The sequence below is a fragment of the Littorina saxatilis genome, linkage group LG1 (genome assembly GCF_037325665.1).
Source record: "Littorina saxatilis isolate snail1 linkage group LG1, US_GU_Lsax_2.0, whole genome shotgun sequence".
Classification (NCBI taxonomy): domain Eukaryota; kingdom Metazoa; phylum Mollusca; class Gastropoda; order Littorinimorpha; family Littorinidae; genus Littorina; species Littorina saxatilis.
In genome coordinates, this window is record NC_090245.1 from 2798517 (window position 1) to 2912975 (window position 114459).

The following is a 114459-nucleotide window of genomic DNA, read 5'->3' on the forward strand; positions in this document are numbered from 1 at the left end:
ATTTGCTAATTAGCAAATGTTCAGCCATTTTAGGACTTAAAATATCTTTTTAAGCAGTAGGAAAATTACAGGAATAGAGTGAACCAATGTACAGATATACTTTCTGCAAAGAACCTATGCATTCTATTGAGTTTTGTTCATGATTTGTTTTGATTCAATACAATTTTGAACTCACCTGCCTCTTCTTGAGTTTATATTCTGTGTGTCTGTTCCTCCTGTCGTGTGATTGCCATCCTGACAAATGACTTTCAAACACATAACATCTAAGACACAGACACACATAGTTAAAGTTAAATGTGAAGCTAAGACCGCTCGGCTTTACTAGACATAATCAGTGGTGTGATACGTAGTATTCAGCTTTGGTTTCATAATGATCTGATAACTGATTTGATGATTATATTGATATCTTGATAATTGTAATTGTATTTATCAAATAACCAAAGGGAAGTAATCGCTCTTAATGCATACGACATGTGTAATAGAGTAAGCGAGAGTTGTACGGAACCTTTTCTCCTGGCACCTGAGAGAATAACAAGCATTGAAATGAACAAGCGACTTTCATCCATTGTGTCACCTGCGGTATTTAACATTGTAATTCAATCAAGTTGGCGTTTTAATGAAGCAGATCCTGTGATTGGTCAGAATGCCCCAACTCATTACAAATTACCGGTTTGTTTGTTTGTTTATTTGTTGCTTAACGTCCAGCCAACTACGCAGAGCCATATCAGGACGAGGAAGGGGGGGGGGGATGAAGGGGGCCACTTGTCAAGCGATTCCTGTTTACAAATGCACTAACCCATTACTTGTGTCCCAGCAGGCTTTAGTAAAACTAAATTAATACCTACTGGAAGATTACCAGTTTCCAGTATGTTAAAATAGGCTTAACCTATCTACTGCTGGACTTACATCAGAACACTAACAGATTAAACTATACATGAATCGCGAGACAAGCGGCAAGAGAAGAGATTTTTGGAAAAAATACAGGTGAATGAGCAAGAAGGCAGAAAAAAGAAAAGAATTCATGAAGAAAAAGAGAGCATGACAGGAAAGAGGAACCAAAAATCTACCTAACAGCAAACTAGAAAGCTCCTGCGGTTCCAAAAACAGGAGGGGCTTTTAATTTCATAACCGCAGTGCCCCACTGCGGGACAAATTACCGGTCATTAATTGTCGATAACCACTCGCTAAAAATAGAGAATACTACATGGCTTGCTGTGTCGTACCAGATTTACACGAGTTGTTCTTTTAAATATTGAACTGCGAGCGAAAGCGAGCTGTTCACTATTTGAAAAAGCAACGAGTGTAAATCTGGTACGACACAGCAAGCCATGTAGTATTTTGTTTATCCTACATACTGTACTTACGTGTATTTTACCTGAAAATGTCTTGCAGTCGAGGCAGCTAAATTGAAGACACTTGTTTTGGAACCTCGATCTCTTCTAAAGCCTCGTGCAATCTATTACGTCAAAGCAAATAAACGTCACTCTGAAAGTGTGGCGCCACATGTTAGTTCTAAAGATTCATCGAGGGTAATTAGCGAGCGCAATTTTTGTTTCTATAATCACGTTTGTCTCGGTGACTTTGGCATCATAAGCAGTGAAAAAACAGGTCCATGCCCGACTTGCTTGACATGACCTCATTTACATGATATACACACGTGTGATTTGAACGATTATTATCTCACGGGTGTCTCTCCCGTATGTAGGATAAAAGCCATTAACCACCTGCTGGCGAGGCGCATTGATACAACCTCAACTAGTCTCGGTTAGCTTTGAGGATCATTTTACAAGTAGGAAATATGAAGGCCAACGAAATACCGATACCATAAGGTATGCGAAGTGATGACGTGGAATACGTGAGGTAAGTTGATGCATGAATTCTTCCGGACTACGTCAGTCAATTCTAAAGATCGCCTTTGTAATGAAAAGAATTTGTTTTAGGGTTTGCTATCCAGAAACCCATCAAAAAAGAAGGGAAAATGTACGTGAAAGAAAACAAAACATGAGCAGAGTGATAAGATAGGAATACAGAGACATATATTTCTTGGGACTTGACCCTTGCAGGTAGGTGGACTGAAAGTAGTGTGTGAACAGAACCGAACCAATTCTGTCTGTTTTATACCATCGCATGAAAGCAGGAAAGAGATCGTCGTCAGATTGAATTACAATAACATTAACATGCTTCCATTTGAAACTTCTCGGTCTTCATCGTGGATTGACGCTCTTCCAAAGTCAAATTGAAGCCCTCCGTCGCTTCGCTCCGTCGGGCTTCAATTAGCTTTGGTCGGGCGTCAATCCACGATGACGACTTCGAAGTTTCTAATGGAAGCATGTTAATGTGTAATTGTATGACCCGTTGGATGATAAGTACTCAAACGGTTTAGTTTATTTCCAGGTGGTTATTAAATCTGATTATGCTTTTAAGATAAGCGTGTGTGTGTGTGTGTGTGGGAACACATGAATGAAATAGTGTTGGTATTTGCTTGAATGAATGCTCACTCCAATCAACAAACTTTCTGTAGTGTGCTGGCCAATTGTTGCAAATCAAGTCCAGTGTATTATTGTTCTTCAAAATGTGTTATCAGCATTACTGGACACTTCGAGAAAAGCAAGACATCCCTACCACCACAAACTCTCACACTCTCCCGTGTATAGTTAGGAAAAGTTACTGATCTGCCTTAAAGTGCTAATTCATGCAGGTGTCACACACCCCACGTCGTCACCACTCGAGTATAATCATTAATAACACAGATGACTTGGTGGTAAGGGTGCAAAAGACATGGTGCAACTTAGCTTTTTGCCACTGAGTGGGCGGCCCGTAATTAGTCTGTAGTCTCCACAACTGCTTCGTTGAATGTAGTGCCGGTTAGCGTGGCAACGAAGCAGGGAACAGTGGAGACATCAGGCGCCTCACTCAGTCGCTGAAGGTCCTCCCCGTAGTCTACCAGAAAGATGTAGAAGACGCGTAGATGGGCAGGACGGCGACAGCGACAGCAAATCACCAGTACAGCAGGTTAGCAGGTTACAACAATGCCGCGGACGACCTGGTTACAGCATCCCGGCGTAGCACGTAGTAGAATACGTAGGCAGTTGAAACAGCCAGCAACAGAAGAAGGCTGCAACAAAAAGCATCGGTGCACTAAACATGTCATGCTACCCCCCACACACCACCTTTAAACATGTCACCTTGACATATTTCATCGAGCACGTGGGCCTGCACAAACGGACTTTTACAACAACAAACCAGCTATTTTCCTTCCTTCACTCCATATCTGCAAAAACCATATACACATTAGTATTTTAGCGTCACAAGATACAAGATACAAGATACAAGATATTTATTCACCAATTTTGCAAAAGGATTTCATCTTGGCACGGCACGGTAAAAATAAAATAAAGACCAACCAGACACATATGCAGACACACATCACCATGCATGCATACATACGTACATTACACTGTCATGCACACACAGACACAACTCACACACACACACACACACACACACACACACAATTATTTACATACTCACACATAACCAGCCACATATCTACATCACAAATTCACATCGTCGCCTTGTAAAGGTAAAAACCATATCAGTTTAAAAGGGGTGCCAGTAATATCAGTACAACATCAGTGAATACTAGAACAATACCTAAAATTTATAGTCCATTTAAAAGTAAGTAGTACACGTAATTATTATCATTTAGTCAGATCATCACATAAAATTATATAATCATAGTCTAGACAGTTTAAAACAACAGTATTAACAGACTATCACAGATCTACTCAAGCACCTGAACCTTGAGTCGCATTGCACAAAACTACTACCATCACAGAACAAAGAGCAAATTATGCGCTAACCTGGAAAGAACAACAGAGTATTTCATTCCACAAACACAGACTCGTCAACAGCGTTAAATAATGATTTATTACCTCAACAGCCTTATGTAGGTAGCTCTCTTTTAAGCGAATCCGCTTCCTTTCGAATGACTTCTGTTCGTCACAGAAATACCGTCATCCTCCTCTCGCGCTGAATCCTTATGCGGTGAAAACGCACAGCGGAGAAACCTTGACGCCCCGACTGTCAGCCAGCATGTAAACAGGGAGAAGGTGGTCTGTCCTTGAAGTTCCTCTTTAGCCCTACTGGCAATAAGCAGCATGGCACGTTGATATACAATAAAGTATTTAAACGTGTTGAAGACCATCAAACTTGCAGGAGAATTCTGACACCACGCTTCTCTCTCGCTGCTGAGTTTCGAGTGTGCAGTTAACATGTCTCAACAGACAACCTTGACAAAATCACGTGACTAACCTTGTCACATTCCTAGTTCAGCCATCGCCAGGTTTGCCCCGACAGCAGAAATCACCCACGTGAAATCCGTGCGACACGAAATTCCCGTGTTCGCTATTGCTCGGTCAGTTAAATCCCAGCCGTTGACAGAAAGCACAGGCGCTTTCTATCGCAATTGACCAAGAGAAGGCACCCCACAGAGTGACACTTTCTCGATCCACGTCACTAAATCGTGACAAGCCTGCATGATCACCAAAAGCGCGTGCGCTTTAATCTTGGCTATTCTTGTGCAAAATGTTCGGCGGAGTCAAGTTCAAGTTTAGAACACAGCTGTCGCGTCATGCCAGAAAGTGCACGATCTAACTTTGTGCACTTTGATGCCGTGATTCTTAACTTGATTCGATTATTTGTACATGCAAATTTTGCCAGGAGAGTAAAAACAATTTCTACAATTCTTTGCGTTCTGTTTTTATGAAAGGGTAATGGGAAGGCTATAGGGTGCGCGTGTCTGTGTGTTTGTGTGTGTGCTTGTGTGTGTGTGTGTGTGTGTGTGTGTGTGTGTGTGTGTGTGTGTGTGTGTGTGTGTGTGTGTGTGTGTGTGTGTGTGTGTGTATGTGTGTGTGTGTGTGTGTGTGTGTGTATCAAAAATAAGTAAAGAATGTCACTGGATTCTGAGCTAAGAAGACACATTCGAACCGATCTTGTTGTGTGTTTTTATATTTAGTCAAGTTTTGACTAAATATATTAACATCGAGGGGGAATCGAAACGAGGGTCGTGGTGTATGTGTGTGCGTGCGTGCGTGTGTGTGTGTGTGTAGAGCGATTCAGACTAAACTACTGGACCGATCTTTATGAAATTTGACATGAGAGTTCCTGGGTATGAAATCCCCATACGTTTTTTCATTTTTTTTGATAAATGTCTTTGATGACGTCATATCCGGCTTTTCGTGAAAGTTGAGGCGGCACTGTCACGCCCTCATTTTTCAACCAAATTGGTTGAAATTTTGGTCAAGTAATCTTCGACGAAGCCCGGGGTTCGGTATTGCATTTCAGCTTGGTGGTTAAAAAATTAATTAATGACTTTGGTCATTAAAAATCTGAAAATTGAAAAAAAAATAAAAATTTATAAAACGATTCAAATTTACGTTTATCTTATTCTCCATCATTTGCTGATTCCAAAAACATATAAATATGTTATATTCGGATTAAAAACAAGCTCTGAAAATTAAATATATAAACATTATTATCAAAATTAAATTGTCCAAATCAATTTAAAAACACTTTCATCTTATTCCTTGTCGGTTCCTGATTCCAAAAACATATAGATATGATATGTTTGGATTAAAAACACGCTCAGAAAGTTAAAACAAAGAGAGGTACAGAAAAGCGTGCTATCCTTCTTAGCGCAACTACTACCCCGCTCTTCTTGTCAATTTCACTGCCTTTGCCATGAGCGGTGGACTGACGATGCTACGAGTATACGGTCTTGCTGAAAAATGGCAGCTACTTGACTAAATATTGTATTTTCGCCTTACGCGACTTGTTTGTTGTTGATATGAGGTAGATACCAACCACGATTTAAAGGCACAGTAAGCCTCCCGTAAACCATCACAGACACTGTCCGGCTTTTACACACAGTACAAACACACTTTCGTTCAAACACTCATCGCTTGAGAACATCCTAGGCGCCCTACGTAAAGAGTGAGCAATTTTCTAAGAATTTATTTTTGCGTGGCTAGCCGGATTGTTCAGTACCACAACCAGCCCATTGTTTTAGCGCTAGACCTAACTTTTAAAATCTAAATAATAAATTGACAGCTTGTTACACAAACATTCTTAAATTATAAAAGAAATATTTTTTCATCAAGACAAGATCAGTACAATTTGAAGTTTTGAAAGTTTGAAACAAGAAAAGCCCGGAAACGTGTTTCGCGCAGCAGACGATGGTTCGGCATAGCGCCAGTTCCTTTGAACGGGCAACCGCCACCGCTCAGTTTGTGAGACTCGCAGCCGCTTGTTGCGTTTTAGATTCAGAGGTACACAATAACGTGCTATTGCAGATAAGCTTACAGTGAGTCGCATTGAAATCACCAACTGACGACTAAATTGTGAAAAAAAGGAAACTGGATCACACGGGTTCACGATGGCTCAGGGGTAAGATAAACCACGCAAAAATAAATCTTTGAAAATTGCTCGCTCTTTACAGAGGGCACCTAGGATGTTCTCAAGCGGTGAGGGTTTAAATGAAAGGGTGTTTGTACTGTGTGTAAAAGCCTGACCGTATCTGTGATGGTTTACGGGAAGCTGACTGTGCCTTTAAAATAACTCGAATGAATCAATGTTAAATATACGATCTAATGGGAAAGGGCCGTTGGGTTGCCGGGGGGTCTTCACAATCAGAGATATACACAAAAAAGGCTGTCGCGAGACGAAAAGCACAAGGAGTGTCAGTTCTCGTACTGTATATTACCTTTTGTGTGGGACGGTAAAGGTTGTTGTAACCATTTGTTATACGAAAGGCTATAACAAATTCCAAACAAGCACGCAGACGGAAGAGAAAGAAAGTTATCAAGAAAGAGAGAGTTTTACGTTTACAGTAGGCGACATCACAATAAAAATAAAAACCCTTCCGAAATAGTACCCGCTGATGGGACAAAAAAGCCTGTTTAGGGCAGTAGTGGTTGCGCTGTGCTGCATAGCACGCTTTTCTGTACCTCTCTTATCTTATCTTTAACTTTCTGAGCGTGTTTTTAATCCAAACATATCATATCTATATGTTTTTTGAATCAGAAAACCGACAAGGAATAAGATGCAATTGTTTTTAAAGGCACAGTAAGCCTCCCGTAAACCATCACAGAACTCCCCGAGCGTCTACATACAGTACAAGCATACTTCCATTTGAACGCTCACCGAACGGGAACATCCTGGCTGCTTTCTGTCGAGCGTGAGAAATTTTCAACGAATTTATTTTCGTGGACTTGGCCCTTTACAACAATGGCGCCTCGTTTTGGTGCTGGACGGCTGTTATGAATATCCCGGAAATCACGCCCGGACAGTAAGCCTCCCGTAAACCATCACAGATACTGTCAGGCTTTTACACACAGTACAAACACCCTTCCATTTGAACGCTCACCAAACGGGAACATCCTAGGTGCGCTACGTAAAGAGCGAGCAATTTTTAAAGAATTAATTTTGCAGATTGTCTCGAACACTTTTTGGACCCATCCTGAACTCAGGTCAAAAATGAGTTACTTCTCTTAAACTGGCGATAGCCGTGGATCGATGATTATCAGAATGTTTTTGGACCGTGGTGCGTTTTTGCGCTAGACCTAACTTTTAACATCTAAATAATAAATTGACAGCTTGTTACACAAACATTCTTTAATCATAAAGGAATTCTTTTTTCATCAAGACAAGATCAGTGCAATTCGAAGTTGTGAAAGTTTGAAAAAGGAAAAGCCCGGAAGCAGGGTCACGCAAGGGTCGTAGCAGACGACGGTTTATGCGGCATATCGCCGTTCCTCTCGGCAACAGTCAAAAGCCATCGCTAGTGTTCTTGTGAACCACAGCCGTTTGTTTCGTGCATAAAAACGTGCTATTGTAAATAAGCTCACATCGAGTCGCATTCAAATTACTAACTGACGACTACATTGTGAAAAAGGGAAACTGGATCACACGGGTTCACGATGGCTCAGGGGTAAGATAAACCACGCAAAAATAAATTCTTTGAAAATTGTTCGCTCTTGACGGAGGGCACCTAGGATGTTCTCAATCGGTGAGTATTTAAATGAAAGGGTGTTTGTACTGTGTGTAAAAGCCTGACCGTATCTGTGATGGTTTACGGGAGGCTTACTGTGCCTTTAAATCGATTTCGGACATTTTATTTTAATCATAATTCTTATATTTTTAATTTTCAGAGCTTGTTTTTAATCCAAATATAACATATTTATATGTTTTTGGAATCATAAAATGATGAAAAATAAGATGCACTTAACTTTGGATCGTTTTAAAACAAAATAATCTTTATTACAATATTCCCATTCTTAATGACCAAAGTCATTAATTAATTTTTAAGTCTCCAAGCTGAAATGCAATACCAAAGTCCGGCCTTCGTCAAAGATTGCTTGGTCAAAATTTCCATTAATTTTATTAAATAAATGAGGGCGTGACAGTGCCGCCTCAACTTTTACAAAAAGCCGGATATGACGTCATCAAAGACATTTATCGAAAAAATGAAAATATTTCTGGGTATATCTTACCCAGGAACTCTCATGTAAAATTTCATAAAGATCGGTCCAGTAGTTTACTCTGAATCGCTCTACACACACACACACACACACACACACACACACACACACACACACACACACACACACACACACCACGACCCTCGTCTCGATTCCCCCTCTAAGTTAAAACATTTAGTCAAAACTTCCAAATGACAAATACGTGTTGCAGGTCTAAAGATGTTTAGCATTCCCTCACAACTGAACACATCCTCCCATTAGCGTAACTGGGGTCCTGATTTGGCCTATTATGGTTCGCTGGACCCGAAAACCAACAGCTAACTAACTAACTAACTAATTAGCGTAACTGGGACGACTAGACAGTCATTGTGACAATGTCATACAATGCGACCACTATTGCAAGGTAAATAACTTCGTAAAACGCATCTGTGTAGTCACAACGTATTGTCTCCCCTGGATGTGTGATAAACACTGAGTATTTATAGATCAGTGGTGGTAAGACGTAGCGGTCCACCGCTATATTTGTCACAGTAAATTCTCAAAACCAGGACATTTATGAAATTCCCTGAAAATGTCACGTTTTAGTGGGGTTTTTTCTTGACATATTTTATGTTGATTAGCCCCTTGCTAGTGACACGTGATCAGATCTGAGTTTCTCTTTGTGACTGAATGGCATCCAGCCCTGTGTACGTTCACTGCTTCCAGTGTGCTTGCGGAGCTAGTTCTGAGGCCACGAGACCTGTGTTTTCATTATCCCTTGAACCTTTTTGTATGCAAAATATACCTTGTGTTTTGTTTTTTGTTTTTTATTCTTTTTATATTTAGTCAAGTTTTGACTAAATATTTTAACGTAGAGGGGGGAATCGAGACGAGGGTCGTGGTGTATGTGCGTGTGTGCGTGTGTGCGTGTGTGTGTGTGTGTGTCTGTGTGTGTGTGTAGAGCGATTCAGACTAAACTACTGGACCGATCTTTCTGAAATTTGACATAAGAGTTCCTGGGTATGAAATCCCCATACGTTTTTTTCATTTTTTTGATACATGTCTTTGATGACGTCATATCCGGCTTTTCGTGAAAGTTGAGGCGGCACTGTCACGCCCTCATTTTTCAACCAAATTGGTTGAAATTTTGGTCAAGTAATCTTCGACGAAGCCCGGACTTCGGTATTGCATTTCAGCTTGGTGGCTTAAAAATTAATTAATGACTTTGGTCATTAAAAATCTGAAAATTGTAAAAACATTTTTTGTAATATAAAACGATCCAAATGTACGTTAATCTTATTCTTCATAATTTTCTGATTCCAAAAACATATAAATATGTTATATTCGGATTAAAAACAAGCTCTGAAAATTAAATATATAACAATTATTATCAAAATTAAATTGTCCAAATCAATTTAAAAACACTTTCATCTTATTCCTTGTCGGTTCCTGATTCCAAAAACATATAGATATGATATGTTTGGATTAAAAACACGCTCAGAAAGTTAAAACAAAGAGAGGTACAGAAAAGCGTGCTATCCTTCTTAGCGCAACTACTACGTACCCCGCTCTTCTTGTCAATTTCACTGCCTTTGCCATGAGCGGTGGACTGACGATGCTACGAGTATACGGTCTTGCTGAAAAATGGCAGCTACTTGACTAAATATTGTATTTTCGCCTTACGCGACTTGTTTCCTTTGTTCTCACTTCCATCTGTCATTTTTCAAGAAACCACAATCAAACCGTGATGCAAAGTTTACATTTTGTTCAATACGGTTTGCTTGTTGTTGACTGTTACTTAATAAAAACCTTAAAATATCTGCATACCATGAAGAGAAAAATAAATAAATTAATAATACTCTTAAGATCCCTATCGTTATGGTTCACAGGTGTTTGTTCTACACACACACACACACACACACACACACACACACACACACACACAAACCTACACAGACATAGACACAGGCACACCACACACACACACACACACACACATACACACACACACACACACACACACACACACATACACACACACACACACACACACACACACATACACACACACACACACACACACACACACACACACAAAGCAAATGTGTGTGATGCAGTGTGTGTTCTGACGTGCATTGACACACTTTGATTTAATTAGGCTAATTAATATGCTTCGTATGGTATTTTTATCTGTTGTCTTATTATTTGTTTTGTCTTTTAATGTGCAACACAATGAAATTTCTCTGTATGAGATAATAAAGTATTCGTATTCGTATTATTACCATACTTGTGTCCAGAGCGCTTCGTGCAAATCGTGCCTTGAGCGACAAGATTTAGGAACAGTGGATTTCTCAGATTCTTCACATTCGCCAGAAACTCACCCAAACGTTCTGATCAATAGTAATTTCAGTGTCTTTCAACACAATAATATTCATCAAGAATGTCCAATTCACCACAGTAAGTCAGGCTTTTGATTTCTGGTATGTGACCAAGCGGAGGGACGGTGTTATGCCGTGTGAAAGCCTGGCCAGATAGTGAGTTGCACTGGGTTTTTTTGCGAAAGGAGTGTGCCTGTCATCGTCCCACTCAGTACCCCACCCCGAGTGTCAGTCTGTATAATGCATTGTCCTGGAAAGCACATTAGAATGGTAGCTCAAAAGGATCTTCTCCTACGTATGCATTGACTCATGCTGATCAGGACATTAGCGCCAAGACACTTACGAATTCACGGCCCCCAATCAGACAATGCAGCACTCATAAAAAGAAGAATACAGAGGGGCACACAAGTATCACGCTGTTGCGTAAGAAAAAAACAATACCAAAAATCATTATGGGGGCCAGGAGGCCCCCATTTATACGGATAGTTTCGAGGTTGACCATGGGCAGCGCCATTTTGTTGTGAAATACGTCATCAGTTTGTGTACACAGGAAGTTGTGAAATCCGTCACCCTATGGGAGGGGTGAAGGCAACATTGTTCATCAGTAGAAAGTTGTGAAATCCGTCACCCTATGGGAAGGGTGCAGGCAAAATTGGTCATCACTGAGTTTGTGTTACACAGGAAGTTGTGAAATACGTCATCATAGGCCGAACTGTGCAGGGTTAACCGCAACTCAAACCATTCATACTGCTTTGCATTTGAGTGACTTATATACCAACATTTTTATGTCTTATTTTCAGCACAGGTGTAGGAAAAATCATGAACCAAAATGAAATTTATTTTCTAATTTAACATTTGTTTTACAAATGTGACCATGGTCTTTCAAACATACAGTGACATTAAACATTGTTATGTTAAAAAAAAATAAGAAAAACAAAAGCTTTTGTGCACAAATCAGAAAATACATTGTACATTGTACCTACAGGCCAAACAAGAGATCCAAGCAAGTTATTTTAGATCAGGCGCAAGTTGTCAAAAACAGGCGCTTGCATTTGGATGTGTCCAATGATAGTAGGTTTGGTTGTGATCAATCAGAATAATGTAGGAATACAAAAAATGTATGACAGTTTGGTATGATGACATGTAATTCACATAATGCTGAAATATAAAATTATACATCATATACTATTAATATGGCTGTTGCCATGACCATGAACCCCAAGAAAGGTTTAATGTTATGTAAATCAAAATACCAAAATCAAGCACCTATTAATCTGGTTTACGGCGCGGGAAGATTGAGGCCTTCGTAAACGTTCAACGTTGGCCAATAATGATTTTAACAATGTTGTGTCGTTTTGTATTATGTTGTATTTTTTTGATCAATTGATAAATATGTCTTCCCAACATATTACAAATCAAACAGAAATAAAGTCTTAGAGAACTACAATAATTATTGTTGCCGTCAAAACCTTGCAAGGCCTCAACCGTTCTCACGAGATCAGTTACATCTCTCTCTCTCTCTCTCTCTCTCTCTCTCTCTCTCTCTCTCTCTCTCTCTCTCTCTCTCTCTCTCTCTCTCTCTCTCTCTCTCTCTCTCTCTCTCTCTCTCTCTCTCTCTCTCTCTCTCTCTCTCTCTCTCTCTCTCTCTGTATGTTGTCTTTGTCTGTGTCTCCCTCTGAGTCTCTCCGCTTCTGTCTTTCTATGTCTGTCTCTGTCTATGTGTGTGTGTGTGTGTGTGTGTGTGTGTGTGTGTGTGTGTGTGTGTGTGTCTCTCTCGCTCTCGCTTTCTCTCTCTCTCTCTCATCTGACTCTTGGCACACAGGTCAAAGCAGAGGTTAACTTGAGTGCACGTGTACCTGTTGGGCGCAAAGTAAGAATCCGGGGCAGAGTTGGAATAATAGGGATTTCCCGAAACCTCATTTGATTTCCAACAAAGCGCCGCATTTCCGGAAACGAGCTGCCTCGTTCTAGAAATGGCAACCCTTCGACTGGCTCAAAAAAAGTATACCCTTTTCACAAGTCATGAATAAGGTATATGAAAAAGCAAGGTCTTATACAGGGGAAGTCTTGAATTGGGGGTGTGGGGGTACACTGTGTAACAATTATCTCAGTGACACTCAGCGCATGCAGCTAGCTTGTTGCTGCAGTGCTGTCTCGATCTATTTTGAACACAATGATTTTTTTTTCTTCTCAGAGTAGAGTATAAGTTTGTTACAACAGGCTGAAATCATCTTTAATTCGAATCAACATTTTGCAACAATCAATCACGTCAATATAGCGCACAGACTTGCACATTAGTCATTACGTTTCAAGAGCCTAGATTACCATGCATGCAGTGACAAGAGCCTACTCAATAAAAGGACGTAATGCTGTCTCTGCAGCCCAGAGAGTGAACGATTATTATCTCACGGGTGTCTCTCTCACGTATGTAGGATAAATACAATTACACAATGGATTCTTTCTTTCTTTATTTGGTGTTTAACGTCGTTTTCAACCACGAAGGTTATATCGCGACGGAACACAATGGATCTAAAAGTGTGGTTTATATGCTCTTAAAACACACCAAGCAACACTTGGCAACAACCCTTTACATAAAAACCATACAAACATACGAAGTAAGAACAGCCAAAGTACTCCAGACATGCGGTTAATGTTTGCATACATTTGCTGTTTTGTTTGCATGAAAACACGATCCCATCGATTGTTTAGTTTTAAGACAATGGTTTTGAGGCCTGGCTTTGAGGCCTGGCTTTGCACTTGCTTTCTATTTTTCCGAACCTTTCGATACTCGTACGTACACGGCGACACATGGAGAAATAGCAGTCAAGGTCCCAGCTAGTGAATAGGCAGGATGGCATTCACATGGCTCGAGTGAAGTATTGACAACTGAGAATACCGGTGTTACACCCCGTTGTGACCCCCATCTGGAAGTGGCCCCCATGGGGACCACCTGGGATGGCCCACCCATACTGTATTTGGCCCCCACCGCACTGTCCAACTCGCCCCCATCCCAACAGGGCCTCCACCTTGTTGTTTGCCTTTACGGACCCCCGCAACCCCCCGGACAGATGCTGATCAAACGAAGACGCTCGAAGCAAGAACATATTGCCTTTTTTATATCATCTATAATTATATAGATGCATAACAAATAACATAATTAGTAAATGTCATGTGTGTGCATGGGTATCTACATGTGTATATGTCTGTCTGTTTGTCTGTCTGTCTTTCTCTTTCTTTTAATCTTACTTTTTCTCTGTGTTCCTGTCTCTATTTCTCTTTCTCTTTTTCTGTCTCGCTGTCTCTTTGTCTCTGTCTGTCACGTTTCAATAGATCACAGAAGATGATTATGAACGGTTAGTTACTGCTAATTAACTAACCACACCACGATCCACTCTCGCAGTCATACAAATAGATAGAATCAACAAAAGTATAAGTTTCAGACGCCTGTTTATATACTATCTCGCCACCTCCCTCGAGACTTCACTCCAAAAGATGTTTTTACGTTCAACACGTAAAAAAAGGTCACTGACAAAAATGCCAGTTAAAGTTTAGAAAAAGATAATAACACGCTGATCTCGTGTAAAGACAGGAAAGATAGCTGTCTGTAAACAGCGCTGGTTAAATGCAGTTGTCACAACCCACGTCGTCACCACTCAAATATAATCACAAATAGTAAAAGATGACTTGGTGGTAAAAGGGCGCAATGGCACGGTACACTTAGCTTTTAGTTACGGAGTGGGCGACCCGTAAATAGTCCTTCCCCACTACTGCTTCGTTGATTGGAGTGCCGGCTGGCGTGGAACGAAGCAGGGAATCGTGGGGAAATCAGGCGCCTCACTCAGCTGCTGAAGACAACGGGTGGTCGTGTAGGTGACGTCACTGCCTGCCGGAAGACCCTTGCAGACGGTGACGGCCTCACCAGTTATCCCAGCAGCAGCAACAGCATACAGCACCGCGACACCAGGTTACAGCATACAGCTCTGCGACATCAGGTTACAGCATACAGCTCCGCGACACCATGTTATGTAGGTAGTAGATACCAAATAAAGATGTTCCGGTTACCGCTGAGTAGTAGATACAGCTGAATCCGATGAGTAGGAAAAAAGCTCAACAGCCTAATGTAAGTAGCTTTCCTTTAAGCGAATCCGCTTCCTTTGTATGGCTATCGTCCGTCGACGAATTTCCTGCCACACTCCCTCTCGTGCTGAATTTACTTCATGCGTGAGAATTTTTCCCCCGCTCAGCCAAGAAACAACTTGACAACCTCGTCGTCAGCAACATGTAAACAGCGAAAAGTGGTCCCTTCTTGACGTTCCTAAAAGCCCTACTGTACAAGCAGAACGGCACGTTGACATAAAATGATATAATGTCCCGTGTTGAATACCATCAAACTCTTAGGAAAAAGACACCAACACTTCTCTCTTGCTGCTCAATGCTCAAGTGTGTCGTTTCAAGTCATCCTCAAAACACCTTGAAAAACATCACGTGACTCTAGCGACCAATCACTATCGTCACACGTACAGCTCAGTTCCCAGTTGATTTTGTCCAGACAGCAAAATCACGCACGTGAAACCCCTGTACACAATGTCGTCCCTTGCATGCCAGCCAGGCGTGCAGAAAACGAAATCCCCATGCCAAGCTCGGTCAGCAGAAACCAGCCCGTCGCCAAAAGCACAGGCGCTTTTCGTTGCAATTCGAGAAAGGCACCCCACAGAGTGTTCCTTTTTCAATTCATGTCACTAAAACCGTGACACTGTCTCTGTCTCTGTCTCTGTCTCTGTCTCTCTCTCTCTCTCTCTCTCTCTCTCTCTCTCTCTCTATCTCTCTCTCAAAGCATTCTTTCTTTCTTTCTTTATTTGGTGTTTAACGTCGTTTTCAACCACGAAGGTTATATCGCGACGATCTCAAAGCATGATTATTATGTACAACAAGACAAAAACACCAGTCACGACCTCTTAATTTAAATCTTTCTCTGGAATCACAACCTGTTCAGCAGGTAACTGAACATCGTGTTTTGGGTGTGATAGTCGATCAAGAATTAGAATGGCAATCTCATGTACATTATATTTGTCAAAAAGTATCCAAGAATTTGTTTCTGCTATCAAAGTTAAAGCAATATGTCGATATCGCAACACTAAAACTATTTTATCATGCCCACATCTTATCCCATATTAATTACGCATCAACTCTTTGGGATGGCGTCTCTGATATTCACATGAAAAAATTAAACTCTCTACATCGTCGGGCAGCCAAAATCATGTTAAATGGTCCACAATTATCAGCTGATTTGAAGTTAAAGAATCTAAACCGCTAGTTAAACAGTTACAGTTTGATAAGACTGTAATGATGTACAAAGTATATCATGGCGAAGTGCCCAAGTTACTATATTCAGGACCTATTTCACAGAGTCACCGAAAGGTACGGGTCTATCAATTTTCTACCGCCAATACCCAGGATTGATTTGTTCAAAACTAGTCAAGCCTTCTCTGGCTCTATGGTGTGGAACTCCATTCCGTCTGTAATAAGATCATTAACCTCACTAAAGAGTTTTAAACAAGCTCTGCATAATCATTATATGTCTACCTAGATGGCTACTAGTCTTAACATGTGCAAGTAGCTGTCAACAATTGGCAAAGCTTTATGAATTACAAAAATATGTATTTATTGCATGTATTATGTGGAATTTATGTTGCGATTTTCCATCATCATCATCAACATCATCATCATCATTATCATCATCAAATCATCATCATCATCATCATCATCATCATCATCATCATCATCATCATCATCATCATCATTTACACCTTATAATCATTGTAAGCATTAGTGTAAACGTTGGTATTGTGTGAATTTTACTGTCGATCACTTTACATGTGTAACCTCAATTAACATGGTGCATGTTTCGCTTTTGATTTATATGTTGCTTACTTTGTCATTTTGTTGTTTGTGTTTATTTGCTTGTTTGCTTACTTGTCGATTGTTTGCTGGGTCGTTCGTTTAATTTGTTTATTTGTCATGTTGCTTTACTTGTTTATCATTTATTATACATTTGTATTAAAAGTAAGGACCGGTTGTTATAGAAGGCGTCGCCTTAAACCTCGATCCTGTTATCTGGTGTTTTTCCATCATTGTTCAAAACTGCACTTGTCAAACCATTTCTCAAAAAACCTAGTCTTGATGTCAATATTTTGAAGAATTATCGTCCTGTATCTAATTTATCATTCTTGTCCAAAGTTTTTGAAAAGGTAGTTTTGAAGCAGCTGTTGTCATATTTGAACACCCATGATTTGATCTCGCACTCTCAGTCCGCTTATCGCCCTTCTCACTGTACTGAAACAGCCCTACTTAAAGTAATCAGTGACATTCTGTCTGCTCTGGATGGTTGTGATGTGTCAGTGCTTACCCTACTTGACCTTTCTGCAGCGTTCGACACGATTGACCATGTCACGCTTCTCCATAGACTTCAGACTCTGTACTGCATATCCGGTCCACCGCTGGCATGGCTTGAGTCCTATCTCATTGGCAGGACTCAGGATGTGCTTGTCGATGGCCAGATGTCTGCTCCAGCCCCACTTTCTTTCGGCGTTCCTCAAGGTTCAGTACTCGGTCCCACCCTTTTCATCATGTACACTAAGCCCCTCTCCACACTGATTCAAAACCATTCTGTTTTAAATCAGTCTTTTGCTGATGACACCCAGCTGTATAAACCCAGTCCCCCTGCAGAGACACATTCCACCATCCAGACGATTCAGACATGCATCACTGATGTTAAATCTTGGATGGTCGATAACAAACTCAAGCTGAATGATGATAAGACTGAAGTCTTACTGTGCAAAAAGAAGAACACTACATTTCCCTCTCCCCAACCTGTTTCTGTTCAAATAGGCAATACCGACATTCTTTTCTCACCATCAGCTAGAAACCTTGGATTCACCCTTTCATCTGACATGACCCTTAACAAACATATATCTTTAGTCTGTAGAGCAGCTTATTTTGAGCTTCGTAAGATCAGCACCATTCGCCACACTCTCTCCTCTCTAACAACTAACACTCTTGTCTGTGCCTTTGTTCTTTCTAAACTTGACTACTGCAACTCTTTTCTCTCTGGCTGTCCTCTGTACCTCCTGCATAAACTACAAAAAGTCCAAAACTCGGCAGCACGCCTCATTCTCAAAGCACGAAAACGAGATCACGCAACACCACTTCTTCACACACTGCACAGGTTACCTAATCAAGCCCGCATTGACTACAAACTGTCCACCCTCTGCTTTAACTTCTTTTCTGGCTCGTCTCCTGCTTACTTCTCTGAACTCCTCATCGTCTATTCTCCAGCAAGACAACTCCGTGCCTCTTCTGACTGTCGCATCATTACCATTCCACACACCAAAACCAAAACATACGGACAACGCACTTTTACTTTCTGCGCACCCACACAATGGAATTCTCTCCCCTTTCACATCCGCCACTCTCAGTCACCCCAAGCATTCAAACGAGCACTTAAAACGCACCTCTTCAAGAATTACAACCCCTGATTTTGTTTTCTCAGTCCATCAGTAGGCTACATGTAGTGTATTTGTTGTTTTAGTGATAATGTATATAAACATCTAGGACTGTTTTCAGCATTGTTGATAACATGTTCTGTTTGATTAAGGGTATTCAGCTGGTATTTCCTTGTTTTTTTACTACCTATTTTATTCATGTTTTTATTACTTAGTTAGTGGAAGAATCTTTTGTAATGTATGTGTGATGGTGTATGCTTTTAATTAAGCGTTGTTGACTATGAATGTAGATGTAAATGCTTGTATAACTGTGTTTTAATTTTAAATGTGTCAAGCGCAAAGAGCATAATTGTAAAGTTATGATGTTGCGCTATATAAATGCTCATTTATTATTATTATTATTATTATTATTATTATTATTATTATTATTATTATTATTATTAATGCATTATTGTATGATGATTATGCAACTGGGAGGAAGAATCCGTGTGTGAGCGCGAGCGTACGTTTGTGTGTGTGGCAGAGAGAAAGAGAGAGAGAGAGAGAGAGAGAGAGAGAGAGAGAGAGAGAGAGAGAGAGAGAGAGAGAGAGAGAGAGAGAGAGAGAGAGAGAGAGAGAGGAGTGTGTGTGTGGATGTGTTTGCAGAGATGGTTATGTTTATTTCTTCTGTAAATTATATCCCCTTGCCTACAATAAACTCTCAAAGCGTCAAAGCGTCAAAAGCGTCTTTCTCTCTCTCTCTCTTTGTTCATAAAAAAAAATGTTGACATTTATTTTCTTGTGCAGGCATCGCGCATTCTATATTCAACAAAGCTTGAGAACTCTTTGCTGAAGAAAAAATATTGATTTGTGTTTATTCTTAAAAATGTCGTTATGTTTTCTTTTGTGTTCTCTTTATATGTTTACCATTTTAACATTTCAGCCGATCGAAATGAAAAAAGATGGATGCCATTTGAAAGGGGTTTTCGTCCTGTACCATATTGAAAATACACCTTTAATGTTTTTTCTATGCAAATCTTGAGAGGCTTTAAAAAAAAAGGCGACATAGCAGGTTGAATAAAAAAAACAAGTCGCGTAAGGCGAAATTACTACATTTAGTCAAGCTGTGGAACTCACAGAATGAAACTGAACGTAGTCCGCCGCTAGTGCAAAAGGCAGTGAAAGTGACGAGCCTGTTTGGCGCGGTAGCGGTTGCGCTGTGCTTCATAGCACGCTTTACTGTACCTCTCTTCGTTTTAACTTTCTGAGCGTGTTTTTAATCCAAACATATCATATCTATATGTTTTTGGAATCAGGAACCGACAAGGAATAAGATGAAATAGTTTTTAAAACGATTTTGGAAATTTAATTGTAATCATAATTTTTATATTTTTAATTTTTAGAGCTTGTTTTTAATCCGAATATAACATACTAGATGAATACCCGCTTCGCCGGGTACGGCTTCGCCGGGAAGAAGTAGAGCCGAATACCCGGCTTCGCCGGGGACCCGGCTTTGCCGGGTGTACGACGGCTTCGCCGGCGCACCGTACGAAGGAAGGGAGATAAACGCGCAAAACACTGGAGAAGATAAGGAAGAGTTACTGGGAATGAATGTACAGAAAAACCAAAATCGGTTCAGCGCTGCGCGCTGAGAGCACGCACGTGTTCAAAATTTTCCACGATTGTGTCCGGGGTCTACCTGAATATGCCCACCAAATTTGAAGCAGATCCATCGAGAACTTTGGCCGTGAATCGTGAACACACAGACAGACACACACACACACACAAGCCGTATATATCTAGATATAGATTTATATGTTTTTGGAATCAGAACATGATGAAGAATAAAATGAAAATAATTTTGGATCGTTTTATAAAAAAAAAATTTAATTACAATTTTCAGATTTTTAATGACCAAAGTCATCAATTAATTTTTAAGCCTCCATGCTGAAATGCAATACCGAAATCCGGCCTTCGTCGAAGATTGCTTGGGCAAAATTGCAATCAATTTGATTGAAAATTGAGGGTGTGACAGTGCCGCCTCAACTTTTACAAAAAGCCGGATATGACGTCATAAAAGACATTTATCGAAAAAATGAAAAAAAGGCTGGGGATATCATACCCAGTAACTCTCATGTAAAATTTCATAAAGATCGGTCCAGTAGTTTACTCTGAATCACTCTACACACACACAAGCACAGACACACACACACACACATACACAACGACCCTCGTCTCGATTCCCCCCTCTATGTTAAAACATTAAGTCAAAACTTGACTAAATGTAAAAAGGGCAATGAAAAGACTGGTAAGTTTATCTGGCTACCCTAACATGTGACGACATTGAAGAAGTATGCGCGTGTACTTTTGATTCCAATACCGCATAATGCAGTTGTGTGTGTGTGTGTGTGTGTGTGTGTGTGTGTGTGTGTGTGTGTGTGTGTTTGTGTGTGCTAGTGTGTGTGTGTGTGTGTGTGTGTGTGTGACTAACGGCGAGTCATAACTCACGAGAGGCGAAATAGTCACGTGATATCCACAAACCCTGATCCGCACACGATCGAGTCATGAGGTTAGACAGAACAGTCGTAGGGGAAGGGCCCCTAATATGGACCACTTTTTGTTTATTGCTGATAACTAGCTTGTTTTCTTGCGAAGAAGTTTCATTTTGTGGTTGGTAGTCCTTCTCTCTTATTTTAACCGTTAGGCCTAATTAGAGTGAAATAGCTTTGATAGACCTTCAGCAAAATTTAAATACAGAAAAAGTCACAAATGGTCCATATTATAGGAGCCTGGGCGCCCAATATGGACCAGTGAAGCGGCCTTCACGAATCACTGTAAAAAGACCCCTATACTTCAAAATAACATGATACAACTTAGTGTGCAAGTCAGACTAATTCAAATATGCTTTAGATTTAGCTGTTGATGAGAGCATTATTTGATGCACACCAGGAAACTGAAGAAGCTTATCAAAAACAGAGTGAAAATAAGTGAAAATAAGTGAAATTATCAACTTCCACAAAAAAAGACTATTTGTTACATTTTTTTGAAATCTCGAGGGCTAGTTATAGGTTATTTTCAGCAAGCTTCTTAATGAATGAATTACAATTGCCTTTATTTTTTATTTTCTTCGATTTGTTGAAGGTGGTCCATATTAGGGGACTCACACATACTTTGAGGTTTTGCTATTGTTTTTTGTTTGCAGTAGAAACTCGGGGTACACCCTGTTAAAATGTAACAAATACTGTCTTAGCTGTCATATATAGCCATATAGGTTTGTGTTTCTGCAACTGTTTTGACATGTGCAACTTATCCAGAGAGGGTGAATAAAGCGAATGAAATTGTTTTGAGCGCTCTAGCGCCGTTAGTTTGTCAGAACAGGAGGTGGTCCATATTTGGAGCAGGTCCATATTAGGAGCCTTTCCCCTACTTCGATCCGAAAGCAAGACTAGTCGGTTTATGTGGGTGTTACTTCCCGGTCTTATTTCCCACAGACCCCAGCACTTGAACACAACTCTGCCCTGACATTGACTCAAGACAGGCGCTATGAGGAGTGTGAAGAACTGATGGTTAATCCCCAGGAGACAATGGCCGCGCTGTTCGTGTTTAGACTGGTGTATATGGTGATGTGTGTTCTGTCCCAGGTGAACGGTGTCACCACACAGACTGAGCCGACTTTCACATCGTGTTCTAGCTACAGTCCTTCCATTGCTGAACACGCTGCTATCGGCACTTCTGTTCAAACGGTTTGAATGATTACTGTTTTGTGCAGACACATGCGCATGTTTGCATAAGCGCTCGCCTGTGTGTGTGTGTGTGTGTGTGTGTGTGTGTGTGTGTGTGTGTGTGTGTGTGTGTGTGTGTGTCTGTGTGTCTGTGTGTGTCTGTGTCTGTGTGTGTGTGTCTGTGTCTGTGTGTGTGTCTGTGTGTGAGTCTGAGTCTGCGTGTCTCTGTGTATGTTACCAAAACGTACAGTGAGCATTATGTGTATTGAATGGACAATGAATAATTTGATGTCCTATGTCCTACAGGTGTCCGCAACGGACAGTGACCGAGGTCCTGACGGCTTGGTGACGTACACCATCACAACGGAACCAGCAGGCATCTTCACCATCAACTCTACATCGGGGGACATCGTTGTGGGGGTTGACATCGACCGTGAGCAGTACCCTTTCAGTCAGGTGGGCATTCTTGTAATTACTTAAGTTTTTAAGATAGATCAGATGTTGCTACAATCAACGCAAAATAATCTTACACGCAACCTCCATTGTGCTGTTTTTTTTCTTTATTGATATTCATATTGATATTGTGGTGTTTACCAGGTGACGGTTAAAGGCAAGGATGGCGGCATCCCTTCGCTGGAAGGGTGGTGTACGTTCAATGTGACCATCAACGACATCAACGACCATGCGCCAGAGTTTGACAGGGCTAAGTACGTGGCTAACATCACCGTGGAACACCCGATCACCAGCAACTTTGTGGCCATCCGGGCCTCTGATGCTGATGTTGGGAACAACGGTATCATTACCTACAGTCTCCTCAGTGATGGCGATGGACAGTTCGGCATACTACTCGAGGACGGTTTCATCTTCCTCACAGAACTCTTCACTCAGGCAGTAAGAACGGTTTGTTTGGCTTGGAGCGCGGAGTGATAGTGGATGAAGGCGAAAGACAGGGTTTAGGGGTTTGGGAGGGCGCGAGGGGGAAGGAGGGTGAAAATAGTGGGGTATGATAATGGGAGAAAGGGTGAAAATAGTGGGGTATGATAATGGGAGAGAGGGTGGTAGCAGATTGTCACGATTAGGTGACATGGATCAAGAAAGTGTCACTCGGTGGGGTGCCTTCTCTTGGTCAATTGCGATAGAAAGCGCCTGTGCTTTCTGTCAACGGTTGTGAATTTTGCTGACAGCGCAGAACGAACACGGATATTTTGTGTTGCACGGATTTCACGGGGGGGATTTCTGCTGTCGAGCCAGAATTGTCGATAGCTGAACTGGGGTATGTGACAGGGTGAGTCACGTGATTTCGTCAAGGTTGTCTGTCTGAGACATGTTAACTGGACACTCGAAAACTCAGCGCTGGGGAGAACGGTCGGTGTCTTATATTTCCTGCTAGTTTGATGGATTTCATCGCTTTGAGTTCTGCATTGATATTCAACGCGCCGCTCTGCATATGTACAGGAGGGCTTCAGGAAACTTCAGTTTGAGACCACTTTCTCTCCGTTCACATGCGGTCTGACGTTGACGGGTCGTCAAATTCTCTGCGCCGTGCGAGAAAGTAATTTCACCGCATAAAGGACTCGGCAAGAGGGTGAATGGGGTATCGCTGTTGACGAACAGGTGCCATTCAAAGGAGGAAGCAGTTTTCGCTTCAATGAGAGAGCTACCTACATAGGCTTTTGAGGTAATAAATCATTATTTAACGCTGTTGACGGGTCTGTGTTTGTGGAATGAAATACTCTCTGTTGTCCTTTCCAGGTTAGCGCATAATTTGCTCTTTGTGACGCTAAAATACTAATCTGTATATGGTTTTTGCAGATATGGAGAGAAGAAAGGAAAATGGCTGATTTGTTGTTGTAAAAGTCCGTTTGTGCAGGCCCACGTGCTCGATGAAATATGTCAGGGTGACATGTTTAAAGGTGGGGTGTGAGGGGTAGCATGACATGTCTAGTGCACCGAGGCTTTTTGTTGCAGCCTTTCTTCATTTACCTGCTACTGTTGCTGGCTGTTACCTGCGGGACGCTGTTATCTGCGGGACACTGTTATCAGCGGGACGCTACATCAAGATCGTCCGCGGAGGGATGTAACCAGCTAACCGGCTAACCAGCTAACCGGCTAACCAGCTAACCAGCGACTGGGTGTGGCGCCTGATGTCTCCACAGTTCCCTGCTTCGTCACCACGCTAACCAGCACTTCATACCACCGTTGTCATCTTTTCTATTTATGATTACATTCGAGCGGTGACAACGTGGGGTGTGTGACACCTGCATAAGTTAGCACTTTTAGGCAGATCAGCTATATTTTCCTAGCTTTACACGGGATCAGCGTGTTACTATAATTTTCTATATTCTAACTGGCATTTTGTCAGTGACCATTGGTTTTACGTTTTGAACGTAAAAGAACATATTTTGAGTGAAGTCTCGAGGGAGGTGGCGGGTTATTACATAAACAGGCGTCTGAAACTTATACTTTTGTTGATTCTATTTAATTGTATGACTGCGAGAGTGGATCGTGGTGTGGTTAGTTAGTAGGGAGATTTAATAAACGAAACGTCGGGACGTTTCGTTTTGAAGTTGTGGTAAACGTCATCATTTTGGGGGTCTCTCGCTGGAAAGGTGAAGGTCAACTGAAACGGAACGTGGAACGTCAAAACGCAGTCACGTTTTCCACCCCCAAAAAACGAACAATATTTCGTCAACTTTTGTGAGTATTTTTGCACACTAACAGTTTTATTTGTTGGCCATTTTATGCATTGCTAGATTCATCAACCCTTTCACAGTCTTTCAGCGCTGAGAATGTGTTCATTGGAGGTAGACAACTGTTGTGAACTGAAATATTTTGAAGGGTGCTGATCCTGGTACATTTATCCAACTTCATGGTGAAGAAAGCAAATGGCGAAGCAGAAGTAGGTCATCGCATCGAATTTTTATTCTGGCTTCGTATGTGATTTTGTATAAACAAAGTCTGTGTGATTTATTTGGACTGAAAATAATCAAAGTATGCCCGATTCTGGACCACCTCCTAGGTTTTTTTTTCTCCATTCTGATCGAGGACAGACGTGATAATTTCACTTGAAGATTTATCGCCCTTCCTTCATTCCGAAACGAAACGTGAATACATCTAAATCTTGTCTGCGGCCTATGCCGTCTCGTTTCACGTTCCGTTTCGCGGGGTGACTCATTCACCAAACGAAACGAGCTGCAAAACGAAACGTGCTGTCCTTTGAATCTCCATAGATAGAAGTAACTAACCGTTTCATAATCACCTTATGTGATATAGTGAAACGTGACACAGATGGGCACGGCAGATGTGCTACATAGTCGTGTGCGCTCTGTAAGAATTTAGATTTTATTGTAATAATTATTGAGAACTTACGAACAAAGAATATTTAACTGTTTAACAGTTCCCTTAAGTTCTAACGTGCGCCATACGTTTGACATCAGCTTTGAAATATTTCAACTTGAATAAAAACAACTTACTACAGAATTGTTGTTTTTGAACCTGAAATCGACTGCACAGAAACTTTCGCTTTGACTACATAACACGCTCGAAGTTTCGAAAATTATCGTTGAAATTAGAAGAACTGAAAAAACGTCTGCAAATCAGCATTGTATACAGAGAGAGGTCATTCTCCTCATGAATTCCTTATCCTGCTTATGACAGAAAAGGACACGGAAGTATCTCAAACGGTACAAATGTTCTTACATTACGAGATAACCGTGCACTGTATTTAATAATTTTTCGCAGTGATACATTATTTATTCCCCCCTCTGCTTCTTTCTCTCTGTAAACTTGTAGGGCTAGTTATTTTTCGGTAACTTACCCAGCAACCAAAATTACTTACCCAACAACAGGCTGTTGACGCCATAGCAGAACCCCTGACATACTTGTTTAATAGAAGCCTTAGAGAAGGTATATATCCTGGTTTGTGGAAGACGGCTCATGTCACTCCTATTTACAAAGCCGGCCCAGCAACAATTATCGACCAATCTCATTACTAAGTTGTGTTGGTAGGTAATGGAGCGCTATGTCCACAGCCATGTTTACACCTGATATATTAACACCGGCACAGTCAGGATTTATTCCTGGTGACTCTACCATTTGTCAACTGGCTTCTATTTATGACGAGTTCTGTTTAAATTACGATATGGGAATTACCACTCAAAGGCATTTGAAAAAGTCTGGCACAAAGGGTTATTATATAAACTGGAACTAGTAGGAATTAGAGGACAATTGTTGAAATTTGTTTCACGATTATTTAACAAATTGCCACCTGGCGGTTGTTATTAAGGGTGCTAAGTCTGCATTAAAATGTATCCCGGCAGGTGTTCCACAAGGTTCTGTTCTAGGCCCTTTGTTATTCCTGATATATATTAACGACATTGTGAATGATACTGAATCTGTTATAAAGTTGTTTGCTGATGACACGAGCATGTCCATGTCCTTAGAAGAACCAACTAGACGAGCGCAGATTTTGAACGCAGACCTAAATAAAATTAATACCTGGGCAAAACAGTGGAAAGTTAAATTTAACGAAGCAAAAACGGAACTGTTAGACATAAAACGTGATAATATACCAACCGAACCAATCATTTTTAATAATATTGTTTTGGAAAACGTGAACCAACATAAACATCTTGGCGTAATCTTGCAGAATAATTGTATGTGGGTCCCGCAGTGGGGCACTGCGGTTATGAAATTAAAGGCCCCTCCTGTTTTTGGAACCGCAGGAGCTTTCTAGTTTGCTGTTAGGTAGATTTTTGGTTCCTCTTTCCTGTCATGCTCTCTTTTTCTTCATGAATTCTTTTCTTTTTTCTGCCTTCTTGCTCATTCACCTGTATTTTTTCCAAAAATCTCTTCTCTTGCCGCTTGTCTCGCGATTCATGTATAGTTTAATCTGTTAGTGTTCTGATGTAAGTCCAGCAGTAGATAGGTTAAGCCTATTTTAACATACTGGAAACTGGTAATCTTCCAGTAGGTATTAATTTAGTTTTACTAAAGCCTGCTGGGACACAAGTAATGGGTTAGTGCATTTGTAAACAGGAATCGCTTGACAAGTGGCCCCCTTCATCCCCCCTTCCTCGTCCTGATATGGCTCTGCGTAGTCGGCTGGACGTTAAGCAACAAATAAACAAACAAAATTGTATGTGGGACTTCCAAGTGAGAAGCATCGTAAAAAAGGTCACCTTATTAATTAATTGTTTAAGATATTATAAATATAGATTAAATCGTAAAAGTCTGGAAACTATGTATAAATCTTTCGTTCTTCCACATTTTGACTACGCATACATCCTATGGGACAACTGCATTGAGTACTGATCAACTGCACTGGAGAAATTACATTTGGAAGCCATTCGGACTATAATCGGTGGTGTGCGCGGCACCAGCCACGAAAAACTGTATAAAGAAAGCGGATTTTGTAACCTAAAAGAAAGACGGAGCAGACACAAACTGATTCTATATTACAAGATGGTATGGCAAATGCCCCCATTACTTATCACATCTTTTGCCACCTTTAACTTCTGATGTTAACCCCTATCATCATAGAAGACCATTAGAAAGAAGAGTCCCCATGTGCAAAACTGAATTATACCGTCGATCTTTTATATCATCTACTACTGCCCTGTGGAACACATTGCCAGACAACATCAAAACAACTAACTCAATCAGCGATTTCAAACGCTATTTATCTACTCCAGACCTGATTATAACGTACCTGCCTATTATTACTGTGGTAAAAGACTGGAAGAGATTCACCACTGCAGAATGCGCCTAAACATGAGTAATTTGAAATCTGACCTGTGTAAACGCCACTTACAGGAAAACCCACAGTGCGCTTGCGGCTACCTGAACGAAACAGCTGACCATTATTTGACACATTGTCCTTTGTACGTAGATGCTCGCCTGTCTACGATAAACGCACTTCCTGTTAATTACAGACATGTTTAAATATTGTTAAATGGTAGCGAAAACCTTTCTCTTTGCACCAACAAGCTTATTTTTGAAAGTGTCCAATCGTTTATCCATGAATCTGGTCGTTTTTGTTGATTTGACTCAGTACCCATTTTCATGCTTTCTTTCTTTCTTTCTTTATTTAGTGTTTAACGTCGTTTTCAACCATTCAAGGTTATATCGCGACGGATTTTCATGCCAACAACCCTTATTTTATATGCATTTTTCAAATATATATTTAGCGAGCTATTGCTTATTGTCATGAAGTGGATTGTAGTGTGAATAAGGATACTATTTTCTGTATACGTGTTCTGCCCTATCTTATTACCCTGACTCTTCAATCTTCACACTAAAACACTCCAAACACAGACTTTTGGGAGGATGCAGACTTATTATTTCCTCACACAAAATATAACACAACTCTTCACTTAAAACAAGACAACATCAATACCAATCAACTTCTCGTCCACACCGTTCATTCAACCTCCTTACAATCACTCCACACACGTGATTAATGATATAAAGAAAGTAATCAATAATTAATTACCGCACAAGGTAAAGTGTGACAGACACTCACGAGTTCGTAACACGGCTCACAATATGTCGTCATTTACACCCCCTTGTGCCGCTGAAACCACGCAGACGATGAATTCCCAGAAGCTCTTCTTATAGGTGCCAACACACACCTTTCACGTTTCTCCCCGAGAAACACTTCCGCCATTAGCGAAAATAACCGTCGTCTCTACGACCGTTAACGATGAAGACTCCGCCGTCTAGCCATCTGCGCCGATGTGGTCCATTGCTCTCCACCATCGCTCCGCGCTCTTCCGTGTGAGGACCGTCCCTCGTTCACGCATTATGAACCCTCGTCATGGAAACTTCTAAAGAATTAACCCAAGTCTTAATACACATTCTCTTAAACCACCTCCTCTTCCTAAACTAAAATCATGTAACATCTCTCTCGTTCATTCTACATTCACATTCCGTCCACAGTCAATATCCAAACTATACTTCATCCATGAATCACCTAATCCACCACTGACACTACCACACATAGTATCACTGTCTTAAACATAACATAAATGCGTAACAGCAATTATGTTCAAGAATTTACCAACAAAAACCATAACACAATCACAACAAGAATTCTCTCAAACTTCACACTAGAATTTAGTGCACTTTGTATACACTTTCATTGCATTCCAGCTATGTATTCAAGCTTCAATAATATACAACATAGTAAATCATTTACCTTAAGAGACTCGTCTCTTGAAAGAGTGTTTGTCTCCGACAAACTTGACAAACGCCAGACACCTTGCTCTGTCGAGCATCTACAACGTTGTGACGATATTAAACCAAGACCAGCTACATTTCTCATAAACACAACTCATACCAAACTATGGTTTTCTCGTGCAACACACGAAACCCGTGATATCGCTTCAAACGTGTTCTAGCATATCCCAAATCAATGTTTCGGGAGGTTAAAATCAAGACGTGCTTCACATCATAACTCTGCTACTCACATCTTTGTGGCACTTATTTGCCACAGGATTATGGTTTGTAATGTACTATGTATATTCTTTTTTGTATGCGCTAACCACCTTCATCTTTTATATGTACCTACCGTTCTTTCCTCCCACCTCCACCCTCCCCCCTCTTCCTCCTGCTAGCTTTTTCTTATTCTTTCTGATTTGCTTTAACTATGCTTTTCATCTAGATAGTTCCACAATTTTTTAGTAATGCTTGTCCGACATCATATTTGTGTTATTTTACTACTACGTAGGGCGCGTAATATAAGCGTTCGCTTGAGTTCGTGTCCCTATTGTTTATCGTTGTATTATTGTATCATGTTTGATTTAATAAAACATTGTTTAAACCAACAACAGGCCTGAATCCTCGATAGCTCACAGGTTGAGGAGTTAGACTGTGTGGGAACTACTTTAGCGATTGAAAAGTTCCGAACACTCTAATGTACGAAATATACATCTCTGGAGCAAACAATACAAACATACTGCATTTAAACTAGCAACTACAGACTTGAACACATCAATCTCCATATAAAATCCATGAGTTCGGTTGTTTTCTAAATCCAAATCTCACGATCAAATCTCAGTTCGCGGTCATGAAAAATCTCGCTGAAGCTCGCATTTTTCATGATATTTATAATATTTATATTTATAATAATCTAATACTCGGCATGTAACCTCTACGGAAACACTAACTCATTTTAATACGTGTAAGTGAAACAAGGAGTAGTTCCTTATATGCGTCTGTTTCCCCCAGTATCTTGACTCTTACACTGTCGAACCACCATAACACCGATCACAACAACCCCAAAGGATCCCCAACAAACTTGTTTCTATATATTTGTTCATCTTTGGGTGGTCATTACTAATGTAAACAGGTTCAACTGCATTGTGATGTCTGCAGGACCAGAACGGGACGTTTGTGCTGACAGCGATGACCAAAGATGGCGGCAACCCTGCGCTGAACAGCACCTGTGTTGTAGAGGTCAACGTGAAGCCGGGGTCACATCCTACCTGGGACCGGGACTACTCCAGCCAGACTTTCAGAGTGAGTGTACCGCACTGAATACAAAAAATTGCAGGGGAATGCAAGAGATATGTTTAATCACTGGAACATCTGGGGAAACAGGATTCTTGCTAATTTTTTAGGTTAAGAATCGAGCACTTTGGGAATTTTGTCAGACAAAAATTGACTTTTCGATAACAAATTTGATTTAAAACGATGGGAGCACTATTCCATGGAATCTTGTTCATCTATTAAATGTTCTCTTAGTACAGAAAAAGAGCCCTGATTACATCAAATTGGACCACTTCTGTTACAGTTTTGGCTGTCCTTAAGTCAGTAAGTGATTGTCCCGCTATGATGCACATACTATTGAACTTGAAAGATGACTGTGACATACAATGTAATTTGTTTCTCCAGATAGACGAAGGTGTGACTTATGGAACGCCAGTCATCCAGGACATGTCGTGTCAGTCCAACAATGCTGACACTCGTGTGGAGTTCCAGCTTGACAGTTCCAACACTGAATTCTTCTACATTGGTTCGCCTCCAGGCAACGGGAACATGGTGACCCTCTACGCCAAGGCCAACCTCGATTACCTGTCACAGGTTCTGCATGAAGTCAGGATTCGATGTGTGGTGAGTGTCGACAAGATTATCATTATTTGTTGTTGCTTGGTGAAGAGGAATTCGTTGTCATGGCGATTACAATCCTTTTGACGTGTAATTTAGGGATGTTTATTGCAATTAAATACTAGGTCGGACAGTCTTAGCCTGCATAATGAGGCATCGCTAAAGACACACGCAAGACATGACTGAGTGCAATAGAAACACTCGGATTTGTAAATGTTGTACTGTACTCTGATTGTGAACAAACATTTCATGAATATATATATATGAACACCTTGCTAACGATGCTTGATTTTGCGACGTTCCGAGAGTAACTATTTCGAATTCTTTCAAACTGACGATGGCTGTCATCATTGTCATCATTGTCATCATTGTCATCATTGTCCGTTTTGTACGGGATTTGCGTATCGTCCATTGTGGTTGGATTCAGTGGAATTTAGTCCCTGTAGTTTGAAGCCTGCGAACAGTTGTGTTGTTGTGTTGAACAGAACTATGGATCTGTGACGTTGACAACGGTCGTTAACCCCCAGGTGCAGCTGATCGACGTCAACAACCAACGGCCAGAGTTCCAAAGACTCAGCGATGGACGCTACTCAGTAGAAGTTCCGGAAAACAAACCGTCCGGAACGTTAGTAGCGATCATTGTGGCAAGAGATGCAGATTTCACAAATCCCTTCAATGTGGTCAGTACAATCAAACCTGTTTCTAGAGACCACCGAAATGAAGGACCAAAAGTGGTTATTATTGACAGGTGCTTGTTATGGAAAGGTTAATTATACAGAACAAAATAGAGGATCCTTTTTGGTGGTCATAATGGGCAGTTTGGAGTACAGGTTCCACTGTATTGGGCCAGGAGAAGGGGGATAAGGAGGGAAGGAGAAGGGGGATAAGGAGGGAAGGAGAAGGGGGATAAGGAGGGAAGGAGAAGGGAGATAAGGAGGGAAGGAGAAGGGGGATAAGGAGGGAAGGAGAAGGGAGATAAGGAAGGAAGGAGAAGGGGCATAAGGAAGGAAGGAGAAGGGGCATAAGGAGGGAAGGAGAAGGGGGATAAGGAGGGAAGGAGAAGGGGGATAAGGAGGGAAGGAGAAGGGGGATAAGGAGGGAAGGAGAAGGGAGATAAGGAGGGAAGGAGAAGGGAGATAAGGAGGGAAGGAGAAGGGAGATAAGGAGGGAAGGAGAAGGGGGATAAGGAGGGAAGGAGAAGGGGGATAAGGAGGGAAGGAGAAGGGGGATAAGGAGGGAAGGAGAAGGGAGATAAGGAGGGAAGGAGAAGGGGGATAAGGAGGGAAGGAGAAGGGGGATAAGGAGGGAAGGAGAAGGGAGATAAGGAGGGAAGGAGAAGGGGGATAAGGAGGGAAGGAGAAGGGGGATAAGGAGGGAAGGAGAAGGGGGATAAGGAGGGAAGGAGAAGGGGGATAAGGAGGGAAGGAGAAGGGGAATAAGGAAGGAAGAAGAAGGGGGACAAGGAGGGAAGGAGAAGGGGGATAAGGAAGGAAGGAGAAGGGGGATAAGGAGGGAAGGAGAAGGGAGATAAGGAGGGAAGGAGAAGGGGGATAAGGAGGGAAGGAGAAGGGAGATAAGGAAGGAAGGAGAAGGGGCATAAGGAAGGAAGGAGAAGGGGGATAAGGAGGGAAGGAGAAGGGGGATAAGGAGGGAAGGAGAAGGGAGATAAGGAGGGAAGGAGAAGGGAGATAAGGAGGGAAGGAGAAGGGGGATAAGGAGGGAAGGAGAAGGGGGATAAGGAGGGAAGGAGAAGGGAGATAAGGAGGGAAGGAGAAGGGAGATAAGGAGGGAAGGAGAAGGGGGATAAGGAGGGAAGGAGAAGGGAGATAAGGAGGGAAGGAGAAGGGGGATAAGGAGGGAAGGAGAAGGGGGATAAGGAGGGAAGGAGAAGGGAGATAAGGAGGGAAGGAGAAGGGAGATAAGGAGGGAAGGAGAAGGGGGATAAGGAGGAAAGGAGAAGGGGGATAAGGAGGGAAGGAGAAGGGGGATAAGGAGTGAAGGAGAAGGGGATAAGGAGGAAAGGAGAAGGGGGATAAGGAGGGAAGGAGAAGGGGGATAAGGAGGGAAGGAGAAGGGGGATAAGGAGGGAAGGAGAAGGGGGATAAGGAGGGAAGGAGAAGGGGGATAAGGAGGGAAGGAGAAGGGGGATAAGGAGAGAAGGAGAAGGGGGATAAGGAGGGAAGGAGAAGGGGGATAAGGAGAGAAGGAGAAGGGGGATAAGGAGGGAAGGATAAGGAGGGAAGGAGAAGGGGGATAAGGAGGGAAGGAGAAGGAGGGAAGGAGAAGGGGGATAAGGAGGGAAGGAGAAGGGAGATAAGGAGGGAAGGAGAAGGGGGATAAGGAGGGAAGGAGAAGGGGGATAAGGAAGGAAGGAGAAGGGGGATAAGGAAGGAAGGAGAAGGGGAATAAGGAGGGAAGGAGAAGGAGGGAAGGAGAAGGGGGATAAGGAAGGAAGGAGAAGGGGGATAAGGAGGGAAGGAGAAGGGGGATAAGGAGGGAAGGAAAAGGGAGATAAGGAAGGAAGGAGAAGGGGGATAAGGAGGGAAGGAGAAGGGGGATAAGGAGGGAAGGAGAAGGGTAAGGAGGGAAGGAGAAGGGGGATAAGGAGGGAAGGAGAAGGGAGATAAGGAGGGAAGGAGAAGGGAGATAAGGAGGGAAGGAGAAGGGAGATAAGGAGGGAAGGAGAAGGGGGATAAGGAGGGAAGGAGAAGGGGGATAAGGAGGGAAGGAGAAGGGGGATAAGGAGGGAAGGAGAAGGGGGATAAGGAGGGAAGGAGAAGGGAGATAAGGAGGGAAGGAGAAGGGAGATAAGGAGGGAAGGAGAAGGGAGATAAGGAGGGAAGGAAAAGGGGGATAAGGAGGTAAGGGGATTGGGGGATGGAGGGAGGGGGGGGGATTCGCGTATGATCATGATGCAAAGGTGTTGATACAAGAAATATAGTAGGAAATTGAAAAGAAACTGAACTGTTTAGAGACATATTTGGACTATTACCCTTGGAAGGACATTCTCTCTCAGAGAGTCTTGAATGACAGAGACAGACTGACAGATATGTACATGAGTTTAACAAGATTTGGATGTGCAGTAGAACCCCGATGTAAAGAACTCCAAACAAACGCAAACAATCTTGTCTAAAAAAAAGACGCAGTCATAAAATGGATCAGTGTTCACAGATATTATAAACAGAAAGAAAAAAAATAGAAAAAACAAAGATGGTAAACTGGCGAGACTTTGACCTTCATGTTACAGTTGACCTTTAGCGTGACGGAGGGCTCAGAAAACTTCACTATTGAGACAGGGCAACAACCTAACACGGCGATCATCAGAACCAAACGTCTCTTTGACCGAGAGACGTTCAATTCTCATTTCGTCAAGGTCAAGGCTGAGGATGGTGCTCCTTCAACTCTGTCTAACTTCAACCCTGGTCCCAACACAGGTAGATTGACTTCAGCGTCCTGTGTGTCTGTGTGTCTGTGTGTGTGGAAGGGGGAGTGTTTGTGTGTCTGTGTGTGTGTGTGTGTGTGTGTTTGTGTGTATGTGTGCCTGTGTGTATGTGTGTCTGGCTTGAATCAATGCAAACTGCATGCTCAAGTAATATCCTGTTATTTCAGCTACTGTCATTGTACAGGGTGACACACAAAAAACAGATCTATCCCACCAAAAGTTTAATATTTTCTGAAATAATCAGCCGATTCTTTTATTTTTTCAGGTGAGCCAAGCTGAAATGATGTTCTAACAGCCCACCAAGTTTGAGCTTCAAGATGTCATGGACAACGGAGCATAAGACATTTATAGTCGAGGCCTATTTTCGGTCGAATTCTATCCAGACTGGTCAGCCGCAGATGTGACCCAGAGTGGTCCCCCTATTCACCGGACTTGAACCCCCCAGATTTTTATCTGTGGGGGTACCTCAAGGACAGGGTATATGGCAACAACCCCCAGACCATCCCTGATCTTAAGGCAGCAATAACAGCAGCTGTAAGAGCGATCCCACATCTGCGGCTGACCAGTCTGGATAGAATTCGACCGAAAATAGGCCTCGACTATAAATGTCTTATGCTCCGTTGTCCATGACATCTTGAAGCTCAAACTTGGTGGGCTGTTAGAACATCATTTCAGCTTGGCTCACCTGAAAAAATAAAAGAATCGGCTGATTATTTCAGAAAATATTAAACTTTTGGTGGGCTCTGTTTTTTTTGTGTCACCCTGTACATGTGAGGATAACGAATGTGAATGACAACCCTCCCTTCTTTGACCAAAGCTATAACATCATTGAGCCCACCTTACCTGCAGTTTCTGTGTCCGATCCTGATGAGTGTAAGTTACTTTTGTGTGTGTGGTGTGTGTGTGTGTGTGTGTGAGTGTGTGTGTGTGTGTGTGTGTGTGTGTGTGTGTGCGTGTGTGTGTGTGTGCGTGCGTGTGTGTGTGTGTGTGCTCAAGTAATATCCTGTTATTCCCAGATCCGGAGGTCTGGGTTATGCGGAGGCATTTGCCTGTGTGAACGGTGACATTCCGGAACCGGAACTAGTTTCGAGGTTGACCATGGGCAGCGCCATTTTGTTGTGAAATACGTCATCAGTTTGTGTACACAGAAAGTTGTGACATCCGTCACCCTATGGGAGGGGTGAAGGCAACATTGTTGTTCATCTGTAGAAAGTTGTGAAATCCGTCATCCTATGGGAGGGGTGAAGGCAAAATTGGTCATCACTGAGTTTGTGTAACACAGGAAGTTGTGAAGTTCATTAACAAAATTGTTCAACAAAACCATACGAATTGTGCAGGGTCAACCGTAACAAACTCAAACCGAGCCATTCATACTTACCTGTATTTGAGTGACTTATATACCGACATTTTTATTTCTTATTTTCAGCACAGGTGTAGGAAAAATCATGAACCAAAATGTTATTTATTTTCTAATTTAACATTTTTTTTTTACATATGTGACCATGTTCTTTTAAACAAACAGTGACATTAAACATTGTTATGTTAAATTAAAAGAAAAAAGAAAAATAGCTTTTGTGCACAAATCAGAAAATACATTGTACATTTTACCTACAGGCCAAACCGTGAGTTTCTGTGGCAAAGCCCGACCGAGGAAATTGCACTGGTTTTATTTTTAGGTCACAGGGAAATTGTCAAGAACAGGCGCTTGCATTTGGATGTGTCCAATGATAGTAGGTTTGGTTGTGATCAATCAGAATAATGTAGGCAGGGATGTCGTTAGGCGTCGGACATGGGACATACAACGATGAAAATCCCCAAATGTCCGATTCACATTGCCGCATGTCGGTCAGACGTCCTATCGTTTTAGCCTGAGCGTGGTCATTGTCCGATATGTACTCCATTCCTTCGGACAGCGCGATATTCGTTAATTTTCATTTCAAGATACAAATCTTCTAAAAGACCGAACGCTCTCGTGTTCAGCAAGTGCCGCGTGCGGATCTTTTCTTTTGTTGGGAATTCCCGAACCGTTTGGGTGCAGCGCACTGATCTAAACTGAATAGTGGATTATTTTTAGATCAGTGCATGCTTCAGGAGTACGGGAGACAACTCCATCTGACTAAATTTGTCGTCTGCTTTTGTTTTCGATACGAGACGAAGCACTGAATTATGCCGCTGAAAAAAAAACTAAAGCCTGCAAAAGATCAGCATTAGATCAAACCGATCAACTATTATCCAAATCATGCAGTTTGTAATCAAAGTAAGAGCTCTGAAGTTGTTCATGTTGGTTTCTTTTTTGTGGTTTCTTTGAAAGTGAAACTAAACAAAATTAATACAACATTATACGCACACTGTGTTGAAGTATTTACTATATATTATGATGTGTGTGTTCTACAGCGCCCGCGCGTGGGTGTGTGTGTGTGTGTTCGTGTGGGCGCATGACTTTGGGGTTCACATGGTTTGTTTGTTTGTTTGTTTGTTTCAGACCCACACCCATAATACACACCATTTGTCGGCCCCCTTTTATCGACTAAGTTCCTTTGTGTTGCATTGTTGTGCAAGATGACTGAGTGTGTGCAAGAAACCACTTTGACCATTCACCTAAAAATTACATGAAGGAACGTCTGGGAACCTGCTGATTTGAATCAGCAAATTTTCTTGTTTCAGCTACTGTGATGGAACATGTGAAGATAACGAATGTGAATAACAACCCTCCCTTCTTTGAGCAGCAGCTTTACAACATCGTCGTCAATGAAAGCTATCACATCAGTGAGCCCATCTTACCTGCAGTTTCTGTGTCCGATGCCGATGAGTGTAAGTTGCCTCTCGTGAATTTCTGATTTGTAATGATGATGTTGTCTGTGGGGTGTGTGTGTGTGTGTGGGGGGGGGGTGTGTGTGTGTGTGTGTGTGTGTGTGTGCGTGCGTGTGTGCGTACGTGCGTGTGTGTGTGTGTCTCTGTGTGTGTTTGTGTGTGTGTGCGCGTGTTTGTGTGTGTGTGTGTGTGTGTGTGTGTGTGTGCGTGTGTGTGTTTGTGTGTGTGTGTGTGTGTTTGTGCATGCGTGCGTGCGTGCGTATATATTTGTGCCAGCTCTTTTGTTATTAGCATTATTCACTGCTTATCACACTGAACAGTTATATAAACAGTCCCTACAAACAAGCAAGATGTGTCAGGCAGCCAAACGCCGCTTTCGTAGGAGTAATCAAGTCAAGTTCATGTATTGACTTTGATGTATTGGTTGTGCTTGCTTCAACAGCGGACCGAGGTCGGCACGCGTACAGGATAACATCAGGCAATGGAAATCCAGAAGCGTTCGGTGTTTTCAATGAACAAGGCAATCTCTTCCTGCTAAGAAACCTCGACTTCGAAAACGGAGATAAGGTAGGCCTACAGACATTATTTCCTTTACACAATTGTTTGTACAAAAGCACTAAGAACAGTTGCTTCAATTTTAGAACGTGTTGTTTTGCTTTTTTTTTTTTATCGTTTAAGGGGATTTCTGAGTGTTTTTGTGTTTTTGTGTACACTTAGTTTCAAATGTAAGAAGTTCGCAGAATGACAGTGCAACGCTGCATGAAATGAAGTGCAAGTTCTTTTCCCTGTTATTTAATCAGTCGTATTTGAGTTTTCAACTTTCTTGGCATCCTTATCTGTAAGACCTTTCAGTCAAACGGCGGGTAACTCAGCGTTGTGTACTAGACATAATTTGCTGTGAGTAATAGATCTGTTGCAGAATATTTGTAATTAGAAAAGGAATGGTTGCTTTTGGAGTGTGAACTGTGGAATATGAAACAGCATTCTTCCCACTCCACAAATTTGTTATAAAATGCTTATATCACTCAACTTCTTTTGTTTTTTTGTCAATCAAATTCTAAAAAAATTCAATCAACAAGTTTATCAATGAACTAATATCGTTTTAACAAAAACAAAACAAACTCCTCCTCCTCCTTTGTTCATGGGCTTAGACTCCCACGTTCACTCATGTTTTTGCACGAGTGGATTTGTACGTGCATGATCGTTTTTACCCCGCCATTCAGGCAGCCATACGCCGATTCCGAGGGAAGCATGCTGGGTATTTTCGTGTTTCTATAACCTACCGAACTCTGACATGGATTACAGCATCTTTTCCGTGCGCACTTGGTCTTGTGCTTGCGTGTACACACTAAGGGGGATAAGGCACTAGCAGGTCTGCACATAAGTTGACCTGGGAGATAGCAAAAATCGGAAAAATCTCCACCCTTAACCCACTAGGCGGCCGCGGACTAGATTTGAACTCACGACCTTCCGATTAGGAGGCCGATGTCTTATCCACTATACGCCACTGCACCCGTCGAAAACAAACAAAAACACTAAAAACAAAACTAAAAACATTCATGTTTTTCTGTTAATGGTTTCAGAGCTTCAGCTTGCAGCTGGAGGCGAGTAACGGGATTCTAACTGCCACCACCAGCGTTGACGTCACTGTTCTGGACGTCAATGACAACATCCCGGTGTTTAGCGAGAGTCAGTACTCCTTTAACGACATCACGGAAAACGACAACAATGTGCCCAGACAGATCCTGACGGTAAGTGGCCTGTACTGACTTACTCTGTCTGACCTTAGCCACTAGCAATGTACAGTATACCTGTGGTGAACGGACAACCTTTGAACCAAAAGAAAACGTCACTACATTGCAGGTGACCTGTCACAACAGGTATATTTTGGTAAGGAATTACGAGTGTATAAGCCTAGAAATGGACAATTAACTGTGTCCTTTATTAGGAGGTGTCCTCTCATCGACCGGAGGGACATCACATCCCAGGTACAGCGGAACACCACACATCTTTGAAAGTTAGATCTTAAAACGAGGGAGTCTAAAATATGGGTAGGAGTTTATTGAAGACGACATGTATAAAATATGGGTAGGAGTTTATTGAAGACGACATGTATAAAATATGGGTAGGAGTTTATTGAAGACGACATGTATAAAATATGGGTAGGAGTTTATTGAAGACGACATGTATAAAATATGGGTAGGAGTTTATTGAAGACGATATGTATAAAATATGGGTAGGAGTTTATTGAAGACGACATGTATAAAATATGGGTAGGAGTTTATTGAAGACGACATGTATAAAATATGGGTAGGAGTTTATTGAAGACGACATGTATAAAATATGGGTAGGAGTTTATTGAAGAGGACATGTATAAAATATGGGTAGGAGTTTATTGAAGAGGACATGTATAAAATATGGGTAGGAGTTTATTGAAGAGGACATAATAAAATATGGGTAGGAGTTTATTGAAGAGGACATTATAAAATATGGGTAGGAGTTTATTGAAGAGGACATTATAAAATATGGGTAGGAGTTTATTGAAGAGGACATGTATAAAATATGGGTAGGAGTTTATTGAAGAGGACATGTATAAAATATGGGTAGGAGTTTATTGAAGACGACATGTATAAAATATGGGTAGGAGTTTATTGAAGACGACATGTATAAAATATGGGTAGGAGTTTATTGAAGACGACATGTATAAAATATGGGTAGGAGTTTATTGAAGAGGACATTATAAAAAATGGGTAGGAGTTTATTGAAGAGGACATTATAAAATATGGGTAAGAGTTTATTGAAGACGACATGTATAAAATATGGGTAGGAGTTTATTGAAGAGGACATTATAAAATATGGGTAAGAGTTTATTGAAGACGACATGTATAAAATATGGGTAAGAGTTTATTGAAGACGACATGTATAAAATATGGGTAGGAGTTTATTGAAGACGACATGTATAAAATATGGGTAAGAGTTTATTGAAGACGACATGTATAAAATATGGGTAGGAGTTTATTGAAGACGACATGTATAAAATATGGGTAGGAGTTTATTGAAGACAACATGTATAAAATATGGGTAGGAGTTTATTGAAGACGACATGTATAAAATATGGGTAGGAGTTTATTGAAGACGACATGTATAAAATATGGGTAGGAGTTTATTGAAGACGACATGTATAAAATATGGGTAGGAGTTTATTGAAGAGGACATTATAAAATATGGGTAGGAGTTTATTGAAGAGGACATGTATAAAATATGGGTAGGAGTTTATTGAAGACGACATGTATAAAATATGGGTAGGAGTTTATTGAAGACGACATGTATAAAATATGGGTAGGAGTTTATTGAAGACGACATGTATAAAATATGGGTAGGAGTTTATTGAAGAGGACATTATAAAATATGGGTAGGAGTTTATTGAAGAGGACATGTATAAAATATGGGTAGGAGTTTATTGAAGACGACATGTATAAAATATGGGTAGGAGTTTATTGAAGACGACATGTATAAAATATGGGTAGGAGTTTATTGAAGACGACATGTATAAAATATGGGTAGGAGTTTATTGAAGACGACATGTATAAAATATGGGTAGGAGTTTATTGAAGAGGACATTATAAAATATGGGTAGGAGTTTATTGAAGAGGACATGTATAAAATATGGGTAGGAGTTTATTGAAGACGACATGTATAAAATATGGGTAGGAGTTTATTGAAGACGACATGTATAAAATATGGGTAGGAGTTTATTGAAGACGACATGTATAAAATATGGGTAGGAGTTTATTGAAGACGACATGTATAAAATATGGGTAGGAGTTTATTGAAGACGACATGTATAAAATATGGGTAGGAGTTTATTGAAGACGACATGTATAAAACATGGGTAGGAGTTTATTGAAGAGGACATTATAAAATATGGGTAGGAGTTTATTGAAGACGACATGTATAAAATATGGGTAGGAGTTTATTGAAGACGACATGTATAAAATATGGGTAGGAGTTTATTGAAGACGACATGTCTAAAATATGGGTAGGAGTTTATTGAAGACGACATGTCTAAAATATGGGTAGGAGTTTATTGAAGACGACATGTATAAAATATGGGTAGGAGTTTATTGAAGACGACATGTATAAAATATGGGTAGGAGTTTATTGAAGACGACATGTATAAAATATGGGTAGGAGTTTATTGAAGACGACATGTATAAAATATGGGTAGGAGTTTATTGAAGACGACATGTATAAAATATGGGTAGGAGTTTATTGAAGACGACATGTATAAAATATGGGTAGAAGTTTATTGAAGACGACATGTATAAAATATGGGTAGGAGTTTATTGAAGACGACATGTATAAAATATGGGTAGGAGTTTATTGAAGAGGACATTATAAAATATGGGTAGGAGTTTATTGAAGACGACATGTATAAAATATGGGTAGGAGTTTATTGAAGACGACATGTATAAAATATGGGTAGGAGTTTATTGAAGAGGACATGTATAAAATATGGGTAGGAGTTTATTGAAGAGGACATGTATAAAATATGGGTAGGAGTTTATTGAAGAGGACATGTATAAAATATGGGTAGAAGTTTATTGAAGACGACATGTATAAAATATGGGTAGGAGTTTATTGAAGACGACATGTATAAAATATGGGTAGGAGTTTATTGAAGAGGACATTATAAAATATGGGTAGGAGTTTATTGAAGACGACATGTATAAAATATGGGTAGGAGTTTATTGAAGACGACATGTATAAAATATGGGTAGGAGTTTATTGAAGAGGACATTATAAAATATGGGTAGGAGTTTATTGAAGACGACATGTATAAAATATGGGTAGGAGTTTATTGAAGACGACATGTATAAAATATGGGTAGGAGTTTATTGAAGAGGACATTATAAAATATGGGTAGGAGTTTATTGAAGACGACATGTATAAAATATGGGTAGGAGTTTATTGAAGACGACATGTATAAAATATGGGTAGGAGTTTATTGAAGACGACATGTATAAAATATGGGTAGGAGTTTATTGAAGACGACATGTATAAAATATGGGTAGGAGTTTATTGAAGACGACATGTATAAAATATGGGTAGGAGTTTATTGAAGACGACATGTATAAAATATGGGTAGGAGTTTATTGAAGACGACATGTATAAAATATGGGTAGGAGTTTATTGAAGACGACATGTATAAAATATGGGTAGGAGTTTATTGAAGACGACATGTATAAAATATGGGTAGAAGTTTATTGAAGACGACATGTATAAAATATGGGTAGGAGTTTATTGAAGACGACATGTATAAAATATGGGTAGGAGTTTATTGAAGAGGACATTATAAAATATGGGTAGGAGTTTATTGAAGACGACATGTATAAAATATGGGTAGGAGTTTATTGAAGACGACATGTATAAAATATGGGTAGGAGTTTATTGAAGACGACATGTATAAAATATGGGTAGGAGTTTATTGAAGACGACATGTATAAAATATGGGTAGGAGTTTATTGAAGACGACATGTATAAAATATGGGTAGGAGTTTATTGAAGAGGACATTATAAAATATGGGTAGGAGTTTATTGAAGAGGACATGTATAAAATATGGGTAGGAGTTTATTGAAGAGGACATGTATAAAATATGGGTAGGAGTTTATTGAAGACGACATGTATAAAATATGGGTAGGAGTTTATTGAAGACGACATGTATAAAATATGGGTAGGAGTTTATTGAAGACGACATGTATAAAATATGGGTAGGAGTTTATTGAAGACGACATGTATAAAATATGGGTAGGAGTTTATTGAAGAGGACATTATAAAATATTGGTAGGAGTTTATTGAAGACGACATGTATAAAATATGGGTAGGAGTTTATTGAAGACGACATGTATAAAATATGGGTAGGAGTTTATTGAAGACGACATGTATAAAATATGGGTAGGAGTTTATTGAAGACGACATGTATAAAATATGGGTAGGAGTTTATTGAAGACGACATGTATAAAATATGGGTAGGAGTTTATTGAAGACGACATGTATAAAATATGGGTAGGAGTTTATTGAAGACGACATGTATAAAATATGGGTAGGAGTTTATTGAAGACGACATGTATAAAATATGGGTAGGAGTTTATTGAAGACGACATGTATAAAATATGGGTAGAAGTTTATTGAAGACGACATGTATAAAATATGGGTAGGAGTTTATTGAAGACGACATGTATAAAATATGGGTAGGAGTTTATTGAAGACGACATTATAAAATATGGGTAGGAGTTTATTGAAGACGACATGTATAAAATATGGGTAGGAGTTTATTGAAGACGACATGTATAAAATATGGGTAGGAGTTTATTGAAGAGGACATTATAAAATATGGGTAGGAGTTTATTGAAGACGACATGTATAAAATATGGGTAGGAGTTTATTGAAGACGACATGTATAAAATATGGGTAGGAGTTTATTGAAGACGACATGTATAAAATATGGGTAGGAGTTTATTGAAGAGGACATTATAAAATATGGGTAGGAGTTTATTGAAGACGACATGTATAAAATATGGGTAGGAGTTTATTGAAGACGACATGTATAAAATATGGGTAGGAGTTTATTGAAGAGGACATTATAAAATATGGGTAGGAGTTTATTGAAGACGACATGTATAAAATATGGGTAGGAGTTTATTGAAGACGACATGTATAAAATATGGGTAGGAGTTTATTGAAGAGGACATTATAAAATATGGGTAGGAGTTTATTGAAGACGACATGTATAAAAGCAAGGTCTTTACAACATTTCCATCTCTGACGTGTTGTGAATAAAACTTGTACTAATGAAGAGGTAGCACTAATTGTGGTCACGTGATGGTTGACTTATAGATATGAATATGACACAAAGTTTAGAAGCCGGGCCTGACTGCTAGCCCTGAAGCATGCCTGCATAAGAGTTACCTCCCTCCAACTTACAGTATAACCAAGTAAGAGTTACATCCCTTTGCTTCTAGACATTTCCTGAACTGTCCGGTTAATTTTTCTTTCTTCATTTCTTCCCCTGTGTTTCTGATCCCTCCCCCCTCCCTCCACCCCCCCCTCCTCTCAGAAACATCTATAATCTTATTCCAGTAAGGATAAGAATAAATGAAAGCGTGTGCTCAAACATTTGAATTAAAAGTCTAGGAGACAATGTACAAATATTAACCTCAACATTAGTTTACCTTTAGAATAACTGTGACATGAGTTATCTCGCTTCCGTAGGAACACTCTAGATACTTGAGCAGCAGGTCTTGATTGGGCTCTATAGATTCTGTAAATAATGATCAGGCATGCCTGCATAAGAGTAACCTCCGTTCAGTGTATAACCAAGTAAGAGTTACATTCCTTTGCTTCTGGACATTTCCTGAAATGTCAAGTTATTTTTTTTTTTCATTTCTTCTCCTCGTAGGAGCCAAAGAGAGTCTCTTACGTCACTGGCATTATGTGCTTGTTATAGGTGAACAGCAGGCACTGAACTGGCCTTGCACTATATAATTCATCCTGAATTCAATAAAGGGCAGGTTCATATTCTAAAAAAAAACCCAATGAATCAAGATACTTAAAGGCACAGTGCAGCTCACAGCCTTCGTTTTGCGTTTTTGTTGCAGCTGAGTGCATTTACAGTTCAAAAATCCTCCTATGGTAGTAAAACAAACCCAACACTACCCAACGACGACATCTGTGAAGCTCGACAGTTTCTTGTTCACGCGAGTGCATAAATTAACCTAGTTATTACGTGGTGTTTGGTCGGAGTTCGATTCAACTGAGTGATTCCGGCGTCGATTTTGTTTTACACAAACTCATGATGACGTCTGACATAGTTTGCTAGTGACGTGTCTTTTTGTGCATGATGTGGTGATCTACCTGATCTAAATTTAGATCTAAAAATAGGTCAAGACCAGCCGGGTCCGAGTACGAAATTAATTCGTAAAAAAATCGCAGTTCTTGACTCTTTGGGTGCAAGTCAATGAAACTTGGTAGTTCTTCTAACGGATAGCTGCCTGAGGTATGACTAAAAGCCCCAGGGGCTCCGTGCACCTGGATTTGACAAGTTCAGTACCTTTAAACCCAATTTCACATAAATAATGATAATAATGCATTATATATCTATAGCGCATCTATCCAGGGTTTGACCCTGCTCAAAGCGCTGTACAATCAAAATACTACGACAACAAAACATTATTTAACGTGCAATCACACACATTGCTCTAAAAAAAACATTATCACAAACACACGCATGGGCACACACACGCACTACATAAAGCAAATTACACAATAATACATTATCACAAACATACGCATGGGCACACACACGCACTACATAAAGCACATTGCACAATAAAACATTATCACACACACACGCATGGGCACACACACGCACTACATAAAGCACATTGCTCTATAACACATTATCACAAACACACGCATGGGCACACACACGCACTACATAAAGCAAATTACACAATAATACATTATCACACACACACGCATGGGCACATACACGCACTACATAAAGCAAAATGCACAATAATACATTATCGCAAACACACGCATGGGCACACACATGCACTACATAAAGCACATTGCACAATAATACATTATCACACACACACGCATGGGCACACACACGCACTACATAAAGCACATTACACAATAATACATTATCACAAACACACGCATGGGCACACACACGCACTACATAAAGCAAATTACACAATAATACATTATCACACACACACGCATGGGCACACACACGCACTACATAAAGCACATTACACAATAATACATTATCACACACACACGCATGGGCACACACATGCACTACATAAAGCACATTGCACAATAATACATTATCACACACACACGCATGGGCACACACACGCACTACATAAAGCACATTACACAATAATACATTATCACAAACACACGCATGGGCACACACACGCACTACATAAAGAAAATTGCACAATAAAACATTATCACAAACACACGCACGGGCACACACACGCACTACATAAAGCAAATTACACAATAATACATTATCACAAACACACGCATGGGCACACACACGCACTACATAAAGCAAAATGCACAATAAAACATTATCACAAACACACGCATGGGCACACACACGCACTACATAAAGCACATTACACAATAATACATTATCACAAACATACGCATGGGCACACACACGCACTACATAAAGCAAATTGCACAATAATACATTATCACAAACATACGCATGGGCACACACACGCACTACATAAAGCAAATTGCACAATAATACATTATCACAAACACACGCATGGGCACACACACGCACTACATAAAGCAAATTGCACAATAATACATTATCACACACACACGCATGGGCACACACACGCACTACATAAAGCAAATTACACAATAATACATTATCACAAACACACGCATGGGCACACACACGCACTACATAAAGCACATTACACAATAATACATTATCACAAACACACGCATGGGCACACACACGCACTACATAAAGCAAAATGCACAATAATACATTATCACAAACACACGCATGGGCACACACACGCACTACATAAAGCAAAATGCACAATAAAACATTATCACAAACACACGCATGGGCACACACACGCACTACATAAAGCAAAATGCACAATAATACATTATCACAAACATACGCATGGGCACACACACGCACTACATAAAGCAAAATGCACAATAATACATTATCACAAACATACGCATGGGCACACACTACATAAAGCAAAATGCACAATAAAACATTATCACAAACACACGCATGGGCACACACACGCACTACATAAAGCAAAATGCACAATAAAACATTATCACAAACACACGCACGGGCACACACACGCACTACATAAAGCAAAATGCACAATAAAACATTATCACAAACACACGCATGGGCACACACACGCACTACATAAAGAAAATTGCACAATAAAACATTATCACAAACACACGCACGGGCACACACACGCACTACATAAAGAAAATTGCACAATAAAACATTATCACAAACACACGCATGGGCACACACACGCACTACATAAAGCACATTGCACAATAATACATTATCACACACACACACGCACTACATAAAGCAAATTACACAATAATACATTATCACACACACACACGCACTACATAAAGCAAATTGCACAATAATACATTATCACAAACATACGCACTCACGCGCGCGCAAAACATGTACGTAAAAAACTATGTACAGTACATGGGACAAAAGTGACCACCAGGAACGGACCAGGCTTGAAAATGTATTTCACGGTAAATGTTTGCGGAAAGGTGTGTTTTTAGTTTTGATTTGAACAGGGATAGGGAAGAGCAACTGCGAAGGTCAGCGGGCAGTGAATTCCAAACAGAAGGGGCCTGTTACTAAAAGGATTTCTTTCCGTACGTTTCCAGTTTAAATTTTAGTAAATTCTGCTGCTCCTAGGCAGTGTGCATGCACGCTATCTTGTTCCTGCCTTTTGCCATCTCTGAGGTATGGCGACCACAAACAGACAGACAGACACACTTATAATGACTAGCATGCTGTTGTCTCCCTTTGACCAGTTCATTGTATCTACGATACCTATGTACTATCGGGGTTCAATGTTTGGATCAGTCATGCGCACGGATAGTTCCGGACAGAAAGACTGCCACCAATCAATCAACCAATATGAGGCTTATATCGCGCGTATTCCGTGGGTACAGTTCTAAGCGCAGGGATTTCTATTTTATTTTATTTTTGTATTTTTATGCAATTTATATCGCGCACATATTCAAGGCGCAGGGATTTATTTATGCCGTGTGAGATGGATTTTTTTTACACAATACATCACGCATTCACATCGGCCAGCAGATCGCAGCCATTTCGGCGCATATCCTACTTTTCACGGCCTATTATTCCAAGTCACACGGGTATTTTGGTGGACATTTTTATCTATGCGTATACAATTTTGCCAGGAAAGACCCTTTTGTCAATCGTGGGATCTTTAACGTGCACACCCCAATGTAGTGTACACGAAGGGACCTCGGTTTTTCGTCTCATCCGAAAGACTAGCACTTAAACCCACCACCTAGGTTAGGAAAGGGGGGAGAAAATTGCTAACGCCCTGACCCAGGGTCGAACTCGCAACCTCTCGCTTCCGAGCGCAAGTGCGTTACCATTCGGCCACCCAGTCCACATGTGGTCATCGAATAAACCGTTGCACCTCACCCTTCTTGAGTCCGTTGGTTTTGTCCGCATAACAACCCCAAGACATTACATTTCTCATTTCTCATTACTTTATTGTCCCATCGCTGGGAAATTCGGGTCGCTTCCTCCCAGTGGAAAGCTAGCAGCAACGGAGTCGCGCTACCCAGGTGTCTGCGTGTTTAGGTGTATTCAGCCACCTGCACTTATAATATGGCAGAATGACCAAGGTCTTTTACGTGCCATTGTGATGACACGGGGGTGGGACATGGCTTCCGTCTCTGGGTCTGCACATAAAGTTGACCCGTGTCCGTCCCGGCCCGAATTCGAACCTGCGACCTTTCGATCACAAGTCCAGTGCTCTACCAACTGAGCTACCGGGCGACGAGGATAAACGTGAGTCATTCTTCTAAGAACTATGCAGCAGCCGAGAGCTATATCGATAACCGTTACACCAGTGCAAACGTTTGATTCACATGGTGAATCCGCCGCCGTGCACCAGCGCTGGGAGCGTTGGCTGCTAAGTTTTGAACTTTTTGCCGCTGCAATCGGGTGCAGTAATGACACGCAAAAGCGTCAACTTCTTCTACATTGTTCAGGCGCAGAAACTCAAGACATATTCTTTACGTTTGACCCTGAGCCAGCAGACTATGCAGCAACGAAGACTGCACTTACTGACTATTTCAAACCTGCCAGAAACGTGCTGTGACGTCTGCTTCTCGTTTCTAGGGCTGATCAGTGTGCAACAGAGACAAGTGCAAAGAAGTAAATAAAGAAATTTAATAACTCTGTACTTTCAAAACATGCAGACAATCACTCTCGCAGACATCAATCTTCTTCTTCTGGAATCTTCAAACGTAAGTCTCATGGTTTATGATTTTGCCAGTGTGATATCAGACACACGTGATAACATTGTTTTTCTTCATCTTATTTCGTTGACGTTTGGTATCGATGAGCGGAACGTTTATTCTTTTTCTCGTTGGAAAATGTATCTTGGTTCACACAGATGAAGTCATGAATGGTGAGCTAATGTTTACAAAATATAAAGTGTAGGCTACTTATCACAATAGAACTCGATCTTTGTAGCACTTGGGGACGTTGGTGGTTTCTTCCGTAATTAACCGCTGACGTTGCCCTTCCCCGCAGTGTCCACTCGACATCATTACACACGCGTTGTGCACACATGTACACCTACACCTTCTGCAACACACACGTGCAATATCTGTTATCATCAAGTATTGATTTCAATCGACATCATTCAATTTGTTTCTCTAAAACAAACACAGAAACAAAAGTTCACAGACTGACACAAACACATGGAAAAATGAACAATACCTGTGTTTCCCTGTGAATTAATAATGTTAAAAGGTACTAGCGTGTTTTACCTGCAGTTAGTGGACCTTTGGAGTTTGAAAGAATGTGAAAACCCGTCCACGGAAGGTGAAAATACGCCAGTGCTATCTTCGTGGCTTCTTGACTGCTGCCATCTTGGAGTCAATCCCAACGATCAGAGAATCGCATCCTAGCAACCTCAACTGACTATCAATGGCTGGCTGTTGCTCCGTGTGAATTCGTCCCACCGCCAAGTCGTTTTTGTGGTTTATTTCGCATTTAGGTCCCAGGTAACATTATGAAGTTTTAATACGATCAATCGGACCTATTATCAAGTTAGTGTATCAACTTTTGAACGAACTGCGCCCGGTAGTTTCCCAGCAATAAGCTGTTAAGTCGAGACACACACACACACACACACACACACACACACACACACACACACACACACACACACACACACACACACACACACACACACACACGATTAAAGTCTGTTGAGCCCAAGTACTAGCGTACTCGGGGATAAAAATGTAATGTATCAACTCAAAAGTCGACTAAAATTCATAATCGATGTACTTAGAAAACGTTGTTTGTTCTCATGTGTTTACACAACTAGCACATTCCGGCAAGTAGCCATACTCAAAAGAAACGTTGGCAGTACTTGAAACAACCATCTGTCGTATATATGGGATGTAAGTCTGACTTTACATCCCATATTTATGACAGATGGTTGTTTCAAGTACTGTCAACAAACCTGTGGTAGTTTTTAAAATATTATTTTGTGGAGATTCGAAAATGTACTCAAACGGTTGAACTACGCCTCGTGTGTAGACACACATTCCTGAAAGTTTCAACGCAACCCACTTGGTCATTGCTAAAATACATGGATTTTAGTTGACTTGGGTATCCCTCAAATTAATTTGACACATAAACATCTCATCCGTGAGATCGACACATACATCAGTAGGAACAATTGCACAACACTAAAAATATGCAAGATGGCGAAATAAAACAACCTGTTCTGGATAGATAATCAAGTTGACTTTCTCTTCGTATACAACAGTGACCCAGTTGTGCCTCAGGATTTGTCGTTGGCTTTTTAAAAGGTCCCGAAGTTTTTGTCACATCCCTTTGTCACGTCAAGGGTATCCTTATTTTGACGGCGTTCAAGTGACGCCTGTAAATACACCTTCTTTTGTAAAAAAAAAACCAAAATGTGCCAGATAGCGAAGATGCGAGCCTTTAATGGCATAGAAAGTTTGAATAAAATGACACAGGAATAAATGTTTGAGTTGGGGTATGAAAATGGGTGCAATAATATTTTTGCACAGTTTAGATGCTGACAGTTTTCACAGGCATGCAAGCACATTTGCAGAGAGCAGTGCTCTGCAGTCCTTCTTTGCAGCATTTGCAGCGTTTTGTTGTACAGCTCTTCTTGCAGGCACACTTCATGAGTTCTCAGCACACACAGGACACCTCTTGAAAGCTCGTCCAGAATGACTCCCACTTTCCAGCCTTGAACTGCTAGCCCACAGAGTTGGGTAGTCTAATAGGTAGATGTCTCTACTCAATCTCATTTCCTGCAGCAGCATCCAGCACCTCACTTGTAAGGGGATTATGGTCAATTTGGCAGCACTTTTTACTGAAGAGGTACTGTCTAGCACTGTTCACACCCAGTACGTTGCTGGTTTTGTCCTACAGATGTACACCAAAAAGTTCTTGTCAGTGGTACTCAGCTTACAAAGAGGAGCAGACAACCTGAAGAAAGTTTAAGTGACGTCTTCAAATGCTTGCCATACTTCCTAAGCCTTCTGTTTCCCCAATACCATTGAAGAACGACATAGTACGTGTCACAGCCTGTAAGGCTATGCAAAATGGGCAGACAGGGTGACTTCTCTTGGCCAATGGCTTTGGCAATGTGGCGATACACTTCACGAGCAGAAAAAAACGCAACACAGCTGGAATGAGAAGGTGACTGTCTGGCCTCCTCTACATCCATGGTGCAGGAAATCAGCCTGGGGTACCCTTCACACAAAAGATGAAAAGTGACATTTTTATTTGAATGTATTTGAATAATGTTTACTATCTCAGAGAGTCGGTCAAAGCCGGGGTAGCAAGCCTTCACACAACAGACCAAAATGAAAGAAAATTTTATTTCATGAATTCGTATAATTCTTACTGTTTCAGGTTTTAAAAAAAAACAGTTTCCAGTGACCCAACTGATTCTGGAATCTTTCTGACCGCTTGTATTTATTCGCTTCAAACAGAATGTTGACCATAGTGAGGGTACGGTAACCCCACCAAATTCACAGAGGTCGCTTACAAATTATGTGCAAACATGTTCCAATTAATGAAAATAAAAAAAGCTTACTGTTAAGCTAGACAGGATGTATTAGGTAACAAACTTTGATTGTACTGGTGAAATCAGCTCCCTTCTGTGGCACCGGTATAATTGCTCATACCATATTCACGCAGAACGCTTGTTACCAGGAACCGGCATGTGGTGTAACTCTTGTATATCCTGTTAAAATAAAATTCACTCCAATACACGGTCAACTTAAAATAAGCAAAAGGATGAGAAACAAGCAACAAACCAAAATTGTAAAACTCAAAGAGCGCGGTACCTCTTCATTTTTTAAAACCACTTATCTCATTTGATTAGCATACACTGTATGCTTTTGTCTGCAACCTACCGTCTTTGAAAGTTTGATCACAACACTGTAAAGACATGGGGAGTGGAGTGTTTTTATCTCCAGCTGGTCATCCTACTATTTGGCCTACCCTCACTCAGTTTTTGACTCTACCCCTCCCCACCTCAGCCGTTTAGAGACTTATGGAAGTCCTTAACGTAGGCAGGACTAATTATTATGCCATGAACAATGTCTTTCTCCTCGCCTTTTATTCAAAGTTCGTTTAATCTGTTTAAAATCACCAGCGTGGCGATCATGATTTCCTTACTTGTAATCAACAGATAGATCTAATGAGCTATTGCAAGATTAAACAAAGTCTCTGCATTTCAGCGCTTCGCCCGATGAATAACAGACCCCAGGGGAGAATTAAACATTAACATGATGTGACATTGGGCGTATTCTTGAAAACTTACCTTCAGAAACGTTGTGTTCGCTCAAATCAAAACACCCAATGTTGCGGAAGCCGCCATCTTGAAATTTCATGCTGCGGATATATAAAATTCTAAAATCGATCAAATTAAATACCAGAACACAAATATACCCATAAGAGTATTTATTTCATGCATGTGTTATCAGCAGACAACTTCTGGTGCATGGTTAACCATTGAATGTTACATTTGCTGAGTTGGGAATATTTACTGCTGAGCGCTTTTGGTACGAACTTCGTCTGCTGTAAATCCAGCCTTTTATTCACTATCAAAAACAAACAAACAGATTTCTGAAGTGGCTCTGTATCTGAAATTCCTTAAATAATTATAAGGAACAATATCACAAAGTATGATGTTGTGAAGGAAATCACGAATAACACTAACAGGCAAAGTTTGATAGTGATATCCTCCACGCTTTTAGAGCGCTAACCAGAGATAATAGAGTGACGTAGTGAAGTGTGGTGCACGTACTGTGAATTCAGCTCACTGACCGAGAGAGTTGATGTTGTGAATCGCAACGAAGATATCGTTACACTTAACCACTGTCCAGCGACAGGGAGGGGTTGTCACAGGAATCGACCGGGAGAAAGGAAGCCCGAGTAGAGCACTTAACAGGTAAATGGAATAAGCATTTGAATATCGCTAATGTGTGTGTGTGTGTGTGTGTGTGTGTGTGTGTGTGTGTGTGTGTGTGTGTGTGTGTGTGTGTGTGTGTGTGTGTGTCTGTGTCTGTGTCTGTGTCTGTCTGTGGACGCGTTCTGTTACCAGGTGAGAGCCACAGACGCCGACGTGTACCGCCCCAACCAGATCCGCTACCACCTGGAGGGTAACGCTGCAGTGATCGATCACTTCATCATAGATCCTATCAGCGGGGCAATCTCGGTCACCAGATCGCTTGACCGTGACCAGCACAACGGCTTTGCCATCTACCAGTTCACGGTGGCGGCCACAGACGAGCTGACCAATCCCAACACGGGCTATGCCAGCGTCTCTGTCGGGCCCAGAGACGAGAACGACAATACTCCTAGGTTCGTCACTGATTCAATGGGGTCAGTTATAGATAAGATTGACCGGCTATTAATAATATTTACCAGCTATAGATAATATTGATAAGTTAATGTTGCTTTGCAGCTATATCGGTCGTTCTGGTTCTGGCGGAGGACTATGACTTCGGTGACAACGGCACAGTGCATTATGAGATCAGCAGCATCGTGGATGGCGCGGGCGATCCCAAGCCAGGTTACCTCACCATTGACCTTGGCTCAGGTCTGGTGCTGACCAACACAGAGCCCGACACCTTGGACAGAGAGACGCAGGACACGTACCGGGTCACCATCATTATTTGCCTAAATCACTGGTTACACTGTTGACAGGTGTGCACCAGGATACCATCCAAGCGACAACCCTGGCACGTGCACCTCGGATTGCGTTCCCAACCCCTGTTTCCAGAACGCAGCGTGTCAACTGGACAACGGCACGGTGGTGTGTGACTGTGCACCCTTCAGTCCCTGGCAAGGCCAGTTCTGCAACATCTACCCCACCGAGGGGGACAACGATCCTGACGACGGCCTCTCTGGTAGCGTCATTGCTGCTGTTGTCCTTGCCTGCGTATTGGCCATTGGTGAGTGACTAGCTTGTTTGGTTGTAATGTCCTTATTCTCCATACAGCCCTGACAGTTAAAACAAAATGGTGTACTCGCCTTTGGCTAGTGGTTCCGATCCAGAGAACATACTTTACTAGCCGAACCAACCATTTGTTTCAGCAACTTTACTCGCATTTGGCGAGTAGATGAACATTTCTACTCGCCAGTTACATGTTTCTACTCGCCATGGCGAGTAAAATGCTGAAGGCCTGCCATACCACGATCTGTCCATAGTTCATCAGAGTTATCCATGTTTATTGCTGTGCGATTTTCAACAGTCCTAGGCTAGGGCTTATTTGAACAATTCCCGTCGCCTATACTTCCATTATACCACATCGTAGCTATCGTAGTAGTCTGTTATGCATCGCTTACACATTCGTTTGTCATTACATTAAAGCCCCAGTCTGCCTCAAATGGTTAACAGAACGATTTAAATCTTCTCCGGAAAAAAGCAGTTCTAACCTTTTGGAACACACTTGCAATAGCATTTGATAGCATTAAATGACACAGTTCATTTTAATGGCTGTTTAGTTTGTGTAAACCACACACCAGATTTCGCGGGTTTTTTATCAATTTTGTTTTTAGCAATAGTGAACCCATGTGATCCATTTTCCTTTTTTCACAATGTAGTCGTCAGTTTGTGATTTCAACGCGACTCGCTGTATCTGCAATAGCACGGTATTGAGTACCTCTGAATCTAAAATGCAACAAACAACTGCGAGTCACACAAACTTATGGGTCGCGGTTGGCTTCAAAGAAGCAAGCGCTATGCAGAAAATGTGTCTGCTTGGGAAACACGACCTTGCGTGTACTGCTTCCGGGCTCCCTTTTTCAAACTTTCAAAACTTCGAATTGTACTGATCTTGTCTTGATGAAAAAAAATTCTTTATATGACTTAAGAATGTTTGTGACATAGCAAGCTGTCAGTTTATCATTTAGATTTTAAAAGTTAGTTCCAGCGCCAAAACGAGGCGTACGATTTGTCTCATTGTAAATCCGTTCTGACTGCACGACAGAAATTCTTTGAAAAATGCTCGCTCTTTACGGAGGGCACCTATTGTCCATTTGCGGTACGCCTGAAACATGGTTTTTGAAAATATCCGCGATCTACACATATTTTGCAATGTTGATAAAAACATAATAAGTACGTCAAAAGTATACCTAATTCGATTTACATTTATTTAAATCCTTACTTTCCTATGGTTAATTTATTCTACAGAAAGACTACTTAAAATGAATAAAATGTGTCCCCCTTACCAGTCCTCTATAAACATGCAGGTAATTTTTTCACCTGTGCCGTACTACCTTACCTGTGTATCTCGTGCTCACATTATACATGTCACACTAACGCCGAAGCTATCCAAGGGTTTGCACACCTGAACCGGTAAAGATGTTGCCAGAATTGAAAAGGATTAATGTGAATGTGCATGAGATGCTGAAGTGCTGACATTTCTGGGGGGGGGGCATGCCCCCGGACCCCCCTAGGAGGTTCGGGTGCTTCGCACCCTCAACTAGTGTACGCCTACCACAATTTGGAAACCACCCCCTCACCCAACGTAGGTTCGGCCCTCGACAGTGTCTGTGACCACAAACGGACGGTTTACGTGAAGCTGAGTGTGCCTTTAACCTTTCATTATACACATGTTTACAGTTCTTGTGCTGGTGTTGGGCTTTGTTTTCACCTTCCATCGGCGAGGAACTCAGAGATTGAACAAAGCAGCAGGTACTGTGTGTGTGTGTGTGTGTGTGTGTGTGTGTGTGTGTGTGTGTGTGTGTGTGTGTTTGTGTGTGTGTGCGTGCGTATTTGTGTGTGTGCGTGTGTGTGTATGTGTATGTGTGTATGTGTGCGTGCGTGTGTTTGTGTATATATGTGTGTGTGTTTATGTGTGTGTGTGTATATGTGTGTGTGTGTGTGTATGTGTGTGCGTGCGTGTGTGTGCGTGTGTGTGTGTGTATGTGTGCGTGCGTGTGTTTGTGCATGTGTGTGTGTTTGTGTGTGCGTGATTGCGTGCTTGTGTGTGTGTGTGCGGGCGTGCGTGTTTGTGTACGTGCGCGCGTGTGAGCGTACATGCGTGTGTATGCAGACGTACGCGTGCGTGCCTTCGTGTAAGTCTGTATGAGGATGATATCCCTTAAACTTCAGATAATTCCAAGTGCATTGAAAAAGGATGTCTTGATTTCCTTTGCTGACAAAGACCTTGCATTTAGTTAACATTGTTTCATTGTTCACTGAGGAGGCGTAATGGCTTAACTGACATGACATTTGAATCGTATTTCATACAGGGCCAAATGCAGAGGAGGCAGCCAGAAGGGATGACATGGACTCTGTTACGACCGGTTAGTTTGGCCGCTTGCTTTATCTTTTTCTTTCTGTGTCTCTGTCTGTCTGTCTGACTGTCTGTCTGTCTGTCTGACTGTCTGTCTGTGTGTCTGTCTGTCTCTTTCCCTGCAAAAATACATGTACGTATATAATTTCATCAATAAATCAATAAAGAAAGTTAGAAAGAAAGGAACAACAAAAGAAACAATGAAACCAAGAAACAAACTTTAATTTTTTGTATTCAGCAGCCTATGCAGATCACTACGACGTTCCGAACATGGCCGAGGTTGGTCAACCTTCTGCCTTCTCTAACCTTGGCCAGGATAGGTCAAGCCGCGAGAGATATCCTGGTAAGGTACCAGATACTATCAAGCCTTCATCTTTCTGGGTCAACTCAGAACTCTGGGGTAGTAAATAGTGTACTATCACTTTTTTATGCAAAAGGGGATGAGTTTTCCACCTCCTTTTTACATTTAGTCAAGTTTTGATATAGAGGGTGAATCGAGAGAGGGCCGTAGTGTATGTGTGTGTGTGTGTGTGTGTGTGTGTGTGTGTGTGTGTGTGTGTGTGTGTGTGTGTGTGTGTGTGTGTGTGTATAGAGCGATTCAGAGAAAACTACTGGACCGATCTTCATGAAACTCTACATAAGAGTTTGTGAGTATGATATCCCCTGTACTACGTTGCAAGCCCCTGGAGCAAATTTTTGATTAGTGCTTTTGTGAACAAGAAACAATTGACAAGTGGCTCTATCCCATCTCCCCCCTTTCCCCGTCGCGATATAACCTTCGTGGTTGAAAACGACGTTAAACACCAAATAAAGAAAGAAAGAATGATATCCCCAGACGTGTTTTTCATTTTTTGGCTCACGAAGTGTAGCCTATGCGATGCTAACTTTTGTCTGTCTGTGCGTGCGTGCGTGCGTGCGTATGTATGTATGTATGTATGTATGTCTGTGGTAGAAACTTTAACATTTGAAGACGTCATATTACATTGACGTCACATTATGACGTACGAGGGTTAGACGTCACGCGATGGAATTACTGAAAGTCTCGGTGATTGTTATTTTGAGCGGGCCGAGACTATTTGGCAGTCGTGTCCATGTAAGTAGGCAACATGGTTACATGCAGACAGACAGATCTAGATCTAGTGTCTCGCTTTCTTGCACAGTTTCACCTATGCTCTTTCTGTGTGTGTGTGTGTGTGTGTGTGTGTGTGTGTGTGTGTGTGTGTGTGTGTGTGTGTGTGTGTGTGTACTGTGTGTGTGTGTGTGACGGAGTGATTGAGTTTGTGTTACTGTTTGTCGATTTCTTACGTGAGCCTTGAAGGCTTCGCCTCTTGTTGATAAATGACGTCATAGCCGGCTCTTTGTGAAAGTTGAGGCTCATTTTTCGATCAAATTAATTAAAAAATTTAGCCAAGCAATCTTCGACGAAGCCCGGACTATGGGATTACATTTCAGCTTCGAAGCTTAAAAATTAATTAATGCATTTGTTTATGAAAAATCTCAAAATGCTAATTAAAATTAAAATTTTAGTAATCGATCCACAAATGATTTCATCTTATTCTGTATTGTTCCCTGATTTTTTTCAAAAAATATATAGATATTTTATGTTTGGATAAAAAAAAAAGCTCAGGAAGTTAAAAAGAATACAGAAAAGCGCGCTTTCCTGCTTAGTACAATATGCTACCGCGCTGTACTGGCTTGTCAATTTCACATCGTTTTGCACGAGAAAAGTCAGCGATTTCCTTGTCGCGGGGATTGACGAAGCTGTATTGTCTTGGTAAATAAAATGCAGTGCGTTTCATTCATTTTCATTCTGTAAGTTCGACAGCTTGACTAAATGTAGTCATTTCGCCTTACGCGACTTGTTTGATTCTGAGGTTCATCGTTAATTATATGGTATGCCCATCATATTTCAGGACCAAGAGAAGAAGAGTCAGTCAGAAGAGACAACCTCGACTATGCTGACGATGGTTGGTTTCTCCTTGCTCTCTATCTTTATTTCTCTCTTTCACTCTGTTTCTGTCTCTCTCTGTCTCTCTCTCTCTCTCTTTCTCTCTCTCCCTCTGTTTTTCTCTATATCTCCCTCTCTCTCTCTCTCTCTCTCTCTCTCTCCCTCTGTTTTTCTCTATATCTCCCTCTCTCTCTCTCTTTCTCCCTCTGTTTTTCTCTATATCTCTCTCTCTCTCTTTCTCTCCCTCTGTTTTTCTCTATATCTCCCTCTCTCTCTCTTTCTTTCTCCCTTTCCCTCTGTCTCTCTCTCTCTCTCTCTGTCTTTCTGTCTCTGTCTCTTTCTCTTTTTCCCTCTGTTTCTCTTTCTCTCTCTCTCTTTCCCTCTGTTTTTTTCTCTCTCTCTTTCCCTCTGATTTTCTCTATAATCTCCCTCTCTCTCTTTCTTTCTCCCTTTCCCTCTGTCTCTCTCTCTTTCTCTTTTTCCCTCTGTTTCTCTCTCTCTCTCTCTCTGTCTCTCTCTCTCTCTGTCTCTTCTCTCTCTCTTCTATCTCTCTCTCACTCTCTCTCTCTCTCGTCTTTGTATCGCAATGGCATGGCATGGTGGACAAGACGCTTGCCTCCTGTGCGGAAGGTTGAGGGTCGAATCCCTGCCACGCCTAGCAGGTTAAAGGCATGCGCTACCTCGTGAAATAGTTCGGATATTAATTCATGAAAAAAATGTCCACTCGTCACAGCAAGCTGTCAGGGAGTTGATGTTTGGAATGCGATCAATAAAAGTGATGGTCTTATCCCATCAATAAAAGCTTGACCTTTGCTTTTGTTCATTTTGCTTGTTTGTGTGTTTTTCTGTCGCTTTTATATTTGTTTGTTTGTTTCGGTGTTTTGCTTGTCTATACCTTTGAACAACATTGGTGCGATATCTTTTCTTTATTGTCAGACAAGCCATTGTAAACTGCACGTTGTGGATGACACAAGGGACAGCGATTTGCTCAGTTAAGAAACAACTGGTCCGCGTCCTTGACAGTTGCCCCTGTACAGCATGTACAACCTGGGACTGAAACAGAATAGACACAATGTTAAAAAAAACAAGTCGCGTAAGGCGAAAATACAATATTTAGTCAAGTAGCTGTCGAACTCACAGAATGAAACTGAACGCAATGCAACGCAGCAAGACCGTATACTCGTGGTCGACCGCTCACGGCATAGGCAGTGAAATTGACAAGAAGAGCGCGCGAGCGGGGTAGTGGTTACGCTATGCTGCATAGCACGCTTTTCTGTACCTCTCTTCGTTTTAACTTTCTGAGCGTGTTTTTAATCCAAACATATCATATCTATATATTTTTGGAATCAAGAACCGACAAGGAATAAGATGAAAGTGTTTTTAAATTGATTTCGAAAAAAAAATTTGGATAATAATTTTTATATATTTAATTTTCAGAGCTTGTTTTTAATCCGAATATAACATATTTATATGTTTTTGGAATCAGCAAATGATGGAGAATAAGATAAACGTAAATTTGGATCGTTTTATAAATTTTTATTTTTTTTTACAATTTTCAGATTTTTAATGACCAAAGTCATTAATTAATTTTTAAGCCACCAAGCTGAAATGCAATACCGAACCCCGGGCTTTGTCGAAGATTACTTGACTAAAATTTCAACCAATTTGGTTGAAAAATGAGGGCGTGACAGTGCCGCCTCAACTTTCACGAAAAGCCGGATATGACGTCATCAAAGACATTTATCAAAAAAATGAAAAAAACATATGGGGATATCAATCCCAGGAACTCTCATGTCAAATTTCATAAAGATCGGTCCAGTAGTTTGGTCTGAATCGCTCTACACGCACGCACACACACACACACACATACACACACACACACACACACACACACACACACACACACAGACACACACACACACACACACACACATACACCACGACCCTCGTTTCGATTCCCCCTCGATGTTAAAATATTTAGTCAAAACTTGACTAAATATAAAAAGAAGATTTGAGACGGTGAGATCAACTGGATGTTATTGCAATCTCATATGTCAACTTAGGTGCAGACCTGCTAATGCCTTATCCCCCTTCGTGTTTACACACTAGCGCAAGACCAAGTACGCGTTGAAAACGATATAGAAACGTTATAGAAACACAACAATACCAAACCAAGCAAGTATTCCCCGACATCGGCGTTTGGTTGCCTAAATCGCGCGGTTAAAACGGTCATACACGCAAAAGCAACAAGACTAGTGCAAAACAACACCCACAACACAAAAAGCAACACACATTGAATAAATCAATCAATAAATCAATGTATTTATTAAATCCAAAGCAAATAGACTGCCAGAGTTCCAAAATTCAGAATCAAAAACAAGAAAAACAATAACAAACGTTCCGACAACCTACCTTTCTTGCTTTTACATTTAGTCAAGTTTTGACTAAATGTTTTAACATAGAGGGGGAATCGATATTGACTAAATGTATTAATTTCGCTTCACGCGACTACTAGGGGGCCCGGTAGCTCAGGTGGTAGAGCACTGGACTTGTGATCGAAAGGTCGCTGGTTCGAATCCGGGCCGGGACGGACACGGGTCAACTTAATGTGCAGACCCAGAGACGGTATCCATGTCCCACCCCCGTGTCATCACAATGGCACGTTAAAGACCTTGGTCATTCTGCCATAAGTGCAGGTGGCTGAATACACCTAAACACGCAGACACCTGGATAGCGCGACTCCGTTGCTGCTAGCTTTCCACTGGGAGGAAGCGACCCGAATTTCCCAGCGATGGGACAATAAAGTAATGAAAATGAGAAAAAATGAAATGAAAATGAGACGAGGGTCGTGGTGTATGTGTGTCTGTCTGTGCGTGTGTATGTAGAGCGATTCAGACTAAACTACTGGACCGATCTTTATGAAATTTGACATGAGAGTTCCTGGGAATGATATCCCCGGAGTTTTTTTTTCTTCTTTTTTTCGATAAATACTTTTGATGACGTTGCGTCATATCCGGCTTTTTGTAAAAGTTGAGGCGGCACTGTCACACTCTCATTTTTCAATCAAATTGATTGAAATTTTGGCCAAGCAATCTTCGACAAAGGCCGGACTTTGGTATTGCATTTCAGCTCGGAGGCTTAAAAACTAATTAATGACTTTGGTCATTAAAAATCTAAAAATTGTAATAAAAATTACTTTTTTTACAAAACGATCCAAAAGTACGTTCATCGTATTTTTCATCATTTTCTAATTCCAAAAACATATAAATATGTTATATTTGGATTAAAAACAAGCTCTGAAAATTAAAAATATAAATATTATGACAAAAATAAAATGTCCGAAATCGATTTAAAAATAATTGTATCTTATTCCTTGTCAGTTTCTGATTCCAAAAATATATAGATATGATATGTTTGGATTAAAAACACGCTCAGAAACTTAAAACGAAGAGAGGTACAGAAAAGCGTGCTATCCCGCTCAGCGCGACCATTACCGCACTATTCTGGCTTGTCGATTTCACTGCCTTTGCCACGAGCGGTGGACTGACGAAACTACGAGTACTCATGTATTCATTAATTTAGCAAGCAAGCATTGTTGTGTTATGTTCGTTTCTCAGGCTACTTGCATCTCTACAACGGTCTGAACATGTCCGACGTCGGTCAACGTTCTGACTACTCTCAACTTGGCCAGGGTGCGCCAACACCCGAGGAGAATGCTGGTATGTACAATGTGCCGAGTTTTCAGCTTTAGGGGCCAGTTTAGGCAGATTCTATAGTTATCTAAGCATTTGTTAAAACTTTGAGTATTCACACAAGAATTCACACCTAATGCGCACGAGAAAAAAATCCTGTTGCTCATGTTGTGCAGTTCGGCAGGTTATAGAAACAATAACATACCTGGCATGCATCCCAAGAAAACAGAACATGATTGCCTAAACGGTGAGAACAAAATGAATGGCCACTGATACACGTAAAAGCCCATTTCTTCAGAACTTGACGCGTGTGTACGTTGCATTTGCAATACATGTAAGCAGAAGAGATTAGTGACAAGACAAGCTTCAATGGTACCTTCTGGCGCCGGCTCTTGAAACCACGCCCCCCCTCCCCCCCCCCCCTCCGTCCCCCTCTCACCCCCCCCCCCCCCTGCCCCTCAGTTGTAAAAATTAATCCGCGAATCTTACTCCATGGTTGCCTTTGACATTACTCTTTAATGATAAATTGTACTTCACTTTGTTTCAGATTTGGACTACGTAGAGCCAGTGCCCCGTGATAATGAAAAACAAGTCGCGTAAGGCGAAAATACAATATTTAGTCAAGTAGCTGTCGAACTCACAGAATGAAACTGAACGCAATGCAACGCAGCAAGACCGTATACTCGTAGTCCACCGCTCACGGCATAGGCAGTGAAATTGACAAGAAGAGCGGGGTAGTAGTTGCGCTAAGAAGGATAGCACGCTTTTCTGTACCTCTCTTTGTTTTAACTTTCTGAGCGTGTTTTTAATCCAAACATATCATATCTATATGTTTTTGGAATCAGGAACCGACAAGGAATAAGATGAAAGTGTTTTTAAATTGATTTGGACAATTTAATTTTGATAATAATTTTTATATATTTAATTTTCAGAGCTTGTTTTTAATCCGAATATAACATATTTATATGTTTTTGGAATCAGCAAATGATGGAGAATAAGATAAACGTAAATTTGGATCGTTTTATAAATTTTTATTTTTTTTTACAATTTTCAGATTTTTAATGACCAAAGTCATTAATTAATTTTTAAGCCACCAAGCTGAAATGCAATACCGAAGTCCGGGCTTCGTCGAAGATTACTTGACCAAACTTTCAACCAATTTGGTTGAAAAATGAGGGCGTGACAGTGCCGCCTCAACTTTCACGAAAAGCCGGATATGACGTCATCAAAGACATTTATCAAAAAAATGAAAAAAACGTTCGGGGATTTCATACCCAGGAACTCTCATGTCAAATTTCATAAAGATCGGTCCAGTAGTTTAGTCTGAATCGCTCTACACACACACACACACACACACACACACACACACGCACAGACAGACACACATACACCACGACCCTCGTTTCGATTCCCCCTCGATGTTAAAATATTTAGTCAAAACTTGACTAAATATAATGAGCATGCAAAGCCCAGTGGTGCATATGAAGAACAAAATAACAGTTACTGCGGCTGTACTGATTAAGCCGGTAGCGTTTATTCTCTTTATGATTGAAGTACCCACCGAGGTGTATATAACCATAGCTAGTGAATTTGTCTCAGCGGAAGTACCCCCACCGCAATCTCTCGCCTTGGCTTAGCAGAACAGCTATTTTGCTTTGATATGTAATTGTGGAGAAAAGCGACTACAGGAATAATTTGTCTTTTCTCCATATGCAATTTTCTTCTTAAAAGTTTATAGAGTGAAGAAGAAGAGAAGGCGAAGAGAGCAGAATATATTATCTGAGTTTGAATTGAAACTGTGTGGAGTTAAGATTCACACTTTAAAATCGGATTTGTTCTTTCCCTTTGTAAAGGGTTTGAAAATAAGTATGGTCCAGTCCTTTCTCATTGTTCTCCCGCGATAGAATTTAATTGGCTCTGACACGATGGCGCCGAACTGACTGGATTCAAGTTATGGAGGACGGAGGGGCCAGTCTGTGAACCCCTTTCCTCCCTCTCCCTGTGTAACCTTTCTGTATTGTTTTTTTTAACCCCTCGGTCACCTCTCGTGTCGCTACCCCCCTACGCCTTTGTTTTGTATGCGAGGGCAGTCAGCGAGGGCATTGTCTTTTCTACATCCATCTCTCGCCTCCCTCCTCCCCAACCCCCTTTTCCTTTTTGATATGATCCTTTACTTTTATGATGCTGTGCTTTTGTTAATAATACTTGTTACACACAGACGAACACACACACACACACACACACACACACAACACATACACACATTCTCTTTCTCTCTCTCTCTCTCTCTCTCTCTCTCTCTCTCTCTCTCTCTCTCTCGAGTCTCTCTCTCTCTCTCTCTCTCTCTCTCTCTCTCTCTCTCTCTCTCTCTCTCTCTCTCTCTCTCTCTCTCTCTCTCTCTCTCTCTCTTCTGTAGCTTTTCTATCTTTCTTTTACCCATGTATTCGATACAGATATGTATTTTGTATTAATTTGTTTAGTAGAATGTAGGTTTTATGTTTATCATCTACATACGAGAAGCCTGTTGAATATACAATGCGTTTGATTGTGGTTAAAGGTGGTCGTCTATATTTTTGCTTTTTTTTTCAATAACCTTATGGTTAGATTTCGATACAAAATCATGTCAAATGATGAATGAACCATGGGCAAAAACTTTATAGAAAAAAAAATATATGTAAAAAAATATTTTATTTCTGGGTAGCGTGACTCACGCTTCCAATATTTTGTTTTCTGAATGCTGAGAACATGTGCTTTGCCTAAAAATACTGACCAATCAAATTCATGTCACTATGCTTATAGCCACGCCCAAACTGGAGCGCTGTCCACGCTTTTTTTTAAACGCACGAAATGCACGGGATTTGAGAGGAGTTTTGTGCTTGGCATTTTCCAAATAAGGATATCCTACTATGAGTACTACGCTGGAATACTACAATGAATTTTCAAACGGCTACACTGGCTTCGTCTTTCCTGATCGAAAGGGGGTGTATTGTTGATATTTGTAGATAATAGACTTTGCATTTTAATGGTCAAATGGCGATGTCGGTATAAAATTGTAGAAAAAGACCTTTAACTTGTAACTGCATACGGTTTTTTGTGTGTGACATGACTATTTTGCGAGGTAATAGTCAGAGGTTTTGCACTTTGTTCGCAGTGTTGATCACCTATGAGTGTTTGGTATCAAATGATGCGTCGTAGAATTTCCATTTCATTTATGTATTTTTTTTATAGCGTTTTTGATGTAGTTTTCTTAGTGGAGGAGTTTTTATGTATTTTTGAGGGATTTTAATTGTAGCTTGTAAGGAGGCTGACAGCAGCCTCGAAACTCTCCACCTCCCTCCCCATTTTGTTCTGTGGTCTCACGGAGCGACGTTTTCATTGGTTCCTTAGCTGTGACGTCGGGGACAGTCATGGAAGGGTGAGGTTCGGGGGAATCTTGGCAACCTGGCTTAAGTGTCTAAATGGTATACCAGACTAGAGTTTTCTTTTTCAGTAGCGTAATTTGCTAATTAGCAAATGTTCAGCCATTTTAGGACTTAAAATATCTTTTTAAGGTAGTTCACTGGACCCGTTAAATATAAATTGGTTTCTCCCAAAAGTTGGTTATTTTTTAAGTTCGATCTGTCTGCTATGCATTCAGCATAAAAAAAATATAGGGTAGTGGGTTCGTTTCGGAGCTATGAGTCTCGGAAGACAGTGCCCGTTTTGAATTTTTGACCGAAAAATCGAAAAATGGGTATGTTTTGAAAACGGCCAATTACACAAACATCTGCATAGGAATAGTCATTTAAAAAATATCACCAAAAGCAGCAATGGGCAGGTAACGAAGTGCACTGGTAAACGAAAATGTTGCGCATACTCAAACTTTGTGACGTCACGTCTTTTGCCAGAGTTTATTTTAAATTTGTTCCTCATGTTGAGGTATTTTATTGCTGGTAGCCTGGAAATAAATTACGATTTGATGAGATGGGTTGTAAACGCAAGAGCGATCAAAACGGCATTAAAAAAAAACAAAAAAACGACAGGTTGGTAGTGTTTTTAGGGGGGGTTCACTCCCTTGATTAACCCCACCCTTTGCACTATTACTGTCCAGTGTGCCTCAGAAAAATATGTGTCACGATAATGTAAAGGGCTGTTGTCCGATCATTTGTCTCAGATATATGAGCCAACTAAATTATGTTTTTAAAAACCACTGTTACATATGACCTCTGTTGAAAGTCAAAGGTCACCGCAACTTTGAAAGGCCACAAGTCCGATTCAAATGTAATAAAAACGCCAATCAAAAGGTGGAGGTCACTTGTTTGATACAAGTGTAATAATAAAAATTAATAATCAAGGCTTGGTTTATAATTTTGCTTAATAGTGCGTACTGTTATTTGTTACGGTTTGAAGGCTGGGACTTTTTGAGGGTGGAATTAAAGCAATTTTTCGCCTTATGGGCCCCTTATGCCTCGAAGGACTTCAATTATTGTATTATCTGCTGCCAGCGTACAGTAGAAAGAGGGCTGCATACACAAGACACTTGTTCTTAATACTACTGGCTGTTATTCTAGTTCAAACACCGGTTTTAACATGTGGTATTCTGATGCAATCACGCTGTGAGCATCACGGGTTGGGAGACACTCTCTTACCTGCTACCGGAGCTTCAATGTTAGCTTTGGTGATTATTACGATGTCACTGGCAAAGAGAACGGCTTTGTACCGATTTCATTAGATGCCCACGTGTTTTTGACCTCGTGGTTGGGAGGCGTGTCGCATTGTTTTTATTTCTGGCGGTGTCGTCATTTTCTGACGTCATTCACTTACGCTGCCTGAAAAATGTGACGTTTGTTCTATTCACGTCATTCGAATGTTCGACGTGTTCTTCTTCTTCTTCTTCTTCTGCGTTCCCTGTTCGATGTGTTCGAATTCCCAGCCTGCCAGGAAAAAATGGCGACACAACTCAGTGGCTTCCCTTTGTGTATGAAGAGTAATGTCCCTGTCTCCATTTGACCTGCCTTAAGCAGTAGGAAAATTACAGGAATAGAGTGAACCAATGTACAGATATACTTTCTGCAAAGAACCTATGCATTCTATTGAGTTGTTTTCATGATTTGTTTTGATTCAATACAATTTTGAACTTCACCTGCCTCTTCTTGAGTTTATATTCTGTGTGTCTGTTCCTCCTGTCGTGTGATTGCCATCCTGACAAATGACTTTCAAACACATAACATCTAAGACACAGACACAGATAGTTAAAGTTAAATGTGAAGCTAAGACCGCTCGGCTTTACATAATCAGTGGTGTGATACGTAGTATTCAACTTTGGTTTGATAATGATCTGATAACTGATTTGATGATTATATTGATCTCTTGATAATTGTAATTGTATTTATGATTGTGTCACCTGCGGTATTTAAAATTGTAATTCAATCAAGTTGGCGTTTTAATGAAACAGATCCTGTGATTGGTCAGAATGCCCCAACTCATTACAAATTACCGGTCATTAATTGTCGATAACCACTCGTACGACACAGTATTTTGTTTATCCTACATACTGTACCTACATGTATTTTACTGAAAATGTCTTGCAGTCGAGGCAGCTAAATTGAAGACGCTTGTTTTGGAACCTCGATCTCTTCTATAAAGATCTCACGGGTGTCTCTCTCACGTATGTAGGATAAAAGCCATTGTCATCATTTTCACGAGTTTTCATTCACAAACACCTGGTAAATAAATTTCATGTTCCCCATGCAATAACTCGAGGTGGTGAATGGGTTTGAGCTTTCATGTGAAACGTGGATTGTCAAAGTAAAAGCCAATCAGGCTGATTGTTGATGTGTGGAACCATCGTGGCTTTGGATTTGTGTTTCCGAGGACAACGATTGTAAGCATTCACTCTCAAAGACCCAATCAATGTTGATAATTACCGCGGCGACTCATGGTCAATTTGCAACTTATCTCTGTAATCGCAAAATCCACAACGAAAAGTCATAAACAGTTAAAAGAAAAGAAATATGCTCAACACTTACTGAATTCACAGGTATGATTGCAGCTCTGTACATTTTCAGACTGGAAGAAAAGCGTCAACAAGCTACGTGTGACGTCACATACAAGTTTGACGTGTTATCTCGTGCTACTGTGACGATGCTTTGTGGCCCGGAGTTGGATTCTAAAAATTCGTCTCCCTGTGGGTTATTGTGCATTTTGTTACACAACCAAAATGATGACAAAAACGATGTTTGGTAGCTTGTTGTCTCAGACCAGCACTTTGTTGTTGGTCCTCGGGGAGCATATCGCCTTTTGTCTCATATTTATCAACCGCGGCCTTCGGCCTTGGTCGATAAAGATGAAACAAAAGACGATATGGTTCCCTTGGACCAACAAAAAAGCTGGTCTGTCAACAAACCTTTGAGGGTCATTATACAAGTAGGAAATATGAAGGCCAACGAAATACCGAGACCATAAGGTATGCGAAGTGATGACGTCGAATACGTGACGTAAGTTGATGCATGAATTCTTCCGGACTACGTCAGTCAATTCTAAAGATCGCTTTTGTGAGGAAAAGAATTTGTTTTAGGGTTTGCTGTCCAGAAACCCATCAAAAAAGAAGGGAAAATGGGTGTGAAAGAAAACAAAACAGGAGCAGAGTGATAAGATAGGAATACAGAGACATATATTTCTTGGGACTTGACCCTTGCAGGTAGGTGGACTGAAAGTAGTGTGTGAACAGAACCGAACCAATTCTGTCTGTTTACCATCGCATGAAAGCAGGAAGGATATCGTCGTCAGATTGAATTACAATAACATTAACATGCTTCCATTTCAAACTTCTCGGTCTTCATCGTGGATTGACGATGACGACCTCGAAGTTTCAAATGAAAGCATGTTAATGTGTAATTGTAATTCAATCAAGTTTGCGTTTTAATGAAACAGATCCTGTGATTGGTCAGAATGCCCCAACTCATTAAAAATTACTGGTCATTAATTGTCGATAACCACTCGCTAAAAAATCCATTAACAACCTGCTGGCGAGGCGCATTGATTCGGCCTCAACTAGTCTCGGTTAGCTTTGAGGGTCATTTTACAAGTAGGAAATATGAAGGCCAACGAAATACTGAGACCATAAGGTATGCGAAGTGATGACGTCGAATACGTGATTGATGCATGTTAATGCATGAATTCTTCCGGACTACGTCAGTCAATTCCAAAGATCGCTTTTGTGATGACAAGAATTTTTTTTAGAGTTTGCTGTCCAGAAACCCGTCAAAAAAGAAGGGAAAATGGGTGTGAAAGAAAACAAAACAGGAGCAGAGTGATACGATAGGAATACAGAGACATAATTCTTGGGACTTGACCCTTGCAGGTAGGTGGACTGAAAGTAGTGTGTGAACAGAACAGAACCAATTCTGTCTGTTTACAACCGCATGAAAGCAGGAAAGAGATCGTCGTCAGATTGAATTACAATAACATTAACATGCTTCCATTTGAAACTTCGAGGTCTTCATCGCGGATTGACGCTCTCCGTCGGGCTTCAATAGTTAGACTTTGGGAGGGCGTCAATCTCCGATGAAGACCTCGAAGTTTCAAATGGAAGCATGTTATTGTCAATGTGTAAATGTACGCGTGTGTACGTGTGTGTGTGCGTGTGTGTGTCAATGCGACTTGTTGTATCTGCAATAGCACGTACCTCTGAATCTAAAATGCAACAAACGACTGTGAGTCACACGAACTTATCGGCGGCGATTGGCTTCAAAGAAGCAAGCGATATGCAGAAAATTCGTCTGCTTAGCAAACACGACCTTGCTTCCGGGCTCCCTTTTTTCAAACTTTCAACAATTCGAAGTGTACTGATCTTGTCTTGATGAAAAAATAATTATTTTATGATTTTAAGAATATTTGTGTAACAGGCTGTCAACTTTATTCCAAATATCTTGTTGGGACAAATGGACGTCGCGAAGCGTTTTAGTTAAGGGCCCGAACCTCCCAGGGGGGTCTGAGTGCATGTCCCCCCGAAAAATGTCCGGGGATAAAAACAGGGAAAATGGAGCAATCTGAGCCATCATTTTATTTTTATTTACAAATTTATTCCTGTATTTTTTTAATTATTTTTTTTAGGCTGGGGGGGGGGGGGGAGTCCGGAAACCCCAAAATTTCCCCCCGGATCCGCCCCTGCATGGTCAGATCTCAAGTGTGTGTGTGTGTGTGTGTGTGTGTGTGTCAGACAGAGACAGAGAGAGAGAGAGTTGGGTTGGTTGTTGATTTTGTATGTCCCTTCCGCATATTTAGATATGAGAGATAGATAGAGAGAACTCCTAGTTCTGGGAGAAATAAATATTACCAAAAACGTCATCTCCATTACTGTCCGGACGTACTTTTTCTTTTTTTTGTCTTTTCTTTTTGTGTTGTTGCTGTCCTAACACCTGTTGCTGTCCTAACACCTGTTGCTGTCCTAACACCTGTTGCTGTCCTAACACCTGTTGCTGTCCTAACACCTGTTGCTGTCCTAACACCTGTTGCTTGTCCCGGTGTGCTCTCACACCGCACTCACGGCTCCATCCACATCTGAATTTCGTTCTACTGCCAGACTTACCGATTTTACAGACGCTCCCGGGAGGGATGTCGGTCGCTGCGGTGGGGTACCTTCGGACGATGACACTGCACTTCTGCCGAGTCACTTCGACAGTGTTCAGTAGTGGTTCTGTCCCGAGTCAACGGACGCAGCCCGCTACCTACTATGCCCCCTACCAACGACATTGATTGTTAAGTCGCGGAGCCATGCTGCAGTGATAGGACGGGGTGGTCGGGACAAGCAAGAGAAGAGAGGATGAAAACAATAAAAAGAGAAACAAAATATTATAAAGAATAGAAAAAGAAGTCGCGGAGCCAGACTGAGTGGGCGTCCCCTCCAGAGAGCAGACCGCCACTACGTCCCTCCGTCAACCCCCCCCCCCCCCTCCCAGAACGTCACACGTTAAAGACTGACAGCATAACTACTATTCAGGGAAGGATGAATCAGGAACACTTAGACCAAGGTCACCATGAGAGCTCCGGGCATGAAGGGCCACAGGAGCAAGGACAATTTATAATTTTGGATGATTAATGAGATGAGGATGATTATAATGATGATGCTATGGATTTCCAATTTGGTTTGAGACTACGTGACAGGGCAGCACTCTACGCTTACTGTCATAACATGTCCTGGCGTCAACCAGACCCGTGAGGTTAAACTCACGTTTTTTGTAAGAAACATATGTGTATTTGAAGATCTGCCTTTCTTCTGCTCAAAAATGTGTTTCTTGGATCTGAGCAATATGTGGGTATGATGTCACAGGTTCTTGACAACGCCTACCCTCAAAAATGGCGCATGGTTCATTCATTTTCAATTGTCAAAACGGTGACTTAAACTGAATGATATTTGACATTTTTTACACCAGAAAGTTGATTTTGTGTCTAGCCTCACAGGCCATACACGTTTCGTTTCAATCCGCCGCACAGTCGAGCTGCTCTAGCGTGAGAAAGATATAGCGACCACAATCCCGGAAAACGGCACGAAATCCGGGTTTTTTAAATTATGGTAGTCTATTGTGTTTTTGCTGTGTAGCTGCAGTTGATATGCAATGAATCTAAAACTACACCTCTCCAAATTTCACGATGACAAAGACCCTCCTCCTTACCCTCATCCAGCACTAAGATCAAACAGATCCCGAGAATTGACGTTGTAACGGTTTTCCGTTAACATTTTGTAAACGTCTGTAACGCCATAGAAACAAATATCAACGTTTTACACTTTGCAATGAATGGTGCCATTACATGTGAGCCAAGTTTTAGAGACTTTTAACACACGAATATCCTTAAAACAACTTTCATACGTTTTTGGTTTATGAACAAGTCTTACTTTACAGCTGAAGTGCGTCCGAGTCCAGACAAGAGGCAACAACGAGAAACAATAGACCTGGGGGTGCCATATAACCGTCATCTCCGTTACCGGCTTTTTTCAGGCAAAAGAGAAACAATTAATGTTCCATCTTGTGATATATGGTGTTCGCTCACAAGAGCATACTACGACAAAATCATTAACAGAGCCGTCAGGTGTCTTCTGGCTCTGTCGTCAGGCAAAGTGCGAGCGCCCGTCATCTCCGGTACCGTCATCTCCGGTACCGTCATCTCTGTGCCTGCGCGATTATCTCTGTTGAAACTGTCAACAGAAGCAATATCGATCGAAACACAGACAAACACACACACACACACACAGACAAACACACACACACACACACACACACACACCAACTGGATACACTGGCAAATTCTCATATCATCATTTGGCCCTCAATAGCACTATTTTACATCTTTCGATAAAAGCATTTTCGGACCGCCTAGCCTGCTTTGTGCGTTTTGCCTTCGACTTTGTAATGTCCCATCAGAATTTGGTTGAGGGGGACAAATGTCCCATTGTCTTTTCTTCCAGGTTAAACCCTGAAGAAGAAGTTCATTTCTTGGGACTTTACCCTTGCAGGTAAGCGAACTTAAACAGTAGTGTGTGCGCAGAGGAAACCAATTTCGATCGATCCGTCATATTGTCGACAGTGTAAACTAAAATGACATTGTTGGCTTAAGCGAAGCTTCGGTAAGGCATCAATCCAGGACTGCAACCTCACAGTTTTAAAAGGAAGCCTAACAATCTGTAATTGTTTATTCTTATACTTATAGTAAAAAAAAAACGTAATAAAAAAATATACATTGAAAATCGAAAGCATTTCCAAGAAGGGAAATAATCATTTACACATCTCACTTTCAAAGTTCCTTGGAAAAAAGTTCCAAAAGATGCATACACACGCTGTAAATTCATTTTTTCAGAGAAAGTAAATCGTCGCGGTCAATGACATGAGGTTGACACGGTCGATGACCGGCTGAAAAAGTAACTGGGCGCGGTACTAACCGGTCAATCCATGGGTACGTGTACGAATAGCAAAACTGTGAACAACCATGCAAGGACACTGGCAGCCAAAAGACGTACTGCAAAGATACAAGACTACTCCTCAAATCCCTTTTTTCAAGTTACAATCATTGTTCAAGCTCACATATTTGCTTAATCACGTTGAGAAGTCACACTCGAAGTGAAATGAAAACACTGTTCGTCACCATAAATCGTGTTAAACGAAGCAAACACTTCGTTCACGACTTCGGGAAAACAATCGCATATATACACACTAAATAATAAAGGGGTTATCGGGTCTGGGATTGACACGAAAGAAGAGACACTCGCCGTGCGCATTCCGGCGACGCGGGCTTCAACCGGATATGCGGGGTGAATAAGTTAGTTGCACAAGTTTGGTCATTTAGGAACCTGCACTAACAAGATGGCGCGAGCTTGCACTGATTCAAAGTTAGCTTTGGCAACGAAGGTTCGATGACGTCATCCAATAGTCACATCACAGAAGGAATTGTACACAGGCTGAACGTAGCCCATTTTAGCTCGACTTATTAGACAGAGAGGCTTGAGGAGAATGATAGTAACAAAGTTTTTAACAGAGTGCAGACCTCAATGATCGTGAGAACGCACAATTTATTGTTTTCTGATGGTTATAACCGGAAGTAGCTTTCGATAATGGGGCAGACAACTCCCGGGATCCCGTAAACCCTTCAAGGCTTACTTCCCTTCTTTGTTGACATTAGTTTCATGGCTGACGAACAGATGTTACTTACGTTCACATGCAGCTATCGAAGCACGTTCACCAAACCAAATTATAAGACATACACGTAAGATATCTGGTGCTCTTCTGTCATCTGCTCTTCATACTTCATTATTTTGCACGTAAAGCAAACCCTAAATATTACATAAACGAAAAGTAACAGCTGTTCCGAAGTTCGTCAGCCATGAAACTAATGGCAACAAAGAAGGGAAGTAAGACTTGAAGAGTTTACGGGAGTTGTCTGCCCCATTATCGAAAGCTACTTCCGGTTATAACCATCAGAAAACAATAAATTGTGCGTTCTCACGATCATTGAGGTCTGCACTCTGTTAAAAACTTTGTTATTATCATTCTCTTCAAGACTCTCTGTCTAATAAGTCGAGCTAAAATGGGCTACGTTCAGCCTGTGTACATTTCCTTCTGTGATGTGACTATTGGATGACGTCATCGAACCTTCGTTGCCTAAGCTAACTTTGAATGCAAGCTCGCTCCATCTTGTTAGCGTAGGTTCCTAAAATAATGAAGTTTGGGCTGGTGAGGATTAGCTCTGTCTGTTCAAGACTCAAGGTCTTCGCGACCAAGACTTTCTCTTCCTAAATAAACGTAACAGCAATGACGTCAAAACGCGCTTTCATCATGTTTCTACGTCAACACAATTAGGTTAGCATGGCACGTCTCCATACACGAATTCTTTTGGTCCGAATCTTCTTTTTTTTTCTTGGTATAAGCCTATCGCTGAGTGTGGAGCAGGATGGTTGTCAAACATTCACAAGGATCCACCAAGTGTACCCAGACAGCTGTGATCTACCAGAGGCGCCAGTGAGGCACGGGAATGAACCACTGCCATCAAACGCAACAAAATTGAACAGATTTCTACATGCCTCTCAGGGTGGTATGAATATGACAGGTCTGTTTCAGACAATTATTCGTGCGGGGGGGGGGGGGGGGGGGGCTATTTCCATGCTTCTGAAGAAGTTAGCTATGTTTCGAGGCGGTTTTCGGCCACACATACAAAAAGTTTGATCCTATACAAGTCAAGACAAGATAGGTGAACAAAATTGCATGTTTTGGATACAACTTACAAGTATTTGATTGTGCTTTCCACTAACATGCAAAACCTTGTTTACTTTCAGCTGTTCTAATGTTTTTCTATTTTAATGCGGGAACCTTGCTTTTGTGAATGTGATGTTGGGGGTCAGCCTGTGTTGTCTGTTCTACTATATTACTCTACCTCATGTAAAATTAATCTGTTCGCTGCATATGCCATATGATATGGTAGGGAATTGAGTAGCCTTTCTAGACATTCAAAAGGTTTTACAATAAACGGCCTTAGTACAAAGATCTGCACTCAAACGCATTTGCTTAGTTTTTTTTATGACGACTGAGTAGTAAATGAATATATATATGTGTGTGTGTCCAAGGTACTGGTATGTCTGTCTTCTGTCTATCTGGTCGGCGATCTGAGTTTATCAATGCGTGTGCTTGCTTAAATTAATTGTAGCCTTCTTAAAATTAATGTGTTCATTTGAGCATGTTATTATTTTAACCTGCAAAGAGATTTAATATGTTACCGCTGTTGCAGATCCCACGTCGTTTTTCCAAGTTAATTGCAGTTGGGGCATTAAAGGTAAGAACCGCAACTGCTGCTGCTTCTACTACGACTACTAAGTCTTCTACTGGGTATTAATCTTAGGGCGGGGATGTAGTTCAGTCGATAGCCAGCTAAGCTTGCTTTCTAACCATTTCGTCGCTATCGGCGAGAGTTCGAACAGCAAAAGTCTCAGGGTTCTCAGGACACTGAATTATACCAATTATTGCTGCTACTATTACTTCTACGCTGGCGTACATTTGCTAGTCATGTAAACATTTGAAAAACAAGTTACGAAGCCTTCAAGGCTCACGTATAAAATCCGACAAACAGTAACACACAGTCACTCCGACACTCTCTCACACACACACACACACACACACACACACACACACACACACACACACACACACACACACACACACACACACACACACACACATACACACAGTTAAAGCCCAACTCCGCCTTACAGGAGTTTCAGAGAACGATGACATCTTTCTCAAAAACAGCAATACTAACCTTATGAAACACACTCTTGATAGCATTTACCAACATTAAATGACGCAGATCACTCAAATGGCTATTGATGGGGACAAGAGTGATTGGACAGTATTTGTTACAGTGGCTGTGATTATATGACAAAAAGTATGGGCCTGAGAACTGAGCCTTGAGGGACCTCGAACTCGAGCTTCACAGGCTTGGGTGTTATGCCGTTTACTGTTACAGATAGGTTTCTGTCAGACAGGTGGGACAAAAACCAGCTAAGGGCCTTCCCTGTAAATCCAAAATCATGTTCAAGACGATGAACAAGAATGTCATGATATCCAGTATCATAAGCCGACGATAGGTCGAGCAGGGTCAGGATGGGCACTGGTTTTCTGATCAGACAAAATCAGAAGGTTAATGTACACTAACGCAGTTTAGGTACTACAGTGGTCGCCGGTTAATATGACCACTTTGGGACCGGGATAAAATGGTCATAATAAGCGGCTGGTCATATTAACCGATGTTAGAGAAAACGTCAACAGCCAACTGGTCCAAATTGGGGTTTGTCATCCAGGCATTCTTGGAAGCCTGGTAATCAACAGGAAGAGATGTTGGTTCAACGTGTTTGAAGCAGCGCGGTTTTTTCGACTTTCCAATAACCATCATCTTTTTCTTCTCCCCAACCATGTTGCAACACACCAGCGCAGTTATTCTGTCTTTGGCCGTTTTAAACCCCCTGGCCGATTTCTTTTCACTGTTCGAGACGTATGCGAACTTTCCAACGAGAAAACCATCCATCGGTTGGTTTGAATTCAGTGTGTCTGAGAGCCGTTGCCAATTCTTCTGCTTTTGTACACAACAATGGTTTATTTCATTATTTTGCATACGGATATGGCTAATGAGTGGATAATCTGTTACGACACGAAACCCGTTTTAAATCCGGGAAGGGAGGCTACTCCAGCGTACTTTCAAAAGTATCCTACAGCCTTAATTCCTGAACCGAATCATTCAGCAGAGCCTCTTTGTTAACCGCCATAAAACATAAAGTACCGTAATGTGCAATTTTGTAAGCGTAACATTGACTTTTCAGAGGTTCCCTGAAATGCGACAACTCAGCTAAGATTTCATGCCGACGAATGACGAACACAGTACGTAAACAGAGCAAACACATTGCTTGAAACTTTTGTTGCATTATGGCCTTGTTTGCAGCCACTTAAAAGTCATATACGACAAGAATGTATTGCATAATTGATAAAAGAACTTACCAGCGAACTTTCGTCAAGGAAGCGGCTGCTCGCCGCTAGAAATTCTGGGTGGTTGAGCACTTTGAAAACTTCCGGTTTACATTATGTTCCAAAAAAGGATATCCTACTATGCTAAATTACTACAATGAATTTTCAAACGGCTACCCTGGCTCCGTCCTCTCTGATCGGAAGGGGGTGTTTTTTTGAAAATGTTAGTGACTAGACTCAGCATTTTAGCTGTCAAATGTCAATTTCTGTGAGAAAATGTAGACGAGGACCTTTAACATGTCAATATATTTTATTGTTGAAAATAGAATATGTCATTTCTTAGAATAAGTTTCGATATTTTAATTTCAAATTTCTGTTTGTCGCTGTTATTTTTAGGTTCAGGGGCGGATCAGTTCATTTTATGGGGTGGGTTTCCAAAAGTATATTGTGAAGATATGGGTGTGAAGGCGCGAAGCGCCTAGCCGACGGCGCGAAGCGCATAGCTTGCTAGGGGGGTCCGGGGGCATGCCCCCCCGGAAAATTTTGAAAAAAAGGATGCAAAATGGTGCAATCTGGTGCATTCTGAGGATGATCATTACCAGTTTCAGGCAGCAGATTTTGTCACTGATTAATACCCCAAAAATTAAAACTCAATGTAAAATAAAGAAATGCACCATAACATTTTTTTTTTTTGGCTGGGGGGGGGGGGGAGTCCGGAAACCCCAGAACCCCCCCCCCCCTCATCCGCCCCTGAGGTTGATAAACAAAAAGGGTCCCGGCCTGACCGCTTATAATATTTAGCAGGTCACTTAGTCCTAGAATCAACCCTGATTGGTCAAATAGTCATATGGTGCGCTAAAATGATACTAATCTCACGTAATCGTTTAATAACCTGCAGGCTACGTACAGACGTACAACTGGGGACAAGGTGGACCTGTCTACACATCTAATGACGCAGCTCAAGTCGCATTGCTGCACGTGCCAGCGGACCACGTGATCATGGTCAGTCTCGTCAGCCAGGACTTATGCTTTAACTTGGTACAAGACTGCTTCGACTTTTTAGGGATTTTGAAGAAGACACAGTGCGACTCTGAATTTACTAGATTTCAGTCCACTTCTCTTTTTGAGAATAGCGTATATTTTGTTTATACACGTCATGGGAAGAAGTACAGGACGGGGTTCAGGCTGTTGTACTCGTACCACCAAGCCCCGGAGTACCCCCGCAAGGAGGCTGGTGGAGACCTGTGGAACTGCTCCGTGCCCTACTACTCCGCCTTCCAACAGCACTTTGCCTGCTCCTTTCGCACCTTCTGCAGCGACGGGCGAGACAAGGTAAGCCCATCAAGTTGACGGCTGCACACGTTTTACCAGGAATCGTTCTCAAGTCTTTCCTTGAACTTACAGAAAAATGCACTTGAAAAACAACAGTTTGTCACTTTTAGAAGGGGTAGATTCCAGCCTTGAGGACTATGCGATTAATAGTGTTCAGCAGATTTCGTCTCCAGGGGGGCCGGCCTTGAGCTTTGGAACTTTTAGCCATTTCAGCCATTTCCAGAGTGTCATTGCCAACAGACATGTCGCAAGTCTTGTCGACCTTGTCCAATATCAAGGTCACAGTAGGGTCAAGAGTAAATACCCTCTTATTTCGGTTTTTGTGGAAAAGGAAAGACGTCAATTAAAAAAGCCTTTGAAAAGGTTAAAAGATCCGTGTTGAAAAGTCCATATGAAAAAGGAGGCATTAAAATGGTTGATTTAACATTCATTCAGTCGTCCATTTTGTGTGAATGGGCGTCGAAATTACAAACGTCCTCAGTGGAAGATAGATAGATATTTGTACCATTTTTCTGGTTTTCAAAGTTTGGAGAAGATTTTGTATGTTTTAAATTTAGAGTGAATTGGAAAAGGATAAAGGGAGTTGAAATGATAAAATCGTTGTTTTGGAAAGAAGTTTTAAAAGTTTGGATTCAGAATGATAAGGATATGATGTGTAAGGATTTGTATTCTGAATGTATTTGGAATAACAATAAGGTTATGCATCAGAAATGTGTTCTATTTTGTAAGACATGGGCACAACACGGTATAACCTACGTAGCTGACTTTATGGTCGGTAACGACTGCTTGACACTCCAGCAAGTAGGGGAGATTATTGGTTTTTTTCCCTCACTATTTATGCAATATAAAGTTGTGCACAATGCAGTGAAAACGTTTGTTAAACAAACCTTAGGTCGCGTGACTGTTTCTGAAAAATCAGAATTTTCGCAATTTTTGTGTGGGTTCTTTCGAGCCGCCAGTATTTACAGTATTTATTAAGTCTGGAGTATAAGAATCCATGTTGTCTTCATTTTTGGCTGCACAAATTTGATGTTGAAATTACCCCCTGGCATTGGCCAATTGTTCAGAAAGTTCCCCTGAGACCATATTGAGAGAATTACATTGGAAAATTGTGCATAATATTTACCCCACTAATATAATTCTGTTTAAAATGGGAATCGTTGAAAATGTTTATTGTACATATTGTTATAATGAGACAGATTATATAGAACATATCTTTTTTTCTGCCAGAAGATTCGTGGTATTTGGTTGAACGTGGTTTGTAGAGTAAATAGAACATTTGGCGTATGTAAGTTTGACAGCAAAGATAGTGTTGCTAGGATTCCCACCAGATGAAAATGTTTCCACTGAAGTGGTATGTTAGATATATATCATTTGTTTATTGTCGCTAAAATGTGTATTGGTAAATATCGATATGGTGCGCCAATTGATATCATTTGTATGTTTGATTTTGAATTAAGATTAAAAAATATTTTATGATTACTTGATGTGATTGAAATAAGACCAATGAAGAAGAATGCCTAACAAACAAACAAAAAAACAAAGGCAAAACAACTCAGGGTTGAACTTGAAGCAGCCTGCATGCAACTGAGGCCCCCAAAAAAAAGAAAGAAAAAAAGAAAAGAAACAACAACAAAAAAGAAGAATAAAAAGGGTCAAGTTTTGATTAAAAAGTAGGAAATTGAATGTTCCAATATATATTTAATGTGTGCTTTTAATGAAAGGCTGGAGTGAAAGGAATTTGTGGGAGTACGTATATATGTTATGCCAGACAATTTGTTTTTGAGTCTTGTACGGTATGTCGAAGTTGAGTCGTATGAGCATGGACTCTTTTTGTTCAAAAGGTGTGCTTTGTGCTTGAGTCAGCCAATGTATGCCACAGATAGACTGCCCCACGGAAGAGCTGTGTGGACCCAACATAAGGCGTCTGGGAGGTAACTGCTACCGATTCTTCCAACCGGACGCCACCATATCTTGGGACGCTGCCAACGAAACATGCAGTAACTATAAAGGACTCCTGGCCGGGCTCAGTTCCACCCAAGAACTTCATTTTTCCGGAGACTTTCTTCTGAAAAAAAACAACGCTGTCTTCGCTGGTCTGAGTTTGGCTACTCCAAAGGAACCTGAAATGTACGTTGTTATGGTTTTTTTTTTAGTGATACACAGGTTTTTGTCTGAGTTAAAATACTTGTATCAGAGGCCGATGTCATAGGCAAGCAACACAGCCGGTCAACTGCAGTTTCATGAAACAGATTTAAATCGGACGTTATTGTGACCACTGCGAGTCCATGGAACTGGCTCCGGAGGATGATTTGTATTGACTCATCCCAGCAATCATTAGAGTCTTAGTACTTAGCATAATTAGACATTGTTTCCACTCGTAAAATGCAAGCTTCGTCCTTTTCACAGTACGATTTTGTGACTCACCTGAGTACTCCGTGAGTCTTAGTACTGATAAGCAGTATCCGGCCGGCCGGCGATAGACAAAACATTTAACGTTGACGTTATCTCGAATGATTTTCAAGCTAGCGCTTGGAAACTTTGCACACTTCTAAGGTTTGATGATCTCCCTGCGTTTCCCTCATTTGATCGACCCTCGTCAAATGTTGGGGTCACAGCGGGGTCATGTTCGATGATTAAAAACAACTTAACGTTGACGTTATCTCGGATGTTTTCGAAGCTAGACCTTTGAAACTGTGCACACTTCTAGGGTTTGATAATCTCCCAACTTGACCCCAGTTTGATTGACCCACGTCAAATGTTGGGGTCGCAGCGGGGTCATGTTCATTATAAAAAAACCTTAACGTTGATGTTATCTCAGGCGCTTTTTTGAAGCTAGAGTTTAAAAAAGGTTTGATGATCTGCCGACATGACCGTAGTTTTGTTGACCCTCGTCACATTTTGGAGTCAGAGCGGGGTCATGATCATAAAACCTGTAAGTTGATTTTTTTTCCAGATATTTTTGAAGCACACATTTGAAGGTGTTGATAATCAGCAGACATGACCAAAGTTTGGCTCGTCAAATATCAGAGTTTACAGCATGAAACTGTTTGCTGGAGATGATCTCCACTAAAAATAGCAGACATCAGCATCTGGTACGACACAGCAAGACATGTACAAAACATGTAATACGTACTCTCTAAATCTACAAGATAATGAATGAAACGTGAGGATGGTTGTTTTAGACTCTCTTACACAAGAATCAACCCTGAATAATTTAATAAAAGAAAAAGAAAGATCATACAATTTTTGAGCTGGAAAAATCCGATCTCAATCAGTTCTTTATTAATGCTGTCTATCTTTTTAATTTGGGACAACATCCATTGGGGAAATGATCTACTTTTAATTAGGAACACATCTATTGGGGGAATGATCTACTTTTGATTTGGGACACATCCATTGGGGGAATGATCTACTTTTGATTTGGGACACATCCATACGTCTACTCGTCTCTCTCTCTCTCTCACTCTTTCTCTCTCTCTCTCTCTCTCTCTCTCTCTCTCTCTCTCTCTCTCTCTCTCTCTTCCTCTCTTGTATTCTCTCTCTCTCTCTATCCCTCTCTCCCTCCCTCTCTCCCTCTCTCCCTCCCTATCTCTTACTCGCTAACGGCCATAAATATTATATATGTATTCTTAAACGGATTTTTGTTTTGATGTACAATTTTCATTCAATTTTCCTTTCATGTTTGCTTGCTCTTCATTTAAACTGTACAATAGCCGCCATTTATATGTAATTTTCTAACTGTAAACACCACTATAAGCATTATGCTTGTTGTTGTTTACTCAATATGCGTTTTTTGTAAATAATGCACAAATGAATAAAACAGTTTAAACCAAAATCTATTGGGGGAATGATCTACTTTTGATTTGGGACACATCCATTGGGGGAATGATCTACTTTTGATTTGGAACACATCTATTGGGGGAATGATCTACTTTTGATTTGGGACACATCCATTGGGGAAATGATCTACTTTTGATTTGGAACACATCCGTTGGGGAAATGATCTACTTTTGATTTGGGACACATCCATTGGGGGAATGATCTACTTTTAATTTGGGACACATCCATTGGGGGAATGATCTACTTTTGATTTGGGACACATCCATTGGGGGAATGATCTACTTTTGATTTGGGACACATCCATTGGGGGAATGATCTACTTTTGATTTGGAACACATCTATTGGGGAAATGATCTACTTTTGATTTGGGACACATCCATTGGGGAAATGATCTACTTTTAATTTGGAACACATCTATTGGGGGAATGATCTACTTTTAATTTGGGACACATCCATTGGGGGAATGATCTACTTTTGATTTGGAACACATCTATTGGGGAAATGATCTACTTTTGATTTGGGACACATCCATTGGGGAAATGATCTACTTTTGATTTGGGACACATCCATTGGGGGAATGATCTACTTTTGATTTGGGACACATCCGTTGGGGAAATGATCTACTTTTGATTTGGGACACATCCATTGGGGAAATGATCTACTTTTGATTTGGGACACATCCATTGGGGAAATGATCTACTTTTGATTTGGGACACATCCATTGGGGGAATGATCTACTTTTCATTTGGAACACATCCATTGGGGGAATGATCTACTTTTAATGTGGAACACATCTATTGGGGGAATGATCTACTTTTGATTTGGGACACATCCATTGGGGGAATGATCTACTTTTCATTTGGAACACATCCATTGGGGGAATGACCTACTTTTAATGTGGAACACATCCATTGGGGGAATGACCTACTTTTAATGTGGAACACATCCATTGGGGGAATGACCTACTTTTAATGTGGGACACATCCATTGGGGGAATGATCTACTTTTGATTTGGGACACATCCATTGGGGGAATGATCTACTTTTAATTTGGAACACATCTATTGGGGGAATGATCTACTTTTAATTAGGAACACATCTATTGGGGGAATGATCTACTTTTGATTTGGGACACATCCATTGGGGGAATGATCTACTTTTGATTTGGGACACATCCATTGGGGGAATGATCTACTTTTGATTTGGGACACATCCATTGGGGGAATGATCTACTTTTAATTTGGGACACATCCATTGGGGAAATGATCTACTTTTGATTTGGGACACATCCATTGGGGGAATGATCTACTTTTCATTTGGAACACATCCATTGGGGGAATGACCTACTTTTAATGTGGAACACATCCATTGGGGAAATGATCTACTTTTGATTTGGGACACATCCATTGGGGAAATGATCTACTTTTAATTTGGAACACATCCATTGGGGGAATGATCTACTTTTAATGTGGAACACATCCATTGGGGGAATGACCTACTTTTAATGTGGAACACATCCATTGGGGGAATGACCTACTTTTAATGTGGAACACATCCATTGGGGGAATGATCTACTTTTCATTTGGAACACATCCATTGGGGGAATGACCTACTTTTAATGTGGAACACATCCATTGGGGGAATGACCTACTTTTAATGTGGAACACATCCATTGGGGGAATGATCTACTTTTGATTTGGGACACATCCAATTGGGGAATAATCTACTTTTGATTTGGGACACATCCATTGGGGGAATGATCTACTTTTAATTTGGGACACATCCGTTGGGGGAATGATCTACTTTTAATTTGGAACACATCCATTGGGGGAATGACCTACTTTTAATGTGGGACACATCCATTGGGGGAATGACCTACTTTTAATGTGGAACACATCCATTGGGGAAATGATCTACTTTTAATTAGGAACACATCTATTGGGGGAATGATCTACTTTTGATTTGGGACACATCCATTGGGGGAATGATCTACTTTTGATTTGGGACACATCCATTGGGGGAATGATCTACTTTTGATTTGGGACACATCCAATTGGGGAATAATCTACTTTTGATTTGGGACACATCCATTGGGGGAATGATCTACTTTTAATTTGGGACACATCCGTTGGGGGAATGATCTACTTTTAATTTGGAACACATCTATTGGGGGAATGATCTACTTTTAATTTGGGACACATCCATTGGGGGAATGATCTACTCTTAATTCTACTTAATGTTCTCAGGGGTAAACTCCAGTCTTAACTATTTCCTTCAGGACTAAGGTGCACGAACCGAAAGTGGGTGCCACCCAAACGGGAGAAAACAAATAGAGGGGTCTGATTCGCTGAAATCACAACAAATATCAATGTCAACCAATCCAACACCGCAGCGTTACTAGACTGGTAACCTTCTGGCACGCCTCGGCTCTGATAATTAACCTTGGAAGAAACTTACAGTGTATTTGTTCGTGCACAGTAAAAATTTGCACCAATACCAGTCACTAGTTTGAAGCCTATCCATCTCCTTGTGACTATAGTTTCATACGCATTTCAACGAGTTTGCCCATCTGTTGCAGGTACCAGACGGCATGGCTGTGGTCGGACCAAACCTTGGCTGTTCGTTTCGATATAACTGTCGGCTACTTTTTCCCTCCTTTGTGTGCGGCGTTACGGAAAGCCAACGACTCGCTAAAAACAGTGAGTTGTGGCAAGCCGCGAAACGCAGGCTTCCTGTGCCTGATAACACCCAAGTCGTCCACATCCAAGGGAAACAACCTCGACAAGCCAGGGATTACTCTGCCCAAGCACTCTGCATGGACGATGAAGGGCATGGCAAACTGTTCTGACTGGCACATCACGCACAAATTCCTGGCCTGCGATGTCCCAAGCAATTGCTCGGCTGATAACCCCCAAAAGGTCCAGGCTTGCGCTGACAACTTTACCCCGTCCATGCCGTATTTCACGTGCAGAAATGGAGTGGAATTAATACCGTACACACTCGTGTGTGATCACCGTTCGGACTGCTGTGACAAGAGCGATGAAGACTTCTGCGTCTACCCTGATTGCACGCAATCAGTATGTGCAGATCGTAAGCAGGTAAACGGTTATTGAGAGTCAAACAGTAAACTACATATATTCAAAGACCACTTTCTTCTCGCCTTTAAGTGTTGTTGTTGTTGTTGTTCTTCTTCTTCTTCTTCTTCTTCTGGCCTTCAAGTGTTGGTTGTTGTTGTTGTTGTTGTTGTTGTTGTTGTTGTTGTTTATTTGGTTTTTATATTTAGTCAAGTTTTGACTAAATATTTTAACGTAGAGGGGGGAATCGAGACGAGGGTCGTGGTGTATGTGCGTGTGTGTGTCTGTGTGTGTGTGTGTGTAGAGCGATTCAGACTAAACTACTGGACCGATCTTTATGAAATTTGACATGAGAGTTCCTGGGTATGAAATCCCCGAACGTTTTTTTCATTTTTTTGATAAATGTCTTTGATGACGTCATATCCGGCTTTCCGTGAAAGTTGAGGCGGCACTGTCACGCCCTCATTTTACAACCAAATTGGTTGAAATTTTGGTCAAGTAATCTTCGACGAAGCCCGGACTTCGGTATTGCATTTCAGCTTGGTGGCTTAAAAATTAATTAATGACTTTGGTCATTAAAAATCTGAAAATTGTAAAAAAAATAAAAATTTATAAAACGATCCAAATTTACGTTCATCTTATCCTCCATCATTTTCTGATTCCAAAAACATATAAATATGTTATATTTGGATTAAAAACAAGCTCTGAAAATTAAATATATAAAAATTATTATCAAAATTAAATTGTCGAAATCAATTTAAAAACACTTTCATCTTATTCCTTGTCGGTTCCTGATTCCAAAAACATATAGATATGATATGTTTGGATTAAAAACACGCTCAGAAAGTTAAAACAAAGAGAGGTACAGAAAAGCGTACTATCCTTCTTAGCGCAACTACTACCCCGCTCTTCTTGTCAATTTCACTGCCTTTGCCATGAGCGGTGGACTGACGATGCTACGAGTATTCGGTCTTGCTGAAAAATGGCATTGCGTTCAGTTTCATTCTGTGAGTTCGACAGCTACTTGACTAAATGTTGTATTTTCGCCTTACGCGACTTGTTTGAAGATGAATTTCCTTTCAAAATTGCCTGCAACCCTTTCACTCCCCGTCTCTCTCTCTGTCTCTCTCTGTGTCTCTCTCTGTGTCTCTGTCTCTCTCTCTGTCTCTCTCTCTCTGTCTCTGTCTCTCTCTCTCTGTCTCTCTGTATCTCTCTCTCTCTGTCTCTCTCTCTGTCTCTGTCTCTCTCTCTACCCCCCCCCCCCCCCCAATACGGTTGATTGGTCTACATTAGTTTACATGTTTGCGAAGTGGGGTGTTTTAATGGTTTGCTCGTCTCTGTTGTGTGCAGTGCATTCCACAAAAACAACTCTGTGACAAAGTCTATCAATGCATAGACAAGAGTGATGAGAGTAAGTGTCGGCAGTTCCTTTTACCCAGCGACTTCACGCCCAACCAGCTCAGCCCGCCGGCTCGTGTCGACTTCACAGGCCTTGGCAACTTCATCGTCACTGCTCTTGACCATGCGGCGTGCGGAGAGACCCACTTCCTGTGCCCGCAGCCCAATGGCGGTTACTGTCTTCCTGTCTACGTGCGCTGCAACGGAGTCAACGACTGCCCGGGGCGGGAGGATGAGGAGGGTTGTGAGAACTACTCGTGTCCAGACTTCTATCGCTGTCGCGCTTCACAGATCTGCCTTCACCAAACACACCTGTGTGACGGCGTGTTCCAGTGCCCGCAGCATGATGATGAACTGTTGTGTGGCTCGTTGTCCTGCCCTAAGAACTGTACCTGCTATGGGCTGGCCTTTATCTGTTCAGAACAGTTCAATGATTTGGGAGATCAAGACCTACGTTATCTAGACGTTAAAAACACAGAAACTAGGCTAAGTTCATTTGTATACCATACAATGTTGATTCACCTCGGTCTCGAGAACTGTAACATCACACAAATTGGTGAAATGAATTGTCCTAACTTACATAGTCTTGATCTCAGCTACAACAAGCTTAAGAGCTTGTCAGGAGAAATGTTAAGGCAGCTGCCCAACCTACGCCGGATTTACTTGGCGCATAATCCTATCGTGTCAATCCGTTCTCTATACAATACAATTTTTTCTTTCCCTAAAGTTGATGTCCTCAATCTGTCCGGTATCCCAATGCTGACGCTCAGCCACAATTTCTCTCAAACATTTCCCAAGGTGGAGATTCTGAACCTGTCTAGTTCGGGCCTAGACACAGTGTCACAGACGGGGTTCCGTCTTTTGGAAAGGCTGCGTGTCCTTGACCTCCAAGGATGCCCCATGAACACCTTTTCCCCTGGGCTTTTTGACGGGCTGACGCGGCTCCGAACGATCCATGCTGACAACTACAAACTGTGCTGTCCGAGGGTTCGGCCACCGAGTGTCGGGAGCATAGACTGTCATGCTCCGAAGGACGAAGTGTCGTCCTGTGACGACCTATTACGAGATGAGACGTACCGCTTTTTTCTCGCTTTGTACGCTGTCCTAGCTTTGTTTGGGAATGCTGGAAGCTTCATATACCGCGTTTTCATTGACAAGCAGGCCAATGCAATGGGCTACGATATCTTCGTCACACATCTGTGTGGTGCTGATTTTCTTATGGGCGTGTATCTCGCAATCATCGGTATAGCCGACAGAACGTATCAGGGCAACTACCTTTGGAACGACATCAAGTGGAAACACAGTGCTGCATGCAAGGCGGCTGGCTTCCTCTCCCTTCTATCCAGTGAAGTGTCGGCCCTACTCATATGTGTCATCACTCTGGAACGCTTTCTTGTGCTCCGTTTTCCTTTCGAGTTCTTCCACTTAGGTCGGTGGAAGGCCAACGTGACCTGCATATGTATCTGGGTCGTTGGCATTCTGCTGGCCGCCGTCCCGCTCTCCCCGGCTGCGTCACACTGGGAATTCTACAGCCAGACTGGTATCTGTATCCCTCTGCCCATCACCAGGAAACAGTTCGGAGGTTCCGATTATGCGTTTGGTGTTATGATTGTTTTCAACTTTGTGCTGTTTATTTTCATTGCAGTGGGTCAGCTGCTTATATTTTGGACGCTTCGACCCTCCCTCCCACGAAAACTAGTCTCTTCACACACGGCGGTCAGAGATAGTGCCCTCGCCATCCGACTTCTGGCCGTGGTCATAACAGACTTTTTCTGCTGGTTTCCTATCGGTCTACTGGGAATTCTGGCCCGCAAGGGTGTCTCCATCCGCAGTGAGATCAACGTTGCCATGGCAATCTTTGTCTTGCCTTTCAACTCAGCCCTTAACCCGTTTCTGTACACATTAAACATAATGTGGAATAGACACACACATTCTCCAATCAAACTATCACCCACTACTCATCCGACAAAGCCTTCCATCAAAACTAGGTGCTCGCAAAGTAGTTCTGTTGAAAGGCATCCCAAAACAGAATACCGCAGCTCACATAACGTTTCTCAGGTCACGTTCGAAGGGTCTTCAAGGTCAGCTGCAACTCCGAACAACCAGAACACTGACGACACTGACGATGGTATCTTGGCCCAGAGAACAGACGGGAACTCAATCAAAGAGTTGACGGTGACAGAGATTGCAGAAGAGCAGACGGAGAACAGTTGCACTAAAGAAGAAGCCTTTAAACAAATGTCTTGTTTCTTGAATGGAGGTCTTTTGACTGAAGACGACCTCCTTGAGTTGTACCTTAAGGTGTCCAAAGCTAATCCATGAAACGTATTTTGGGCTGTAACATTCTCCACCCTTGAATTGAGATCAGTATGCACTAACTGAAATGTGATGGTAGTTTTTCCGTGCTGAAGAACGAAATTGTAAGACATATAAATGATTCTTTCTGTTTTGTATTCAGTTATAAATCTCAGTTGAATACACAAAAACCGTTTTAAACAATAATAAATGTCTTCTTCTTCTTTTCTTCTTCAAAATCTAGCCAACAAAATGACTGTGCAGCCCTGAAAGTCCACACAATGGTGCACAGCACACACACTTCTTCTTCTTCTTCTGCGTTCGATGTTGGTGGCCGTGCTAGATCCTCAGACCAGTGGCTGCCAGGAAGTCCGCAGTCTTGCGCAGTTCGTCGGCAGGACCCCAGAGTTTGGCTCCAACACTGGTCTCTTCTTGCCAGAACTTCTGGCGTATTGTCTCTAGATGGGGGCAGTTCTGGAGAATGTGCTCCGGAGTTTGCTCTTCCGAGCCACATTCACAGTGTGCGTCATCCGCAAGGCCCAGTCTCTTGAGGTGTTTCTTCAGTCCACAGTGCCCTGTCCTTAGACGGAAAATGGTGGTTTGGCTTCTCCGGTCTAGTTTGTTGATGGGGTCTTCCTGCGGGTTGTAGTCTCCGTTTCTCTTTTTCCAGTTTTCTTTCTTCTTCCGTTGTAGAAGAGTCTTGGCTTCTTTGTACGAGGTGGAGTTGTGTGGTTGGGGAAGTCTCGCACCTCCTTTTGCCAGCCTGTCCGCTTCTTCATTGCCGGCAATGCCGACATGAGCCGGTATCCACTGGAGCACCACCTTGTTGTGTTGAGACGGGGTGCTGAGGCAGTTGTCGAGTTGCCTGGTGGGGAGGTCAGTGGGGCCAGACAGAAGGGACTGGAGGGCGGACAGGGAGTCAGTGAGGAGGACGATGTTTTGCCGACTGCGGTCTTCCCCTGTTGCGTGCTCTGCTGCAGTGATGAGGGCGTGGAGCTCGGCCCTGTAGTTCGAGCTCAGGTCACCAGCTGGGACGGAGAGGGAGGTGGTGGTCCCGTTTGGGCGACGGATGTAGACGCCACTGCCTCCATTCCTTACGGCGTTCTCTGAGGAGCCGTCTGTGTAGACGTGAGTCCAGGTGCAATGTGGGTAGCGATCCTGAATCATCTCCATGGCGAGGGCCTTCTGGACATGTGGTGACTGTTCGCCCTTTGCTGTCAGTCCTGGTACATCTGTTCTGACTTCATGGAAGCTCTTGCGTGGGGCCCAGACGTCTGAGACGAGTGTCTCACAGCAGTTGGGGTCGGCTTCCAGAGCTTCAGCATACTCCGTTTGGAGGTCCTTGACCTGATGTTTGAGGCTCTTTCGTTTCAGCCTGTTCTTGGTGCCCTTGTTGAGGTTTTGGTGAAGTGGGTGAGTGGTCAGTCTCTTCATCTTCTCTCCCTGGAGGACAGCTTTGTACTCTCGTCTGTCCTCGAGTGGTTCCAGGTCTGCTGTTTTCTCCATTTCTTGGATGGGTGTACTTTTCATGGCACCGAGGATGATCCTTAGCCCCATGTTCTGGACTTTGTCCAGCTTTCCTTTGTTGGTTTTGGAGGCAGTGGTCCATGTTGAGGAGGCGTATTCCATGACCGGTCTGACAGCGCCTGTGTAGACCTGTTTCAGAATGCCAGAGTTTGCGCCCCACTGGGTTCCTGCCAATTTCTTCATGAGCGAGAGCTTCTTCATCGCTCTTCCTTCTGTCGCTTCAATCTGCGGCTTCCACGTCAGACGTGTGTCCAGGGTGACTCCCAGAAACGTTGGCGTGTCGACCTGTGGGACTGCTTGGTCTTTCAGTTTCAGCAGGACCTTTTCCTTGGAGGTGGAGAGTGAGAAGAGAGTGCTGACCGTCTTGGTAGTGTTCAGCTGTAATGCCCAGTGTTCTGACCAGCTGGACACGCTATTGATGGTGTTCTGGATACGGTGTGTTGCTGTGGAGGTGTGTTCTTCTGCACACCAGACTGCAAAGTCATCCGCATGCAGGGTGTTCGAGACATGTTTTGGCACCGTTGTTGTGATGTCATTTATGTAGACGAGGAAGAGGGTAGGGGAGATCACTCCGCCTTGTGGGACACCCTCTCTCAGCTTCTTGAGAAGGCCGAGGTGCTGGCTGAGACATTTGCAAAAGTCAGTCAGGCAGCTCATATGCCACAGTCGCTCGCTGATTACCGTCGAAAGAAAGAAGATAAATTCGGGCGAGCAGCAGCAGACAACTCACTGCCGATAAACTAGGACCTGGGTATCAATGAGTTGAGGAAGGCAATCCAAGGAATCAAATCCGGAAATGTTGCAACCGGCTTAGACCCCATTTCATACAACATGATACGCCGGTTTCCTGAGCCCATGCTGGAAGTGCTGCTACAGTTTTACCAGCACTGTTGGGCGAGCTCAAAACTTCCCTCAGCCTGGAAAAACGCTCTGGTGATTGCTCTTCCCAAAGACGGTAAACCCCGGCACCTGCCGACAAGCTACCGCCCAATTTCACTCACACCTCACCTTGGCAAGGTATACGAAAGAATTGTAAAAAACAGACTAGAACACTTTCTTGAAAAGAACAACATTCTTCCCCTCTGCCAGGCAGGCTTCAGAAAGGGTCGAGCCTGCATGGAGCATGTGGTAAAACTTACAGCCCACATCAAGAAGGCTAAAGCACGAGGCAGAACAGTGCTGGCAACCTTCTTCGACATTAGAAGAGCATTTGACACGGTCTGGCATGGAAAGCTAATTCAGAAAATGTCCAACATGGGGATCTCAGGGCGCCTGCTGGAATTTGTCCAGGAATTCCTCACAGACAGGTCCATGGCTGTTAGAGTGGGGCAGTCCATCTCTCAAACACATGTCCTAGATATGGGGGTGCCTCAAGGAAGCATCATAGCCCCCATATTGTTCAGCATCATGGTCCACGATGCAGCAAATCTGAACCTCAAGGAGGCCTCATTGTCTCTGTTTGCCGATGACATGGCCCTCTGGGAAGCAGTCAACTGCAAGTCAGAAAGAACAATCAAAACAAAAATGGGGCGGTACCAAGAAAAAGTCGACCAAATCGCTGACTACATGCAGACGAATGGCTTTGAGCTATCTACCGAAAAAACCGTGTTCATGGCTTTCACAGGAGTGCAGCTTGTCAAAAGGACATGTTCCATCACCATAAATGGGGTGCAGCTGGTGCCAGCAGATAAAACCAAGTTCTTGGGAGTGACATTCACAAGCTCTCTCAGTTGGGGCCCACACATAGACTCACTTGTGAGAAAAGCTCAACGCTCTCTAAACCTGATAAAGGTTCTGAGCAGAGAGTCGTGGGCAGCCGGAAAACCATTGATCCATCTTGTCCGTGCCCTTGTTCGGTCGCGCCTCAGCTATGGCCAAGAGGCTTTCTTTGCAGCTCCTGACAGTCAGTGGGTAAAGCTTGAAAGAGTAGAAAGAGCTGCTCTCAAAGTGGCGCTGGGGGTCCCCAGATCGGCAGTCTCCACCCTACTTTACCAGGAAGTGGGATGGCTGCCACTGAAAGAGGAATGCCACCTCAGATGTGCACAGCTGGCTGTCAGAATACACTGTGTCCCAAACACGGCAGTGGAAGTATTTACCCCAGACATGGGAGATACCGACCACATGCAATACAAAGCTCTTGAGTCCAAGACTCAAACAGTGCTCCCAATATACAACCATGTGAAGGGCATATGGGAACAGAGTGGCCTGTCCAAGGAAAAGCTGGTCACAGGTGGTACTCTTCCTTACCCTCCATGGCTGCTTGAAGCCCCAAATCTGATCATAGACTATGGAGACGGCCTCAAAAAGGCAGAAGACCCATTGCTGCTAGCCACAGTTGCAAAAGAAAAGATCGATCAACGATTTAAAAGCCACCTACAGGTCTTCACAGATGGTTCGATCCTGCAGTCAGGGGAGGCTGGGTGTGCCTTGTCGATTCCTGGACTTGATATAACACGAAAATACAAGCTAAACAAGGGGATCAGCATCTTCTCTGCAGAGTTATTTGCTATCTACATGGCCTGCACACTGATAAACGATCTGCCAACCCCACCCCTGGGGGTGGTCATCCTTACGGACTCAAAATCCTCGTTGCAAGCACTTGCACATGGTACCAAGAACAGAGGAGAGATGCAAACTGAAATTCATTTCTTGGCCAACCAAATTAATACAAAAGGAACAGATGTTTCCCTCATGGCACAGGAATGAGGGGACACAAAATGGCGGACAATGCAGCAGCTATGTCAACCATGCCAGTGACGGACATTCGGCTCTCCTGCCAAGAAGCCCCACAGCTGCCAGCCAAGCTGAAAAGAGAGGAAAGAGAGCAGACACGGTCACAAACATGTGAAGAGAGAGGATGGATACACCTCCCCTACAATAGGAAAGGGCACCACCTCCCACTCCCCCCGAGACCCATGAGCCTGTTGCGTCGCTTGCGCACGGTCAGCAGCCGCATCTACTGGGACAAGGTAGTCTGTCAGTGTGGCAAGACTGGACACCTCACACACGTGTTTGAAGGTTGTGACACTCTCAAGGAAGAGATGTCTAGTCTCATCCGCTACAGAAGGGAGAATGCTCTCAGTCTGGGAGACTTTCTCCGCCCACACCCATCACTCGGAGAGAAACCGATGATGGTCTTGGTCACCAATTTGTTCACCTCAACTGTTGCGAGCTGGTTCTAGTGTGCTTGCAGCAGACCCAGCACAGCACAGATCCACTTCTGGAATCCTAAGCTAAATGTGTCCCAAGACACACATTTTGTAGTCCTGGCATCCTGAAAGGTAGAGGCCCCAACCTACAGGTTTGCTACCATACCAAAAACGCCTCCAGACACGGGAACTTGGGAGCAGAGGCAACAGCTCCGCTTGAACCTCAGAAACCAAATGTGCCTCCAGACACACAGATCCCTTAGACGGCCGAGGCTGTGGCCTCTAAGGTTCTCTTGTACCAAACCGCCTCCTGACTCTGCATCAGATTGCTTGCGCTGGCATCTGCTTACATAGACCCACATTAAGTCACCACCGAGTGGTAGACACAGACGACATTTGGTAGCACTGACTGCCAGCTTCACGGTAATGCGTACCCATAGCGCGGCTCTGCATGGGTGGGAATGTTCTGAGCAAAACACTATGTGTTACTCCATACCCCCCGCCCTCCATGGAACTTCTTGACCCCAACAAATTGGGGGGGGGGGGGGGAGTTTGCCCAGTCGGTAGAGGCGCTGGCTTTAAAACCGGTTGTTACTATCCGCGTGGGTTCAACCCCCAAGTTCGGCGCGGGATGTGTGTCCCAGAGTCAACTTTGTGCAGACTCTCCTCGGTGTCCGAACACCCCCGTGTGCACGCATGCGCACGATAAAGATCCCAGGGTCACAGCGAAAGCCTCAGGCCTTGGAAACACGAATACATGCATGCAAAAATATGAAGCCCGGGTGTCCGTTCGGCCAACAGCCAAAAAAGTAACCATTTCAGCACTGACCCAAGACGACCCAACCAGGTCCCAAGCCCATTTCAGGTCTCCTCTAGCAGCCGGCAGCCAGCTGTCTACATCCCCCCCCCCTCCCCCGCATTTTTATTTTTTATTTTCATACAAAGCCGGGTTTTCCCGTGTAACATGCCCCTAATGGCTTTGCCGTGAGGGCGTAAAACTTTCATTTCACTTTAGTGATCCTAGTGTTATTTTTAAGTCAAATTCTTTGTTCATTGTTATCAGGGTGGTCCTTTCAGTGAATTTTCTAGCCCTGTGGTCGCTATACAGTTCGACCAAAGTCTGGCACTGACCGGCTCTCAGACCTTCATCAGTAATGGCGGACTCTCGGTCCGTTCCACCCAGTCTCAGTGACACTGAACAGGCTGTTAATACAGAGGTTGTACCAGACTCTGTGAAAGCTCTGGTCCAGAGTTTAGACGATAAATTTGAAAAGAAGCTTGATAAGTTTGCTACAATGATTGCTGAATCATTGAAACGTCGACTGAGAGAAGATGCAAGCTCTGAATCTGATGATTCTGAGGCACACGTTGCCAGACAGAAAAGAACAAAAACGTCTGATTGTGATGTTTTGATTGTCCAAGAGGACCAGGAAAATGATGACCTGGAAGAATGTGAGAACGCATTGATTAGGGGTAAATCCCCAGAAGCCAAAAGTCTGTTGACAGAAATCGAACAAGAACTTAGTGTGCTTGCCCTTGAGTTGCTGTAAGATTTTAAGATGACTTATGTAAATTCTGGAGGATGTAATTTTGATGCTACAAAGAACCGACGCGCTCACAAAACAAAACGAACACTAGAATTGGAAAATTAATTAAAAGTTTTATTGTGGATATGGTCATACTTGTCAATGTCATAGGAATCCGGAATCAGTTCGTAATATCAATATATAAAAAGCTAAACATAAACCTATGGAGAGTTAAGTAACTTATATAGGAGCGTGGCGGAAAAACTGATCTAAGTTTAGAATGTGAATTAATGCTAAAATGTAGAGTAGATATGACTAGCTTGAGTGAGAGTGCAGAACAGTAGAGTGTGAAGCGTGGAGCATGGAGCGAGAAGCGCGGAGCGAGAAGCGCGGAGCGGTGGAAACTGATAAAAAGAAAAAACTAAACTTAGAATTCGAAACATCAAACTAAACATCAAGGTGTCCTAAAAACATAAACATCAAAGATGGACGTCAAAATGGCGGCCGAAACAAGATGGCAGCAAATCAAGAAAAAATCACCAAAGCTATCATGAACACCAACTTGACAAAATATGTTAGAAAACCCTAACATAGAATAAACGTAGGACACACTAGGCTAACTAAACAAGAAACGACACGCAGTGAAAGGAAAGCTGACCAACATTACAGGACGGAGAAATACAAATACAACTCGCAAACATGAACCAAAATCTTACAGAAGGTTAGCAAACAAAAACTGGCTTAAAGTCAAATCATAATAAACCAGAACAGTCTCAGCTCTTACCTTGCATAGATAAAAACGTAAGACAAAGAAACGGAAAGAAGACAAAGAAACGGACAGAAGACACAGAGACGGAAAGAAGTCATAACAAACAAAGATTCGAAACGAAAATTACACGAATTCGGTAAATAAGAGCAACATGGAGTCAGAAATGGATACTCGCCTTTGACAGCATCAATATAACCTAAACAGGCTCAAGGCGAGCAACTAAACAGAACATTACAAATTAACTTGATAAAACTGGTCCCAGGAACAGAGCAAAAACCCTATCTATACTAAAACACATGTTGTTCCCTGAACGGCTTCCCAGCAAGTGACAACGAATACAGGCTATCCACCACAGAGGTGAACTAAAAGTTACTACGCGATACTACGGTTATACTGCTGCAAAACATGCGTCCCGTGCTCTCCGGGGAAAATCTTCATAGGCTAGCAAAGTCCAGCGTGAGCCATACAGGCACATGAAATTAATATCAGAAAAACGCCTGCCACATTCTCGTTTATAAATCTGTTCGTTACAATATTTAATGTCAGTAAAACAAAACAAAGGTCGTACCAGGACGCTCATACTTAATAAAGAAAAATAAAAGATAAAGAGCGAGCTAGACCCGCACGCGAACCTACAGAGGTGGTTGCAAAATGGGAACAAATAGGGGCAAAAGTGAGATAAGGAAAGAAAAGTGAAAGAAAAGAGGTGAGAAGGAGATCAGAAAAAGGGGAAGCCACCACCACGGAAAGTCGCATGCGAGTCAAGCTAGAAGCATGACTAAAAAACACAAGCAAAACAAAAAGAATCTAAATACACAGAAGGCTCCTTAGCAGGGGCATTCACATTCCCCCCTCGAAGACATCTTAGTCTTTACAAAAGTCGACATAAAAAATCAGCAAAAATCATGGAATACATGCGTGGTTCAAAAACAAAATCCGAAACATTACAGAATCCTTTTGGCATTATCCAAAACGTAGCTGTTCGAAACGCACTCTCATACGTGGTTCAAAATACAAAAAATCCGAAACGTTACAGAATCCTTTTGACATTAACCAAAACGTAGCTGTTCGAAACGCACTCTCTTTGAGTCCCACTCTAAAAAATCCCACGTGTTCTTTCAACAAGTGTAACATCATATTTCGTCGGTCCGTCACTCTCAACATATCGTGTCAACATTATTCTTACACCTTTACATAAACTGCAAACTCAGTATGGATGACTGTAGTCGCAACCTACAGAAGAATACAAATGAAAAACATCTTCCGTCTTCTTAATCATAAGCACAGGTATCCGCACGCGGGAAGGACTAAACAAAACCGATTCATTAAGCGCTTGCCTCTGTCAAGAGCTTTCGTTCCAAAAAAGCGGAACCAAAAACATATATACAAAATGGAGAGAAACCACAAAGTCACAAAAAATATTTGCATTAAGACGAAATTTTCTCCCCAAAATCAAAACAGCGCTACCTGTCAAAAAAAGGCGAACGGATTACGTCAGACCAAAACATGCACAGACGGTCTGTCGAAACAGTAAAGTTCACTGGAAAAGTCATTGGGTGTCCGGGTCTGCCTTCACCAGCACGGTCAGCTTGGAGATAGGGCGCCAGTAGTAGAAAGTGGAATGGCTCGTCTTCGAGGTGACCTTGACAGTCTTCAGCTTGCAGGTTCGCACGAGTCCATCGTCGCTGGGGCGGACCTCCGTCACGAGTCCAAGAGGCCAATCTGCTCTGCATACGGCTTCGTCACGTAGCACGACGACGTCTCCGACAGCAACGTTTCGTTGGGGAAGAAGCCACTTTCTTCTTCGTTGTGGTCTTCTTCGTTGTGGTCTTCTTTGTACTGGTCTTCTTTGTCGTGGTCTTCTTCGTCGTGGTCTGGTCAAAATCCTTTCCATGACATGGAGGGGGTCGGAGATGCTGGGTTCGGCGAGTGTCGTGCGATATACGAAAGTGACTGATTCACCTTCGTACTCGCTGGGACAATACTGTTCTGTCAGAGACACGTGCATCACGTCATGGACAGACTGTTTCGGCGACACTTGTCCCAGTATGGTCCAACCCAACGGTGTGAGAACGGCGTATGGGTCTCCTTTGACGACTCTCTCTGGCATGAATAGCTCTGCATAATCGTAGCCAATCAACAACCCGGGAGTGCAGCCTTCAAGCAATGGGGCAATCTCGCTGGCAATATGGCTCAAATGCTTGATGTTGCGAGCGGTTTCTGATGTGGGAATGTTCTCAGTGTCATTGGTGAGATGGTCCGCCGTGTAGAGTGTTTTCAAGTTGTGGGAAACATTGGAGTTGAGGGCCTTGACACACAATCCGGTCACTCTCTGACATTCGATATGAGTGTTCTGAGAAGTCATAGTGTTCAGCCTCAATGACGCTGGCTCAGAATGAGTGTTCAGCTTGTCACTCAAAGATTCAGTAACGAAGGATATGCAAGACATGGGGCCAGTTTCATAAGATAGCAGTGAACCGACTGACAGTCGATCGACTGCCCAGTCGATGGACTGTGGTTGATCGCCGGGTCACCGAAAAGCGCGTTTCATGAGCGAATCACCGTCACCCGCGGACAACCGCAGTCGACCGACTGAACAGTAATCCGAATGGCCAAGTCGAGGGCTAAATTTAGCAACATTACCACTTCCGTTTGCTCATTCGCACGTGGAAATGGCCGATTTCGAAGAAAAAACAAGTCTCGGCCCGCTCAAAATAACAATGACCGAGACTTTCAGTAATTCCTTCGCGTGACGTCGAACCCTCTTACGCCATAATGTGACGTCTTCAAGACATAACCCAGACTTGTCTCCTGGATTACTGCGTCATGATAGATACATTTCGAAGAACAATCACAAGGTTTGGCTCACAATCCAAACAAGTGTGAGCATTCTGCCATTGACTGTGCGGATAATTACATTTTTTTTCGGTTTACCGCAGTAAGCCGAACACAGTGTTGGGGGGAGAGCATCACCGTGTTCGGCCGACTTCCGGTGAGACGACCCGCAGTCAGTCGACCGAAATTTTGTTCGTGAAACCCGATTACGTCGGATTACTGTGGTTATCTCGGACAACTGCAGTCGGTCGACTGTGTTTCTGGCTTATGAAACTGGCCCCAGGTGTCAAGCAGTGCGTATGTCGTATGCTCTACCGTGGGATTCTCCTTCGTCGAAACTCTGACCGGAACAATCATGGTAGCTCTGACTGGTCTGTCTGACTTGTTGGTCGTCGCGAATGCTGATCCAGAGGCAGAAACACGGGCATCTTGACTGAGACAGACAAACTTGGAAGAATTTGGCGGTCCCTGGGCATTCCGTTGCTGATTGGGAATCTTCTTCCTGTAGCTGGGCACTCCATGCAGCATAGTGAGATGTGGGCCTTGGCACTTGTCGCATATCGCCCTGGTAGTGCAGTCTACACTTCTATGGTCAGTCTTTGGTTTAAACATAAGTTTATTTTAACAAAGGTTACAATCATGACATGTATACAAAGTTCACAGAAACAGCAACAAGCTAGGAGCTTATAGTGGTGTTCCTGCATGACAGTACAACATAAGGCGGTAACGGCTGAAAAATTTGTCTCAATAAACCAAATCTATTAACAACGTAATGAACGTTGCATAATGATGATAAAGAAAGACAGTAAAGGAAGGAAGGAGAGGGAGGTGAATTGTGTGATTGGGGAGGGTACAGTTTAAATGAAAAGCAAGTAAACATGAAAAGAAAATTGAATGAAAATTGTACATCAAAACAAAAATCAGTTTTAGAATACATATATAATATTGATGGTATTAGCGAGTAAGAGATAGGGAGGGAGAGAGGGAGGGAGGGAGGGGGAAAGTGAGAGAGAGGGGGAGAGTGAGAGAGAGAGGGGGGGAGAGAGAGAGAGTGAAAGAGAGAGAGAGAGAAAGAGAGAGAGAGAGAGAGAGAGAGAGAGAGAGAGAGAGAGAGAGAGAGAGAGAGAGAGAGAGAGAGAGAGAGAGACGAGTAGACGTATCGATTTTGTTTTCACTTTACATGTTTATCTGTTCGAAACGGCCGGACTGTCCAATAAATTCCTGCACTGTTAAAAAGATTTTTTTGTTAATTTTTGTTTGCAAGGAGGGGTTTCCATGAAGTAGAATATCTGTGTGTATGAAGTTGTTGGTTAGTTTGTTGATTGTGTTGTTTCTTGCAGCTAAGTGTAAACGGCATTCTAGTAAGAAGTGTGTTGCAGTTTCTGTTCCATCACCACAGTCGCATACGCTATTTTCCGCAAGGTGTCGCTCAACTAAGTCTTTCTTTAGATCGCTGATATTAAGTCTCATTTTTGTGTGGATTATTTGTGTTTGTCGACTGCCACTGTAGAAGTAAACGGGAATTTGTGTGTCGTCTTTTGTTAAGTAATGTTTAAATTCCCCGAGGGAGTCGGTTAACTGTATTTGTTCAGGTAGTTGGTTCCAGAGTACTGTTGTCGAAGGAAAAAAGGATGTTTTGTACGTTTCTGTTCGATGTGGGGGTATACTTCGTTCTAAGGGGCGGCGTCTGTGGTAGGGGTTGTTGGCTGCTACGAGAGGTGGGAGTGCTGCTTGTAGGTATGGGGGGGGTCTTGTCGTGAGTAATTTTATGGAACATTGTTAGTTTATGACGGTTACGCCTTTCAGATAATGATTGGAGTCCAGATTCTCCGTAAAGCTTAAAGTGACTGGTTCCGCGGACAGCTCCGATGATTGTTCGTATTGCATCTAGGTTTAACTGTTCGAGTTCATCTGTTAGGGTTTTGCTACAATTGTCCCATATTATGTCGCAATAATCAAAGTGTGGTAGAATGAAGGATTTATACATAATTTCCAATGATTTTCGGCTCAGTCTATATTTGTATGTACGCAAGCAAGCTACGAGAGTTCTGCACTTTGCAACAAGAGATTTTATATGTTCATCCCATTTACAGTTGTTTTGTATTATTATTCCTAAGTGTTTGTGATTTTGGGAACTTTCAAGGATGGTATTGCCAAAGTTTAGATCTGCGATATCAGGGGTTCTTTGTGTACAAAAGTTCACCAATTCAGTTTTTGCATGGTTAAATGCTATGGTCAGTCTTTCTGGCACAGGAGAAGCACAAGGACGTTTCGTACATGAAGTGTTTCCTGTCCTCAACGGGAATCTCATCGAACCTCTGACATCTGAGTAGAGGATGAGAAAAAGAGCTGGTCGGAAAACGAACGGTACAAAAGGGACAAACTTCGTCGCAGTTCGTACTCAGGACAGTTTTAGCGTGGTGCTGACATCTGTCACACTCTTGACCTGCAAATGCAGTAGAACAATCCGTACTGTACGATGTTTTCTTGGGGACTGCTGAACTGGCGGTCTGTGAGGTGGAAGAGGCGGCAGATTTGCTGGAGGAGAAAAGGGGCTCGCAAAGGATGTCTGCCTCTGTCTTGATGAAAGCTGACAACTCCTCAAAGGTAGGGTAGCGTTTCTTCTCGTTCTTGGTCTTGTGTACTTTCCGCACCCAGTTTCTCACCAACCAATCTGGAAGCTTGCTCATGAGTGTCTTGTGATAGGCTTGGTCTTCCAGATTCTGTAGCTGGCCTATCACTCGGCTCGCCACAAGGCATTGTCCAAGAAAGTCCGAGAAGGCACGGAGGGCTTGTCCATCTTTGGGTTTGATTACCGGCCATGCATCTAGTTTCTCTCGGAAGGCTCTGGCAACGACGAAAGAACTGCCGAACCTTTCCTCCAGCGTCTGAAGGGCCTGCTGATAGGCCTGGGCATCCCTGATCAGAAAGAGTCCCTTGACCGCATCCTTCGCCGGACCGTCCAAGTACTTCTCCAAGTAGAGGAGCTTTTCCTCTGCAGAAACGCCCTGCCGCTCAATCAAAAGAGTGAATGAGGACCTCCAGAGAGGGTACGTCAATGGATCTCCTGAGAATGTAGTGGGCTCCTGCGTCGGTAACCTGTTGATCAGGAGAGCCTCAGCTAGAGTACGAGCTAGGGCAGAACCCTCGGAGAGCGCTGGCTGGCCTTGCATCTGAGGAAGGTATACATCTTGCCCGTAGTAGACGTCTGAAGGACTCGTGACCGGAGCCTCTTGAAAACCATGCTGTGTGTAGTGAGTGTCAGGAGCAAAGCTTGCAGCGTGGTCATATTGCTGTGTTTGCATGGGAGGATGCATGACAGAAGGCCCATATGCAAAGTTTGGCACGTAGGTCGGAGACTCTCGGGAGGTCATGGCAGGAAAAGGACCAGGGAAAGGCCTGGGAAAAGGTCTCGCTGATGGATTGAGGGGTTTGTGAGGGAAGCGGGAAGGCGCGTAGATCTGGCGAGGATGATCTCCGTGGCTTGGAATCTCAGCTTTGACAAACTGAGGCCGAAAGGAGGTCGCGAATTGGCCTCCGACTCTTGTCGTCATCGTGGTGGCTGTGGTCATCGTCGTAGTGGTAGGAGCCGTGGCTGTGACTGCTGCTGGAAGTGGGTGAAAAGCGGAGAAAGGTTGGGCAAGGGTCCTGGAGATGCCTCGAAGAGTGTCGCGGATATCCTCGGCGGCCGACTGGAGATGCGAAGGGGCATAAGCCCTGACCTCCGTGGGCTTCTGAAGTGGCGGGAGTCCAGGCTTGGCTGCCGCAGGCTGATGTTGCGCAGAGACGAGGGTGATGGCTCCCGGCTGGTGACGCGGGCGGGCGTAGGTGTCGGCTGTCGCAGGCTTATGTGTGTCTTGTGTGTGCTGTGTGTGCCTATCATACCCTACCGCCACATCTCCTATGCTCTCTGTGTGTGTACCTACATGCAGGGTGTTGTGAGTACCTAGGTACCTATCAATGGGGCTGTCACGAGGTAGTTGGGGCATGAATCTTTCTCTAGCCCTTTGCTGGTCTTCTATGTCAGTTTTAATGATCTTAAAAACTTCATGCTCTTCTTGCATCTTGCCTTCTCTCTCCACCCTCTCTAGTGCAGTCTTAACTTCCTTTTCCTTTTTCTTCAAAGCTAACCTTTCATCTTGAGCTTCTCTCTCTAAACGAGCACACTCTCTTTCCTTCTTCTCAGCAGCTAAAGCACACTCCCTTTGCATCTCTGCATTCTTCTCAGCAGTCAAAGCATGAGATTCCCTTTCTAAAAGCAAAAGAGTCTCTTCTAGTCTGGCCCTTTCATCTGCGACCATTTGCTGGGACCTAAATCTCGCTGCGCTAACCGCCAAAGAAGCATCTAGAGAAACCTCTCTAGCACCTCCAGAAGCGACTGTGGAAGTCAAGTCCGAGCTGGAGGCGTACGGGTCTAACTTGGGAAAGAGACTGCGGTATTGTTCTTTGAGCGTCTCCGTTTGCATGTGCATATCGCTCAAATCCTCTTCTATAGCTACATCACTTTCAGCCACTTGACGAAGCCTCGAGTTCGCTACATTCAGCTCGTTTAGGCGCTCACAGAGGGTTATTTTTTGAGCTTTAAGGACTCTCCTTTTGTCTGGTGTTTCCCTAAAGGCTGTGCACAACTCGCTGATCATATTCTTATGAGCTCGGCTTATGGCCCAGTACTTGTCTGACAGCTCCCTCAGCTCAGCATTAAGTCTAGCCCTAACAATGGCGGGGCCTCTTTCTTCTCTACTTCGTTGAGCGAGATGCTCTGCACTTGCAGCCTGTTGGGAGGGCTCAGTTCCTAAATCTTCCTGTGTGGGAGAATGAATGTTATCTGAATTCAAAGTGTCTTGGGTCTGAGTGGATTCAGCTAGAGGCTCGCCCTGAGCGCCATCATGGTCGCCTTCATTCTTACGACTATCAGTGTCCGAAGCAAAATGTTCATCCCTCTCTAATTTCAAAGTGTAAGGGAATCGCTCGGTACTCTCACGAGAAGGTAATTTCTCATCCATACTTTAAGTCAAGTGAAAACGTAGAGGTTAACAAAGACCTATAAAATATGACTTGACTTGACTTATTCCTGTAGACTCCCTGTGGAGCATAGGGCCGCCCTATAAAATATAGAGAAACAAAATTCAAAACGGCACACCTCGGGTCACTCACTAGAGGGGAAGGAAATACTTAGTACGAAGTGTGCAATGCTATGGTCAACAAACCTAAAATAATGCCTAAGTTGCTCTGCTCTGGGCCCGACAAATCAATTAAAATATCGTTCGCTAGATGCGAAACACAGTTCCTTTAAGACAAAAGGTTCATGATTTCTTCACAAGATTCGTAAGAATAAGAAGTTCAAAAGTCAGTGGCCCTAATCACAGGCCTACAGAAATTCATAAAGTTCTTTGTCGAAAACAATCCAAAATGTTCCAAAAAATATCATAGTTTCCACTGTGCTTGCCCTTGAGTTGCTGTAAGATTTTAAGATGACTTATGTAAATTCTGGAGGATGTAATTTTGGTGCTACAAAGAACCGACGCGCTCACAAAACAAAACGAACACTAGAATTGGAAAATTAATTAAAGTTTTATTGTGGATATGGTCATACTTGTCAATGTCATAGGAATCCGGAATCAGCTCGTAATATCAATATATAAAAAGCTAAACATAAACCTATGGAGAGCTAAGTAACTTATATAGGAGCGTGGCGGAAAAACTGATCTAAGTTTAGAATGTGAATTGATGCTAAAATGTGGAGTAGATATGACTAGCTTGAGTGAGAGCGCAGAACAGTAGAGTGTGAAGCGTGGAGCGTGGAGCGAGAAGCGCGGAGCGAGAAGCGCGGAGCGCGGAGCGGTGGAAACTGATAAAAAGAAAAAACTAAACTTAGAATTCGAAACATCAAACTAAACATCAAAGGTGTCCTAAAAACATAAACATCAAAGATGGACGTCAAAATGGCGGCCGAAACAAGATGGCGGCAAATCAAGAAAAAATCACCAAAGCTATCATGAACACCAAGACAAAATATGTTAGAAAACCCTAACATAGAATAAACGTAGGACACACTAGGCTAACTAAACAAGAAACGACACGCAGTGAAAGGAAAGCTGATCAACATTACAGGACGGAGAGTGGTCCGTCACTTGTTTTCATTCTACATCAAATGTTTTGTCATCCAGCCATGTTACTAAGCCGTACATAATACATACTGAGAGTAGCTTCGGTGAAAATATTTCCAGTCGCCACACGAAAAACCACGTGATCGGTGCAATCCAAAATGGCGTTAATCGATCGACTACAACTGTGTACTTTTAAGTACTTGGATAAAGTTCAATAAAGTTCCTGGAAACATACTCCGTCCTATAGCTCAGTGGCAAGATCCGAAGGTATGTGTTACTTGTATTCATGTCTGTTTACTCTTTTTTGTTGTAACTTTTGTTCCGTTTTTGCTTGTTCTCTTTGTTGTTTGGTATTCGTGTCATTCGTGCCGCGTTGTTGGCCCCCCCTTCGTGCCCCTGTTAGTGTGTTGAGCTGGTGGTCGCGATTTTATGATGTGTCTATTACCATCAATATGCTGGATGTATGGTTCTATATTTCTCATGCCTGTGTCGATTATGGGTAATGGTTCTGTTTGCTCGCTGATGTATTGTCCAGAGTTTGGTTGTATCACTACTGCTTTTGTGTGCTGTCTCCCAATGTTTGCAATTTTTTTTAAAAACTCCTGGTCCTAGTGTTATCGCTTTTACTGCCTCGACCTGTTGCTATGCTCTTCTGCTCGATTTGTGAGAAATGGCTGCTTACATGCATATATATTTGTGTATTTGTGTTGAATGTGGTCAGGGCTGCTTACATGCATATATATTTGTGTATTTGTGTTGAATGTGGTCAGGGCTTCCTTTTGTACAATGCAAGCTTACAGGAGCTACACTGTGACAGTGACACTCAGGTTGATGCTTTTGCCATGTCTCCTCCCTGTTTGCATACGTGAGACCCTGTCTTTGCTGTACCACACGTCCCCTTCTCTCAAAAGGATGGCCTACAATACACTTTTTGCACTTGATCAATATTTATTTGGATGAAAAAGTATAATGGTTTTTGTGTTTGATCACAATGGTAGTCCATGAAGAGTTACACATTTGTTCCTTTAATGTAAATGGACTTGGAGACTTCAAGAAAAAGAAAGATGTGTTTGACTTTTTAAGACAGCAGAATGGAAATGTTTTCTTGCTACAAGAAACGCACTGGAAAAGTCACCAAGAAAATTGGATTAGGTCACAGTGGGGCTATGAATGCATTGTTGCTGGTAATGATTATGCAAGTAGAGGTGTTGCTGTATTGTTTAAAAATAATTTTGATTTATAAGATTCATAATATTGTCAAAGATGATGATGGAAGGTATATTTTGATTGATATTGAGATTTTGAAAAAACGTCTGACCCTTGCAAATGTTTATGGCCCAAGTAATGCTGATTGTCCTGCTTTTTTTGATAAACTGTTTGAGAGAATTGTGCAGATGGATAATGAGTTAATTATTATCGGAGGTGATTGGAATGTTGTTATAAACCCCAATGTTGATACAAACTACCCGGCCAAATCTTATAAAGTCAATAGTAGGAGAAAAGTTGTTGATTTTATGGAGCAGTATGATCTCATTGACATATATAGAGCCTTACATGCTAATATGAGACAGTATACATGGAGGCGGTTTCATAGTTCACAGCGAAGCAGACTTGATTATTTCCTTGTGTCAGAGCAGTTAGGTTTTGAGATTGTGAAAGCGGATATTACACCAGGTTACTATTCTGATCACTCAATTGTTGGAGTAAGTTTTAGAACTGATGTTGTTAAACGTGATAGACCCTTTTGGAAGTTTAATAATTCACTGTTGACAGACATGGAATTTGTAAATATAGTGAAGAAGGTTATTGTTGATGTAAAGATACAATATGCTTTACCTGTTTATAATGTGGACAATATTGACTTGATTGACGATGATGATTTACAGCTATTGATTGATGATCAGTTGTTTTTTGAGATGTTGTTGATGGAAATAAGAGGTAAATGCATTTCATATTCCTCATATAAAAAAAAGGAAAGTAACAGAAAAGAAAAAGATCTTCTTTCTCAAATATACACTTTGGAAAGTAACTTGACAGAGTATAATATTCAACTTTTAGAGCAAACACGACAGGAGTTAAGTCAAATAAGGCAGAAAAAAGTGGATGGTATGATAATTAGATCCCGTGCGAAGTGGATTGGAGAAGGGGAAAAAAATACAAAATATTTTTGTAATTTGGAGAAAAGACAGTTTGTCCAGAAGTCCATGTGTTTTTTGCAGAAAGATGATGGTGAAGTTATTCATGATAATGCTTTAATTGTTAAGGAAGCACAGACTTTTTATGAGGAGTTATATACTTCAAGAGAAGCCGAACTGGTAAATCAAGAGATTGATGAAAACCTGGCTCATCCTGTATTAACAGATGCTGAGAGTAAACAATTGGAAGGTAGACTTACTCAATGTGAGCTACTCAAAGCTGTGAAAAAATTAAACAACGACAAAAGCCCAGGATCAGACGGGTACACTGCGGAATTCTTCAAGTTTTTCTATTCTGACTTAGGAAAGTTTATGTTACGGTCTATAAATTGTGGATTTGAGAAAGGAGAAATGTCAGTGACTCAGAGACAGGGCGTTATAGTATGTATTCCAAAGGAAGGAAAAAATAAAACACTTTTGAAAAATTGGAGACCAATTACTCTGTTAAATACGGTCTATAAGATTGCATCAACGTGCATTGCAGAACGGTTTAAACGTGTTTTGCCAAATCTGATTCATGATGATCAAAAAGGCTTCTTGAAAGGAAGATATATTGGTGAAAACGTCAGATTATATTAATATATGATACCCTGTTCTACTCAAATAAACATAATATACCTGGCCTACTTTTGATGGTCGACTTTGAAAAGGCTTTCGACAGTGTTGCCTGGTCATTTATTGAAAAATCTTTGAGCAAATTTAACTTTGGAAATGACATGAAACGATGGATTTTTACTTTTTATTGCAAAATTAAGTCCTGTGTTTCAGTCAATGGTCGGTATTCAGCATGGTTTAATGTAGGTCGAGGCACCCGGCAAGGGGATCCGCTGTCACCTTATCTATTTTTGATTTGTGCTGAAATATTGTCTCTTATGGTACGCCAGAACAAAAAGATTGGTGGTATGAATATTCTTGGCGAAAATATTTTATTGTCACAATTCGCCGATGATACCAGTCTGTTTCTTGATGGTACAGAGCAATCTTTTTGCGAAAGTATAAAAGTGTTACAACATTTTGCATCACTGTCAGGTCTGAGAATGAACTATGATAAAACAATTGTAGTTTGGTTAGGACCTTTAAAGTTTAGCAAAAGAAGATTTTTGCCTGATATGAATTTTACCTGGAACCCGGATAATTTTAAAGCACTTGGCGTTATTTTTTCGGTGAATATATCCGAGGTTGTTTTTCTTAACTATAGAAATAAGTTAAAGGAAATTCAAAAACTTCTGAATTCATGGACCAGAAGGAACCTGACACCTTTTGGTAAAATAACAGTCCTAAAAACCTTGGCTATTTCCAAATTGACACATTTGTTTACTAATTTACCTGATCCAGACGAACAGTTTATGATGGAGTTAAATAATATTTTTTTCAAATTTCTTTGGGATGGAAAAAGAGATAAAATTAAAAGAAGTACGGTCACCCAACCCTATGAAGATGGAGGACTAAAGATGGTTGACGTGAAAAGTTTTCTGTCATCTCTAAAAATCGTTTGGTTAAAAAGAGTTGATGGCCTTACTGGATTAATATCAAGATTATTGTTTAAAGCATGTCCATCTGTTACAACAATTAATATGAGAGGAGAGGAATTTGCAAATGTTTTGATGCAGAGAATGGAAAACCCGTTTTGGACCAATGTTTTTAAACATTATAAGAAACTACATGGAAAATGTGACCCTATAACCTTTAACGATTTTGTATCAGAATGTTTACATTATAATGTTAATATTCGGAGAGATAAAAAGACAGTGTACATTCAAAATTGGATCGACAATGGAATAGCTCAGATTGGTCATATTTTGGGACAAAATGGATACTTATCCTATAATGCGTTTAAAATCAAATATCCAAATGTGCGAGGCGATTTTGTATTGTATCAAGGTGTAATCCAGGCTGTTAAGAAATATCAGAGAAAAATCGGCTTAGAATTTGATAAACATTTTATTATGACAGAGCCCATTGTGTGGAAATGTATTTGTAAAGGTAAGACACAACTTATTTACAAAAAACTGATTGAACATGCTACGGTCCCAAAATGTATCGAAAAATGGTCTGAATCTTTAGACTGTTTGTTAGATAAGAAGGCTATTTTTCAACATGTTTTTAAAACAACAAAAGACACTTGTCTGAGATGGTTCCAGTACCACGCCGTGGATCGTGTAACTCTGCATTTGCGCCACCGCAACTTTTTATCGCTTCACGCCGACGAAGAGGCAAGCTGCGAGGTAGGTCTCTCGAATGATAAATTAAATTGTTAGAATGCTAGGCACTCAGCATGTTCTCAAGTGTTGCATTTCACATACTTATATCCTTAGCTATATTTCTGTATATATTTTTTGATGCTTTGATGGCCCTGGTGATCGTGACGATCTGTTTTTCTTCTCGTTTCCCCATGTTTTGGGCATATTTTCAGTTTCTGCGTCAAATGCAACAAAACGGAGATTACTGGTTATTCTTGGACATGTTCACTGATAACTTTAATGTTTTATGAATCTCCACGTGTAGTTTCTCTGTATATAGTTCCATATATACTTTGCAAGAAGCAGATAAAAACCGAGTGTCAACAACTCTCTGTAATTCGCCACCGCATCAATTCAATGTTAGATGTAACTCGCCACCGCATTTTTTGTTATTCGCCACCGCACCACGCAAATTGTTATTTTCAAACGCATCAACATCGTGGAGGCATTTAAACCTTTATTTTTGTCACAAAACTGACAGCAATTGATAGGAGCATTTTAACTTTAGCGCTGCAAGTTTTAAACTCAGGGGCGTGGCGTGATCTTGCCTATGCAAAGGATTTAAAGGCACCATGAGTTGACAAATCAAACTGTAGTATTTCTTCTTCTTCTTCTTCTTCTTCTTCTTCTTCTTCTACTTCTTCTTCTTCTGTATGAAAAGTATGCTTATCTGTACTTGAGTGTATAACCCACATGTACTGGAATGTGCTTATCTATATATATATACGACTTGTGTCTGTCTGTCTGTTTGTGTGTGTGTGTGTGTGTGTGTGTGTCCGCGATGCACGGCCAAAGTTCTCGATGGATCTGCTTCAAATTTGGTGGGCATATTCAGGTAGACCCCGCACAGAACCTGGTCGATGAGAATTTTCAACACGTGCTCTCAGCGCGCGGCGCTGAACCGATTTTGATTTTTCTCTGGATCCATTCCCAGTAACTCTTCCTTATCTTCTCCAGTGTTTTCAGCGTTTATCTCCCTTCCTTCGTGTGGCGTCAATCCATATTCCCGTTACTACGTTACTATTTTTAGAAGGTCACTGCACTGTCCAGAACGCGGCTTTCTTTGCATGTACCTATAAGTTGTCCTCACTGTAAAAGTGCAAAGGTCGAATCTATTTATCGAAAAATCCACTGTCATCTATCTGTATCTATTTATATATATATAGATAGATATATACGGCTTCTGTGTGTGTGTGTGTGTGTGTGTGTGTGTGTGTGTGTGTGTGTGTGTGTGTGTTTGTGTGTGTGTGTGTGTGTAGGCAACGCCTGTGGATTGTAGAGTTCTGTTTGTGATGGGGTCTGGCGGCTTTTACTCTCACTGTATGTTCTGGCCTTCCTCTCAAGCGGGTATTCATTCTAGTATATATATATATATGACCCCCCAAAAAAAATCCCTGGGACTGTGAGATTTAAGAGGTTTAGGGTATGATGACAACAATAGGAAATATAACAGTGCTTACCGTAAGAGTGAAAAAAAACTATATTTACAAGTGGGAAATGCATCGATGACTGCTAGTGATGATCTGAATAGATTACGCAGCAAAATAAAGACACATCAGAACATGAAGACCAACGTTTTCACCAATGAGATTTCACTTCTAGGAAGGCACGCTGATGAAAAGTTTGTCCTCATGTTCTCTTATGCATTCATTTACATTCGGAAGATTGACTACACATACAAGAATGTACAAAAACGTTCCGCATGGTTTGAACATTACTTAGTGTAAGGCGACGAATGGCAGGATGGATAGCGTACTGCCCCTATGATCCGCTTGATTTCCTTGGCCGCGGGTTCAATCCCTTGCCGGGACAGTTCATAAAGTGAATTTGTGGGGCCAAATACCACATAATTCTAAAATTCTTAAGCTTCGTTGGTGTTTATGTGTGTGAAATAATTCTAAAATTCAGTCATTCCTATTACCAGCGACAACACAAAAACTCATCAGTTTGACGCTGGAAGAGAAAAGAACGCCTCTGACAGACGTGACGTTTTTCGGGAAAGAAGAATGACGAAGAATGTGGGAGTGAAACGCCGCCAGGTGCGTCTCAGAAACGTGTTCTACAAAAGCTGAACTATACACTGAACTGAACAACTCCAAATCAATATTTTCAATTGGAAGTGACAGAATCGCTGAACTCTTCAACATATTATGCAATTCATTAGACAGTTGCGGTGGCGAATAACATCCAAGACGTGAAATTGCGGTGGCGAATTACACCAAGCATCGGTGGCGTATAACATGAAGTCTAATTGTTTGTGTTTTCTTTTGCCGCGTGCGTCACCCAAAGACAAAATTGTGCAACAGCATTCATCAAGAATACAAAGGACATGTTTAGCTCACAGGATATCATCACGGGAATGCATCAACTAGTGCTGTTTCGTTGAAGTTACGAAGGAAGGGACAAATCGTGCAATTTCAGCTACAATTCCAGCAGAAATCGGACTTCTGAACTGCCGAAACCTGACATTTCGACTAAAAAAGTACGTACCTTAGACCTTGAGTATATACTTCTTTAAAATGTACCAATGAAGAATCTAGATGATGCCTGAAAGTCCTACAAATTTTCATTTTCTGTGAGAGACCTACCTTGCAGCTTGCCTCTTCGTCGGCGTGAAGCGATAAAAAGTTGCGGTGGCGCAAATGCAGAGTTACACGATCCACGGCGTGAGTACCGATTATTGTACAGAATTTTGCCCACAGAAATGTTTCTATTTTTGCGAAAACTTGTGGATACGTCATTGTGTACATTTTGTGGTAGAAATGAAGAAACCCTTTTACATATGTTTTGGGAGTGTGATAAAGTGCAGACTTTTTGGATAGAATTTGTAAATTGGCTAAAGGCGAACTGCACCCATTGCAACAATTTAAAACTGTCTAAAGAACTGGTTCTTCTTGGAGTGGCGAACAATGTAGTCACCGATAAAGCTTTTGATGTGTTATTAATCTGTGCCAAACACCATGTATATATTTCCAAAATGAACAAAAAGACCCCTCATTTTCAGACATTTAGTAGAAACTTTAAGCAAAGATTTATTTGTGAAAAGTATAACGCAGTTGTGAATAATACAGTAGATAAATTCTACAAGGATTGGCGCCTGTATATGCACGTTTTGATGTAACCCTTAGGTTTTTTCGTTCTTAAAACCTTTTGATAATGCGACCACCAAACCACTGAACATCCCCCCCTCCCCATTCCATCCTCCCACCCCATGTATGTTGTAATTGTCCAAGTGTGCTTTTCTGTTATATGATTCTGTCTTTTCGGTTAGGTGATGTCCTGTAATGTACAGCATATACATGTAGAAAAAAAAATGTACAAAAAGAGAATAAAAATAAAAAAAAGAAAACAACGATATTCCTATGATTCGCTCAATTACCGAATCTTACTGGCAATCCACACAGAACCGTTGTCATGCTGTCGTCTTCGCCTGGAAGAACCGTTGTACGAAAATGTTAACATCTAATCTTCTACACTGATTCTACTAAACGTTTTCCCCATTCACACCAACGACAATAAGTCGCTTCAAAGAGAACATATTTAAAGTTTAAAAAGGCACTTACGATTTTATCTCTCAATGATTCAGTATGTAGAACGACCGTTGAAAGTGAAAATGTGACCGCGGCAAGATGAAAAATCGGGGTTCAACAAACTATACGTTGGATAGTCTGGATTACTCCACTAACTGGTTGCTATGTTGTACAAGTCTAATCTATTATGCACTCGCACAAACAAGAATCATTCAGATAATTATGTGTTTGATTGATCTCAAACGAAGACATATTCTCGAGGCACCCACTGTCGTAATTCAGATTTGCCGCTGCGCGAATGCTGTTAGTAGAGCAGTGCATTTCCGGCGAATCCCCGGCGTGAGTGTTAGGCCAAAAAAAATAATAGGTGTGGTTACGGTAACATAGCCAAAAAAAATAGGGTAGGTAGGTAGGCAATCACTTTTTTTTTTTTTTTTACTTTTTTTTCTAATGTGTACAAATTAAACCTACTTGACAGGGAAATAAGTGTGCGACTCGGGCGCTTTCGCTTTCATTGCGTTTTTTGCACTGGTTTTTTTTTTTTTTTTTGACAAATGTAATATAAAGTTATAGGGTCGGCCCCTAAAAATAGGGTAGGTCGGGTTACCGTAACCACACCTATTTTTTTTTTTATGCCTTATCCAAACCCAAAGTTAAAATCTCCAATGTTGTTCTGTCAGCCGAGCATTCAGCTTGATCAAAATCAAAAATGATGGATGTCATTTGAAAGGGGTTTTCGTCCTGTAGCATAATTTGAAAATGCACCTTAAATGTTTTTTCTATGCAAATCTTGAGAGGCTTTAAAAAGGTGACATAGCAGGTTGAATAAAGAAAGGACAATGAAATGATTGGTAAGTTT

The 114459-nt window shown here is 41.8% G+C and overlaps 2 protein-coding genes and 1 long non-coding RNA gene across 3 annotated transcripts; all 3 read left to right on the forward strand.

The window, feature by feature from the left end:
- The first annotated feature begins 21846 nt into the window (after positions 1-21846).
- LOC138959369 (neural-cadherin-like) lies at positions 21847-65116 on the forward strand. The gene is made up of 20 exons (XM_070330802.1): positions 21847-22121; positions 22407-22556; positions 22698-22991; positions 30477-30620; positions 30996-31214; positions 31694-31888; positions 34456-34642; positions 34818-34827; positions 35414-35523; positions 37315-37461; positions 37904-38028; positions 39045-39212; positions 53962-54221; positions 54567-54814; positions 56488-56559; positions 57120-57173; positions 57405-57506; positions 59077-59130; positions 62729-62830; positions 63351-65116. Exons 1-20 carry the CDS (start codon positions 21942-21944, stop codon positions 63401-63403), a joined length of 2874 nt encoding a protein of 957 aa, XP_070186903.1. The 5' UTR covers positions 21847-21941; the 3' UTR covers positions 63404-65116.
- Positions 65117-65129: 13 nt separating this feature from the next.
- On the forward strand, positions 65130-67924 carry LOC138959395 (uncharacterized). The gene is made up of 2 exons (XR_011453711.1): positions 65130-66354; positions 67804-67924. It is a non-coding gene; the product is annotated as an uncharacterized lncRNA (long non-coding RNA).
- A 7285-nt stretch (positions 67925-75209) lies between these two features.
- LOC138969188 (G-protein coupled receptor GRL101-like) lies at positions 75210-90023 on the forward strand. Its single transcript, XM_070342283.1, has 6 exons — positions 75210-75379; positions 76055-76099; positions 78680-79113; positions 80996-81243; positions 85534-86053; positions 87380-90023. The coding sequence occupies exons 1-6, from the start codon at positions 75367-75369 to the stop codon at positions 89747-89749; spliced, it is 3630 nt and encodes a 1209-aa protein (XP_070198384.1). The 5' UTR covers positions 75210-75366; the 3' UTR covers positions 89750-90023.
- The last annotated feature ends 24436 nt before the right edge of the window (positions 90024-114459 follow it).

Excerpts from the sequence above, each read along its gene's own strand:
- LOC138959369 (XM_070330802.1), top strand. The coding sequence starts at position 21,942 with ATGGTTAATCCCCAGGAGACAATGGCCGCGCTGTTCGTGTTTAGACTG. Across the intron at positions 31,889-34,455 it reads TCACAAATCCCTTCAATGTG|TTGACCTTTAGCGTGACGGA; the intron begins GTCAGTACAATC and ends TTCATGTTACAG. Across the intron at positions 38,029-39,044 it reads ACTTCGAAAACGGAGATAAG|AGCTTCAGCTTGCAGCTGGA; the intron begins GTAGGCCTACAG and ends TAATGGTTTCAG.
- LOC138969188 (XM_070342283.1), top strand. Across the intron at positions 81,244-85,533 it reads ACTCCAAAGGAACCTGAAAT|GTACCAGACGGCATGGCTGT; the intron begins GTACGTTGTTAT and ends CATCTGTTGCAG. Across the intron at positions 86,054-87,379 it reads TATGTGCAGATCGTAAGCAG|TGCATTCCACAAAAACAACT; the intron begins GTAAACGGTTAT and ends TGTTGTGTGCAG.